Source organism: Stylophora pistillata, chromosome 7 (genome assembly GCF_964205215.1).
Source record: "Stylophora pistillata chromosome 7, jaStyPist1.2, whole genome shotgun sequence".
NCBI lineage: Eukaryota > Metazoa > Cnidaria > Anthozoa > Scleractinia > Pocilloporidae > Stylophora > Stylophora pistillata.
The window spans coordinates 21765204-21879148 of record NC_142525.1 but is presented as its reverse complement, the minus strand read 5'-3'; the positions used below and the strand labels follow the sequence as shown (position 1 = coordinate 21879148).

At 40.3% G+C, this 113945-nt stretch overlaps 15 protein-coding genes and 1 pseudogene across 26 annotated transcripts; 5 read left to right on the top strand and 11 right to left on the bottom strand.

Moving 5' to 3' along the window:
- Positions 1-11682: 11682 nt before the first annotated feature.
- Positions 11683-14157, bottom strand: LOC148727096 (histamine H2 receptor-like). Its single transcript, XM_088729105.1, has one exon. It carries the CDS (start codon positions 13974-13976, stop codon positions 12981-12983), a length of 996 nt encoding a protein of 331 aa, XP_088585231.1. The 5' UTR covers positions 13977-14157; the 3' UTR covers positions 11683-12980.
- Positions 14158-16673: 2516 nt separating this feature from the next.
- Positions 16674-32743, top strand: LOC148727094 (uncharacterized). 7 transcript variants are annotated; one of them, XM_088728380.1, is made up of 6 exons: positions 16677-16988; positions 17236-17286; positions 23402-23448; positions 23704-23780; positions 31342-31423; positions 32230-32743. In XM_088728380.1, exons 4-6 carry the CDS (start codon positions 23763-23765, stop codon positions 32430-32432), a joined length of 303 nt encoding a protein of 100 aa, XP_088584506.1. In that variant the 5' UTR covers positions 16677-16988; positions 17236-17286; positions 23402-23448; positions 23704-23762; the 3' UTR covers positions 32433-32743. The 7 variants fall into 7 exon arrangements, 6 of the variants coding, with proteins under 6 accessions (XP_088584503.1, XP_088584506.1, XP_088584507.1 ...); XM_088728381.1 differs by having other exon boundaries at positions 17206-17286; XM_088728383.1 differs by lacking the exons at positions 17236-17286; positions 23402-23448 and adding an exon at positions 17718-17785 and having other exon boundaries at positions 16921-16988.
- On the bottom strand, positions 24731-30776 carry LOC148727095 (uncharacterized). The gene has a single exon (XM_088728636.1). The coding sequence runs from the start codon at positions 30617-30619 to the stop codon at positions 24731-24733; it is 5889 nt and encodes a 1962-aa protein (XP_088584762.1). The 5' UTR covers positions 30620-30776.
- Positions 32744-34790: 2047 nt separating the features above from the next.
- On the bottom strand, positions 34791-35375 carry LOC148727093 (uncharacterized). Its single transcript, XM_088726432.1, has one exon. The coding sequence runs from the start codon at positions 35373-35375 to the stop codon at positions 34791-34793; it is 585 nt and encodes a 194-aa protein (XP_088582558.1).
- Positions 35376-35475: 100 nt separating this feature from the next.
- LOC111333648 (uncharacterized) lies at positions 35476-38757 on the bottom strand. Its single transcript, XM_088726431.1, has 3 exons — positions 38300-38757; positions 38025-38082; positions 35476-37854 (listed from the first exon to the last, which is right to left on the bottom strand). Exons 1-3 carry the CDS (start codon positions 38755-38757, stop codon positions 35476-35478), a joined length of 2895 nt encoding a protein of 964 aa, XP_088582557.1.
- A 5207-nt stretch (positions 38758-43964) lies between these two features.
- Positions 43965-45570, bottom strand: LOC148727092 (adenosine receptor A2b-like). The gene has a single exon (XM_088728547.1). The coding sequence runs from the start codon at positions 45503-45505 to the stop codon at positions 44570-44572; it is 936 nt and encodes a 311-aa protein (XP_088584673.1). The 5' UTR covers positions 45506-45570; the 3' UTR covers positions 43965-44569.
- Positions 45571-48588: 3018 nt separating this feature from the next.
- On the top strand, positions 48589-50419 carry LOC148727091 (uncharacterized). Its single transcript, XM_088728546.1, has one exon. The coding sequence runs from the start codon at positions 49367-49369 to the stop codon at positions 50417-50419; it is 1053 nt and encodes a 350-aa protein (XP_088584672.1). The 5' UTR covers positions 48589-49366.
- Positions 50420-52398: 1979 nt separating this feature from the next.
- On the top strand, positions 52399-53596 carry LOC148727090 (uncharacterized). The gene has a single exon (XM_088728545.1). It carries the CDS (start codon positions 52399-52401, stop codon positions 53512-53514), a length of 1116 nt encoding a protein of 371 aa, XP_088584671.1. The 3' UTR covers positions 53515-53596.
- Positions 53597-63143: 9547 nt separating this feature from the next.
- On the top strand, positions 63144-69740 carry LOC148727089 (uncharacterized). The gene has a single exon (XM_088726430.1). The coding sequence runs from the start codon at positions 63144-63146 to the stop codon at positions 69738-69740; it is 6597 nt and encodes a 2198-aa protein (XP_088582556.1).
- Positions 69741-74717: 4977 nt separating this feature from the next.
- On the bottom strand, positions 74718-76881 carry LOC148727088 (histamine H2 receptor-like). Its single transcript, XM_088729097.1, has one exon. The coding sequence runs from the start codon at positions 76698-76700 to the stop codon at positions 75753-75755; it is 948 nt and encodes a 315-aa protein (XP_088585223.1). The 5' UTR covers positions 76701-76881; the 3' UTR covers positions 74718-75752.
- A 3187-nt stretch (positions 76882-80068) lies between these two features.
- Positions 80069-88765, top strand: LOC148727087 (neuromacin-like protein). 6 transcript variants are annotated; one of them, XM_088728181.1, is made up of 4 exons: positions 80075-80912; positions 86826-86902; positions 87379-87460; positions 88267-88765. In XM_088728181.1, exons 2-4 carry the CDS (start codon positions 86885-86887, stop codon positions 88452-88454), a joined length of 288 nt encoding a protein of 95 aa, XP_088584307.1. In that variant the 5' UTR covers positions 80075-80912; positions 86826-86884; the 3' UTR covers positions 88455-88765. The 6 variants fall into 6 exon arrangements, with proteins under 6 accessions (XP_088584309.1, XP_088584307.1, XP_088584305.1 ...); XM_088728179.1 differs by lacking the exon at positions 86826-86902 and adding an exon at positions 87883-88004 and having other exon boundaries at positions 80089-80912; positions 88267-88400; XM_088728180.1 differs by lacking the exon at positions 80075-80912 and adding an exon at positions 84379-86570.
- A 1591-nt stretch (positions 88766-90356) lies between these two features.
- On the bottom strand, positions 90357-91396 carry LOC148727086 (uncharacterized). The gene is made up of 2 exons (XM_088726429.1): positions 91104-91396; positions 90357-91020 (listed from the first exon to the last, which is right to left on the bottom strand). Exons 1-2 carry the CDS (start codon positions 91394-91396, stop codon positions 90357-90359), a joined length of 957 nt encoding a protein of 318 aa, XP_088582555.1.
- A 100-nt stretch (positions 91397-91496) lies between these two features.
- On the bottom strand, positions 91497-93047 carry LOC148727085 (uncharacterized). The gene has a single exon (XM_088726428.1). The coding sequence runs from the start codon at positions 93045-93047 to the stop codon at positions 91497-91499; it is 1551 nt and encodes a 516-aa protein (XP_088582554.1).
- Positions 93048-93164: 117 nt separating this feature from the next.
- On the bottom strand, positions 93165-94776 carry LOC148727084 (uncharacterized). Its single transcript, XM_088726427.1, has 3 exons — positions 94319-94776; positions 94046-94103; positions 93165-93875 (listed from the first exon to the last, which is right to left on the bottom strand). Exons 1-3 carry the CDS (start codon positions 94774-94776, stop codon positions 93165-93167), a joined length of 1227 nt encoding a protein of 408 aa, XP_088582553.1.
- A 3924-nt stretch (positions 94777-98700) lies between these two features.
- Positions 98701-100327, bottom strand: LOC148727083 (histamine H2 receptor-like; annotated as a pseudogene).
- A 2513-nt stretch (positions 100328-102840) lies between these two features.
- LOC148727082 (histamine H2 receptor-like) lies at positions 102841-105362 on the bottom strand. Its single transcript, XM_088728888.1, has one exon. The coding sequence runs from the start codon at positions 105279-105281 to the stop codon at positions 104334-104336; it is 948 nt and encodes a 315-aa protein (XP_088585014.1). The 5' UTR covers positions 105282-105362; the 3' UTR covers positions 102841-104333.
- Between the last annotated feature and the right edge of the window lie 8583 nt (positions 105363-113945).

Sequence of the window (113945 nt, the reverse complement as noted above, 5' to 3'; positions counted from 1 at the left end):
GGCTGTGTTACCTAAGGTTTTTACAAAATAAAACATATAAGGATTCAAAATACCTAGACTTGACGCAAGGTAAACGTTTTAAGAAGAATGCATACAATAATTATAATTGTTCCATACGTGTAGCTAACATGGGTGTTTACTAACAAGAAAGAATAAGCAGTTAAATTTCTTAAACTCTTTCCTAGAACTTAACTTCTCCTAAAAAATTCAGACTCACCTAAGTGTCCCAAAAGAGTTGGGTATCTCGAGCGTGTGTGGCGAAAGTCTGGATTCCAGATAGCATAGGGCTGAACAAAAAAAATCACATGACACTAAGTAAGCTTAAAAATAAGCTTCAGCCTTCTGAGGAAATTTCTTTCTCCAAACATTACCGTTTGAAATATTGGCTTTCACAGTACGAGAGGTTTCATTTTGTTCAAAGTTTGGTCATATTTATGCTTTTAAGAACCCTTCACTCAGAATTTCACGTGATTTGCAGTGGCAATAGGGATACGGTACGAATACAACCTTTAGCAAGCAAATGCTGAGTGCTGGTCAGATTTTAACGAATGAGACCAATAGAAAATGTGGCTGTTGCGCTTGCACTAAGAATTAATTGTGTATTATTTCGTCATTTAGTGAAAATTCACTGCCGAGTTCCGATTACACTGCATCTTTCTTGTATCTCTGCTGTCTTCTTGTTGTTTTCTCTATATATACTTTTTGTCTCCTCTGTTGGATAACTAAAAATATATATAGCAGAAATGAAACTTCTGCAATGTCAATCATTTTAGCTATATATGTCTTCGTAAGGTAAAAAGGTGAAGTCTGTTTACGAGCCTAGTGGCTCATTAGGCCGGTGCTTAACTCCGGTTTCTGTAGCATGAAGCGACTAGGAGTATTTCTATTCCTCCCTGGATGGGATGCCAGTCCATTGCAGGGTTACCCCCAGCATTATATTGCCGGTACCCATTTATACAGCTGGGTGAAGAGAGGCATTGTGAGAGTAAAGTATCTTGCCTAAGAACACAACACAATGTCCCGGCCGGGGCTCGAACTCGGACCACTCGATCCGGAGTCGAGCGCACTAACCATGAGGCCACCGCGCCACCACATATATGTCTTCGTACTGCCATATAAAAGTTTTCCATTCATTCAACAAGACCGTGGTTATTTTACTGCCTCGTATTTAAGAAGCTTATTTTCAGCGTGCAGAGAAATAACTAGAGTTGCTCATATAATTTGACGAAAATAGGATAGTAGATTGACTGAATGTTTTACCGCGTGCGTTCTTCACGGGAGATGATATCAACCTCTCGGGAATCACTCAAATTCAATGAATTGAATTTTATTAATCTATTGTTGACTCTTGATATAAAATTTGTCAGTTAGGGAGATTACTCTGGGATAAAACACTGACCCATCACACGTTTAATTTGATTGTCGATTTCCGTTAATGGTGTTGTTATTGCAATGTAGTTGTCATAGTACTCATGTACGCCTTATGAACCTATATTTCCTTCTGTTTAGCCTGCGTAAGTCTCCTTTAGACGACTTTGATCCTACACTTTGCCCTGTTATTTTGTATCTGACAAAAACGCACACAAGTTTATCACAACAAGAATAGTTATGTATCTTTTCGTAGATTTGGCGCCCTCAATTGAAATGTTAAGTTTAGAAAAGAAATTATAAACATCTAACGAAGAGTGTAGAGTAGGGTAAAATGTGCGCTATACCTGGGCATTTGAATGCATAGGGCTTTGATAAACAAGACCCAGTGGCTATGGATTGCCACGTCTGGTAGGAGACGAAACACGTGCCTGTAGATCACGCGGTTTGGTTTTGACCTGACCATGGTGTATAAGCGTGGTTGTCTTTTGCCGCCTTTTTAATAGCAACCTGGCGGGCACCATTGTGAGTGCTCAACTGCTCAATTCTTGCGCGCAGTGGTTTGTTTTAATTTGTGACGCAAAACATTTTAATTATAGCGTAATTTTGCTTCATGACGGCAAATTAATTAGCTAGATTGCTATTCTGCGCGCGTGGCCGTTGAATGATACACGAAAACAGTGATTTTGGGTATTCTTGGGGTGGACCGAGAAGGTTAGAAAGATAAAGAAGTGATCGATGACATTTTTTTTGTCAGATGACGTCCAAGCCCTTCACAAACCACAATCGCTGTGATATTTTTAAGTGCCTGGCGAAAGCAATTAGGCTGAACTTCAGCTGACAAAAGACCAGATCGCCCTAAATATCCTAAAAACTGAATATAAAAAAAGGAAGGTTGATTAATTTTGTCCGATAAAAGTAGGTTTTTTATTACATATCAGTAGGAGTACGCCAGAGAGTCATATTTCGCTAAAAATTACCGCATGGACCATCCACATTAATGTCATGTGTCACGTATCGGTCAGTGATACCCAACTCAATCGTCAACTTACGCGATGGCCGTCAATGCTGGTATTTTAAAAGCCGTTGTAAGCTTTTATCAAATTGATTCGGACCAGGCGCGTAACGTGGTCATTTTTTCAAGTACGCACAAGTATATATGATCTAGAAACCTAAGTAAACTGAGCGAAAAATACCGCGTTGTTTATTTCTTGTTCGAAATAGTCGTATGAATACAAGCAAAGAACAAAGCGTCTTGCCCTTACTTTGGGCAAATTGGCGCAAACACAACATTGTTTTCAAAATTTTCCAGTCACTTTAAGTAAGCACGTGCGTATATGCGTATAGGACGCTACGCGCTTGCGGACACGACATTTGAGCGTCACAGAAGCCGCATTCCTATTAATGGTGTATACACCGTATTGGCGCTGAAAAAGCACCATATTTCGTTCCTTAGTGTAAATTAAGTGTCCTGTAAATATGGCCTCAGAGATTTTGATGTGAAACTTTATCACATGGCTCCGAAATCAGGAGGGAAGAGCGAAAATTTTGCCTAAACTACGGACGAGCAATGGAATCTGGAGCTTCCGACCATACTGGCTGGAACAGGAAGCGAACTAAGCAGTATGTATTGGAATGGTTTGGCATTTAGTATTGATATAAATGTATTAGCTAAAAGCCTACTCTGTAGTATACAACGCCAATTAGATACCGATCTATAAGCCCTCACAGTTTTCTCAAGCTTGGAAGTTGAACTACCTCTAAAGAACAACTCGGAGTCTTGTAAAGAAATCAAAATACTTTGTGAATTTGAAGACAGGATAGCGTTCACTTACTCAGGAGATCAAAAGGCAAAGTTCTTCTGTCCTTCTGTGAAAAATGTTAAAGCCTTGATGGGCTGGGGTTAGGAAGCAGCAAGTGATGGAACGGATGAAACGTGTTCTTTTACGCAAGTTCGTGGCATCTGTTCTATGGAGAAGACTCTAGTCGTATCGGATGTTGCTACAGGTTGCTTTAAACTAGCATCAGGACTCAGTTGTACTGTGTTGTTCTTACAAGTCCTTGGAAGTCTCTAAAACAGTTTTGTATCGAAGCCCAAATTAAAGCATAGAAAAAGCACACATCTCTTCAAGATGCCTCAGACGAAGTATCGTATGCAAGTGGACTTTTTGGCGGGACTACGGAACGATTTTCAGCCAGTAGGGCTCAGCAGCGAGAAAGGAGCCGTTCAAGCTACTTCGGAAGGTGGGAATGTGACAGATGTTACATTTTTTGACGACTGTATCGTTGAAAAGACACTGTTGCTGAGGGGCGAACATATGCAGACGAATATGACACGGACTCAGAAAACGACTTTTCTGACCGAGAGGATAAAGATAGTACCCCAATTACGTTTTCTAGATCTTGACGGCCAATTCGGGCCTATTTTCGCTTGGATGTCTAAAATACGCTTACAGTAGAAGTCTCTAATAACCTAATTGAAAAGTAGAAAAAGGAACATTCCTTTCCGATCATGTCATCGGAGCCAATCGCAATCGACGCATTGTAAAACAAAACATAAAACCGTACTGGTAAGATCAAATAAAACGAGAATTTTAATTTTACCACGTAAACATAACGTTACAATTCTAGTGTTCGCGCGCAAACAGTCTTGGGTATAGCGTTACAACAGTTGCGATGGCCAGCGGCCGCTCCACATACTATTGTATTAGAGGACTCTTCACAAGTTTGTTTTCTTTCTGACAATCTTCTTTTTACCGTTTTAACCGGCTAAGTAGTTGAAAAGAAATGTTTCAATTTTGCGCACGGGCATACAGAAGTTTGTGTGCAGAAGAGTTGTGACTTACCTAAACACCCTTCCGACTGAAAGTCACTTGGAAGATCTTGGAATTATTTTATTCCAGAATCCAGAAAAAGAAATCCTCTTTTATTAACTTTCGACCTAATTTTCGAGTTTTACCATTTCAACTTTGTTGATATATCCAAATTATTTCGTTACTCCCACCGACGCAGCCCCAAACAGTTTCTTTCGAAACTATCAGCCTTTATTAAGCTGTATGTGCCTGTTTAGCCAAATATAGGGTCGGAAAGTAATAATTAACTCGTCAAGTTAATCATTAACAGTCGTTTTAATTGACAACTGACAAACGGCCTAAAATATAACTGAGAACTGATAAATATGTTATTGACCAGCCGCCGGTCCGTATTGGTAAAATTGGGAAAAACTGTGCCCGATCGAGGTCTTAGATTAAATGACTATGCGACGATATTCTTGTTGTAGTGTATGTCCATATTTGGTATTTCTTTATTTGGAAGTGAACATGTGCTCAGTGAAAGGAATGCCATCTTCAATAGAGGATTAAAACCTGGTGTGTTGTTAAAAGCGTGTCTTTGATCCAACTACGCTACACTCGTAAAAAGAAAAACACTTGGAGATCTTACGAAGGTATTGTTTATTTCCAACGACGATTAATCTTCGAAGATTTACCTCTGCTCCGTTTTAAAATGTCGCGGAAAGTCAAATTGTAAGTGAATGCAGGTGTGTGCTTTGGAGTTGTCAGTCTGCTTGTTCGTTTTCTTGTAATGGTGTGTGTAAATCGGTTTTTCTTCCGCCGAAAAGCTGAAGTCAGTGAGACTCTTTCCAGCTAGACACAAGGGGATTTAATGCGACTTTTATTCATCGAGTTCCATCGGTTACTGCTGTAAAATTTAAGGTAGAAATGCACAAATTCACAAACGAACAAATTGTGTTGAAGAATTCAGATATTAACGATTGAGAGTCACATTGATTAACGTAATCGTTAACTGCAACTACCTCTCGTTTTAACTTTCTGAGTTACTTTTTGTGAAGGATTATCAAATAACAAATCGTTTTTAGGCTGCGTTTCAATCTTTTTACAAAAAAATTTAGAACCACAAAATTCATCTCGAAATCAATTTTTGCCGAAAAACCAAAGTGATTTGAGAGCGAGAGACAAGAAAGAATAAATATTATTCATCGCCAAAAGGTTGTGACCGAAGTCTGCTTAAAAATTCTGCCTAGCCGGTAAAATGGGATATATTTGTGAAAAATTGCGAGGAAGCTTGAGATATTCTGCAAAATGACACAAGCGAAACGGATGCCGCCCGCTGCCATTTCTTGAAGACAACATCGACCTTGTTTGGTCTGGATGTTACTAAAATTAGGAACGGGGAACGGGGAACGGGGAACGGGGAACGGGGAACGGGGAACGGGGAACGGGGAACGGGGAACGGGGAACGGGGAACGGGGAACGGGGAACGGGGAACGGGGAACGGGGAACGGGGAACGGGGAACGGGGAACGGGGAACGGGGAACGGGGAACGGGGAACGGGGAACGGGGAACGGAGAACGGGGAACGGGGAACGGGGAACGGGGAACGGGGAACGGGGAACGGGGAACGGGGAACGGGGAACGGGGAACGGGGAACGGGGAACGGGGAACGGGGAACATGGAACGGGGAACGGAGAACGAAGAACGGGGAACGGGGAACGGGGAACGGGGAACGGAGAACGGGAACGGGTGTACAGCGGTAACCCGACTGATAATTCAAAATGGCGGAGTAAAGGGAACTAAAAGGGTCTGGCAACTAGTTTTGAGCACTTGCCCTTCGAACGCGATCGTTGGAGCAAAAAGCACGGACGGTAAGTGTAGGTTTCATCGAAGGATTTTACTTTGAAATGTTGAGTACCTCATAAAATTTAGTTTTTGTCTGGCACACATTACAGGTTGCAAAGAAATTAAATCCTCGGAGAGGTGAGTATCTTACAATTCATGTACAGCATTTGAACAATCCACTCAGAACTACAAGCTCGCGGCATTTATTCTTGAATTCATAGAGTAATTGTACTGCAAGATAATGAAGTTTACCTCCAATATCTTCACCGTTACAACCTAGCAATATCAATAATGTTGTAAAGCAAACAGCTGAATGACTTTCACGCCCATTATGGGAATCACTTTCTCTTGAATATAATCAATGCAGTGTAAATATTACTGTAAGCATTTGCATGAATGTGAATTCATACACCTACATTCTTGAAGACATAACTGATGTTTTCCTACAAACATATGTATGAACTGCGGTTATGAGACGTATATGTGAACGATCCTTCGCAGTAAAGCACTATTTAAGCAATAGTGAAAATCAGACCTGAAAAAAATTTCAGGCCTGTACGGGATTCGAACCACTGACCTCTGCGATACTAGTGCAGCGCTCTACCAATTGAGCTAACAAGCCAACTGGGAGCAGGCCTGCTCCCAGTTGGCTTGTTAGCTCAATTGGTAGAGCGCTGCACTAGTATCGCAGAGGTCAGTGGTTCGAATCCCGTACAGGCCTGAAATTTTTTTCAGGTCTGATTTTCACTATTGCTCAAATAGTGCTTTACTGCGAAGGATCGTTCACATATATGATGTTTTCCTGTTAAATTATATGTTATTAAAAGTTCTGTCAATGTTTGATTTCTCTATTGTTTACATGGAAGTTTATGGGTCGATACAAAGATATGTTCCTAAGGTTTTTTTGCGGTAAGGTAAGCAGATATTTGCATGTAGTAATTTTAATAACTAGGCTGGTTATTACGTTTCCTAGCTCATTTCTGTCAATACAAGATATTACCTCCTTGCTACTTATCTGCAAGAAGTGCTGTTAGGCAATGCAAACAACCAACATACCCAAACTTTGCCAAAGGATGCAGATTTCAGGAAAGAATAAACAAAGAGAGACGTCAGAACAAATGTTGGCAGCCATTGCAGAAACGTTGACTTCGAATTCTCGCTTCGGAATACTAGGCTTCGTGGCTTCGCCTGGGCAATAGTTAAATAAAAGCGAGTCGTCTAATTCCGCTGCAAGCGGCGACCTAGCGATAAAATCAGTGTTTGTAACCATCGTTTACTCCGCTATTTTGATTTCTCAGGTGGGTTACCACTGTGCACCCGTTCCCCGTTCTACTATTAGGGAGCTTAAGATACAGACGTTTACGGGGCGACGGCGACGTGGAGACCGATTAAGATTGGGGCGAGATTGACTGCGCATGCGGCCCCGCCGTCGCCCTCACGTCGGCGACGTGAGATCAGTGAGTTTGCCGTCGTGGTGAAAACGTGAGTTGATCTTGTTTGTCTTTTTTTATATACTGCCAATTTTGTTACTTGTATTAAAGTGATTGCATTATAACATTTCGCACAAATCATCACATGATGTCTCGGCCAACTCAAGAGACCTTTTGTTTTCTCTTTTGGTTAAAGTGACCGAAGCAACAGTTAAGTCCAAATCGTCGAGGTAAGTTTTGGGTACGTACGCGTACAGTACTTGAATTCTTAACATAAAAGGGAATTTTTTCTTGCTGCCATTCCCTCTATCGATTCGTAGATGCACCTCGAAAACGTACACCTCAGATCTATGAACATTTTCAAATGGAAAATTGAGGTTTTTAGACGGAAACATTTCGTACAAAACCAAGAACTCTTCATCGCTAATAAGATTAGCGTCGTAGTAAAGGACGAGGGGATGGCGGAATTCTTCAAACGTAGCCATGCTAAGACAAAAAAGCCTTAATTTATAAAGCGCAACAATTAATTAAACTCGACGAAGTCGCAAAGGCCGGCCGTCATCAGAATCTTTACAACTTAAATTATGGCACGAAAACAGCAACCTCTGGCTCAGTCTACCTGGGTTGTCACGTCGCCGTCGCCCCGAAAACGTCTGTATCTTAAGCTCCCTATTATCGACAGTTGACGAATGTATTCCAAAACATCAAGTTATGAGATCCACAAATGCATCATGGATTGACAACAACCTTTGCAAACTTTGCCGAAGAAAGAAACTACTCTACAAGAGGGCTAAAAAATCGTCTAAGGAGTCTGACTGGCCGGGGTCACTGAGCTAAAAAAAAAAATGTAACTCCGCGCGATGGCGGTATATAAACAACTTGACTGGGGAGCTAAAATCAAACGCTAGCCCCAAGCCTTTTTGGAATTACGTAAAATCCAAGAGAAAAGGATCAAGCGATCTAATATCCTTGAAAGTAAACGATAAGTTTCTAAATGACGATATTAGTATTGCAAATAGCATGAACCATTATTGTTCGTCTGTATTTACTGTTGAGGACCAAGCTAACATTCCAGTTTTCGATTACGTTACTGAAGAGGTCGAAAAAATCTGAAAAATTTAAATATCTCTAAATCCCCAGGGCCAGACGGCATATCGCCACGGATTCTGAAAGAATGTAGTCAGGTATTATCATCTCCGTTAGCATTACTTTTGAATACATCTTTTTCGTTGGGTCAGCTACCAACAATGTGGAAAAATGCCAATATTACACCGGTGTACAAAAATAGGGAATAGGAATCTTAGAGAGAACTATCGTCAGATTTCACTAACGTGTATTCTATGCAAAATTTCGGAGAAGGTGGTGAGGAATCGAGTCGTTGATTGTTGGTCTGATCAAAACTTTTTCAACCCAGATCAATTCGTGTACCTCAGCGGTAAATCCACTCTATTGCAGTAGTTAGTTTGTTACGATGACTGGGCTAAAGCTAGAAATTTTTCTAAACCTACTGACGTTATCTTTCTAGACATGTCCAAAGCTTTTGGTGGTGTACCACACGAGCGTTTATTGCTTAAGCTGAATAGGTACGGCATAGATGGGCCTTTACTGCAGTGGTTTAAACATTTTTTGACAAACAGAATGCTACGCGTTGTTATTAGAGGAAAGTGTTCGGATTGGACGTCAGTGAAGTCCGGGGTGCCCCCAAGGAACAATTCTTGGCCCTATTTTGTTTATCATCTACATAAATGACATCCCAACAGATTTGACATCTACTGTTAAGATTTATGCGGATGATCCTAAAATCTACTGTACAATCATTTCGCCAGATGTTGATATCCCTGCTCTGCAGAGCGACCTAGATCGATTGAGCATATGGGCAAATAAATGGCAGATGCATTTCAATCCGGATAAATGCGAGGTCATGCGTATTACGCATAGAAAGGATAAAACTAAACCAATTTACTCGCTTGGGGGGGGGGGGGGGAGGAATTTAGGTCGGTAGAGAACACTAAGGACCTCGGAGTAACCATCTCTTCAGACGTGTCCTGGGGCATGCATGTATCTGCAACGGTAAATAAGGCAAATATAGTACTAGGTAACATAAAGCCGTAAAGCGGTCCATTGGAACTAATAGCCAGTACGTGTTTTTGCAGCTCTATAAGTCACTGGTCAAGCCCATACTTGAGTAAGCGGCTCCTGTTTGGAGTCCGTATATGATTAAGGATATTACGGCTGTAGAAAAGGTTCAACCAAGAGCTTCGCGACTAGCTTTAAGGCAGAAACGAGGCGAAATGAGTTACGAACACCGTTGTAGCTTACTAAAATGGCAAACACTAGAAAAGCGGAGAGAGTTTCTATCTCTGGTTCAATGACCTGATTTATACTAGAGACGGATTATCCGTCTAGGACGAGCTTGGGCAAGGAACGGTAGCTCGTCTGATAATCCGTCTGTATATAAACGCGGGCAACCAGTCCGATCATCCATCCAGACAAGCTATCGCGATAGTCCGTCTTGTCAGACGAATTATCGCGGATAACTCTTCAAGACGGATGATCCGTCGCTGCGTATAAATGCGGGAAGAAGACGAACTATCCACGAAAACTACACCTCGTTACAAGAGGCCATCGGTTGTTTTCAATAAACTATCAATTCAAGATGGCGGACAAGTCAAATGATGGTTCGTACAAGCCCAGAAAGTCAAAAGAACAACGTATATGGACGAATACAGAAATGAAATACCTTGCGCTTGTGTTAGCAGAGGAGAAAAAACACTTGTGTCATTGCCGCCATTTTGAAATTTGCCGCTAATGCCGCACTAAAGCATTTGACTTGGGCCCAAGCCTTTTCGTTGTGCTTTCTCGGAAATCCGTTCAGAAAACTCGTCCAGTATAAAACACGGGACGAGTAACTCGACACACCGATAGTTCGTCTCATTTTTCTTCACGTATTTATACTAGACGGATGATCCTCGACGGATGATCCGTCTCCAGTATAAATCGGGCCAAAATAGTTTTTGGTATTGATCACCTTTCTTTCCCAGATTTCTTTGTGTTTGCCAATAAGCGTACAAGAGCTAACCACGACTATAAACTTTACCTGAAAAGGGCGGTTTGTAATTGTTATAAATATTCTTTCTTCATTCGCATTTTGGGGAAATGGAATAGCTTGCCACTCGTACACGCCGAATCATTGTCTGTTTTTAAGAGTAGACTTAAAATTTATTTGAATATTTATTGAATATTTATTGAATATTTATTGAATCTGTAGCCATTAAATTTTATCTTTTGTATGTTTTTAGTCAGGGAAATTGTTTTCATGTAGAGGTAACCTCACGATTTTCCCTTTTCAGGATGTATTTTTTATATTTCCGTTGTAGCTTCCTGAATAAACGTTATGTTATGTTATGTGAGAGGGCCGGATGGAGAGAACACTGCCCGCTCTCGGAAGCAATCAAATTGCAGGATTCGTAGAATACCACCCGCTCACAAACTGAGTAAAAAATAAATGGCCGAAATTTTTAATTGACAACTGACATTTGCACCCCCTCCCCCCCATTTAGCTTATTTCTTTCAATGTAACTAAAAATAGTCGGCAATTAAACTTTTGACGCGCGATTTTGTCTCTGCGCCTGCTCGAAGGTGAATAGTAATTGCTAGTAACTTCCGAACGACAGCGGCCTAGGCGAAAATCACTAAATTGACCTGTATGGTATATATACTTAACCGGAACTTGCGACAGTTGTATCCTGAGCACATCGAATTTAAAAAAAAAAAAAAGATAACCACTCTCTAACGGTGTCTCCCATAACAAAATTTTGCCTCATCATTAGAAAGAGCGTTTAATTAAACAAACCATTGATTATCGATCGAATTTTCTTGTCATGTTTTGATTAAATGCGAAAAAAAGGTTCTTAAAGACTTGGTTTACCTTCGACATCCATTTTTGTTTTGCTCCTTCAAGAAAAAGATTAGTTGCGCTGCAACTTTTAAATTCTTGTCCTTTGGAAAGCTTTCATCATAAAAATTGAAGGAGTTTTGTGATTTAATCTTGCCTCCTGATAATTTAAGCTTTGAGAAAATATGGTACGTAATCAAAATATTTGTAGTTGGCTGAGCAAACAGAAAAATGAATTGATGTTTGAGACGTGCGCGTTAATTGCAAAAGTCTTTCGTTGTCATGTTAATCAAAATCTTCAAACGAAAGAGATATTTTTACATCAGTTTAATGATATCTGGTAATATCCGTCGTCCGCTAATGTACTCTAATGGTCTTTATTGATTTTATCGTTAACTTTCCCGAAACGAGTATATGTGTTCAAGCACGTCGAAAATTTTTCCTCTTTTTTATGACGTTTTTCAACTAGAGGGTCTTTTATCGACCTCTTCATTCAGTCTGTTTTATTGTAATGTACTCTGATAGGAACCGGAAAACAGTCTATATTATGAGCTCTGTTTTAAAATTAAACGAACCAGCTCAGCTTAAAGTGATTATGTTACTTTCCTATAAATGTCAATTTTGAGTTGTGGCTTGACTTTTCGAAATCCAAGGTCACCATTTTGGGGCATACGTGTTTTTATTTATTTCTTTATTACGAATATTTAGACAGGGTAGCCCAGTTCAGCAAATAGCCGGTTCATATGGGTTCTTGATTATTTTAGTTGAACATTCTTTTATCTGTGCCCTTAGTTTTTCTCTTTTCTGAAATGCCAACCACGAGAAAAGCTCTATAAATATGTACAATGTCAAGATAGTGTTCGGTGAACTGCGCTGAAAACAGTTTAACTACTACATCCTATGTGGTCTTCACAAACTAAACTTTCCATCTTGAAATTTTACTCAAATCAGAAAAAAAAGGACAAAGATCATAAGAAACTACTTCATTGAATAAAATTACTTTAAGCTTCCTTTTTACATCAATTTAATGATATGTGGTAATATCCGTCGTCTGCTAACGTACTCTAATGGTCTTAAGCGATTTTATCATTAATTTTTCCCAAACGAGTATAAATGTTCATGTTAATTTGAGAACTTTAAGAACTTTAAGAACTTTAAGAACTTTAAGAACTTTGAGAACCTGGAGCCTTGTTGCACGTCGAAAAATTTTCATCGTTTTCAAGACGTTTTTCAACAAAAGGGTTTTTCATCAACCTCTTCATTCAGTCAATTTAATTGTCATTTCTCTCTGATAGGAACTGGAAAACAGTTTATATCATCTGCTCTGTTTTCAAATTAAACACACCAGCTCAGCTTAAAGTGATTTTTTTACTCTTCTACAAATGTCATTTTTGAGTTTTGGCTTAGTTGACCCTTAAATATTTCCCAAGAAAATAGCCTCAACTTTACTAATGCGTTTTTTCGAAATCCAAAGTCGCCATTTTCGGGCATACGTGTGACGTTCTTGATTATTTTAGTTGAACATTCCATAATCTGAGCCCCTAGTTTTTCTCTTTTCTGAAATGCCAACCATGAGAAAGGCCATATAAATATGTACAATGTCAAGTTAGTCTTCGATAAACTGCACTAAAAATTGCATAAATAGCGCTATCTACTGCGAGGATCGTGTATCATACGTATTTATAAAGATTGCCAAATGCATGATATACTGAGATAATTGCCTTAGGTGGCCTACAATCTTTCTCACTGCCTGTTTAACCCCTTGTCTAACTCCTCTTAATCTCCAGCAGTACAAAATTGGATTTAAAGATGAATTAAGTAAGGTAAGAGTGATTGCCAGTCGAACAGCTACGTTAGACGATGGGTTGTAACCGCGAGTGCCCGTTAAAACGATTGTACTTCCAAATGGAAGGTAGCAGGTCACCAGAGCTATCTGTACGTACAACCCCGTGAAGACTGTCCTTTTGTACTTGGCAATGTTGAAAGCACTCCTGCGTACGTTCGATTGGTTATCTTGATTAGTGCCTTGCAGCTCATGACAATATTTGCGTAGTTTAAGGAAGATCGTCAAGTAGGACATAGCTGAGATTGTAAGTGCGGAAAAAATGAAAGCGGACATTAAGTCGGTAATCAAAGCATGCTTCCAAAACCGTCTCAGGTTGGCGAGGGAAATGTTTAAAAGCCAAATCCAAATAATCATCGCGCGTGTTCGTCTGAAAGTTATTACATACTTGTAATTCAATCTCAAAGCACAAAGTCTGTCTAAACTTATTGCAGTTAAAATGAACAAGGAGACTCCACTTAGAACTTTACCGAGGATGTTATTGATGGTTACAAGAATGTAACAAAGCTGCAATCGCCGACTTGTAACTGAAAACAACTGGAAGGCAAACAGAGGTTGGGCAAAAACGCCAACACAAAAATCGGTAACCACCAGGCATTGATACATGAGTTTCGATGCTGGTTGAAGAGAAGAAATCTTTCGCAAGGCAAAAAAGACCACAGCATTTCCCAGAGACGCTGAAATGGCAAGGAGACAGTTTAAAGCTGAAAGAAAAAATAAGAATCGGTTTCCTTGTGTTGAGGCAGCGCAGGTCACCAATCGAGACATCTCGTGGAAGTCATTCAAAGTAAAATTCACTATCATTATAAAATTAGTTTTCCTAACAGGACTTTGATTATGTGGAATCAACTGCAGCAACAACAACCTCCTCAATACCGTAATGAATATTTCTTTTCAAATAGAAAGAGATTCTAGCAATATCGATTTATTCAGCAGTTGCTATGAATGACGCGTTATTTAAATCAACAAGTAAGATATCACGTTCGGCAAACAACGTCAAGTAATCACATCGCAGTATGATAACATTTTGAAGCCAACGATTAGTTTCATAAACCTTGATCCGTAAAATCTCCGTTTATTGGATAACTAACACCTCTAACAACTCAACGAGTTTGCTGGACTATTTATTTGTGAGGCGTGCCGAAAAAGTTCATTTCTCATCGTGCTAGTCAAATATCATTCTTAATCAATTTAATTTTAGATTTTGATGATATCAGGCTGTGTTCATTGTTCCTTCCATTGATAAATTTTCTCGGACTTTCTCCTAACTTTTGAGGAAAAAAAATGGAAGTAGATAAACAAATTGATAAGTCGTAATCTTATATTACGTTGGCACAATTTTAGATTTTACGAATATGTAGCCATGGCCAGCCGCAAAACCAAGTAAATTTGCTTCAAGCTTAGGATCTGTTCGTTTGGGTACTCAAGTGAAACCTTGTTAACAGATGAAAAGTTTTTGAAAGTTTACGCATTAGTTCAAAAATAATAAATTTTTGCGATAACTACCTCAAAAGATTAAATCAAGGAGTGTATTAGAAATAAATAGATCAAAAGCACCCACAAAATAAAGCGTCAGTAGTTCATGAGAATACTAGCGACTCGTTTTTCATCGATATCAGTTTGTAAGGGGGGTATGAACAACAAACCATGTTTTTCTTTTCAGTGCCCCGTTAGGAAGCTTCTTCAAACTTTTTTCTGGACAAAACTTTTAATCTGAACAAAAAGCAGTTTCTTAACATGTGTTAGCGATAATGTTTCGAACCGGTTGACATATTATACAGATTTTTCAACCCTCATCATTCTGTCTACGCCCCAAAGTGGTGTAATCCCAGTTCAAATTTAATAAGATTTGCTTGTTTCTTCCATTGCTTCAGGTACGTAGGGTAAAAAGAAGTGCATTTACATATTACGTCATATCTAAAAGATATGAAGATTAGCGGCTATAAAACCTCTCTTGCTTAGACCACGTGGTATTCTGGGTAACAATTAAATTGGACGAGGCCTGGTTTGAACAGTTGTTTTCTTAATAGTACAAATTTTTTTTTACCGTATCAAGCGGTCGCCCTGTACATGTATAAGCGGTTGGTTGTCATAGTCCCGAACTGTTCCCCCTCTGTCACTAAAAGTGATTGATGGGTCACCTCACGGTTAAGCGGACCTGGTCTCCTTTGAGTAGGTCCTAATGTGTATCAAGCGGTCATCCCGCCATTCCCCGTGGGTGGCCGCACAATAAAAGTTGACCGTTTAATACTATGTATTTATTGACTGAGTTTGGTCCAGCCGGACGGGAACGAGGTCATGACGAACGGACCGAGTGCAGTGAGGTCCGTGCTTCATGATCAAGAGCCAAATATTTTCCCGTCCGGCCATACCAAAGTCAGTCAATAAGCTTTTATCATGTGACCACTAGTTGTTGAAAATTTCAACCTAAATAGAACGCGATAGACGGGCACACGTGTGTCAACTTAACGGCCTGCTCCCAGGTTGCTTGTTAGCTCAATTGGTAGAGCGCTGCACTAGTACTGCAGAGGTCAGTGGTTCGAATCCCGTACAGGCCTGATTTTTTTCAGGTCTAATTTTCTCTATTGCATAAATGGCGCTCTCCACTGCGAGGATCGTGTATGATACGTATCTATAACCGCAGTTCAAAATATATGAACTTCATATATTCATCGTATCTGAGATGTCTATTGTTTACGTCCACCAACACGGCGGCAATGACGTAACGTGCAAACCACCTATTCTTTGCTTAAGTCATTAGTCTTTGCCCTAACAACAATCTTCTCAAATCTAATTTGGCGGCTATTCAAGCAGGCATGTCTTTCATTCTGGTTGACACTCCCAATTTTGCATAAGAGCTTCAGAAAATCACTGAAAAATAACCTAACCACTCTGAGGTGCCCATGTCGTCATCAAAGACTTGAAGAAGCCTGAACAGAAAATCTAGTAACAAACTATTAAAAAGTGTAAGTACAGAATGACGGAGTGTTACCCAGTAAACAAATTACAACTAATTTTTGCGTAAGTCATTAGTTTCTACCATAACAATAATATTCTCAAACCAAATTTGGCGGCTATTCAAGCAGGCATGTCTCTCATTCTGGTTGATGCACCCAATTTTGCTTAGAGGCTTTAGAAATCGCTAAAAAAAAGCTTATCTGCTTTGTGATGTCCAAGTTGTTAACAAAGCCTTAGCGAAGCCTTGCAGCTGGACATTCAAGTTTGCCCAAATCTACAAGCACTCCAGCCTTTTCTATCGATGTAATAAAGCATTGTACTCGTTAACGAAATTCACGCGGCTAATAGAATTATAATCCACCCAAGAGGAGTAAATGCTATTAATATTAGACAGAAAACAATGTCATCTACCTTGGTTTAAAAACTGCAATAATTGTTCTGTGCTATAGTTCCCAATCAGCATGAGGTTTGGACATTGGATTCTGTTAAAAAGGATTGCTAAAAAAAAAATTGCTGCTTATCCAGCAATTGTTGGAACAGTACTTACACCTTCCCCTATGGTCACTTTTTCGTTTTTGAAGTCTTTAATAAACCATAAGATAAAAGATACATATCCTATGTTACATAAACGAAAAACTGTGTAATGAAAAATTACAATAATATACTATGGCCAAAATTAAATTATGTAATTATAACAGGTTGTGTTCAAAAATTAGTCTATTTACAAATGTGGTCATGAATCGTTCTGTGTTAATCTTTGGGCGGAGGCAAACCTTGCGACGTAAATGCTCCATGCAGCTGCCAAATTCCTTCAAATGAAAATCTTCATCACAACTTTTCAAACATCTCGTAAAATAGGTTAGTTTAGTTAAGAATTACTCACAACGTGTAATTCAGTTGAACCAACAGGCAGCTAGCTCTGCTCCGTTGGACGAGTGTTTATGATACCATTCCTTTTTCTCGCTTAGCTGAACCTAGCCTCAGGTTGTCTATTTTTTTTAAATCTTTTCTACCATTTCTTTTGTTCATAATTCTACTCTACGTTACTTGTGGTTAATTTTTTTTTTCTGGCTAGCTTACATTTCGTATTTCTGGCCATTTCTAGTCAAGCCTGCAAGCCCGTTCAAGACGACATTAGGTTACAAAGTAGGAATACGTGAGTCAATATCTACCAATTACTGCAGGTCTTCCTCAATTTTCCATACTTTAACATTATAGCAGTTACCCGTAAATCCAGTCATCAAACATACGCATTCGTGACTCTATATGTTCACCTTGGACAGAATTTAAAAGGGTGACTGCAAACTTAACTGTGGTAAAAAATACTACTACATCCTATGTGGTCTTCACAAACTAAACTTTCCATCTTGAAATTTTACTCAAATCAGAAAAAAAAGGACAAAGATCATAAGAAACTACTTCATTGAATAAAATTACTTTAAGCTTCCTTTTTACATTAATTTAATGATATCTGGTAATATCCGTCGCCTGCTAACGTACTCTAATGGTCTTTAGCGATTTTATCATTAATTTTTCCCAAACGAGTATAAATGTTCATGTTAATTTGAGAACTTTAACATTATATAGCACTTGGAGCCTTGTTGCACGTCGAAAAATTTTCATCGTTTTCAAGACGTTTTTCAAACGAAAATATGGTAAGTAATCAATATATTTGTAGTTGGCTGAGCAAACAGAAAAATGAATTAATGTTTGAGACGTGCGCGTTAATTGCAAAAGTCTTTCGTTGTCATGTTAATCAAAATCTTCAAACGAAAGAGATATTTTTACATCAGTTTAATGATATCTGGTAATATCCGTCGTCCGCTAATGTACTCTAATGGTCTTTATCGATTTTATCGTTAACTTTCCCGAAACGAGTATATGTGTTCAAGCACGTCGAAAATTTTTCCTCTTTTTTATGACGTTTTTCAACTAGAGGGTCTTTTATCGACCTCTTCATTCAGTCTGTTTTATTGTAATGTACTCTGATAGGAACCGGAAAATAGTTTATATTATGAGCTCTGTTTTAAAATTAAACGAACCAGCTCAGCTTAAAGTGATTATGTTACTTTCCTATAAATGTCAATTTTGAGTTGTGGCTTGATGCATTTTTTCGAAATCCAAGGTCACCATTTTGGGGCATACGTGTTTTTATTTATTTCTTTATTACGAATATTTAGACAGGGTAGCCCAGTTCAGTGAATAGCTGGTTCATATGAGTTCTTGATTATTTTAGTTGAACATTCTTTTATCTGTGCCCTTAGTTTTTCTCTTTTCTGAAATGCCAACCACGAGAAAAGCTCTATAAATATGTACAATGTCAAGATAGTGTTCGGTGAACTGCGCTGAAAACAGTTTAACTACTACATCCTGTGTGGTCTTCACAAACTAAACTTACCATCTTGAAATTTTACTCAAATCAGAAAAAAAAGGACAAAGATCATAAGAAACTACTTCATTGAATAAAATTACTTTAAGCTTCCTTTTTACATCAATTTAATGATATGTGGTAATATCCGTCGTCTGCTAACGTACTCTAATGGTCTTTAGCGATTTTATCATTAATTTTTCACAAACGAGTATAAATGTTCATATTAATTTGAGAACTTTAACATTGTATAGCACTTGGAGCCTTGTTGCACGTCGAAAAGTGACAAACGGCTTTTTCGGAACCAGCTCACGTCAATCCTTCCGGCCCCGCACACGTCAGCTTTTCCAATGGTTTTCTATGGGATTGCTCGAGCGAGACTGGATGGGTCATTTGATAAAATACAGTTTTGAATATATGAGTCGGGGTTCTTCCATTTTAAATCTTGCCATATTTTGATTAGTCTAGCTGAGTTTCTCATTCAGTTCGTTTTCTTTGTTTTATCCATTTTGCTGTGTTTCTTTTCCTTTCTTGCTGTGTTTTGTGGTCTTTGTTTTCTCCCTCTTGTTTTATTTCTTCCTCTTCCATTTTTCCATCTTGTTGTATTTCTTCTTCTTCCACTTCTCCATCTTGCGGTGTTTGTTTGCCTTCTATTTCTTCATCACCGTTCTCTTCGTCTGTTTGGATATTTTCAACTACTCTTTCAAAATGACTCATATCACCTGTCGTTGGCGAACGACAATTGTACTCGGCTGGTTCGATATTTGTATATTTTAATCACTTTATTCGCTCGCGATACTCCAAAACTCAGCTCGACTCGCTGTTGAAAAACACTCGCCCCTGGCCCATAGCAACGAACCGACCTATCAATTCACATAGTAATGCAAAAAATAAATAGATAAATAAATGTACAGGAAGCGGGAGGGACATCACCAGAAGTTCTTCTTCTCCGGAAAAACTTCTTCGTCGTCGGACAGAAGTACTTTGTCGTCGGAATAGAGGATATGTGGTATATTAGACCTTCTTCGTCTTCGTCTGCTAAGTGTATAGGTTTTCCGCTTTATTTGTATTTTGCTTCGTGCATCTCCATCTTGAACACTGGCTTTAACAAATTCTTGTTCTTGAATAGCGTCATCATCTGTTTCAGTCAATGGTGCCTCTTCAACGGAATCTTTTTCAGTTGTCCTTTTTCGTCGTTTTTTGTCCTTTTTCGTGATTGAGCCTTCAGGTGTTTTCTCCATTTTTGTCTACTCCTCTTGATTCAAGTCACTTTCTCCGGTTGTGCTGTGGGGCGGTTCTCCGACCATCATGTAACCAACTAGCAAAACGATAGCCCATAATGGAACCACATCTTGGAATCACCTACCAATTAACAAACTGGAAGTAAATAAAGAGAATAAATACTTCACCACAATTTCAATACTCTGTCATTGATACAGATGAGCTTAGACTTTTTCACTGAAATTGTATTGCCTCTTTGGTCGAGGGCGATTAAAACAATGAGAGAGTATTAGGAAAAAATTTTGGAAAGTTGACAATAAAGTGTTCATACAATTGTTTTGCCATTTTGCAGCTAACGGTTCATTCCATTGAGACTCTCTTACAACTGAAGAATCCGTTTGAATGTAACTGTACTTTTAACATATCCAATTCAAAATTGCTGTTGGCTTTTCAGTATATGCCGCTTTGCTTCCTTTCTCAGTTTCATTTTTGAGACAATCACTGAGCATGTAAACCAAACAGCATACATGAGTTGCATTTGACTCAGCTCGTGAGTGAACACAAAATTTATAGTGTGGTGCCAATTTCGTCGACACGTCGACAGTGGTGAAGCAAGCAGCGTGGAAGAAGATTCGTATGCAATTAAACGGTGTTTAGCGCGTCTTTCACCAAGCCATTAGGGACTTCAAGCAAACCCCGACGGCTACGGCAACGAGAACGTGGAATAACAATAGATCTAATTGGCAGAACAATAGCCCAGCACGTGCGTTTTAAAACTGTACATTTCTTAGCCGTCCTTTGCAAAACAACAACGTGAAATCACAAAATCTGCGTCGTCTTCGAAGCGAAACCGCGGTGGCAAATTATTTTAATTTATAGTTACGTTTGGAACTCAACGCTACTTTTATGCGTTATGTTGAGTTTGAGGTCTGGCGCCCTATGAGACGGTAAACACATGCAGCCATTTTCGAAATTCTGACTAAAAGTAGAAACTCATTTTTTAATCGACGTCTTCCGTGGCGTTGCAGTCGTGACTGCGTAGAGTCCCTAATATCAAGATAGAGTATTGCGGTGAACTTCAACTCCTAACTTTTGCGCCAACAGACATGATACACACCGGCGCGCACATCATTACAAACAAACTCAGCCATCCACCTCATGTAGAGCTTCTCTTGAAAGCTCTAAACAACAAATTTGTCGTCTATGAGTTAATTTTTATCTTATCTGTAGAGTTTTAATTGGCTCACGCTGAATGAAATTTGACAATAATAGTCATCGGTTAAATTCATAGAATGTTAATGATCGTTTGAAAAAAAAAATAGCTTTTGAGGTTATCAACTTTCGTTTAACATTTTATGTAGTCGGGAGTTAAAACTCTGAGCATAGGGTTGTGCTGGCTATAGTAAGAAGATTAAAATAAACAGAAATCAAAACTCTTTAAAAATTATCATAAATTGTCAGATACAAAATGGCCTGATATTGGAAATTAGCAAATTGCAGCTATTCTCTCTTTGCCTCATTAGTCTTGGTAGGATCGGACTTCTTAGTTTTCTACACAACTTTATCATAAATTTAGCCTTCTCAAATACAATTAAGTGACTATTCAAGCTGGCACGTCTTTCATGCTGGTTGATGCACCCAATTATGCTTGGGCTTCAGCAAATCACTGAAAAATGGCTTACTCTGAGGTCTCCATGTTGTCATCAAAGCCTTGAAGAAGCCTGGACAGAAAACCTTGTAACCGATTATTGCATAAGAGCTACAGAAATTCACTGAAAAATAGCTTCTCTACTAATAGGTGTCCATGTTGTAAGTTATCGAGTTTTTATGCCAGCGCTAAAAATCTATAAAATTCAACGTAGAAACTGTGAAATCTTGCTGCGCTCAGAAAAGCGTGAACAGTACCAGTTCTCATTCAATTAACCATAATTAATCAATTGTTCTTACGTCATATCTGTAATTAGTGTCAAACTGTAACCGTCACCTATCATATCCTTTTCTGTAGTTGTTATCCACCAGAACTTTTCGAAGGGGATTAACCTTGTAAAAGGCGAATTCCTCCCAAGCCAATCGTTGTAGTAGATTACGTGAAAGACATAATTCATAGCATTACCTAATCCTTTGTACATTAGGCTTAAATAGAGCTGTTTGGTAGAGCTTTCTTTGGTCAAGCAAGCATGGTCAGTTCTGGTAAAAAGGTTCAGTAGCGTTTGCAGAATAAATCTACGTTGGAGCCAACCTTGTCGTTGTCAGTCGTAGTCAACAGCCGTAATAGATCCCAGCCTTCCCGCAGCCAGCGAGTGCCCCCAGGAAAGCCTTTTCCCAGAGGAAGTTTATAGAGTTGTTCCCGTCCGTCCGTTTATTTGTGAAGGCAAAATCCTGTTTTCACAGTTTGACATATAATACGAACGGACATTCTGTTCATTTCTCGTACTGAGTTCGGGAAAAAACGAAACTCGCAGGATATATATACCCTTATTGGATGGTTTAACACATAGCATGCGCATATATTTCGCGAGTTGCGTTATTTTTCCGAGTCTTAATTTACATTTATGGCTTTCCTGTTTGACTTTGTAGAGTTGCACTTTTTAAATCAATTTTGATGCTTAGCTGAGTAAAATAAATTTTACCAATAAAGCAGTGAAAGCTTTCATTGTTATAAGATAAATCGCTGCCGCGATATTTCACTGGAGCGATATACCATGAGGATGTACACCAATGGCATAGCGTTGTAGAGATATTCCGTTGGACCAACATACCGCTGAGACGATATATCGCTGGGACTATACATCACTGTAAAGAGATTATTTTGGGTGATAAATCGCAAGAAAACTCCTGTCTCGTGGATTTATCGTTTTCATCTGGGGATAAATGCGCGGATGTAACAACGTATCTTTTAGAAAGAAAGTGCAATATCCGACTATAATCGTTTGCATCTCTTTTTCATAATACTTTATTAATAAATTTCAGAAAACCCATTCAAAACCGTAAAAACCAAAAATTGATAACCATAAACAGTCTTTATCATATCACGTGTCGCGTGATTGTAAAGCAATGATTAATAACCTGTAGAACCCTATATTACATACCAGATATACTTGAAAACCGAGATTGTTGAAAACAGAATTTACGTCTGTCTCAAGAGTTTGGTCTGATATGCGTTGAAGTCACACACGCCACTTCCCTTGCGAACGTACCAAATTAGATATTGTCTGATATGTAATTTCATTATCATAAAAATGTGGAAGAAACGTTTCCGGACAAAAATCACGAAAAAATCCTGATGCTTTTACAAACCGCATCTCATTTCATAATCTCTTATTATCGAATAAAAGCACTTATAAAACGAAAGAACGGTTTGGCTCGATAGATTAATCTCTACTTTGTGGTTTTGTTGTCTTGGAATTTCCTAATGATGTCAATATTTCAAAAGACGCGCTTGAAAAACAATTTCAAAACGCATTAAGGTGAAACCTCGAGGGTATGTACTGAGTCTATTCTAATGTGATACTTAGCAATAAATTTCAGTCTCGTTTTTGTCGCGTTTCGAAACCCATATCATTAAAGATAAGTCAGTTTCGAACCCTTAAAGTTACGAACCCGTATGAATATTCTTTCCTTATTTACCTTGCATTAGTGTAACAACAGCTCAGAAAAAAATCGATTTTTCATTTTCGACCAGCGATACCGAAGCTTCAAAGTTGCAACTATCAGCAGTGAAACAACATGGTAAGAATTGGGACTTATCGTCATGTTATAGTTTTTTATCACATGTAATTTAGCAGCTGTATGGTCTGGTCACAAGCTTGTTTTAGTTGTGCTAGGGGAACATGCTACCTTCCTTGTTTCTGCTTCAAAAATTATTAACTCCAGTTTAAGACGAAAATCAAAGACAGCACTAATGAGTAGCAGAGACCGTTATTATGTATTATAGAATCAAAGTTATAACTACTGACTCCGAATTCTATATATCGTTTTTGACAGGCTTATCGTTGTGGATGTTATTTAACTTGTTTTGATCGTTGCTACCGTCACCATCTTAAATGTTTCAGTTGTTGAAGGTAATTCCTTTTTCAGGGATCATTACAGGCTAAGTACTCTGATGTTTATAACTTCCTCTTGAATTAATTGTAATCTGCTCAACAAGGCCGAAATGCACACCACCGTAATTGAAATAATTGCGTAAAAATCCAAGACGAAAAAATAAGGAACCATGGGAGGCGCTAGAACAAGCCATTCAATCGTTAACCATTTTGAAAAAGGGCTTTATGCTGGCTTGATTTAAAATCTTGCCTTTAAAGTTTACTCCACGCTTTCAAGTTAAAGAAGTAAAATACTTACTCTTCGAAGTATATATGCAGCAACTCAAGGTTAATGTATGGGAGAGTAGATCAAGTAAGGTTTCCTGTTTGTGAGTGCAGATCAGGCAATAGGAGTGTAACTGACACTCCGTTACAGTTTGAAATACGTACCTTTTAATCTCGACGATTCACTTGTACATAACACACAGAAAAAAATACAGAATTAACAATGCGAACTTAAACCCAACGAAACTAAAATACAACGAAAGGAATACGAGAAACTACAGGAAAATACAAACGAAAGCGTAACTACTTACAAGATCTGTACGGCACTCCGGAATAACAACGACTGAATGAAAATCACAACTACGATGTTATATAGCAGATAAAAAGGCTAAAACAATAGACTAAACAAGGCTACACAATACTCAAAGGCGATTGCATGAAACAACGCTGACAAACTTAATTTACATTTTGACAGCACGAAAAAATACAAACTAATAAATACAGAACTGAACTATCGAGACGAGAACTATTTACACTAATTACAATTAACAAAGACGAACGACAGAACTGATAAGAAAAAAAAAAAAATAATAACTCTCGTGGCTACATAGCCCCCCTAATGAACCACTAAAGTCTACAGTTCATTACTTAACGTAACTATTGTCCGACGCGAGAGTAAGTTTATCCTTTTACAGTATGGATTTTCAATTCCATTGCATTCTTCTTAACAACAGGTTCAGTTTCTCTTTTTCAGCTTTGTTTTCTCCCTCTAAGAAACACAGTTTAGTCACTGGTCTTGTAAGAATTGTGGTAGCTGTTTGCACCTTGGCTGATCGGACTTTCCCGTCTTTTCCCGTTAAAACTTCGGTTACTCGGCCTAACGGCCATCTTCCTCGATGAATGTTGTCATCTGCAATTAGTACCAGGTCTCCGTTCGCTAAGCAACGGCGGAGTTTGGTCCATTTTGCTCTCTCTTGGAGGGTTGGCAAATACTCCTTCAACCAGCGCTTCCAAAACAAATTGGCCATGTACTGGACTTGACGCCAGCGTCGCTTGCTGTACATTTCTTCTTTGTTGAAGACTCCAGGAGGCAAATTTGGGTTGGCTCTTAACAAGAGCAGATGGTTTGGCGTAAGAGGCTCCAGGTCCTTCGGGTCACTACTGACTGGAGTCAAAGGTCTGCCATTTAAGATCCCTTCAACTTCACTCATCAAGGTTCGGAGCATTTCTTCAGAGACGAGTTGTTGTCCTAGCAGTGCTCTCAGGATCTTGCGCACAGATCTGATCGTACGCTCCCAGGCCCCACCCATGTGTGAGGCTGTAGGGGGATTGAATTTCCATCTAATATTCTTCTGACGAAGAAAACTGTGGATTGATTCTTGATTTAAATCATTCAATGACTCGCGTAACTCTCTTTCCCCTGCTTGGAAGTTCGTCCCATTGTCACTGTATACGGTAACTGGACATCCTCGTAAGTTAATGAATCTTCGTAACGCATTAACGAATGAATCAGTGTCAAGCGAGTTCACGACCTCTATATGAACGGCTCTGACGACCAGGCAAGTAAACAAACACCCGAAACGTTTCACGTTCGAGCGACCTTGGCGTACATAAAAGGGACCAAAGTAATCCACGCCTACGTATGTGAATGGTGGATCTCCTGACATTAGTCTTTCCCTTGGTAGGTCGGCCATCAACTGCTCTCCACGAACTGCACCAAGTTTCTTACACTGGAAACAGCCACTAATCATTCGACGCACAGCTGAACGCCCCTTGATTATCCAATAGAATTGTCGTAAGCTGGACAGTACGTATTCTTGACCGAGGTGGCCAACCTTTTTGTGGTGCTGAGAAATGATCATATCCGTTACCTGATGACGATACGGCAGAATAATTGGATGTTTTGCGTCATAGTTGATTAAGGCATTTTCCAGTCTTCCTCCAACTCTTAGAATTCCAGTGTCGTCCAACAATGGATGAAGTTTGCGCATGTGAGCTGGTATCTTAAGATTCTTTAACTCGGAGGTAACTCCACGTGAAGGTTTCGATGAACCGATTGTCTGTACGGCTTGAATGACTTCCAGAAATGAAAGTTTTTGTACATGCTTGATAACTTCCCGTTCTGCGTTCTGTAATTCTTCCACGGACAGGAACTGGGATCCCTCTTTCAAACTGCTTTCAGGTGTGGAGTTAATGGATCTGCTACTGTGTCTTTCGATGAGCCACGTTCTGAACCTCAATAGCCAGGCCACAGCTCTTCGTAATCTGTCCCAAGATGAGTAATACTCTATCAACCTGGAGAGAACTTCGCTTCGATGACGTGTCAACGACTGGCTGTGAGAATGAGTTTCACGCTTGATTTCTGGATCATCATCTGAAGGTCCTGATCGGTGAATTGTAGGATCACACGGCCAGAACTCTTCTTTTTTCTTCAGAAACTCGGGACCACTCAGCCATTTACTGCTTGTACTCATTTCTTCCACCGTAAGACCTCTGGATACTTCGTCTGCCGGGTTGTCTTCGGAGCTAACATATCTCCACTGATGAGGCGCTGAATTTTCATGTATAACTGACAGCCGATTTGCAACAAACGTATGGAAACGCTTTGACTGATTTCTGATGTACTGCAACACGCAGGTGGAGTCCGACCAAAATGTCGATTGGCTAATCGGAATATCCAGCTCTTCTCTAACGGTCTGATCTAACTGAATGGCTAAGACTGCAGCTGACAGTTCCAACCTTGGCACAGTCATAGGTCTCAAGTGAGCAAGGCGAGACTTCCCCATGAGAAACGCACAATGGATTCTTTCCTCGACATCCTCCAATCTGAGATAGGAGACTGCTCCATATGCGATTTGCGACGCGTCAGCAAAGTTGTGTAACTCAGCCATCTTCAAGTCTCCAAAGCAGGTTGGCTTAACGCATCTGTCTACTGTTATCCGAGAGAGACCGACCAACTGAGCCTTCCACTTCTCCCACCTTTCACCATCATTAGTGCTGATTGGATCATCCCATCCAAGTTTCTGCTTACAGAGCTCTTGTAACAATTTCTTAGCCGGGAGGATGATTGGCGCAACGAAACCAAGTGGATCATAAACGGAACTTGACAGGGAAAGTATACCGCGACGGGTGTTCGGTCTGTCTTTAAGAGCAACCTTAAATAGGAACTTGTCGCTCTCCATGTCCCAGTGGAGCCCCAACGTGCGTTGCATCGGTAGCTTGTCTTTGTCTAGGTCAAGGTCTAGTACCGGTTGATCTCTCTCAGATTGAGGGACTGTACTCAGAACTTCCAAACTGTTGCACGACCACTTTGTGAGTCGAAATCCGCCTTTGGAGAGCATTTCTCGGAGCTGATACACAACTTTGATAGCATTTTCAGCTGACTTTACCGATTTTAGGCAGTCATCAACATAGAAATTCCTTCTGACAGTCTTAACTATCCCTTCTGAGAATTCACCTTTGTTGTCTTCTGCTGTCTTTCTTAGCGCGAAGCTAGAACAACTTGGAGACGAGGTCGCGCCAAACAAATGGACCTCCATACGATGATCAACTGGTTCTTGGGTCAGATCTCCATCTGGCCACCAGAGGAATCTGAATGCATCTCGGTCACCTGGCACTACTCTGACCTGATGGAACATACATTCAATATCAGCAGACAACGCGACTTGTTCTTCCCGAAATCTCATTAGCACACCAACGATAGAATTTGTCAAATCTGGTCCAGTAAGGAGCTGATCGTTTAGAGACGTTCCTTTATGTTTTGCAGCGCAATCAAAAACTACTCGAGTCTTTCCAGGTTTGTTCAGCACTGGGTGGTGGGGTAGATACCAAATCGGCTTGTTCTTTACATGAATCTCATTAAGTGGCACTCGTGAAGCGTGACCTTTGGTAAGATACTGTTCCATGGTGGTCTTGTAATTTTTCAGAAGCTCACCATCTTGCATGAACCTGCCTTTAAGCGCCAGTAGCCTCTTTTCTGCCATGCAGCGATTATAAGGCAAGACTGGTGGGTAGTTTCTCCAAGGAAGCGCAATTTGGTAATGACCATGCTCAAGTTTCACAGATTGTTCCATAACTTCAAGGGCTCTCTTGTCTTCCACTGACATGCCAAGCTTGGATTGGGGAACAACTCCATAATTCTCCACTTCCCAGAACCTTTCTAGCTGGTGCATAAGACAATCATTCTTTTCTCCCACGGCCTCCGCTGATCCAACAAAATTAACGTTAAGATGGCATTCTCCGCCAACGTTCTTATGCATAGGGCCCATGAGTGTCCAGCCAAGTGGCGTGCGTATGGCGTATGGCTCTCCCTTGTTACCACGTCTCTCCTCCAACACCCAAAAGGCATCAGGGACGTTGGTGCCTATAATCAATCGAACTTCCTTCTCACTAGTACTTGGCAGCTTGATGTCTCTAAGGTGAGGCCACTGCTTTAGATCTTGTTCTGATGGAATACTGCGGCCTGAAGCATTCAATTTATCAACTGTCCAAAGTCTAACAACGTCAACTCTGTCACTTCCATCAAGTGGCTCAACAACTAGGCTTAATTCGTGACCAACTCTTGGGCTATCCTCTTTCTCTTGAGTTGTCAAATAAAACGTTTTCTGGCGTCCATGCACTCCAAGATCCATGGCTAACTTCTTGTCACACAAGGAGATGTCTGATCCACCGTCTAGAAGGGCATAGGTTTCTATGGTCTTGTTGGCGTCATCATGACTTCGCACCTTTACAGGAACTACTCTCAGGCACACCTTTCCTTCTCCAGCTGAGGTACTATTAGTCTGTCCACTTTGAAACGGTGCACCGCCTTCAGCTTGAGTTCCTTTATCAGCCACTCTGTCGCTACCTTGCACTGCTGGTGGTGGAGATGGTGGATGAAGTAAGGTGTGATGTCTCCTCTTACATCCTGGGACTTCACAAGCACCCTTTGCTAAACATCCAACTCCTATGTGGCCATATTTAAAGCAATTGAAACAGAGCTGAGCTTTCTTCATTATCTCCAGGCGCTCTTCGAAGCTCTTGTCCTTGAAACACCTGCACCTCGCTAACGAATGATCACCATTGCACGATGGACACTTCATGAAAGAAGCTGGCTTGCAAAAAGGGGGTAGACTCTGTCTGCCACCGGATTTGGTCTCTTGAGTGTTAAATGTGCTGACGCGTTCTCCAGTTAATGTAGCACTCCTCGACTTAGGTTTTCGCCTTTCATTTTCCGATCTGTCGCGCGCGATGTCCACCACACAACCGAACACGGGGTTATTTGCTACTCTGGCTTTGACTTTAACAAATTCAGCGATGTGACTGATGTTCGTTCTTTGGCCAGTTTGCTGGATTTGGTCCGCAACTTCAACAAACTTGGTGCGGAGATGATATGGTAATCTCTGAACAATTCTTCTTAGGTTGTCTGCACTGTTTATTTCATCTAGATATCCAATGGATTCTAACGTATTTTCACAGTCCTTCAATTTGTCTGCAAAGGCAAGCAATCCCGCGCGATCCCCTGGTTTCAGAGGGGGTCCTTCTGTTAACCTGGTTACGTACTTTGAGGCAATTGTGAAGGGGTGACCAAAACGTTCTTGAAGCAGTTCTCTTGCTCTTTGATATCCAAGGGATGGATCCATTACTAAGCAACATTTGATGGTATCGTTTGCTGCTCCAGAAGTGTACTGAAGAAGGTACATGAGTTTCTCGCTTTCACTGGCTGCATTGTTCACGATACTGGTTTCAAATGATTTGATAAAGTTCCAGTATTCGAGAGGATCACCATCAAACACTGTCAATTTCTTTTTAGGCAACGCAAATCCTTGCTTCATAGCTAAAGCCACACTATCCATAACTCCTCCACGCAAAACAGAACCTATCGCCTCTGGATGTGCAAAGGCGGCAGTAGGTCCGGCTGACCAACTCTTATACTCCTGCGCATTAGATTTCAGCCGCAACGGAAGGTCTTGAGAACCAACGTTGCGTTCAACACGAGAATTAGAATATTCCTGATCAGGCGCATGTGCAGCTCCTACATCAACTCCTTCCCTAGACGGCTTCAGATTTTCAAAAACGTTCGGTAACTTGGCTAAATCAACTAGCTCCTCATCCTGAAGAAACTTTATTTGAAGTTCAGTTTTCCTAATTTCAAACTGCACATCCAAAAGCTCTAACTCTAGCTTCGTTTCTTCTTCCTGACGTAGTAATTCTTGCCTTTTCTTCAGCTGGTACAACTTCAGTTGCGCTATTGCCTGATTCGCTTTAAGCTGTCTGATAGATAGTCTAGATGAATGCGAACTTTGCGAAGAATTAGCGGTACTTACACAGTCTTCAACTGGTATCTCATTTTCCTCGCGTGCTCCAGCGTTTAATCCCACCTCCTGGATCCATCGCTCTATTCCCGAAACAAAATCCATTTTTCGACGGAAATGTTCCTTGAAATAACGTGCTTCGCTTCCCCACACTTCCATATCTCCATCCAAAGTTGAGATGTATTCGTAGTGCACCTGTTCGAAGCGAGAAAAAGCTTCATCAATCTCCAGTAACTTCTGTTTAACTTCATCGACATTTTTTGGATCACTCAGCAGAACTTCCGTAGCACGGTACAACATCGTTACTCTGGATAAACGCCCTTACCTCGAATTCTTCTTTCGCACACTTTCGAGGGCTTCTTCTGAGTGAGCTCAGCGTCTTCTCCGACCTTCAATTCCGGACAACATGTCATCCACTTCAGATCTTTGAATGCATGTAACTGACACTCCGTTACAGTTTGAAATACGTACCTTTTAATCTCGACGATTCACTTGTACATAACACACAGAAAAAAATACAGAATTAACAATGCGAACTTAAACCCAACGAAACTAAAATACAACGAAAGGAATACGAGAAACTACAGGAAAATACAAACGAAAGCGTAACTACTTACAAGATCTGTACGGCACTCCGGAATAACAACGACTGAATGAAAATCACAACTACGATGTTATATAGCAGATAAAAAGGCTAAAACAATAGACTAAACAAGGCTACACAATACTCAAAGGCGATTGCATGAAACAACGCTGACAAACTTAATTTACATTTTGACAGCACGAAAAAATACAAACTAATAAATACAGAACTGAACTATCGAGACGAGAACTATTTACACTAATTACAATTAACAAAGACGAACGACAGAACTGATAAGAAAAAAAAAAAAAAATAATAACTCTCGTGGCTACAAGGAGTAAAGGTAGACTTCAGTGTGGTTTGCGATCAATTTTTCGATCCTATTTCAGGGTGCACACACTGAGTTTTGACTGTATATATTTGCTGATCTAATTTTTAGGTAACTGCTGTGAAACATGGAGCAGGTGTTCCCGATGGAGTCGGTGGTTCACTGGAAAAGCCTGGAAGAACTGCAAGAATCGGTAATTATCGATTGCTTATCACTACACTTCGAAACCGCAAAAAAGGGCTTTTATTGAAAAAGATTCTTTTGAAAACTGATCCGTAAGCAAGCTGACCTAGACCTCTGTTAACAAAGCTAGAAAGCCAGTCACCTAATCAAAAGAACACAATCAAAATAACCGCAAATATGTAGTATGAAAAATGATAACAAGTGCAACTCGCATAACTGAACTGACCGCGACTGAGACAAGGTTGAATTAACCACGAGCAGGCTTCATTTCAAACCTCAATAGCAGAACTCAGAGAGCAAAGCCAGCTGAATGCCGAAGTCCAATTAAAACCTCCCGCATTAAGTCTCTCATAAACCTATTCGAAAAATTTGTACTAATCGCAAGCAGCATGGTAAAATTGTTATTTAAGTCTTCACTTAATTATTTTGCAGCTCTATTGAGCTGGGTTACACAGGTGGAAGTTGTCAGCTCTGTCGCAGCACATGTTGGCTGACCAGCAAAGCTTACCCGTGCAGATGTTTTGGAACCGGATCCTGTTAAAATTGATCGGCTGGTAACATTGCAGCTTCCAACTTAAGATGGTTTATAAACTTTTCTTAAAGTTCAACAGCTCTAATAACATGAAGTGGTGAAAGTAAACTTACCCGCGCGAGCTTTGCAATTGAATGAAAAATCATTTTCTTCGGTGACTTGAATCTCGTTCTGTTCAAAGCCTTTTACTTAATTACGATAGCCACAAAAGTTTGACCACTGATGCCGAAAATTAATGAATGAAAAATAACAAATCAAATTTAAGTGCTCTCTCGTTTTAACAGGTCGGCATCAAAGCACAAGCAGTAACAATGACAAAGATAACGATGATGATGAAGACGATGATGATGAAGACGATGATAATGACGATGATACTAATGATAACGCCAGTCGGCAGACTGTGTTTGCATTAAAAGTGAAATTTATTTCCTTACCACAAGTTGAAGCAATGTCGCAATCTGATTGGCCAAGTTGTCGTTGTCGATAAGAGTACAGACAACGCTAAACCATTGTCGATTTGTTGAACAATCGACATAAAAGGAACTTAATGCTTTGTTACAAAAACCGACGCGTCGATGTTACTTCACAAATTTTCAAGGTTATAGGTAGTGAGCAGTTGTAAAATTTTTCATTTATTCTGAAAAAATGGGAAAACTTTCACTGAGTCATCAAAACACCAAAGCAAAATTTGGTATTTATCTGACTCTGCGTTGTGTTTTGTTCTCTGTTACGTCCTCTGTTCAATAGTCCATAACGCGTTTTTATTGAAACCTTATCATAAATCTTTTAAAAGTCAAATGTGAACATATTCCTTTTATGTGGTTTCGCAAGCCCTCTGTCTTGAAATTGGGAACCGAGCAGGAAAAGTGGCATCATACGGAAATCCCGGGACATTGCTAAAGTAGCTTGGTGAATACCCAGAGGCCAGAGAATATTCCGAAAACGCTCTTACCACCAAAATTGAAATCAAATCAAGCATGGAATTATATCAACCTTGGAGATGTTTGTCGATCGTTGCGTGAATTCAAAGTTGCTGACGAATATTATGAGAGGGCAGTGCTCTTATCCAAACATATTGGACAACGCTTAGCAAGGTTACGAAGCCTTCTTAGCTATTCACTTTCAAAGTTTTTCGAGGGAGCTTTCAAAGAAAGTTATCAATACGCTTTTCAATGCATTCAACAATATGAAGAATTGCATACATTTCTTGATGATAAGGATGACTTCAAAACATCATTTCTAGAGGAGCACGGTACCCTTCCCTTTGAGCTGTTAAACAATTTACTTTCCTTTGCCGGAAATTTTCGCCAAGCTCTGAACATCGAAGAATTGGGACGAGCTAGCGGCTTGTCAGCCTTGATGTTTGATCAGTATTGTTTTACAACAGATACCTCATTCAATTCATAGTCATGGACTAGAATTGAAAAAATTATTGAGAAGGAGAGTGGTTGTGTATTTCTGTACATTTCGTATCTCCACCATATTTATGGCCACGTGCGTATGTTGATCTTGAAAGCCAGCAGACCCTCATAATTCAGAAGAGTAAAACTAGACGAAAACGATTTTGGGATAGGGTCAGATCTAGATTTGAATGAGTTTTTATCGAAGGCTTTTCGGGGTTTTGGAGTTTTAAAGGACGAGGAGTGCGAAGATGGATCTTTACATGTTAATGAGCAGCAACGTAATTCCTCCGAGCAAGAGATCTCCGCAGGTTCGCGGCTTTTAGAGGAAGACGACGAAGAGGAAGAAATTTCAAGTCTTTCTTTATGTCACAAAATCTGCATTGCCCCGGGGACTAATTTACTTGAGAAGCCCGAAATCATCATCGTTCCTCATAAGAGGTTATACAGAGTTCCGTTTGCAGCACTCAGTGAAAAGGGAGAGAAATGCTTATCGGAAACTCATCGAATCCGCATAGTTCCCTCTTTGGTGACACTCAGGATTATCCAGGAGAGTCCAACAGACTATCATAGTCAGACCGATGCACTAATAGTGGGTGATCCTGAGGTTGGCTGGGTGATGTACAAAGGCGATCTCGCGAAGTGGCCGGCGTTGTCCTGTGCTAGAGAGGAAGCTGAGCTGGTGGCCGTCTAGTTGGTGTTACACGTTAGAATAAGATCTCCTTCCTTCAAGTTCCTTCGTTCTTTATTCCATGTTGGGCGCATTGTCAAGGTAAGTAAGTATTCTTTACGCCCCCTCCGCCATATCATGTCAGCTAGCGCTTGGACCATTCTCCATCTCTTGCGGTTATTAATTTCTCGCTCCTCAAATCGGCCAAGTGGACTGTTTGGCGAGGCTCGTCCGATGAGAAGATGGTTTGGCGTCAGCGCTTCGAAATCGTCAGGGTCATCACTGACGCGAGTGAGGGGTCGACTATTAACAATAGCCTCTGTCTCGACAAGGACTTATGGAGTGTTCCCTCTGGTAATACCTGGTCATTTATGACAGTCTTCATAGCTCTTTTGACCTGCTTGACCATTGACTCGAATATTACTCCCATGTGTGGGGACGACGGCGGGTTGAAGTACCAAGTGATCCCTTCTCGGGCCAGCTCGCCGGTGATTCGTCCCTGACTCAACGACTTCAAAGCTTCACCTAACTCTCTGTTCGCTCCCACAAAATTAGTTCCGTTGTCTGAACGGATTGTCTTTGGGTTGCCTCTTCTCCCACGAAACCTTCTCAACGTCATGATGAACGAATCAGTACTCAGATCGCCTCCCGCCTCCAGGTGGACCGCACGGGTAGTAAGGCATGTGAAGATACACCCCCACTTCTTATCAGTTACTCTTCCCCTCTTGACACTAATTGGACCAAAATAATTTACACCCGTGTTGGTAAATGGAGCCTAGCTAAGGGTGAGTCGTTCTCTGGGTAAAAAGGCCATCACAGGAACGGTTGGCTTAGCTCTCCTTCTCTTGCAAAGAAGACATTCATTGATGAGTCTTCTAATAAGTGACCTTCCTCGGAGGATCCAGAACTGTTGGCACACGAGAGCCAGTGTGTGCTCCCTTCCTACGTGGAAGAATCTTTCGTGGATGTCTTGAACCAACAATCTAGACAGAGGATGTACCGGGGAAATTAATGCTTGATGTTTTGCTTCAAATGGTATCGGAGGTTTTGTCAGCCGACCTCCAACTCTGATAATTCCATCAACGAGGACTGGTTGCAGTGGAAGTAGTGGACTGTTAGACGAGAGAGCTCGGTTCGCTTGCAGATCCTCGTAGTCGTCCTTAAACGATTCAATTTGAGCTTGTTTACACAAGGCTACCGAGGCTTCTTCGAGATCGGCGGCGCTCAAACACATGGTTTGACGTTCTGGAGGCGGATTCATCTTCTTTATTTTACTCTTCAGAATGAATTTGTATCTCATCCACCAAGCGTACTGCCGACATAGCTTTCTCCAAGAGGAGTACTTCTTCCATTTCACCATGTTTATAGATGAAGTAGTGGACACAGCAAGGACTGAGCCCTTAATTTCTAGCTCAGTTTCATCCACAATTGGTACTTCCTTAGTACTCGGTCATTCTGCTTCAGGCAACATTAGAAATTCTGGACCACTGATCCATCGACATTTCGGAGTCAACTCCTGAATATACTTCCCTCGTGCAGTCATCGGCCACATTCATTTTGCCAGGAATGTGATGCCACTCCTTAACGTCCGATTTCGAGACGATTTCAGCAACTCTGTGAGACACATGCGTGCTAAATCTCCGCTGGGTGTTGCTAAGGTAGTGAAGCACTATCCTGGAGTCACTCCAGAAATGCGTTTCATCGCTTTCAATGTCGATCTCTTCCACTATCTTAGACCTCAGCCTAGTGGCTACAACGGTAGCCTGTAACACCAGACGCGGAGTGGTCAAGGCTTTGATTGGCGCAAGCCTAGTCTTACTTAAAACAAAGCTCACATTGACATCTCCACGAGTCACCGCACGGAAATACGCAACTTCTCCGTAAGCGATTTCTGACGCGTCGCAGAACACGTGTAGTTGTACCTTTAGGCATCGGTCGCGGTGGAAGCCATACCACCGGGGAATCATAATCGTTTGAGAGGATTTCAAACATTCTTTCCAACCTTGCCACTTCTTGAGGATATCATTGGGCAGCTCGCTATTCCACTCATTCTGGCGTCTCCACAACTCTTGGATGATCAGTTTCGCCGTTATTACGAAGGGCGCGGCAAGGCCTAGGGGATCAAACACGCTACTCGTGGCACTCAATATTCCTCGCTTGGTGTTTGGGAATTTACTCTTCGCTGGTTCAAGACTCAGCAGATCTTGCTCTGCACACCACTTGACGCCTAAGGCTCTTTCTTGAGGCAATCCATTACGATCTAAGTGAATAATGTCGCACGCCACTTCTGAGGAAGGGATTGCTGTGAGTACTTCTCGGCTGTTTGACATCCACTTCGTTAGGCGAAACCCGCCAGTTGCTAGGATTCCTATCAAATCTTTAGCCAGACCTGTGGCTTCATCGCAGTTTTGCTTCGATGCTAGGAGGTCATCCAGATAGAAATTACTTCCAACAGCGTTGATGGCATCCTCGCTGAATTGCTCTTGCTGATCACGAGCAGTTCTCTGCAACGCAAAGTTTGCGCAATACGGTGACTCCACAGCGCCAAACACGTGAACAGTCATCTTATATTCACTTGGTCTCTTCGTTTCATCTAAGTCTCTCCACAAGAAGCGCAAAGAGTCTCTATCTTTTTCACAAACTCTCACTTGATGAAACATTTGTTCAATGTCCGCCATCACGCCGATCCTTCCAGTTCGAAATCTCATAAGGACCCCTACCAAACTGTTCAACAGGTCGGGGCCAGTCAGAAGCTTGTTATTCAAGGAAACGCCATCAAATTTTGATGCGGCGTCAAAGACCACACGGACCTTTCCAGGCTTGTTTGGATTAACAATTGCAAGGTGTGGTAAGTACCATGTTTTTGGGTTTATCACTTTGGCCTCTTCTTGTGTCATCCTTTGGGCGTGTCCTTTAGTGACACAATCGTTGATGACATTCTGATATTTCTCTGCTAGCTCTGGGTTTTTCTTGAGTTTCTTCTCAGTGGAATGAGGTCTTGAAACTGCCATAGCATAATTGGTAGGCAAGACTGGTTCACATTTCCATAACAGTGCTGTTTTGTAGTGGCCTTCCTCCTTGACTGTGCTGCTTTCAAGGATGGACAGAGCTTGTTTGTCTTCAACTGACAAGGTGGACTCAGAGAGAACTCGCTTGGTTGCGTAAGAGTCGATCTCCCAAAATCGTTCGATTTGATGCTGCAATGTAGTCTCTCTATCTGATGCGAGAAAGTTTGCACTAATTGTTTCACAGTGTCCTTGATTTACATTTCCAAACAGCGTCCATCCAAGAGGGATCTTTACTGTGATGGGCTCATCCCGTCGCCCCTGGCGGACTTCAAGGTGAATCAATAAGTGAGCCATGTCAGCTCCAATGAGAATCATTACGTCACCACCTTGGAGTTCAGGAAGATCTACGTCAGATAAGTGATTCCACTGCTCGACGGTCCTTTTCTTCGACAACTTGAAAGATGGAAAGTTGAGTTTTTTCATGACCCAAGCTCCATGCACCATAACCGGGTCTGGCTGTTCTTTAGAGGGAAGACCAAAGCTTACCCTGTCTAAGTTCTGAGTAGTAGCTTCATTGCCAACTGTATTAATGTTAAGGCGATATGTCTCGCCAACAAGTTGTAAGCGTTCAGCTAAGTCTTTCCTAATCAGGGTTGAGTCACTTCCAGGATCAAGGACAGCATATCTGTCAACCGTGCTCCCTTGACTATGAATTCGAACTGGGAGCACTTGAAGGAGAACCTTCCGCTCAGGTTGAAAACAGACTTGGTTGATGTTGATCTGGACGATGGGAAACGAATTTGACACCGGTTCTGGGTTACGAGCATTTTCCTTTGGAGAAGCCGATGTTTAAATAAAGCTACTTTCCTTCCTGGTGAGGCTAGTACACGACTCTACTCGAAGATCCTCATGTAAAAGGGTGTGGTGGGAACGCTCGCACCGTTCTTTAAGACAACGCTCTGTACTTGGGTAATTCTTGACTTGGTGGTTCGTTTTCAAACAATTGAAACAAAGTCCATGTTCCCTTGCAATTTTTCTCCTTTCTTGTAGGTGCTTAGACTTAAAGACAGGACAAAAGGCAACAGGGTGTTTGTACTTGCAGTTGACACACCCCTTTTTATTGGATGGGGCTTTCTCCCGCTCTTTGTTCAATGATTGGGTTTGGGGCTAGATTGGAATCTGACAAGTCGCTGCTGTTAGGCTTAGGGCGTCAGGAGACCTTCCTGTCGTCGTGGCGAGGAAATTTAACTTAAGATTTGGCTTTGCTTTGGAGTACCTTTGTTTCTTGTTCCATTCTTCGCATATGAAACCTTCAAGGGGGTTAAACAGTGTTTCTACTCGCTTGCGTAACCACTTATCAAACTCTGCCAGGGTGGATCTATCGCTGCGTCCATCTATGTATTCATACCATCTTACTCGCAGTTTCATGGGTAACCTCATAGTTGCCCTGCTGAGATACTCTGGGGTTCGAAGAATAGCTGACTGACCCATCTTTACACACCATGTCGTACATGCCTTCACTTGGTAATAGTAGTCACGTAATGCTTGCCTATCATTTGAGGGTACATAGGTACTGTTGAGCATGTCATTTAGATAAGCTGTGGGCACACTGTTGGGGTTCCCAAACTGAAGTTTTAAAGTCTTAAGGGCAGTTGGGTAACTATGAACTGTAACACCTAGACTTTCCACTGCTTTCTTAGCTACCCCGTCAAGATTTTGGAATAAATAAGCCATTCTATCTGAGTCGGTGAGGGTTGTGTTGTTGTGAATTTGATCACGAAACCTCTCAATGAATTTACGCCACTCGATAGGTTTTCCTGTGAATTTGAAGAGCTCAAGCGGTGGTAATCGCCACTGTTCTTGAGCTCGAACAAGAGCTACACTAGAATCTGTCTGCAAGCTAGTAAAGGACCACTGAAAGGCTGTCTCCTGGCCTTTTCTCAATTTATCAATAAGTGTATCAACCGGGTCTTCTACTTGTAGTGAATGACTGTCATTTCTACTAGGTCCACTAAGGTGAAGGGTTGATGTGCTCCGGCTGGCTGGGGCCCATTGTGTTACGTAAGATGGTTGAGAGTGGTTTGATGGGGCAGTGAAGTTTGACTTGCGAGGAGTTTGGGTTAAGTTGTCTGGCAACTACCACTAGGCGTTGATGCCAGAACAACACTGCCATCCCCCACTCTTGCTGGGCAATAGTTAAATAAAAGCGAGTCGTCTAATTCCGCTGCAAGCGGCGACCTAGCGATAAAGTCAGTGTTTGTAAACATCGTTTACTCCGCCATTTTGAATTCTCAGGTGGGTTACCGCTGTACACCCGTTGCCCGTTGCCCGTTGCCCGTTGCCCGTTGCCCGTTGCCCGTTGCCCGTTGCCCGTTGCCCGTTGTCCGTTGCCCGTTGCCCGTTGCCCGTTGCCCGTTGCCCGTTGCCCGTTGCCCGTTGCCCGTTGCCCGTTGCCCGTTGCCCGTTGCCCGTTGCCCGTTGCCCGTTGCCCGTTGCCCGTTGCCCGTTGCCCGTTGCCCGTTGCCCGTTGCCCGTTGCCCGTTGCCCGTTGCCCGTTGCCCGTTGCCCGTTGCCCGTTGTCCATTCCCCGTCGCCTGTTGCCCGTTGCCCTTGCCCCTTTCAGAATCCGTGGCATATCGCCACGGATTCTGAAAGAGTGTAGTCAGGCGTTATCATCTCCGTAAGCGTTACTTTTGAATACATCTTTATCGTTGGGTCAGCTACCAACAATGTGGAAAAATGCCAATATTACACCGGTGTACAAAAATAGGGAATAGGAATCTTAGAGAGAACTATCGTCAGATTTCACTAACGTGTATTCTATGCAAAATTTTGGAGAAGGTGGTGAGAAATCGAGTCGTTGATTTTTGGTCTGATCAAAATCTTTTCAACCCAGATCAATTCGTGTACCTCAGCGGTAAATCCACTCTATTGCAGCTTTTAGCTTGTTACGATGACTGGGCTAAAGCTAGAAGTTTTTCTAAACCTACTGACGTTATCTTTCTAGACATGTCCAAAGCTTTTGATGGTGTACCACACGAGCGTTTATTGCTTAAGCTGAATAGGTACGGCATAGATGGGCCTTTACTGCAGCGGTTTAAACATTTTTTGACAAACAGAATGCAACGCGTTGTTATTAGGGGAAAGTGTTCGGATTGGACGTCAGTGAAGTCCAGGGTGCTCCAAGGAACAATTCTTGGCCCTATTTTGTTTATCATATACATAAATGACATCTCAACAGATTTGACATCTACTGTTAAGATTTATGCGGATGATACTAAAATCTACTGTACAATCAGTTCGCCAGATGTTGATATCCCTGCTCTGCAGAGTGACCTAGATCGATTGAGCATATGGGCAAATAAATGGCAGATGCATTTCAATCCGGATAAATGCGAAGTCATGCGTATTACACATAGAAAGGATAAAACTTAACCAATTTACTCCCTGGGGGGGGGGGGCAATTTAGGTCGGTAGAGAACACTAAGGACCTCGGAGTAACCATCTCTTCAGACGTTTCCTGGGGCATGCATGTATCTGCAACGGTAAATAAAGCAAATATAGTACTAGGTAACATGAAGCCATAAAGTGGTCCATCGGAACTAATAGCCAGTACGTGTTTTCGCAGCTCTATAAGTCACTGGTCAAGCCCATACTTGAGTAAGCGGCTCCTGTTTGGAGTCCGTATATGATTAAGGATAAGTTACGGCTCTAGAAAAGTTTCAACAAAGAGCTTTGCGACTAGCTTTAAGGCAGACACGAGGCGAAATGAGTTACGAACACCGTTGTAGCTTATTAAAATGGCAAACACTAGAAAAGCGGAGAGAGTTTCTATCTCTGGTTCAATGGCCTGATTTATACTGGAGACAGATTATCCGTCTAGGAAGAGCTTGGGCAAGGAACGGTAGCTCGTCTGATAATCCGTCTGTATATAAACGCGGGCAACCAGTCCGATCATCCATCCAGACAAGCTATCGCGATAGTCCGTCTTGTCAGACGAATTATCGCGGATAACTCGTCAAGACGGATGATCCGTCGCTGCGTATAAATGCGGGAAGAAGACGAACTATCCACGAAAACTACACCTCGTTACAAGAGGCCAGCGGTTGATTTCAATAAATTATCAATACAAGATGGCGGAAAAGTCAAATGATGGTTCGCACAAGCCCAGAAAGTCAAAAGAAGAACGTGTATGGACGAATACATTAAATGAAATACCTTGCACTTGTGTTAGCTGAGGAGAAAAAAAGCTTATGTCATTGCCGCCATTTTGAAATTTGCCGCTAATGCCGCACTAAAGCATTTGACTATGGCCCTAGCCTTTTCGTTGTGCTTTCTCGGAAATCCGCTCAAAAAATTCGTCCAGTATAAAACACGGGACGAGTCACACGACACACCGATAGTTTGTCTCATATTCCCTCACGTATTTATACTAGACGGATGATCCTTCTCGACGGATGATCCGTCTCCAGTATAAATCGGGCCAAAATAGTTTTTGGTATTGATCACCTTTCTTTCCCAGATTTCTTTGTGTTTGCCAATAATCGTACAAATGCTAACCACGACTATAAACTTTACCTGAAAAGAGTGGCTTGTAATTGTTATAAATATTCTTTCTTCATTCGCATTTTGGGGAAATGGAATAGCTTGCCAGGATACATTGTACACGCCGAATCATTGTCTGTTTTTAAGAGTAGACTTAAAATTTATTTGAATATTTATTGAATATTTATTGAATCTGTAGCCATTAAATTTCATCTTTTGTATGTTTTTAGTCAGGGAAATTGTTTTTATATAGAGCTAACCTTATGATTTTCCCTTTTCAGGATGTATTTTTTATATTTGTGTTGTAGCTTCCTGAATAAACGTTATGTTATGTTATGTGAGCGGGCCGGATGGAGAGAACACTGCCCGCTCTCGGAACCAATCAAATTGCAGGATTCGTAGAATACCACCCGCTCACAAACTGAGAAAAAAATAAATGGCCGAAATTTTTAATTGACAACTAACATTTGCACCCCCCTCCCCACTTAGCTTATTTCTTTCAATGTAACTAAAAATGGTCGGCAATTAAACTTTTGACGCGCGATTTTGTCTCTGCGCCTGCTCGAAGGTGAATAGTAATTGCTAGTAACTTCCCAACGACAGCGGCCTAGGCGAAAATCACTAAATTGACCTGTATGGTATATATACTTAACCGGAACTTGCGACAGTTTTATCCTGAACACATCGAATTTAAAAAAAAAAAGATAAGCACTCTCTAACGGTGTCCCCGATAACAAAATTTTGCCTCATCATTAGAAAGAGCGTTTAATTAAACAAACCATTGATCAACGATCGAATTTTCTTGTCATGTTTTGATTAAATGCCAAAAAAGGGTTCTTAAAGACTTGGTTTACCTTCGACATCCATTTTTGTTTTGCTCCTTCAGGAAAAACATTAGTTGCGCTGCAACTTTTAAATTCTTGTCCTTTGGAAAGCTTTCATCACGAAAATTGAAGGAGTTTTGGGATTTATTCTTGCCTCCTGATAATTTAAGCTTTGAGAAAATATGGTACGTAATCAATATATTTGTATAAAGGCTGATAGTTTCGAAAGAAACTGTTTGGGGCTGCGTCGGTGGGAGTAAGGAAATAATTTGGATATATCAACAAAGTTGAAATGGTAAATTGGCCACCGTAATGATTACAAAAGCTGACGTTTCGAGCGTTAGCCCTTCGTCGGAGCGAATAGAGGAATTGTGGGTTGTGTGTGCTTTTAAAGGCAGAAAATGGAGCTACGTTATTGGTGGGTGCATGGCAACGAGAAAAACATGAATAAATTGGTGGAATGAAAAGCGTTCATTGATCCCTGTGGGATTTAGACTGCCGGTTTGAAAGATGAGCTTTTGTTCAAGATTTTTACGGCTTTCCGTGCCACCTGAGTGCAAGGAAAGACCGCAGATTGCCATATGTTGCTTAGAATGATTGGGTAAATTAAAATGTCTAGCGACTGGTCTCGATGTGTCCTTGTCATTCCTTTCCACGTCTCGAAGGTGTTCTCGGAATCGGTCACCTAGTCTTCTGCCTGTTTCGCCGATGTATATCTTTTTGCAATAAGTGCAAGTTATGCAATAGATTACATTAGCGGAGGTGCACGTGAAGTGATCGGTGATCTTAATGGATCGTTTAGGTCCCGATATTTTATCAGTGTTGTGAATGAAAGGACACGTTTTGCATCGTGCACGAGCGCATTTAAAAGTGCCTGGTTGCTCATTAGTCTGAAAAGAACTTCTGACCAAAAAATTGCCTAAGTTTTTGTCGCGTTTGAATGAAATGAGCGGAGGCTGCGAAAAGATAGTGCCTGTCTCTGGATCGTTTTGAAGTAATTTGAAGTTTTTAAGAATGATGGATTTAACTGAGTGGTTGTGAGGGTGAAACGTGAGAGTGAATGGAATGCGGTCGGAATCTTCCTTATGCGACGTTTGTAGTGCTGAGTGTCGATCAATAAGTTGAGCGCGGTGGTAACCCGCTTGAACGACGGAAACAGGGTAACCACGTTCATCGAAGAACTGGCACATTGACTCTGATTCGTGGTAAAAATCAGAGTCATTACTACATAAACGACGAAGTCTTAGAAACTGAGAAAAAGGAATGGAATTCTTAACGTGAGATGGATGAGAAGACGAATATAACAAGTAATTATGCGAGTCTGTAGGTTTGTAATACACACTAGTGCATAAACCGTTACCTTCAATTGAAACTTTGACGTCTAAGAAGGATAAAGAATTGTCAGAAATTTCCCAAGTATATTTCAGAGCCGGGTGAAAAGAATTGACTGCAGTTATGAATATATTTGTAGTTGGCTGAACAAACAGAAAAATGAATTAATGTTTGAGACGTGCGCGTTAATTGCAAAAATCTTTCGTTGTCATGTTAATAAAAATCTTCAAACGAAAGAGATATTTTTACATCAGTTTAATGATATCTGGTAATATCCGTCGTCCGCTAATGTACTCTAATGGTCTTTAGCGATTTTATCGTTAACTTTCCCGCAACGAGTATATGTGTTCATGCACGTCGAAAATTTTTCCTCTTTTTTTATGAAGTTTTTCAACTAGAGGGTCTTTTATCGACCTCTTCATTCAGTCTATTTTATTGTAATGTACTCTGATAGGAACCGGAAAACAGTTTATATTATGAGCTCTGTTTTAAAATTAAACGAACCAGCTCAGCTTAAAGTGATTATGTTACTTTCCTATAAATGTCAATTTTGAGTTGTGGCTTAATGCATTTTTTCGAAATCCAAGGTCACCATTTTGGGGCATACGTGTTTTTATTTATTTCTTTATTACGAATATTTAGACAGGGTAGCCCAGTTCAGAAAATAGCTGGATCATATGGGTTCTTGATTATTTTAGTTGAACATTCTTTTATCTGTGCCCTTAGTTTTTCTCTTTTCTGAAATGCCAACCACGAGAAAAGCTCTATAAATATGTACAATGTCAAGATAGTGTTCGGTGAACTGCGCTAAAAACAGTTTAATTTTAAGATTGCCAAATGCAGATCTAATGAGATAATTGCCTTGGGTGGCCTATAATCTTTCTCACTGCCTGTCTAACTCCTCTTAATCTCCAACAGTAAAAAATTGGATTGAAAGTTGAATTAAGTAAGGCAAGAGTGATCGCCAGTCGAATAGCTACGTTAGACGATGGGTTGTAACCGCGAGTGGTTGCTGAAGCGATTGTAATTCCAAATGGAAGGTAACAGGTCACCAGAGCTATCTGTACGTACAACCCCGTGAAGACTGTCCTTTTGTACTTGGCAATGTTGAAAGCACTCCTGCGTACGTTCGATTGGTTATCTTGATCAGTGTCTTGCACCTCATTGCAATATTTGCGTAGTTTAAGGAAGATCGTCAAGTAGGACATAGCTGAGATTGTAAGTGCGGAAAAAATGAAAGCGGACATTAAATTGTTAAACAAAGCAAGCCTCCAAAACCGTCTCAGGTTGGCGAGGGAAATGTTTAAAAGCCAAATCCAAATAATCACCGCGAGTGTTCGTCTGAAAGTTATTACATACTTGTAATTTAATCTCAAGCAAAGAGCACAAAGTCTGTCTAAACTTATTGCAGTTAAAATGAACAAGGAGACTCCACTTAGAACTTTACCGAGGATGTTATTGATGCTTACAAGAATGTAACAAAGCTGCAATCGCCGACTTGCAACTGAAAACAACTGGAAGGCAAACAGAGGTTGGGCAAAAACGCCAACACAAAAATCGGTAACCACCAGGCATTGATACATGAGTTTCGATGCTGGTTGAAGAGAAGAAATCTTTCGCAAGGCAAAAAAGACCGCAGCATTTCCCAGAGACGCTGAAATGGCAAGGAGAAAGTTTAAAGCTGAAAGAAAAAATATGAATCGGTTTCCTTGTGTTGAGGCAGCGCAGGTGACCAATCGAGTCATCTCGTAGATGTTATTTAAAGTAAAATTCACCATCATTATAAAATTAGACTTCCTAACAGCTTTTTGATTATGTGGAATCGACCGCAGCAACAACAACCTCTTCAACACAATAATCAATATTCCTTTACAGATCATCAAAAGAGATTTTAGCAATATCTATTTATTCAGCGGTTGCTATGAATGACGCGATACTGATTTTAATCAAAAAGTAAGATATCACGTTCGGCAAACATTGGCAAATAATCACATCGCAGTACAATAACATTTTGAAGCCATTGATTGGTTTCATAAAACCAACGAATTTGTTGGACTAATTTATTTGTGAGGCATGCCGAAAAAGTAAATATTTCTTCGTGTTAGTCAAATATCATGCTTCATCAATTTAATTTTAGAATTTGATAATATCAGGCGGTGTTCATTATTCTTCCCATTTATAAATTTGCGAGGACTTCCTCTTAACTTTTGACGAAAAAAAATTGAAGTGGATAAACAAATTGATAAGTCATAATCTTACGTCGGTAATATTTTAGAATTTACGAATATGTAGCCATGGCCAGACGAAAAATCAAACTGAATTTGCTGTCGAGCTTAGGATCAGTTTGTTTGGTACTCAAGTGAAACCTTGTTAACAGGTGAGAATTTTTTGAAAGTTAGCGCATTAGTTAAAAAATAATAAATTTTTGCGATAACTACCTTCAAAGATTAAATCATGGAGTGTATTATAAATGTATAGATTAAAAGCACCCGCAAAATAAGGCGTCAGTAGTTCAGGAGAATACTATCGACTCGTTTTTCATCGATTCCAGTTTGTAAGGGGGGTATGAACAACAAACCAGGGTTATTTTTCAGTCCTCCATTAGCCAGCTCCGTGAATTTTTTTTTCTGGTCAAAACTTTTAATCTGAAAGAAAAGCAGTTTCTTAACATGTGTTAGGGATAACTTCTCGAACCGGTTGAGATATTATACAGATTTTTCAACGCTCATCCGTCTACGCCCCAAAGTGATGTGTTCCCAGATCAAATTTAGTGAGGGAATGACAAATTCAGTAAAGGAAATTTAGTAAGGAATGACAAGGACACATCGAAACCAGTTGCTAGACATTTTAATTTACTTAATCATTCTAAGCAACATATGGTAATCTGCGGTCTTTTCTTAAACTTAGGTAGCACGGAAAGCCGTAAAACTCTTGAACAAAAGCTCTTTTTTCAAACCGGCAGTCTAAATCCCACAGGGATCAACGGACGCTTTTCATTCCACTAATTTATTCGTGTTTTTCTTGTTGCCATGTTCCCACCAATAACGTAGCTCCATTTTCTGCCTTTAAATGCACACACAACCAACAATTCCCCTATTCGCTCCGACGAAGGGCTAACGCTCGAAACGTCAGCTTTGTAATCGTTACGGTAGCCAATTTACCATTTCAACTTTGTTGATATATCCAAATTTAGTAAGATTTGCTTGTTTTTTCCATTGCTTCATGTACGTGGGGTAAAAAGATAAACAAGAAAGGCAAAGACAGATGCAAGAAGTGCATTTACATATTACGCCATATGTAAATGATTATGAAGATTAGCGGCTATAATGCTCTTTTGCTTAGACCACGTGGTGTTCAGGATAACAAAGAAATTTGAGGACGCCTGGTTTGTACAGTTGTTTTCTTAACATTACAAAATTTTGTTTTCCGTATCAAGCGGTCGCCTGTACATGTACAAGCGGTTGGTTGTCATAGTCTCGAACTGTCCCCCCTCTGTCACTAAAAGTGATTAAATGATCACCTCTGTTAAGCGGACCTGGTCTCCTTTGAGTGAGACCCAATGTGTATCAAGCAGTCATCCCGCCATTCCCCGTGGGTGACCGCAAGACAAAGTTTAACCGCTTAATACTATGTATTTATTGACTGAGTGGAAGGGCCGGACGAGAAAACATTTGACTCGGTGTCATGACGTACGGACCAAGTGCAGCGAGGTCCGTGCCTCATGATCAAGAGCCGAATATTTTCCCATCCGGCCAGACCAAACTGAGTCAATAAGCATTTTATCATATGACCACTAGTTGTTGAAAATTTCAGCCTAAGTAGGACGCTATAGACAGACACGCAGTCACACGAGCACAAAAAAGTTCTGCAATTAAAACTTTTCTTTTTTTTAAGTCAGAACAAGAAACTCCTAATTCCTTGGTTTTTTTTCTCATTTCAGTTTGCAACAGAGCGAAGTGAGGTTTCAGCAGGTGACAAACGGCTTATTCGGAACCAGCTCACGTCAATCCTTCCGGCCCCGCACACGTCAGCTTTTCCAATGGTTTTCTATGGGATTGCGCGAGCGAGACTGGATGGGTCATATGATAAAATACAGTTTTGAATATATGAGTTAGAGTTCTTCCATTTTAAATCTTGCCATGTTTTGATTAGTCTAGCTGAGTTTCTCATTCAGTTCGTTTTCTTTGTTTTATCCATTTTGCTGTGTTTCTTTTCTTTTCTTGCTGTGTTTGGTGGTCTTTGTTTTCTCCCTCTTGTTTTATTTCTTCCTCTTCCATTTTTCCATCTTGTTGTATTTCTTCCTCTTCCACTTCTCCATTTTGCGGTGTTTGTTTGCCTTCCATTTCTTCATCACCGTTCTCTTCGTCTGTTTGGATTTTTTCAACTACTCTTTCAAAATGACTCATATCACCTGTCGTTGGCGAACGACAATTGTACTCGGCTGGTTCGATATTTGTATATTTTAATCACTTTATTCGCTCGCGATACTCCAAAACTCAACTCGACTCGGTGTTGAAAAACACTCGCCCCTGGCCCATAGCAACGAACCGACCTGTCAATTCACATTGTAACGCAAAAAATAAATAGATAAATAAATGTACAGGAAGCGGGAGGGACATCACCAGAAGTTCTTCTTCTTCGGACAAAAGTTCTTCGTCGTCGGACAGAAGTACTTTGTCGTCGGAAAAAAGTACTTCGTCGTCGGGAAGAAAGTCTCTCCCATAGAGGATATGTGGTATATTAGACCTTCTTCGTCTTCGTCTGCTAAGTGTATTGGTTTTCCGCTTTATATGTGTTTTGCTTCGTGCATCTCCATCTTGAAAACTGGCTTTAACAAATTCTTGTTCTTGAATAGCGTCATCATCTGTTTCAGTCAATGATGCCTCTTCAACGGAATCTTTTTCAGTTGTCCTTTTTCGTCGTTTCTTGTCCTTTTTCGTGATTGAGCCTTCAGGTGTTTCTCCATTTTCGTCTATTCCTCTTGATTCAAGTAACTTTCTCCGGTTGTGCTGTGGCGCGGTTCTCCGACCATCATGTAACCAACTAGCAAAACGAGGAGCCCATAATGGAACCACATCTTGGAATCACCTACCAATTAACAAAATGGAAGCAAATAAAGAGAATAAATACTTCACCACAATTTCAATACTCTGTCATTGATACAGATGAGCTTAGACTTTTTCACTGAAATTGTATTGCCTCTTTGGTCGAGGGCGATCAAAACAATGAGAGAGTATTAGGAAAAAATTTTGGAAAGTTGACAATAGAGTGTTCATGCAATTGTTTTGCCATTTTGTAGCTAACGGTTCATTCCATTGAGACTCTCTTACAACTGAAGAATCCGTTTGAATGTAACTGTATTTTTAACATATCCAATTCAAAATTGCTGTTGGCTTTTCAGTATATGCCGCTTTGCTTCCTTTCTCAGTTTCATTTTTGAAACAATCACTGAGCATGTAGACCAAACAGCATACATGAGTTGCATTTGACTCAGCTCGTGAGGGAACACAAAATTTATAGTGTGGTGCCAATTTCGTCGACACGTCGACAGTGGTGAAGCAAGCAGCGTGGAAGAAGATTCGTCTGCAATCAAAGTGTGTAACGGACGTGAGTAAACGCTTTTTTGTTTGATCGGCAACAAGATGGCGACTTACACGTGTTGGTATGCGCTGCTACTTTTCGCTCTTTTCACTCTTGGAGGATTCGGTTCTGGTCACGCATACTTATCTCCCACCATATATATATGTGCTGGACCTAAGGACATGGGTAATGTTTCTACCCAGCTTCAGTTCTTTGGTTCTTTGAGCTCATGTCTGCATCGTCAAAATTACATGCGAAGAAGCAAGAAGGCATACCTCGGACGGCGTGCTATGTACTATAGTAACAGTACTGCTACGACTCAGCTATTACTGTTGAAGTTATCTGGAAACGTGGAGTCTAATCCCGGCCCTCAGGGGCCTCAAGGAAGTTTTAATAATTCTTCTAAAACACTTTGTAGTAATTGTGCTAAAACCATGAGAAGGAACCAAAATGGCGTCCGCTGCTCGTCTTGCCCGGCAGTATTCCACTTCAAATGTACGAAAATGAGCAAGAACGAGCTGTCCTGCTATCGGAGAGAAGGGATCTGGTATTGCTTTTCTTGTACGATGCCTCAGTTTTCTGACAGCTTCTTTGATGATCTCTCACCTTCGGCGGCATGCGATTCAAGCTCCACTGGCGAGGTTTTTGAGATTGCGGAGGAACATTCAGGAGACTCTGTTGACTGGTTTTTTAGGAACGTCAATGGTTATTACAAATCTAATCTGAAAATAGGTCATTTGAACATCAACTCTTTACAAAATAAGCTTGACGAGGTCAAGAATATTCTTAACAAGTGCCTATTTGACATTTTCTTTATTTCGGAGACAAAACTCGATGGTACAACCTCAGATAGTTTTCTCCAACAACCGGGATATCGCACTATTCGACGTGATCGCAAGAAAGGAGCTGGTGGCTTGATAGCTTTTGTACGGGAAGATATTCCTGTCTGTCGACGACGTAATCTGGTGCCCGAATCAGTCGAATCATTATGTCTTGATGTCATGTTTATAGTGTGTGCGTGCTACAGATCACCTAAACTCTGTAAAATTACTGATTTCTTGTCGTCGCTTACATCAGCTATTGAACTTATCTATCCTTGGGTTTCACCCACGTGACCAATACCTTAGCAACGGTTAATATCCGCCATCTTGGTGTCCCTCGAGCGTAAACAAACCGTATCTAACGAAGAGTTCATGTGAGAAAGAAAGGATGGTTTTATGCATTATTGTTGACTGTTCGAGCAAAAGTGGAAAGCATAAAGACTAAGGATTTTTTCGTATAATAATTTAATAATTTTATTATTTCTAGAGCGCAAAATTCATTATATATATGATCTAATGCGCTATACCTAAGATCATCACAAATCAAGGGGAAGAACAGGAGGAACTAGAAGTTGTTGTATGGTTCGAGGCTTGCGGCTGTTGTAGATCCTCGATTTTTTGGTCGAGCTTTTCTTTGAGCTTCTTAGCCGATGAGAAATCGATGTCTTTAGCCCTCGCATACGGCACTTCATTGACCTATGTCGGCAAAATCCATGAGCATTTTACTTGAGTGCAAGTAAGCTTGGGGTGTCACGAAAACTCACACCCCGAAAACTCAGACCTCAGACCTCAGACCCCGAAAACTCAGACTCCTCGAAAATTCAAGAGATAAACTCGACTCATGATCACTCCTGGTAATCCCGCGTGTATTTTGACCTTTTGGGTCTTGATCCAACTGAAGCAGCAAAAGCAAGGCCGCAAGTTGCACGTTTCGCAAAATCGTCCGATGGTTGAGTATTAAAACATTTTAGAGTGACACAAGACTTCATTTAGCTTAGATTTACCTCCATTTTTCCCGTTAATTTTGAACTTTTCATTCACAGTTAACGGTATCAAATGCGCTCGCTCCAACATCAAAGTATTAAAATGTGGCGTGATTTTGACGAGCCGAAAGGGACGTTTGTTTACCTTTTTGTACTTCGTTGTACAGATCCTTGTTGTCGCTCTGTTAAAATTCTTAAATATTTCGCGATAATAATGGATACAAACAGAGACTCGGCCCACCAGTCCCAAAACGAAGACAATTTTGCGACCCTTGGGCTAGAGTTCTTAAATGAGTCAGAAAGAGAAAAACAACGCGAAAGAAGACTCGGCATCAGCGCCGTCACGATTCGCTTCACTGAAGAATCACTCTTGATATTGTTGTCCGTCTTTCGCGTCGGATTTGTTGCATTGTTCCACCGGTTATATTATAAAAAAAATTGGTTCATGCTTTATGCTATGCACTACCGAATTATGGAGCACTTCGAAAGCTTGGAGAACACTTCGAGGGACCTGAGTTTGGCGAGCTTGCCATGAATTCTAGTAGTTGCCTCAAACATAAATAAAACACTTGCGATATGTGAACATGACTCAGCCAGTCCAGCTTTGCATCCCAAGCAATGGGCTGACAAAATAGTCCCATCGTTTTCGGAAATGACCCAAATGTTCACTAAAGGATCATTCATATGCTGTGAATGCCAAACTCGTGCTCTCACGGCATACTTGCCGGCGAGTACTTTGCGTACAACTGAGGTTACAAATCCCGACACCATTTGATTCAACGCCTCTAGACTCTTGAACGCCTTGAACTGCTTCTTGGTGTAGAAGCTGGTCTCAAGAACGAGGTAACTCAGCAAGTCCGACGCTTCCACAAGAGGCAAGCATTTTGGACTGAACTTCTCGGCTGGTATGCTTGCAGGGTCAACCCCAATGACCGAGATCTTTTGCAAACATCTTTCCTTCAACTCTCTAAGGTTTCGGCATACTCAGAGAGCACTGGGATACCTTAAGATGAATGCCGGATACTTTTATCGCTTTTTTCTGTCTGGATATTCATGTAGTTGGCGAAATAATACGGCGATAAGAGAGAGGGCTTCACTATAGAAATCGACTAATTATTCATAAATTTGACACCCGAGGGACACCAACATGGCGGACACTAACTTCAGCAAAGTTTGTGACGTCACCTGAAACCCAACCATACAAGCCGTCAGGAAATATTATTGATTGGTGATTTTAACATCGACTTGCTTGTTGGGGAGCATGGTGTTGATGCTGAGCATAACTCACTCATGGACCTTTGTGATAGGTTCTGTTTGCAAAACCAAATTAGTGAACCGACAAGGGTGACTGAAAAAACAAAGTCGTTACTCGATGTCATTCTCGCTAGCCATCCGGAACGATATGCAACTTGTGGTAATTTGCATATGGGTCTCAGTGATCACAATCTTATCTATGCAGTGCGAAAGAATAAATTACCAAAGGCTAAGGCACGTGAAATTGAATACAGAAGTATGCGACAATTTGATTTAGAAAAATTTTTAAATGACCTAAAAACTGTTCCCTGGAGTTCTGCTTACATTTATGACGACGTTGATGATCTATGTCACCATTGGGCTCAATTGTATACTGAAGTGTTGGACAAACACGCACCAATAAAGAAAAAACGGGTCAGAGGTGATCAGTTGCCATGGATAACTCCATTAATTCAACGCGAAATCTCTCGTCGTAATCGACTGTTTAAGAAACATGCAAAGAGCCCAACAACAACCTCTTGGGAGGAATTCAAGAAACAAAGAAACAAGGTCACATCCCTGAAACGAAAAGGGTTGAAGGCGTTCTGCATGGAGGCATCGTCAAACACTAAACATCATGGTGAGTTTTGCAATAAGTTGAGAACTTTGTTGCCAAGCAAAGAAAAGAAGCAATCAAAGATAATTCTGATTGAGAATGAGTGTGTAATTACCGATTCATTAATGGTGGCTGAAATGTTCAACAACTACTTTTGCGAGGTGTCCAGGAGTGATGGTGACAGTGAGGAAATGGTTGAGTTTGTTGATCAACCTAGTGTTAAAGTCATTGCTGAGAAAACTTGTGATGATGTTTTTGACCTCGTCCCAGTTGATGTTGGCTACATAAGGAAAATTTTGGATACTCTTGACCCTCGCAAGGCTGTTGGTTGCGATAAGATATCTCAGAGGCTACTTCGTTTATCCTCACCTGTTATTGCCGAGCCGGTTACCCGTTTAATCAATTATTTTATTACCAATCGTCAATGGCCAATAGTTTGGAAAAGCAGTGACGTTGTTCCTGTTTTCAAGAAGGAAAGTATGAAAAGGCTTTTAATGGCTACCACTAGGCCAGGGTTTAATCCTTTCATAGAAGTTGTATGTAATCTATTAATGTAATCCATTAAAAACAAATGTATCACTTTGATGATGGCTGTGTTACCTAAGGTTTTTACAAAATAAAACATATAAGGATTCAAAATACCTAGACTTGACGCAAGGTAAACGTTTTAAGAAGAATGCATACAATAATTATAATTGTTCCATACGTGTAGCTAACATGGGTGTTTACTAACAAGAAAGGATAAGCAGTTAAATTTCTTAAACTCTTTCCTAGAACTTAACTTCTCCTAAAAAATTCAGACTCACCTAAGTGTCCCAAAAGAGTTGGGTATCTCGAGCGTGTGTGACGAAAGTCTGGATTCCAGATAGCATAGGGCTGAACAAAAAAATCACATGACACTAAGTAAGCTGAAAAATAACGACTTTCCCCTTCATTTTGGATGGTTTAACAATAAGCTTCAGCCTTCTGAGGAAATTTCTTTCTCCAAACATTACCATTTGAAATATTGGCTTTCACAGTACGAGAGATTTCATTTTGTTCAAAGTTTGGTCATATTTATGCTTTTAAGAACCCTTCACTCAGAATTTCACGTGATTTGCAGTGGCAATAGGGATACGGTACGAATACAACCTTTAGCAAGCAAATGCTGAGTGCTGGTCAGATTTTAACGAATGAGACCAATAGAAAATGTGGCTGTTGCGCTTGCACTAAGAATTAATTGTGTATTATTTCGTCATTTAGTGAAAATTCACTGCCTAGTTCCGATTACACTGCATCTTTCTTGTATCTCTGCTGTCTTGTTGTTGTTTTCTCTATATATCCTTTTTGTCTCCTCTGTTGGATAACTAAAAATATATATAGCAGAAATGAAACTTCTGCAATGTCAATCATTTTAGCTATATATGTCTTCGTAAGGTAAAAAGGTGAAGTCTGTTTACGAGCCTAGTGGCTCATCAGGCCGGTGCTTAACTCCGGTTTCTGTAGCATGAAGCGACTAGGAGTATTTCTATTCCTCCCTGGATGGGATGCCAGTCCATTGCAGGGTTACCCCCAGCATTAAATTGCCGGTACCCATTTAAACAGCTGGGTGAAGAGAGGCATTGTGAGAGTAAAGTGTCTTGCCTAAGAACACAACACAATGTCCCGGCCGGGGCTCGAACTCGGACCACTCGATCCGGAGTCGAGCGCACTAACCATGAGGCCACCGCGCCTCCACATATATGTCTTCGTACTGCCGTATAAAAGTTTTCCACTCATTCAACAAGACCGTGGTTATTTTACTGCCTCGTATTTAAGAAGCTTATTTTCAGCGTGCAGAGAAATAACTAGAGTTGCTCATATAATTTGACGAAAATAGGATAGTAGATTGACTGAATGTTTTACCGCGTGCGTTCTTCACGGAGATGATATCAACCTCTCGGGAATCACTCAAATTCAATGAATTGAATTTTATTAATCTTTTGTTGACTCTTGATATAAAATTTGTCAGTTAGGGAGATTACTCTGGGATAAAATACTGACCCATCACACGTTTAATTTGATTGTCGATTTCCGTTAATGGTGTTGTTACTGCAATGTAGTTGTCATAGTACTCATGTACGCCTTATGAACCTATACTTCCTTCTGTTTAGCCTGCATAAGTCTCCTTTAGACGACTTTGATCCTACACTTTGCCCTGTTATTTTGTATCTGACAAAAACGCACACAAGTTTATCACAACAAGAATAGTTATGTATCTTTTCGTAGATTTGGCGCCCTCAATTGAAATGTTAAGTTTAGAAAAGAAATTATAAACATCTAACGAAGAGTGTAGAGTAGAGTAAAATGTGCGCTATACCTGGGCATTTGAATGCATAGGGCTTTGATAAACAAGACCCAGTGGCTGTGGATTGCCACGTCTGGTAGGAGACGAAACACGTGCCTGTAGATCACGCGGTTTGGTTTTGACCTGACCATGGTGTATAAGCGTGGTTGTCTTTTGCCGCCTTTTTAATAGCAACCTGGCGGGCACCATTGTGAGTGCTCAACTGCTCAATTCTTGCGCGCACTGGTTTGTTTTAATTTGTGACGCAAAACATTTTAATTATAGCGTAATTTTGCTTCATGACGGCAAATTAATTAGCTAGATTGCTATTCTGCGCGCGTGGCCGTTGAATGATACACGAAAACAGTGATTTTGGGTATTCTTGGGGTGGACCGAGAAGGTTAGAAAGATAAAGAAGTGATCGATGACATTTTTTTTATCAGATGACGTCCAAGCCCTTCACAAACCACAATCGCTGTGATATTTTTAAGTGCCTGGCGAAAGAAATTAGGCTGAACTTCAGCTGACAAAAGACCAGATCGCCCTAAATATCCTAAAAACTGAATATAAAAAAGGAAGGTTGATTAATTTTGTCCGATAAAAGTAGGTTTTTTATTACATATCAGTAGGAGTACGCCAGAGAGTCATATTTCGCTAAAAATTACCGCATGGACCATCCACATTAATGTCATGTGTCACGTATCGGTCAGTGATACCCAACTCAATCGTCAACTTACGCGATGGCCGTCAATGCTGGTATTTTAAAAGCCGTTGTAAGCTTTTATCGAATTGATTCGGACCAGGCGCGTAACGTGGTCATTTTTTCAAGTACGCACAAGTATATATGATCTAGAAACCTAAGTAAACTGAGCGAAAAATACCGCGTTGTTTATTTCTTGTTCGAAATAGTCGTATGAATACAAGCAAAGAACAAAGCGTCTTGCCCTTACTTTGGGCAAATTGGCGCAAACACAACATTGTTTTCAAAATTTTCCAGTCACTTTAAGTAAGCACGCGTGTATATGCATATAGGACGCTACGCGGCTGCGGACACGACATTTGAGCGTCACAGAAGCCGCATTCCTATTAATGATGTATACACCGTACTGGCGCTGAAAAAGCACCATATTTCGTTCCTTAGTGTAAAGGAATTGTCCTGTAAATATGGCCTCAGAGATTTTGATGTGAAACTTTAGCACATGGCTCCGAAATCAGGAGGGAAGAGCGAAAATTTTGCCTAAACTACGGACGAGCAATGGAATCTGGAGCTTCCGACCATACTGGCTGGAACAGGAAGCGAATTAAGCAGTATGTATTGGAATGGTTTGGTATTTAGTATTGATATAAATGTATTAGCTAAAAGCCTACTCTGTAGTATACAACGCCAATTAGATACCGATCTATAAGCCCTCACAGTTTTCTCAAGCTTAGAATTTGAACTACCTCTAAAGAACAACTCGGAGTCTTGTAAAGAAATCAAAATACTTTCTGAATTTGAAGACGGGATAGCGTTCACTTACTCAGGAGATCAAAAGGCAAAGTTCTTCTGTCCTTCTGTGAAAAATGTTAAAGCCTTGATGGGCTCTGGCCAGGAAGCAGCAAGTGATGGAACGGATGAAACGTGTTCTTTTACGCAAGTTCGTGGCATCTGTTCTATGGAGAAGACTCTAGTCGTATCGGATGTTGCTACAGGTTGCTTTAAACTAGCATCGGGACTCAGTTGTACTGTGTCGTTCTTACAAGTCCTTGGAAATCTCTAAAACAGTTTTGTATCGAAGCCCAAGTTAAAGCATAGAAAAAGCACACATCTCTTCAAGATGCCGCAGACGAAGTATCGTATGTAAATGACAACATCACAAACACCATTTCCGAGGTGAAACAAAGGCACAGTATAAAGGAGACCACAGCGACTAAAGGCCTTGAAGGAATTGTGTCTGATAAAACTCAAGTCTAACTTAAAGTTCTCGAAGAAGAAATACGCCGCCTACACAACAGCATAGCTTCAATTAACAACGATTATCTCGAAGACATTGAATTGTGCACATTACTCATAACATTTGCGGAGAATCTACACGCAGTTTCTCATTTTAAGCATGAGACTTTCACCGTATTGAAGCATCGACAAGACTTTGAAATAATTGCTAAGGAGTCGTTGAAGAGAGTAACAAAATGGGCAGCCAAGTATTTTACTCATGAAAAATCCTACTATCCTGTTCCTCAGACCAATATGGAGTTTGCAAATGTCAATTTTATAAAGCTTTATAAAGACTGTTTATTAAGACTCATTGCAGCAATATACAAAATGGCTGAATTACAGAACTCTTTACAAAACATATAATACTAAAATATAATACAATAAATCCAATAATACTAAAAGGCATAATTATACAAGCCACTAGGTATACTCATGCTTGACAAACTCTTGCGTGCGCTTGGTTCTACAAGTAGGACGCATGAAGCGGCTAATGCCAGATCTAAGATCATAATTATGCACAACCCCTTCCTGTTTGGGGAGCATAAAATGCAAGGGGTGAGTCTCATTCCGGAGTCTATCAATATAAATCTGGCATAGATGGGCGCGTCTGTCACTTAGCCGGAGCTGTTAAATTAAGGACATTTAATGCCTCGGTGTAATTCATCAAAGAAAAAATGATGCTCATAGCCCTTTTCTGAACGCTCTCAATCTTATAAGATAGAAAATCTGGTATATTCTGCCAGACAGGGGCAGCATATTCTAGAACAGGATGAACAATGGTTGTATAAACCTTAGCCAGTGAAGTTGGAGCTGCACCACATTGCTTAAGGACCCTTAAAGAGTAAAGCCTTCTGTTTCCCTTTTGCACTATAGCTTCTACATGATGGTTCCATTTCAGATCATTGCTTACATTAACGCCCAGTAACTCATATGTCGTGACTCTCTCAACCGCGTTACTACCAATTACAATAGGATTCACAATAAAATTATGATTACTCATAAAATTAATTAGCATTTCCTTGCATTTAGTAGGGTTCAATTTCATTTTGTGATCTTCAGAAAAGGCATAGATATCGTTTGTAACAAAATTGAGTAGCCTGGCACTGTTCATGGGGATTATTTCAAGGGCTGTGGTATCATCAACAAACTTTATTCTAAGTTTCCATGAGCACAATAAATTATTTAATTGACAACTGACAAATGGCCTAAAATATAACTGAGAACTGATAAATGTATGTTATTGACCAGCCGAAGGTCCGTATTGGGAAAATTGGGGAAAACTGTGCCCGATCGAGGTCTTAGATTAAATGACTATGCGACGATATTCTTGTTGTAGTGTATGTCCATATTTGGTATTTCCTTATTTCGAAGTGAACATGTGCTCAGTGAAAGGAATGCCATCTTCAATAGAGGATTAAAACCTGGTGTGTTGTTAAAAGCGTGTCTTTGATGGATCCAACTACGCTACACTCGTAAAAAGAAAAACACTAGGAGATCTTACGAAGGTATTGTTTATTTCCCACGACGATTAATCTTCGAAGATTTACCTCTGCTCCGTTTTAAAATGTCGCGGAAAGTCAAATTGTAAGTGAATGCAGATGTGTGCTTTGGAGTTGTCAGTCTGCTTGTTCGTTTTCTTGTAATGGTGTGTGTAAATCGGTTTTTCTTCCGCCGAAAAGCTGAAGTCAGTGAGACTCTTTCCAGCTAGACACAAGGGGATTTAATGCGACTTTTATTCATCGAGTTCCATCGGTTACTGCTGTAAAATTTAAGGTAGAAATGCACAAATTCACAAACGAACAAACTGTGTTGAAGAATTCAGATATTAACGATTGAGAGTCACATTGATTAACGTAATCGTTAACCGCAATTACCTCTCGTTTTAACTTTCTGAGTTACTTTTTGTGAAGGATTATCAAATAACAAATCGTTTTTAGGCTGCGTTTCAATCTTTTTATAAAAAAATTTAGTACCACAAAATTCATCTCGAAATCAATTTTTGCCGAAAAACCAAAGTGATTTGAGAGCGAGAGAGAAGAAAGAATAAATATTATTCATCGCCAAAAGGTTGTGACCGAAGTCTGCTTAAAAATTCTGCCTAGCCGGTAAAATGGGATATATTTATGAAAAATTGCGACGAAGCTTGAGATATTCTGCAAAATGACACAAGCGAAACGGATGCCGCCCGCTGCCATTTCTTGAAGACAACATCGACCTTGTTTGGTATTGATGTTACTAAAATTAGGAACGGGGAACGGGGAACGGGGAACGGGGAACGGAGAACGGGAACGGGTGTACAGCGGTAACCCGCCTGAGAATTCAAAATGGCGGAGTAAAGGGAACTAAAAGGGTCTGGCAACTAGTTTTGAGCACTTGCTCTTCGAACGCGATCGTTGGAGCAAAAAGCACGGACGGTAAGTGTAGGTTTCATCGAAAGATTTTACTTTGAAATGTTGAGTACCTCGTAAAATTTAGTTTTTGTCTGGCAAACATTACAGGTTGCAAAGAAATCAAATCCTCGGAGAGGTGAGTATCTTACAATTCATGTACAGCATTTGAACAATCCATTCAGAACTACAAGCTCGCGGCATTTATTCTTGAATTCATAGGGTAATTGTACTGCAAGATAATGAAGTTTACCTCCAATATCTTCACCGTTACAACCTAGCAATATCAATAATGTTGTGAAGCAAACAGCTGAATGACTTTCACGCCCATTATGGGAATCACTTTCTCTTGAATATAATCAATGCAGTGTAAATATTACTGTAAGCATTTGCATGAATGTGAATTCATACACCTACATTCTTGAAGACATAACTGATGTTTTCCTGTTAAATTAAATGTTATTAAAAGTTCTGTCAATGTTTGATTTCTCTATTGTTTACATGGAAGTTTATGGGTCGATACAAAGATATGTTCCTAAGGTTTTTTTGCGGTAAGGTAAGCAGATATCTGCATGTAGTAATTTTAATAACTAGGCTGGTTATTACGTTTCCTAGCTCATTTCTGTCAATACAAGATATTACCTCCTTGCTACTTATCTGCAAGAAGTGCTGTTAGGCAATGCAAACAACCAACATACCCAAACTTTGCCAAAAGATGCAGATTTCAGGAAAGAATAAACAAAGAGAGACGTCAGAACAAATGTTGGCAGCCATTGCAGAAACGTTGACTTCGAATTCTCGCTTCGGAATACTAGGCTTCGTGGCTTCGCCTGGGCAATAGTTAAATAAAAGCGAGTCGTCTAATTCCGCTGCAAGCGGCGACCTAGCGATAAAATCAGTGTTTGTAACCATCGTTTACTCCGCTATTTTGAATTCTCAGGTGGGTTACCGCTGTGCACCCGTTCCCCGTTCCCCGTTCTACTATTAGGGAGCTTAAGATACAGACGTTTACGGGGCGACGGCGACGTGGAGACCGATTAAGATTGGGGCGAGATTGACTGCGCATGCGGCCCCGCCGTCGCCCTCACGTCGGCGACGTGAGATCAGTGAGTTTGCCGTCGTGGTGAAAACGTGAGTTGATCTTGTTTGTCTTTTTTTATATACTGCCAATTTTGTTACTTGTATTAAAGTGATTGCATTATAACATTTCGTACAAATCATCACATGATGTCTCGGCCAACTCAAGAGACCTTTTGTTTTCTCTTTTGGTTAAAGTGACCGAAGCAACAGTTAAGTCCAAATCGTCGAGGTAAGTTTTGGGTACGTACGCGTACAGTACTTGAATTCTTAACATAAAAGGGAATTTTTTCTTGCTGCCATTCCCTCTATCAATTCGTAGATGCACCTCGAAAACGTACACCTCAGATCTATGAACATTTTCATATGGAAAATTGAGGTTTTTAGACGGAAACATTTCATACAAAACCAAGAATTCTTCATCGCTAATAAGATTAGCGTCGTAGTAAAGGACGAGGGGATGACGGAATTCTTCAAACGTAGCCATGCTACGACAAAAAAGCCTTAATTTATAAAGCGCAACAATTAATTAAGCTCGACGAAGTCGCAAAGGCCGGCCGTCGTCAGAATCTTAACAACTTAAATTATGGCACGGAAACAGCAACCTCTGGCTGAGTCTACCTGGGTTGTCACGTCGCCGTCGCCCCGAAAACGTCTATATCTTAAGCTCCCTATTATCGGCTGTTGACGAATGTATTCCAAAACATCAAGTTATGAAATCCACAAATGCATCATGGATTGACAACAACCTTTGCAAACTTTGCCGAAGAAAGAAACTACTCTACAAGAGGGCTAAAAAATCGTCTAAGGAGTCTGACTGGCCGGGGTCACTGAGCTAAAAAAAAAAATGTAACTCCGCGCGATGGCGGTATATAAACAACTTGACTGAGGAGCTAAAATCAAACACTAGCCCCAAGCCTTTTTGGAATTACGTAAAATCCAAGAGAAAAGGATCAAGCGATCTAATATCCTTGAAAGTAAACGATAAGTTTCTAAATGACGACATTAGTATTGCAAATAGCATGAACCATTATTGTTCGTCTGTATTTACTGTTGAGGACCAAGCTAACATTCCAGTTTTCGATTACGTTACTGAAGAGGTCGAAAAAATCTGAAAAATTTAAATATCTATAAATCCCCAGGGCCAGACGGCATATCGCCACGGATTCTGAAAGAATGTAGTCAGGTATTATCATCTCCGTTAGCGTTACTTTTGAATACATCTTTTTCGTTGGGTCAGCTACCAAAAATGTGGAAAAATGCCAATATTACACCGGTGTACAAAAATAGGGAATAGGAATCTTAGAGAGAACTATTGTCAGATTTCACTAACGTGTATTCTATGCAAAATTTCGGAGAAGGTGGTGAGGAATCGAGTCGTTGATTTTTGGTCTGATCAAAACTTTTTCAACCTAGATCAATTCGCGTACCTCAGCGGTAAATCCACTCTATTGCAGTTGTTAGTTTGTTACGATAACTGGGCTAAAGCTAGAAATTTTTCTAAACCTACTGACGTTATCTTTCTAGACATGTCCAAAGCTTTTGATGGTGTACCACACGAGCGTTTATTGCTTAAGCTGAATAGGTACGGCATAGATGGGCCTTTACTGCAGTGGTTTAAACATTTTTTGACAAACAGAATGCAACGCGTTGTTATTAGAGGAAAGTGTTCGGATTGGACGTCAGTGAAGTCCGGGGTGCCCCAAGGAACAATTCTTGGCCCTATTTTGTTTATCATCTACATAAATGACATCTCAACAGATTTGACATCTACTGTTAAGATTTATGCGGATGATCCTAAAATCTACTGTACAATCAGTTCGCCAGATGTTGATATCCCTGCTCTGCAGAGTGACCTAGATCGATTGAGCATATGGGCAAATAAATGGCAGATGCATTTCAATCCGGATAAATGCGAGGTCATGCGTATTACACATAGAAAGGATAAAACTAAACCAATTTACTCGCTGGGGGGGGGGGGGAGAGGAATTTAGGTCGGTAGAGAACACTAAGGACCTCGGAGTAACCATTGTAACTCCCATTGCGGGCCTATGTTCACGTAAACATCCGGGCAATCTCCCATGTGCTTTGAGAGGAAAATCGTCACGTTCATTTTCGAGAATGTTTGGTTGCTGTTTTATTGTCATTGTATGAAAACCCTAAGCTCGAACAGTCGGTGAGTTTTCATTTCAGTTGTTAATGTTGTAATTTCGTTTGTTTTAAGCGTGTTTTCTGTTTGCAGAAAACCTCTCCTTTACTGGCGAGTCGAGTTTTCGACTCGGGCAAATGTTTCTGTGAAATAAACAACAGTTTTCGACTTCTACGAATTGGTCGTGGAGTTTATAGGTTTAACTTGTTCCATAAGAGGATTTGGAAGTGGTGGAGGCATCGTAATTTTGTTTCGGGTATATTGTTCGGTTGGAACACTTCGAATTTGGAATTATGGAAGATGACCTTGAGCTACATTTGAATTCTTCGCATCAACAAGCGAGTGATTGTACACACGTGACCGCGTTGGGCGGTTCGATGGAAATGGAAGAAGAAAACGGCACAGGAAACATTCAAGATAACTCGCGTAACGAAGTTGAAGACGTCGAGGGATATTTGAACGAGAAGAAACGCGCTCTAAACAATTCGCGCTCCGGCTATGTTGGAAATCTGACCAGAATATACAACGAAATTACCCGTTTGATGGAAAACGGCGGAACCCAGGACGAAATCTCAAGGGAAATGGAAAATTTTAACGATGGATGGATTAAATTTGTGGATGCTCATGATAAATACTGCAAGTGTTTGGTTGTTGGTGTTGACGCTTCGGCGTTGGAAAAGGCTGAGAAAGGTTATAAGGAGCAAATGGAGCGAAAATTAAATCTCGATACCGCTGTAAAATGGTGGCGACCCGAGTATCAGCACAGCAGTGTATTTTCAAGCTTAAGACGTAAAGGCCCGGGCAGTAAAGCTTCCAAATCGAGTTCAAAGACATCTTCGAGTACGGTGTCCCGAAAAAGAGAAGCTCTTGCTTTAGCTCAGCTTAAGGTCCGCCAATTGAAGATTCGCCAGCGATTGGACGAAGAAGAACAAGAGATTCGAAGGAAAAGAGAGTCAATGGAAGCCGAAATGGAGGCAGAAAAGGCTGCTATGTCATTAAAAATTTATGAAGAAGAAACAGGAGAAGAAGGAAGAGGCATGGAATTATCAATTAGTCATGAAAGGGAACATTGTCAGCCACCTAAATTACAAGGTGTGACCGAACTAAAGGGTACTTTAGAGCCCTTTGCAATGAATCGAACTCCATCCCCCAAACCACAAGTTTCTACTATTCCATCTCTGTCTACGACTAATTATTTAAATGAAACAGTATCTGGATCATTTCTGCCACACCCCAAACGGGAAGCCCTCGTCGTTCCTGCCTCATCGTGTAACTCAGCTCAGCCAAATGGTTACGCGACCTTACAACCAGTCTCTCATCTGTCAAGTTCCAAACAACTTAGATTTACATCCTCCTTAGACAATCCTGCCTCTGGAACTGTTGGTGGCGTTACATCATCTGTGACACCTACAAGTAACACAATCATAAGTTCGTTAACAGTACCTGTGTTTCAGCCCTGGGAATTGCAGCACACTACTTCCCGCTTGCCAAGTGGGGATTCGAAACCCTTGTTTGTTGATTCTGTAGTACCCAGTATTAAGTCTTCAGAAGCACTGTATGAACAACCCGTCAGAGAATCGTGGTCTTCTGTTTGGCAAATGCCGCGAGCCCAGACATCACAAAATGTGACGTGTAACACAACACCAGCACAGCAGGTACAGTACTTTGACAGTGGAAGGGAAATGGTGAAGGCACTGAGGCAAGTGGTTACCTCGCCAAAAGTCGAATACCTCAGGTTTGATGGAAACCCACTTAGATATGTGTCATTTATTCACAACTTCGAAACTTATTTGGAACAGGACAACCCTGACGACTCTAGGCGTCTCCAACTACTGATCCAACACTGCACTGGAAAGGCAAGAGAAGCGGTCGAGAGCTGTGAGAATTTACCAGTTTCTGATGGTTATCGAGTGGCGAAAGAAACATTACGCGAGAACTTCGGAAAACCGCACGTAATTGCAGATGCGCAAATTAAGAAATTGCTACGTTTACCTAGGCTGAAGAATGTGGATGGACCTTCCTTATTAGAATTTAGTAGACACTTAGACACTGCTGATCGAACCTTGACTGGAATGGGAACTGAATATGTAGCTGACCTTAATCACATGAACACTTTGAGAGAGCTAACCAAAAAGTTGCCAATGTTCCTCCGAGCAAAATGGACCGAGTGCGCTGGGAAAATTATAGTATCAGATCGTAGACCTAAGTTTGGAGATTTTGTAAAATTTATCAAAGAACGAGCCAAGTTGGTGGACAATGAATTCGGACACGACATGAACTCTGAACCCTCTAAAGAAACAATTCTCGGAAGGAGTCAGGGGAATCAGAGCAAACCTCACCTCCGCTCATCAACGTTCTTGACTGGAACTGGATCAACCAGTGGTCGTCAGAATGAAATCAAGAGAGGGCCAGATTTCGTAAAGAATCAAGCTCCTTGTCTGGTTTGTTCCGAGCGACATGAAATTTGGAAGTGCGAAAGGTTCAAAGGTTTCACATATGGAGAGAAAAGGAAAGTTGTGCAACAAGGTGGACTTTGTAACAAATGTCTTGTAAAGGGACACATAGCTAAGGAGTGCCCCAAAGTGAATTTCAAGTGCCAGAAGTCTAGTTGTGGAGGTAACCACCACACTCTAATGCATCGTCACACTACAGGAACCGGAGGAGAAGCTAATGCTGATGCTGAACAACAATCGCGAGCAAGACAAGAAAATGCTTTGCTTCCTAATGTTACTGGGGCCGGGAATGATAGAGAATTAACTGTAGCGGCCACTGGGGCCGGAGAAAACCGAGTTTGTCTTGGGATCCTGCCTGTCAAAGTTCAAGGAAAGGGTAGCGACAGGATGGTCGAAACGTATGCTCTGCTTGACAATGGTTCGGAGGTGACACTGTGCCATGAAAGGCTGGCAAAGGAACTTAAGCTTAATGGAAATAGACTTAGTTTCACATTGACTGGAATGACGGGTTCAGCCCAGGTGGAAGGTTGCCTTGTAGATTTGGTGGTGAAGTCCTTGGATGAATCAGTTACTGTCGAATTGTTGAATGTGAAAACAGTCAATGATATGCCAATTTCTACAAGTTGTATAGCGAAGACAGAAGACCTTACTAGGTGGCCTCATCTTCGAGACATTGACATTCCAGTGCTAGAATATGGAGAAGTCTTGCTATTGATTGGGCTCAAAGAGAATCCTGGCCTGTTCCTTCCACTTGAATGTAAATCTGGTGACCACGATGAGCCGATAGCTATCCGATACAGCTTGGGATGGACAGTGATGGGTCCAATGGAGGGTCAGAAAGGGGATCACGGTTGCTCAGTGAATTTTGTCCACAAGAAGGAAAGTCAGTGGAGGCAAAGGGGAGTCCACGCCAACACTGAGCCGTTTGATGTTAAACACCATACTGATGATGAATTCTTACATCGCCAACTCGAGCGACTTTGGAAAACAGATTTTGGTGACTCTTCCGTTGGAATAGATCCAACGATCCAACCATCCATTGAAGACAACAAAGCATTATACAAGATGGAACAATCCCTGCAAAGAGTGGGTGACCACTTTCAAGTTGCTCTGCCATGGCGGGAAGAATTGCCTTATCTCCCCAACAATAAACCAATGGCGGAACAAAGGTTACAACTTCTGAAGAAACGACTGCTTAAAGATGGAGAGTTGCTTACGAAGTACCGAAGTACGATGCAAGAGTACATAGTTAGTGGGCATGCCCAGAGAGTTCGAAGGGAAGAGTTAGACGTGAGAGATCGACCAGTTTGGTACCTTCCGCACCATCCTGTGACCCATCCGTTGAAACCAGGAAAAGTAAGAGTGGTCTTCGATTGTGGTGCAAAGTATCATGGAACCTCCCTTAATCAGCAATTATTACAAGGCCCTGACTTGGCAAATCCTTTAGTAGGAGTATTGATCAGATTTCGCCAAGAATCTATCGCCATCGCAGCCGACATTGAGGCTATGTTTCATCAAGTTTACGTCGAGCCCAAGGACCGGGATGCGTTGAGATTCTTATGGTGGCCCAATGGAGACTTGAACGAGGAACCGCGAGAGTACTGCATGGTGAAACATCTATTTGGGGCGACCTCTTCTCCATCTTGTGCAAACCTTTGCCTCAAGAAAACAGCATCGATTTATCAATCAGAATTCGACCCTGTGACAGTTCAAACCGTGAAGAAAAACATGTATGTCGACGATTTGATGAAGTCTGTAAATTCACCAGAGATTGCAATAAGGCTGTCTTCACAACTAAGAGAATTGCTGGCGAAAGGTGGCTTCAGGTTAACAAAATGGCTTAGCAATGACCGGAAGGTGTTGGCTGAAATACCACAATCTGAAAGAGCAAGTTCAGTGGTCAACTTGGACATAGAAGATTTGCCCACAGCGTGTGCGCTTGGTTTAAAATGGAATGTAGAGACTGACAAATTCATCTGGGAGGTGTCAGCCAAAATTCAGCGATTACTGGAAGAGAAGCCAATGACTAGACGTGGAGTGTTGTCAGTTGTTAGTTCATTATTTGATCCACTTGGTTTTATCTCCCCCTTCATAATGAAGGCCAAGCTATTACTACAAGAACTTTGTCGGAAGAAGGTGGGATGGGACGGTGTCATTGGTGAACAAGAAAGGGTTCAGTGGTTACACTGGCTAGAAGACCTTCCAAAATTGCAAGCATTCCAAATCGAACGATGTTTTAAGCCGAAGAACTTTGGCGAAACAAAGAATGTTCAGTTGCACATTTTCTCAGATGGATCTCGTGTAGGGTATGGAGCAGTAGCCTATCTACGCCTTGTTGACGTTTTCGACAACATCCATTGCAGCTTTGTCATGGGAAAGGCACGGCTGGCCCCCATCCACGAAATCACGATTCCAAGGTTGGAATTATCAGCAGCAGTTATCTCAGTTAGGCTGTACCAGATCATAAGTCGAGAAGTGGAAATCAAGATAGATCGAGTGAAGTACTGGACGGACTCTACTACCGTATTGAAATGCCTTAAAAATGACACCAAGCGGTTTCACACCTTTGAGTCGAATCGCCTTACCATGATCCGTAGCATATCATCCACCTCAGATTGGAGATACGTCAACCGAGATGAGAATCCAGCAGACGATGCATCCAAAGGCTTGAGGCTTGACGAGATGATCAAGAACAAGCGGTGGTTAAATGGTCCAGCGTTCCTTTGGGAAGAAGAATCCTGTTGGCCAGCAACCATTGAGGTGCCCCCCTTGAAAGATAGCGATCCTGAAGTAAGAAAGGAAAGCCGAATCTACACCACTGTTGCTGTACAAGATTCAATAGGAGGTTTGATACATTACTACTCTTCATGGTGGAAATTGAAGAAAGCGTTTGCGTGGATTTTACGCTACAAGAAGTTTCTCCAGAGCAAAGTTTGCAAGCAGGAAGTATACGATGCATCTCCTCTAATTAGTTCAGGAAACATAGTTGGAAAACTAACCGCACTCGAGCTGCAAAAGGCTGAAGAGGAAATTGTTCGTCAGGTCCAGAAAGCTACCTTTCCAAGGGTGTTCGAGGCACTCAGTAACATCTCGCCTGGCGCAAACAAACGGTTGATGAAGAAGGCACTAAAGAGGGAGGGCTCCTCGATATTCCAATTGAATCCTAAGTTGAGAAACGGGTTGCTGACAGTTGGTGGAAGACTAGAGAGTGCTCCTGTAAACGAAGATTTGAAGTATCCTTACATTCTACCCAATAATCACCATGTGACAGAACTAATTATTCGGCACAACCACGCGAATGTGGGCCATATGGGCCAGGAATCTGTGCTATCATCACTGAGAGAAAGGTTTTGGGTCATAAAGGGACGCTCTGCAGTACGACGTGTATTGAGAAAGTGTGTTGATTGCCAAAAACGAAAGGCACCCACCGGAGAACAGTTCATGGCAAAGTTACCTGAAGACAGGATCACCCTACATAAACCTCCATTCACATATGTCGGGGTGGATCTTTTTGGCCCCATAGAAGTAAAGCAGAAAAGAAGTAGAGTCAAGAGATATGGATGTATTTTCACGTGCTTGTCAGTCCGTGCCATACACATTGAGGTTGCAAATACTTTGAATACAGATTCTATGATCAATGCATTGAGGAGATTCATTTGCCTGAGAGGATGTCCCGAGGAAATCAGGAGCGACTGTGGAACGAACTTAACTAAAGCAGACAAGGAGTTGAAAGAATCGATTGAAGAATGGAATCAGCAAAGGATCGATGGATTCTGTGCTCAAAGAGGAATTCAGTGGATCTTCAATCCACCTGGGGCAAGCCACATGGGAGGGGCATGGGAAAGAATGATCAGGTCCGTACGTCAAATCTTGAAGGCCCTATTGAAGGAACAAGTGGTCTGTGACGAAGTGCTTCACACCGTGCTGACTGAAGCGACTAACATCCTCAACAGTAGACCCTTGACGCGAAACAGTAATGACGTTATGGATGAAGAACCGTTGACCCCAAACCATCTTCTAAACTTGCGACCATGTTCCAGTTTGCCCCCAGGAATTTTCGACAAAGAAGATCTTTACTGTCAACGCCAGTGGAAACAAGCGCAGTACCTGTCAAATCTCTTCTGGAAACGGTGGATTAGTGAATACCTCCCGACCCTTCAAGAACGAAAGAAGTGGAATGAAGCAAAGGAGAATCTGAAAGTGGGAGATGTCGTTCTGTTAGCTGACAAAAACTTTCCCAGAGGACAGTGGCCACTCGCGCGAATCATTGAAGTCTTTCCTAGTGAAGATGGGCTTGTGCGTTCTACAAGAGTTAGGACCAGTTCTACCGTCATGACCCGCGCGAAGCGCCAAAGACAGAGGGAGGTGAAAACGACAGTGACTACCCTCGTACGACCAATTACGAAGCTGTGTCGTCTTGAATTGTCAAATTCCTAGTTAGTTAGAATCATCCGGTGATTCTTCGATCACACTTTCATGTAGCACCTTGACGTTATGGACGTGTCTGTGCAGCGTTACAAAGTTTTATTTGACGCAGACTCTGATCTAACCTTATAGACTACAATGGCCTGGCATTTGACATTTGTAACATATTTTGAACTGGTGTGGATCTATATGGACGACAAAATAATTAGGTGTATTTACGCCGGCACCTGATGACATTGATCTAAGATGTGGTCAGTTAGTTTATATTGCTTGTATTGAGTAGCTTCGCGTTATTTCACGTTAAATCGCACTGGTCGCAGATAGCCTTTGTAAATGAAATAGTTTGTGTAAATTTCATTTAGGGGCCGGTGTAACTCCCATTGCGGGCCTATGTTCACGTAAACATCCGGGCAATCTCCCATGTGCTTTGAGAGGAAAATCGTCACGTTCATTTTCGAGAATGTTTGGTTGCTGTTTTATTGTCATTGTATGAAAACCCTAAGCTCGAACAGTCGGTGAGTTTTCATTTCAGTTGTTAATGTTGTAATTTCGTTTGTTTTAAGCGTGTTTTCTGTTTGCAGAAAACCTCTCCTTTACTGGCGAGTCGAGTTTTCGACTCGGGCAAATGTTTCTGTGAAAGAAACAACAACCATCTCTTCAGACGTGTCCTGGGGCATGCATGTATCTGCAACGGTAAATAAGGCAGATATAGTACTAGGTAACATAAAGCCGTAAAGCGGTCCATTGGAACTAATAGCCAGTACGTGTTTTTGCAGCTCTATAAGTCACTGGTCAAGCCCATACTTGAGTAAGCGGCTCCTGTTTGGAGTCCGTATATGATTAAGGATATTACGGCTGTAGAAAAGGTTCAACCAAGAGCTTCGCGACTAGCTTTAAGGCAGAAACGAGGCGAAATGAGTTACGAACACCGTTGTAGCTTACTAAAATGGCAAACACTAGAAAAGCGGAGAGAGTTTCTATCTCTGGTTCAATGACCTGATTTATACTAGAGACGGATTATCCGTCTAGGACGAGCTTGGGCAAGGAACGGTAGCTCGTCTGATAATTCGTCTGTATATAAACGCGGGCAACCAGTCCGATCATCCATCCAGACAAGCTATCGCGGTAGTCCGTCTTGTCAGACGAATTATCGCGGATAACTCTTCAAGACGGATGATCCGTCGCTGCGTATAAATGCGGGAAGAAGACGAACTATCCACGAAAACTACACCTCGTTACAAGAAGCCAGCGGTTGTTTTCAATAAACTATCAATTCAAGATGGCGGACAAGTCAAATGATGGTTCGTACAAGCCCAGAAAGTCAAAAGAACAACGTATATGGACGAATACAGAAATGAAATACCTTGCGCTTGTGTTAGCAGAGGAGAAAAAACACTTGTGTCATTGCCGCCATTTTGAAATTTGCCGCTAATGCCGCACTAAAGCATTTGACTTGGGCCCAAGCCTTTTCGTTGTGCTTTCTCGGAAATCCGTTCAGAAAACTCGTCCAGTATAAAACACGGGACGAGTAACACGACACACCGATAGTTCGTCTCATATTTCTTCACGTATTTATACTAGACGGATGATCCTCGACGGATGATCCGTCTCCAGTATAAATCGGGCCAAAATAGTTTTTGGTATTGATCACCTTTCTTTCCCAGATTTCTTTGTGTTTGCCAATAAGCGTACACGCCGTACACGCCGAATCATTGTCTGTTTTTAAGAGTAGACTTAAAATTTATTTGAATATTTATTGAATATTTGAGTCAGTTTGCTAGACATAACGTCTCGTAGTCACGTTCGACGCACTAAAAACTACTATAAAACGAATACAAGAATTGTAAGAACGTGTAAAATGGTATATAAAAAGTCACTTGTAAAAATGTAGCGGAATTCCAAATCGATTTCGATCAATTACGATCCTCATCAGTAGTACTCCGCCATGTTTAAAATACTCATAAATAATTGTTCATATAAGTGACTCTGAAATGTCCACACTTCTTCCAGAGGTCCAATTGGCCTTAAATTAACCGGGGTACTGGCCCAGATTTTCATGATTTGGTGGGATGAAAAATTTGCAACAAGGCTGAATGAATTGGCCATCGTTATGAAAATGAACAAACGGTACGTGGATGACATCAACATGGCTGTGCAAGCAACACCAGTTGGGATGAGGTACAAGGATGGAAAAACTCACATGGATGAGAGATCCGTAGCTGAGGATCAAGGAATCAGTGACGATGAGAGGACTATGACATTGATAAAACAGATAGGAAACGACATACACCCGTCAATACAACTCGAAATAGATTACCCCTCTAAACACCAGGACGGAAAGCTACCTATCCTTGACTTGAAGGTGTGGATGGAAACAAAAGAGACAGACAGGCAGGACGAGAAAGCCTCAGCCTCAGTGATCATGTATGAGTTTTATTCCAAGAGCATGGCTTCTAAGACAGTCATACATGCTAGGTCTGCCGTAAGCTGGAGTACAAAGAGAACAGTCCTGACCCAAGAAGTCCTTCGGGTCTTACTTAACTGTAGCAGATTGTTACCATGGGAACGAGTAGTAGAGAATGTTAACGAGATGGTCCTGAGAATGCAATACTCGGGGTACAGCAAGAAATTCAGATATGAGGTTGTAGATTCGGCCCTCAAAGCTTTTAGAGCGAGACAAAGAGCTGAGCGAAAAGGAGAAAGACCGTTACATCGACCCAAGGAGTGGAGAAAGGTGGAACGAGAAAAGGAAAAGAGCGAAAGGAAATCCAACTGGTACAAACGCGGCGGGAATGAATCAGTAATATTTGTACCAGCTACGCCCAACTCACGGTTACGGAAGGAATACCAGACAGAAATAAAGCAACAAGGTTTCAATATTAAAGTGGTGGAGAAAGCCGGAATCGCCATTAAACGACTACTCCAAAAGTCCGACCCATTTAAACCGCGACAGTGTGGACGAGAAGACTGCCCAGTGTGTAGCACAGGTGGAAAAGGACCGTGTGATAGAGAAAGTGTGACGTATGAGATTAAGTGTATCCAGTGTAACAGCGTATACGTAGGGGAAACAGCCAGGAGCGCGTATACCAGAGGGAAAGAGCATACGAAATCACTTAACAATAAGGAAGAACGATCTGCATTGTGGAAACACTGTAAAGAGAAACACAATAGAGAGGTAAAGCAGTTCCGAATGGATGTGACGGGGGTTTATCACAATGACGCGATGCTGAGACAAATAACTGAAGGAGTGAGGATAAATAATGTGAACGAAGACTCGCTTATGAACTCCAAGAACGAATGGAATTTTTTTCAAATTCCACGAGCTGTGATTGATACATCATGACCGCTTACATGAAGCCTGGAAGAAGTGTGGACATTTCAGAGTCACTTATATGAACAATTATTTATGAGTATTTTAAACATGGCGGAGTACTACTGATGAGGATCGTAATTGATCGAAATCGATTTGGAATTCCGCTACATTTTTACAAGTGACTTTTTATATACCATTTTACACGTTCTTACAATTCTTGTATTCGTTTTATAGTAGTTTTTAGTGCGTCGAACGTGACTACGAGACGTTATGTCTAGCAAACTGACTCAATTATCGAACACGTTCCTGGCCTCGGCCCACAAAATTTCATCACAATATTGAATATTTATTGAATATTTATTGAATCTGTAGCCATTAAATTTTATCTTTTGTATGTTTTTAGTCAGGGAAATTGTTTTTATGTAGAGGTAACCTCACGATTTTCCCTTTTCAGGATGTATTTTTTATATTTCCGTTGTAGCTTCCTGAATAAAAGTTATGTTATGTTATGTGAGAGGGCCGGATGGAGAGAACACTGCCCGCTCTCGGAACCAATCAAATTGCAGGATTCGTAGAATACCACCCGCTCACAAACTGAGAAAAAAATAAATGGCCGAAATTTTTAATTGACAACTGACATTTGCACCCCCTCCCCCCATTTTGCACCCCCTCCCCCCCATTTAGCTTATTTCTTTCAATGTAACTAAAAATAGTCGGCAATTAAACTTTTGACGCGCGATTTTGTCTCTGCGCCTGCTCGAAGGTGAATAGTAATTGCTAGTAACTTCCGAACGACAGCGGCCAAGGCGAAAATCACTAAATTGACCTGTATGGTATATATACTTAACCGGAACTTGCGACAGTTGTATCCTGAGCACATCGAATTTAAAAAAAAAAAGATAAGCACTCTCTAACGGTGTCTCCCATAACAAAATTTTGCCTCATCATTAGAAAGAGCGTTTAATTAAACAAACCATTGATTATCGATCGAATTTTCTTGTCATGTTTTGATTAAATGCCAAAAAAGGGTTCTTAAAGACTTGGTTTACCTTCGACATCCATTTTTGTTTTGCTCCTTCAAGAAAAACATTAGTTGCGCTGCAACTTTTAAATTCTTGTCCTTTGGAAAGCTTTCATCATAAAAATTGAAGGAGTTTTGTGATTTATTCTTGCCTCCTGATAATTTAAGCTTTGAGAAAATATGGTACGTAATCAATATATTTGTAGTTGGCTGAGCAAACAGAAAAATGAATTGATGTTTGAGACGTGCGCGTTAATTGCAAAAGTCTTTCGTTGTCATGTTAATCAAAATCTTCAAACGAAAGAGATATTTTTACATCAGTTTAATGATATCTGGTAATATCCGTCGTCCGCTAATGTACTCTAATGGTCTTTATTGATTTTATCGTTAACTTTCCCGAAACGAGTATATGTGTTCATGCACGTCGAAAATTTTTCCTCTTTTTTATGACGTTTTTCAACTAGAGGGTCTTTTATCGACCTCTTCATTCAGTCTGTTTTATTGTAATGTACTCTGATAGGAACCGGAAAACAGTTTATATTATGAGCTCTGTCTTAAAATTAAACGAACCAGCTCAGCTTAAAGTGATTAAGTTACTTTCCTATAAATGTCAATTTTGAGTTGTGGCTTGACTTTTCGAAATCCAAGGTCACCATTTTGGGGCATACGTGTTTTTATTTATTTCTTTATTACGAATATTTAGACAGGGTAGCCCAGTTCAGCAAATAGCTGGTTCATATGGGTTCTTGATTATTTTAGTTGAACATTCTTTTATCTGTGCCCTTAGTTTTTTTCTTTTCTGAAATGCCAACCACGAGAAAAGCTCTATAAATATGTACAATGTCAAGATAGTGTTCGGTGAACTGCGCTGAAAACAGTTTAACTACTACATCCTATGTGGTCTTCACAAACTAAACTTTCCATCTTGAAATTTTACTCAAATCAGAAAAAAAAGGACAAAGATCATAAGAAACTACTTCATTGAATAAAATTACTTTAAGCTTCCTTTTTACATCAATTTAATGATATGTGGTAATATCCGTCGTCTGCTAACGTACTCTAATGGTCTTTAGCGATTTTATCATTAATTTTTCCCAAACGAGTATAAATGTTCATTTTAATTTGAGAACTTTAAGAACTTTAAGAACTTTAAGAACTTTGAGAACTTGGAGCCTTGTTGCACGTCGAAAAATTTTCATCGTTTTCAAGACGTTTTTCAACAAAAGGGTTTTTCATCAACCTCTTCATTCAGTCAATTTAATTGTCATTTCTCTCTGATAGGAACTGGAAAACAGTTTATATCATCTGCTCTGTTTTCAAATTAAACGCACCAGCTCAGCTTAAAGTGATTTTTTTACTCTTCTACAAATGTCATTTTTGAGTTTTGGCTTAGTTGACCCTTAAATATTTCCCAAGAAAATAGCCTCAACTTTACTAATGCGTTTTTACGAAATCCAAAGTCGCCATTTTCGGGCATACGTGTGACGTTCTTGATTATTTTAGTTGAACATTCCATAATCTGAGCCCCTAGTTTTTCTCTTTTCTGAAATGCCAACCATGAGAAAAGCCATATAAATATGTACAATGTCAAGTTAGTCTTCGATGAACTGCACTAAAAATTGCATAAATAGCGCTATCTACTGCGAGGATCGTGTATCATACGTATTTATAAAGATTGCCAAATGCAAATCTACTGAGATAATTGCCTTAGGTGGCCTACAATCTTTCTCACTGCCTGTTTAACCCCTTGTCTAACTCCTCTTAATCTCCAGCAGTACAAAATTGGATTTAAAGATGAATTAAGTAAGGTAAGAGTGATTGCCAGTCGAACAGCTACGTTAGACGATGGGTTGTAACCGCGAGTGCCCGTTAAAACGATTGTACTTCCAAATGGAAGGTAGCAGGTCACCAGAGCTATCTGTACGTACAACCCCGTGAAGACTGTCCTTTTGTACTTGGCAATGTTGAAAGCACTCCTGCGTACGTTCGATTGGTTATCTTGATTAGTGCCTTGCAGCTCATGACAATATTTGCGTAGTTTAAGGAAGATCGTCAAGTAGGACATAGCTGAGATTGTAAGTGCGGAAAAAATGAAAGCGGACATTAAGTCGGTAATCAAAGCATGCTTCCAAAACCGTCTCAGGTTGGCGAGGGAAATGTTTGAAAGCCAAATCCAAATAATCATCGCGCGTGTTCGTCTGAAAGTTATTACATACTTGTAATTCAATCTCAAACAAAGAGCACAAAGTCTGTCTAAACTTATTGCAGTTAAAATGAACAAGGAGACTCCACTCAGAACTTTACCGAGGATGTTATTGATGGTTACAAGAATGTAACAAAGCTGCAATCGCCGACTTGTAACTGAAGACAACTGGAAGGCAAACAGAGGTTGGGCAAAAACGCCAACACAAAAATCGGTAACCACCAGGCATTGATACATGAGTTTCGATGCTGGTTGAAGAGAAGAAATCTTTCGCAAGGCAAAAAAGACCACAGCATTTCCCAGAGACGCTGAAATGGCAAGGAGACAGTTTAAAGCTGAAAGAAAAAATAAGAATCGGTTTCCTTGTGTTGAGGCAGCGCAGGTCACCAATCGAGACATCTCGTGGAAGTCATTCAAAGTAAAATTCACTATCATTATAAAATTGGTTTTCCTAACAGGACTTTGATTATGTGGAATCAACTGCAGCAACAACAACCTCCTCAATACCGTAATGAATATTTCTTTTCAAATAGAAAGAGATTCTAGCAATATCTATTTATTCAGCAGTTGCTATGAATGACGCGTTATTTAAATCAACAAGTAAGATATCACGTTCGGCAAACAACGGCAAGTAATCACATCGCAGTATGATAACATTTTGAAGCCAACGATTAGTTTCATAAACCTTGATCCGTAAAATCTCCGTTTATTGGATAACTAACACCTCTAACAACTCAACGAGTTTGCTGGACTATTTATTTGTGAGGCGTGCCGAAAAAGTTCATTTCTCATCGTGCTAGTCAAATATCATTCTTAATCAATTTAATTTTAGATTTTGATGATATCAGGCTGTGTTCATTGTTCCTTCCATTGATAAATTTTCTCGGACTTTCTCCTAACTTTTGAGGAAAAAAAATGGAAGTAGATAAACAAATTGATAAGTCGTAATCTTATATTACGTTGGTAAAATTTTAGATTTTACGAATGTGTAGCCATGGCCAGCCGCAAAACCAAGTAAATTTGCTTCAAGCTTAGGATCTGTTCGTTTGGTACTCAAGTGAAACCTTGTTAACAGATGAAAAGTTTTTGAAAGTTTACGCATTAGTTCAAAAATAATAAATTTTTGCGATAACTACCTCAAAAGATTAAATCATGGAGTGTATTAGAAATAAATAGATCAAAAGCATCCACAAAATAAAGCGTCAGTAGTTCAGGAGAATACTAGCGACTCGTTTTTCATCGATATCAGTTTGTAAGGGGGGTATGAACAACAAACCATGTTTTTCTTTTCAGTGCCCCATTAGGAAGCTTCTTCAAACTTTTTTCTGGACAAAACTTTTAATCTGAAAAAAAAGCAGTTTCTTAACATGTGTTAGCGATAATGTTTCGAACCGGTTGACATATTATACAGATTTTTCAACCCTCATCATTCTGTCTACGCCCCAAAGGGGTGTAATCCCAGTTCAAATTTAGTAAGATTTGCTTGTTTCTTCCATTGCTTCAGGTACGTAGGGTAAAAAGAAGTGCATTTACATATTACGTCATATCTAAAAGATATGAAGATTAGCGGCTATAAAACCTCTCTTGCTTAGACCACGTGGTATTCTGGGTAACAATTAAATTGGACGAGGCCTGGTTTGAACAGTTGTTTTCTTAACAGTACAAATTTTTTTTTACCGTATCAAGCGGTCGCCCTGTACATGTATAAGCGGTTGGTTGTCATAGTCCCGAACTGTTCCCCCTCTGTCACTAAAAGTGATTGATTGGTCACCTCACGGTTAAGCGGACCTGGTCTCCTTTGAGTGAGTCCTAATGTGTATCAAGCGGTCATCCCGCCATTCCCCGTGGGTGGCCGCACAATAAAAGTTGACCGCTTAATACTATGTATTTATTGACTGAGTTTGGTCCAGCCGGACGGGAAAGCATTTGGTTCGAGGTCATGACGAACGGACCGAGTGCAGCGAGGTCCGTGCTTCATGATCAAGAGCCAAATATTTTCCCGTCCGGCCATACCAAAGTCAGTCAATAAGCTTTTATCATGTGACCACTAGTTGTTGAAAATTTCAACCTAAATAGGGCGCGATAGACGGGCACACGTGTGTCAACTTAACGGCCTGCTCCCAGTTGGCTTGTTAGCTCAATTGGTAGAGCGCTGCACTAGTACTGCAGAGGTCAGTGGTTCGAATCCCGTACAGGCCTGATTTTTTTCAGGTCTAATTTTCTCTATTGCATAAATGGCGCTCTCCACTGCGAGGATCGTGTATCATACGTATCTATAACCGCAGTTCAAAATATATGAACTTCATATATTCATCGTATCTGAGATGTCTATTGTTTACGTCCACCAACACGGCGGCAATGACGTAACGTGCAAACCACCTATTCTTTGCTTAAGTCATTAGTCTTTGCCCTAACAACAATCTTCTCAAATCTAATTTGGCGGCTATTCAAGCAGGCATGTCTTTCATTCTGGTTGACACTCCCAATTTTGCATAAGAGCTTCAGAAAATCACTGAAAAATAACCTAACCACTCTGAGGTGCCCATGTCGTCATCAAAGACTTGAAGAAGCCTGAACAGAAAATCTAGTAACAAACTATTAAAAAGTGTAAGTACAGAATGACGGAGTGTTACCCAGTAAACAAATTACAACTAATTTTTGCGTAAGTCATTAGTTTCTACCATAACAATAATATTCTCAAACCAAATTTGGAGGCTATTCAAGCAGGCATGTCTCTCATTCTGGTTGATGCACCCAATTTTGCTTAGAGGCTTTAGAAATCGCTAAAAAAAGTTTATCTGCTTTGTGATGTCCAAGTTGTTAACAAAGCCTTAGCGAAGCCTTGCAGCAGGACATTCAAGTTTGCCCAAATCTACAAGCACTCCAGCCTTTACTATCGATGTAATAAAGCATTGTACTCATTAACGAAATTCACGCGGCTAATAGAATTATAATCCACCCAAGAGGAGTAAATGCTATTAATATTAGACAGAAAACAATGTCATCTACCTTGGTTTAAAAACTGCGATAATTGTTTTGTGCTATAGTTCCCAATCAGCATCAGGTTTGGACATTGGATTCTGTTAAAAAGGACTGAACAGAAAAGCTCGCTGCTTATCCAGCAATTGTTGGAACAGTACTTACACCTTCCCCTATAGTCATTTTTTCGTTTTTGAAGTCTTTAATAAACCATAAGATAAAAGATACATATCCTATGTTACATAAACGATAAACTGTGTAATGAAAAATTACAATAATATACTATGGCCAAAATTAAATTATGTAATTATAACAGGTTGTGTTAAAAAATTAGTCTATTTACAAATGTGGTCATGAATCGTTCTGTGTTAATAATAATAATAATAATAATAATAATAATTTAATATTTATATTGCGCAAATTAACATGTCGATATGATCAAATGCGCATCACAACACTGTTCGGGGGACTTTGGCCGGACTGCATCAGCAGTTTACAAACAATCAAAGGAAACTTATTTGAAGATGCCCCCTTCCCCCCGATTCCCAGTAAACAGGCCAGACCACGTCACAGTAATCTCGTGAGTGGGTTCTTTAACGTCCCCTGCCTAACCAAATTACCTAATTAATAGATGCAGGAGACGGGACCTACAGTTTATTCGTCCTTATCCGAGAAGACTAGAATGTCTATCCATTTGTTATTAAAGAAAGGTAGCGCATTCTCCTCAGTTATTTTAAGACCTTGAGTGTTGGACCTTGAGTGTTAATCTTTGGGCGGAGGCAAACCTTGCGACGTAAATGCTCCATGCAGCTGCCAAATTCCTTCAAATGAAAATCTTCATCACAACTTTTCAAACATCTCGTAAAATAGGTTAGTTTAGTTAAGAATTACTCACAACGTGTAATTCAGTTGAACTAACAGGCAGCTAGCTCTGCTCCGTTGGACGAGTGTTTATGATACCATTCCTTATTCTCGCTTAGCTGAACCTAGCCTCAGGTTGTCTATTTTTTTTTAATCTTTTCTACCATTTCTTTTGTTCATAATTCTACTCTACGTTACTTGTGGTTAATTTTTTTTTTCTGGCTAGCTTACATTTCGTATTTCTGGCCATTTCTAGTCAAGCCTGCAAGCCCGTTCAAGACGACATTAGGTTACAAAGTAGGAATACGTGAGTCAATATCTACCAATTACTGCAGGTCTTCCTCAATTTTCCATACTTTAACATTATAGCAGTTACCCGTAAATCCAGTCATCAAACATACGCATTCGTGACTCTATATGTTCACCTTGGACAGAATTTAAAAGGGTGACTGCAAACTTAACTGTGGTAAAAAATACTACTACATCCTATGTGGTCTTCACAGACTAAACTTTCCATCTTGAAATTTTACTCAAATCAGAAAAAAAAAGGACAAAGATCATAAGAAACTACTTCATTGAATAAAATTACTTTAAGCTTCCTTTTTACATCAATTTAATGATATCTGGTAATATCCGTCGCCTGCTAACGTACTCTAATGGTCTTTAGCGATTTTATCATTAATTTTTCCCAAACGAGTATAAATGTTCATGTTAATTTGAGAACTTTAACATTATATAGCACTTGGAGCCTTGTTGCACGTCGAAAAATTTTCATCGTTTTCAAGACGTTTTTCAAACGAAAATATGGTAAGTAATCAATATATTTGTAGTTGGCTGAGCAAACAGAAAAATGAATTAATGTTTGAGACGTGCGCGTTAATTGCAAAAGTCTTTCGTTGTCATGTTAATCAAAATCTTCAAACGAAAGAGATATTTTTACATCAGTTTAATGATATCTGGTAATATCCGTCGTCCGCTAATGTACTCTAATGGTCTTCATTGATTTTATCGTTAACTTTCCCGAAACGAGTATATGTGTTCATGCACGTCGAAAATTTTTCCTCTTTTTTATGACGTTTTTCAACTAGAGGGTCTTTTATCGACCTCTTCATTCAGTCTGTTTTATTGTAATGTACTCTGATAGGAACCGGAAAACAGTTTATATTATGAGCTCTGTCTTAAAATTAAACGAACCAGCTCAGCTTAAAGTGATTAAGTTACTTTCCTATAAATGTCAATTTTGAGTTGTGGCTTGACTTTTCGAAATCCAAGGTCACCATTTTGGGGCATACGTGTTTTTATTTATTTCTTTATTACGAATATTTAGACAGGGTAGCCCAGTTCAGTGAATAGCTGGTTCATATGAGTTCTTGATTATTTTAGTTGAACATTCTTTTATCTGTGCCCTTAGTTTTTCTCTTTTCTGAAATGCCAACCACGAGAAAAGCTCTATAAATATGTACAATGTCAAGATAGTGTTCGGTGAACTGCGCTGAAAACAGTTTAACTACTACATCCTGTGTGGTCTTCACAAACTAAACTTACCATCTTGAAATTTTACTCAAATCAGAAAAAAAAGGACAAAGATCATAAGAAACTACTTCACTGAATAAAATTACTTTAAGCTTCCTTTTTACATCAATTTAATGATATGTGGTAATATCCGTCGTCTGCTAACGTAATCTAATGGTCTTTAGCGATTTTATCATTAATTTTTCCCAAACGAGTATAAATGTTCATATTAATTTGAGAACTTTAACATTATATAGCACTTGGAGCCTTGTTGCACGTCAAAAAGTGACAAACGGCTTTTTCGGAACCAGCTCACGTCAATCCTTCCGGCCCCGCACACGTCAGCTTTTCCAATGGTTTTCTATGGGATTGCTCGAGCGAGACTGGATGGGTCATTTGATAAAATACAGTTTTGAATATATGAGTCGGGGTTCTTCCATTTTAAATCTTGCCATATTTTGATTAGTCTAGCTGAGTTTCTCATTCAGTTCGTTTTCTTTGTTTTATCCATTTTGCTGTGTTTCTTTTCCTTTCTTGCTGTGTTTGGTGGTCTTTGTTTTCTCCCTCTTGTTTTATTTCTTCCTCTTCCATTTTTCCATCTTGTTGTATTTCTTCTTCTTCCACTTCTCCATCTTGCGGTGTTTGTTTGCCTTCTATTTCTTCATCACCGTTCTCTTCGTCTGTTTGGATTTTTTCAACTACTCTTTCAAAATGACTCATATCACCTGTCGTTGGCGAACGACAATTGTACTCGGCTGGTTCGATATTTGTATATTTTAATCACTTTATTCGCTCGCGATACTCCAAAACTCAACTCGACTCGCTGTTGAAAAACACTCGCCCCTGGCCCATAGCAACGAACCAACCTATCAATTCACATAGTAATGCAAAAAATAAATAGATAAATAAATGTACAGGAAGCGGGAGGGACATCACCAGAAGTTCTTCTTCTCCGGAAAAAACTTCTTTGTCGTCGGACAGATGTACTTTGTCGTCGGAATAGATGATATGTGGTATATTAGACCTTCTTCGTCTTCGTATGCTAAGAGTATTGGTTTTCCGCTTTATTTGTATTTTTCTTCGTGCATCTCCATCTTGAAAACTGGCTTTAACAAATTCTTGTTCTTGAATAGCGTCATCATCTGTTTCAGTCAATGGTGCCTCTTCAACAATATCTTTTTCAGTTGTCCTTTTTCGTCGTTTTTTGTCCTTTTTCGTGATTGAGCCTTCAGGTGTTTTCTCCATTTTTGTCTACTCCTCTTGATTCAAGTCACTTTCTCCGGTTGTGCTGTGGGGCGGTTCTCCGACCATCATGTAACCAACTAGCAAAACGATAGCCCATAATGGAACCACATCTTGGAATCACCTACCAATTAACAAACTGGAAGTAAATAAAGAGAATAAATACTTCACCACAATTTCAATACTCTGTCATTGATACAGATGAGCTTAGACTTTTTCACTGAAATTGTATTGCCTCTTTGGTCGAGGGCGATCAAAACAATGAGAGTGTATTAGGAAAAAATTTTGGAAAGTTGACAATAGAGTGTTCATACAATTGTTTTGCCATTTTGCAGCTAACGGTTCATTCCATTGAGACTCTCTTACAACTGAAGAATCCGTTTGAATGTAACTGTATTTTTAACATATCCAATTCAAAATTGCTGTTGGCTTTTCAGTATATGCCGCTTTGCTTCCTTTCTCAGTTTCATTTTTGAGACAATCACTGAGCATGTAAACCAAACAGCATACATGAGTTGCATTTGACTCAGCTCGTGAGTGAACACAAAATTTATAGTGTGGTGCCAATTTCGTCGACACGTCGACAGTGGTGAAGCAAGCAGCGTGGAAGAAGATTCGTATGCAATCAAACGGTGTTTAGCGCGTCTTTCATCAAGCCATTAGGGACTTTAAGCAAACCACGACGGCTACGGCAACGAGAACGTGGAATAACAATAGATCTAATTGGCAGAACAATAGCCCAGCACGTGCGTTTTAAAACTGTACATTTCTTAGCCGTCCTTTGCAAAACAACAACGTGAAATCACAAAATCTGCGTCGTCTTCGAAGCGAAACCGCGGTGGAAAATTATTTTAATTTATAATTACGTTTGGAACTCAACGCTACTTTTATGCGTTATGTTGAGTTTGAGGTCTGGCGCCCTATGAGACGGTAAACACATGCAGCCATTTTCGAAATTCTGACTAAAAGTAGAAACTCATTTTTTAATCGACGTCTTCCGTGGCGTTGCAGTCGTGACTGCTTAAAGTCCCTAATATCAAGATAGAGTATTGCGGTGAACTTCAACTCCTAACTTTTGCGCCAACAGACATGATACACACCGGCGCGCACATCATTACAAACAAACGTAGCCATCCACCTCATGTAAAGCTTCTCTTGAAAGCTCTAAACAACAAATTTGTCGTCTATGAGTTAATTTTTATCTTATCTGTAGAGTTTTAATTGGCTCACGCTGAATGAAATTTGACAATAAGAGTCATCGGTTAAATTCATAGAATGTTAATGATCGTTTGAAAAAAGAAATAGCTTTTGAGGTTATCAACTTTCGTTTAACATTTTATGTAGTCGAGAGTTAAAACTCTGAGCATAGGGTTGTGCTGGCTATAGTAAGAAAATTAAAATAAACAGAAAGCAAAACTCTTTAAAAATTATCATAAATTGTCAGATACAAAATGGTCGGATATTGGAAATTAGCAAATTGCAGCTATTCTCTCTTTACCTCATTAGTCTTGGTAGGATCGGACATCTTAGTTTTCTACACAACTTTACCATAAATTTAGCCTTCTCAAATACAATTAAGGGACTATTCAAGCTGGCACGTCTTTCATGCTGGTTGATGCCCCCAATTATGCTTGGGCTTCAGCAAATCACTGAAAAATGGCTTACTCTGAGGTCTCCATGTTGTCATCAAAGCCTTGAAGAAGCCTGGACAGAAAACCTTGTAACCGATTATTGCATAAGAGCTACAGAAATTCACTGAAAAATAGCTTCTCTACTAATAGGTGTCCATGTTGTAAGTTATCGAGTTTTTATGCCAGCGCTAAAAATCTATAAAATTCAACGTAGAAACTGTGAAATCTTGCTGCGCTCAGAAAAGCGTGAACAGTACCAGTTCTCATTCAATTGACCATAATTAATCAATTGTTCTTACGTCATATCTGTAATTAGTGTCAAACTGTAACCGTCACCTATCATATCCTTTTCTGTAGTTGTTATCCACCAGAACTTTTCGAAGGGGATTAACCTTGTAAAAGGCGAATTCCTCCCAAGCCAATCGTTGTAGTAGATTACGTGAAAGACATAATTCATAGCATTACCTAATCCTTTGTACATTAGGCTTAAATAGAGCTGTTTGGTAGAGCTTTCTTTGGTCAAGCAAGCCAGGTCAGTTCTGGTAAAAAGGTTCAGTAGCGTTTGCAGAATAAATCTACGTTGGAGCCAACCTTGTCGTTGTCAGTCGTAGTCAACAGCCGTAATAGATCCCAGCCTTCCCGCAGCCAGCGAGTGCCCCCAGGAAAGCCTTTTCCCAGAGGAAGTTTATAGAGTTGTTCCCGTCCGTCCGTTTATTTGTGAAGGCAAAATCCTGTTTTCACAGTTTGACATATAATACGAACGGACATTCTGTTCATTTCTCGTACTGAGTTCGGGAAAAAACGAAACTCGCAGGATATATATACCCTTATTGGATGGTTTAACACATAGCATGCGCATATATTTCGCGAGTTGCGTTATTTTTCCGAGTCTTAATTTACATTTATGGCTTTCCTGTTTGACTTTGTAGAGTTGCACTTTTTAAATCAATTTTGATGCCTAGCTGAGTAAAATAAATTTTACCAATAAAGCAGTGAAAGCTTTCATTGTTATAAGATAAATTGCTGCCGCGATATTTCACTGGAGCGATATACCATGAGGATGTACACCAATGGCATAGCGTTGTAGAGATATTCCGTTGGACCAACATACCGCTGAGACGATATATCGCTGGGACTATATATCACTGTAAAGAGATTATTTTGGGTGATAAATCGCAAGAAAACTCCTGTCTCGTGGATTTATCGTTTTCATCTGGGGATAAATGCGCGGATGTAACAACGTATCTTTTAGAAAGAAAGTGCAATATCCGACTATAATCGTTTGCATCTCTTTTTCATAATACTTTATTAATAAATTTCAGAAAACCCATTCAAAACCGTAAAAACCAAAAATTGATAACCATAAACAGTCTTTATCATATCACGTGTCGTGTGATTGTAAAGCAATGATTAATAACCTGTAGAACCCTATATTACATACCAGATATACTTGAAAACCGAGATTGTTGAAAACAGAATTTACGTCTGTCTCAAGAGTTTGGTCTGGTATGCGTTGAAGTCACACACGCCACTTCCCTTGCGAACGTACCAAATTAGATATTGTCTGATATGTAATTTCATTATCATAAAAATGTGGAAGAAACGTTTCCGGACAAAAATCACGAAAAAATCCTGATGCTTTTACAAACCGTATCTCATTTTATAATCTCTTATTATCGAATAAAAGCACTTATAAAACGAAAGAACGGTTTGGCTCGATAGATTAATCTCTACTTTGTGGTTTTGTTGTCTTGGAATTTCCTAATGATGTCAATATTTCAAAAGACGCGCTTGAAAAACAATTTCAAAACGCATTAAGGTGAAACCTCGAGGGTATGTACTGAGTCTATATTAATGTGATACTTAGCAATAAATTTCAGTCTCGTTTTTGTCGCGTTTCGAAACCCATATCATTAAAGAAAGTCAGTTTCGAACCCTTAAAGTTACGAACCCGTATGAATATTCTTTCCTTATTTACCTTGCATTAGTGTAACAAAAGCTCAGAAAAAAATCGATTTTTCATTTTCGACCAGCGATACCGAGGCTTCAAAGTTGCAACTATCAGCAGTGAAACAACATGGTAAGAATTGGGACTTATCGTCATGTTATAGTTTTTTATCACATGTAATTTAGCAGCTGTATGGTCTGGTCACAAGCTTGTTTTAGTTGTGCTAGGGGAACATGCTACCTTCCTTGTTTCTGCTTCAAAAATTATTAACTCCAGTTTAAGACGAAAATCAAAGACAGCACTAATGAGTAGCAGAGACCGTTATTATCTATTATAGAATCAAAGTTATAACTACTGACTCCGAATTCTATATATCGTTTTTGACAGGCTTATCGTTGTGGATGTTATTTAACTTGTTTTGATCGTTGCTACCGTCACCATCTTAAATGTTTCAGTTGTTGAAGGTAATTCCTTTTTCAGGGATCATTCCAGGCTAAGTACTCTGATGTTTATAACTTCCTCTTGAATTAATTGTAATCTGCTCAACAAGGCCGAAATGCACACCACCGTAATTGAAATAATTGCGTAAAAATCCAAGACGAAAAAATAAGGAACCATGGGAGGCGCTAGAACAAGCCATTCAATCGTTAACCATTTTGAAAAAGGGCTTTATGCTGGCTTGATTTAAAATCTTGCCTTTAAAGTTTACTCCACGCTTTCAAGTTAAAGAAATAAAACACTTACTCTTCGAAGTATATATGCAGCAACTCAAGGTTAATGTATGGGAGAGTAGATCAAGTAAGGTTTCCTGTTTGTGAGTGCAGATCAGGCAATAGGAGTAAAGGTAGACTTCAGTGTGATTTGCGATCAATTTTTCGATCCTATTTCAGGGTGCACACACTGGGTTTTGACTGTATATATTTGTTGATCTAATTTTTAGGTAACTGCTGTGAAACATGGAGCAGGTGTTCCCGATGGAGTCGGTGGTTCACTGGAAAAGCCTGGAAGAACTGCAAGGATCGGTAATTATCGATTGCTTATCGCTACACTTCGAAACCGCAAAAAAGGGCTTTTATTGAAAAAGATTCTTTTGAAAACTGATCCGTAAGCAAGCTGACCTAGACCTCAGTTAACAAAGCTAGAAAGCCAGTCACCTAATCAAAAGAACACAATCAAAATAACCGCAAATATGTATTATGAAAAATGATAACAAGTGCAACTCGCATAACTGAACTGACCGCGACTGAGACAAGGTTGAATTAACCACGAGCAGGCTTCATTTCAAACCTCAATAGCAGAACTCAGAGAGCAAAGCCAGCTGAATGCCGAAGTCCAATTAAAACCTCCCGCATTAAGTCTCTCATAAACCTATTCGAAAAATTTGTACTAATCGCAAGCAGCATGGTAAAATTGTTATTTAAGTCTTCACTTAATTATTTTGCAGCTCTATTGAGCTGGGTTACACAGGTGGAAGTTGTCAGCTCTGTCGCAGCACATGTTGGCTGACCAGCAAAGCTTACCAGTGCAGATGTTTTGGAACCGGATCCTGTTAAAATTGATCGGCTGGTAACATTGCAGCTTCCAACTTAAGATGGTTTATAAACTTTTCTTAAAGTTCAACAGCTCTAATAATATGAAGTGGTGAAAGTAAACTTACCCGCGCGAGCTTTGTAATTGAATGAAAAATCATTTTCTTCGGTGACTTGAATCTCGTTCTGTTCAAAGCCCTTTACTTAATTACGATAGCCACCAAAGTTTGACCACTGATGCCGAAAATTAATGAATGAAAAATAACAAATCAAATTTAAGTGCTCTCTCGTTTTAACAGGTCGGCATCAAAGCACAAGCAGTAACAATGACAAAGATAACGATGATGATGAAGACGATGATAATGACGATGATACTAATGATAACGCCAGTCGGCAGACTGTGTTTGCATTAAAAGTGAAATTTATTTCCTTACCACAAGTTGAAGCAATGTCGCAATCTGATTGGCCAAGTTGTCGTTGTCGATAAGAGTACAGACAACGCTAAACCATTGTCGATTTGTTGAACAATCGACATAAAAGGAACTTAATGCTTTGTTACAAAAACCGACGCGTCGATGTTACTTCACAAATTTTCAAGGTTATAGGTAGTGAGCAGTTGTAAAATTTTTCATTTATTCTGAAAAAATGGGAAAACTTTCACTAAGTCATCAAAACACCGAAGCAAAATTTGGTATTTATCTGACTCTGCGTTGTGTTTTGTTCTCTGTTACGTCCTCTGTTCAATAGTCCATAACGCGTTTTTATTGAAACCTTATCATAAATCTTTTAAAAGTCAAATGTGAACATATTCCTTTTATGTGGTTTCGCAAGCCCTCTGTCTTGAAATTGGGAACCGAGCAGGATTAGTGGCATCATACGGAAATCCCGGGACATTGCTAAAGTCGCTTGGTGAATACCCAAAGGCCAGAGAATATTCCGAAAACGCTCTTACCACCAAAATTGAAATCAAATCAAGCATGGAATTATATCAACCTTGGAGATGTTTGTCGATCGTTGCGTGAATTCAAAGTTGCTGACGAATATTATGAGAGGGCAGTGCTCTTATCCAAACATATTGGACAACGTTTAGCAAGGTTATGAAGCCTTCTTAGCTACTCACTTTCAAAGTTTTTCGAGGGAGCTTTCAAAGAAAGTTATCAATACGCTTTTCAATGCATTCAACAATATGAAGAATTGCATACATTTCTTGATGATAAGGATGACTTCAAAACATCATTTCTAGAGGAGCACGGTACCCTTCCCTTTGAGCTGTTAAACAATTTACTTTCCTTTGCCGGAAATTTTCGCCAAGCTCTGAACATCGAAGAATTAGGACGAGCTAGCGGCTTGTCAGCCTTGATGTTTGATCAGTATTGTTTTACAACAGATACCTCATTCAATTCATAGTCATGGACTAGAATTGAAAAAATTATTGAGAAGGAGAATGGTTGTGTATTTCTGTACATTTCGTATCTCCACCATATTGATGGCCACGTGCGTATGTTGATCTTGAAAGCCAGCAGACCCTCATAATTCAGAAGAGTAAAACTAGACGAAAACGATTTTGGGATAGGGTCAGATCTAGATTTGAATGAGTTTTTATCGAAGGCTTTTCGGGGTTTTGGAGTTTTAAAGGACGAGGAGTGCGAAGATGGATCTTTACATGTTAATGAGCAGCAACGTAATTCCTCCGAGCAAGAGATCTCCGCAGGTTCGCGGCTTTTAGAGGAAGACGACGAAGAGGAAGAAATTTCAAGTCTTTCTTTATGTCACAAAATCTGCATTGCCCCGGGGACTAATTTACTTGAGAAGCCCGAAATCATCATCGTTCCTCATAAGAGGTTATACAGAGCTCCGTTTGCAGCACTCAGTGAAAAGGGAGAGAAATGCTTATCGGAAACTCATCGAATCCGCATAGTTCCCTCTTTGGTGACACTCAGGATTATCCAGGAGAGTCCAACGGACTATCATAGTCAGACCGATGCACTAATAGTGGGTGATCCTGAGGTTGGCTGGGTGATGTACAAAGGCGATCTCGCGAAGTGGCCGGCGTTGTTCTGTGCTAGAGAGGAAGCTGAGCTGGTGGCCGTCTAGTTGGTGTTACACGTTAGAATAAGATCTCCTTCCTTCAAGTTCCTTCGTTCTTTATTCCATGTTGGGCGCATTGTCAAGGTAAGTAAGTATTCTTTACGCCCCCTCCGCCATATCATGTCAGCTAGCGCTTGGACCATTCTCCATCTCTTGCGGTTATTAATTTCTCGCTCCTCAAATCGGCCAGGTGGACTGTTTGGCGAGGCTCGTCCGATGAGAAGATGGTTTGGCGTCAGCGCTTCGAAATCGTCAGGATCATCACTGACGGGAGTGAGGGGTCGACTATTAACAATAGCCTCTATCTCGACAAGGACTTATGGAGTGTTCCCTCTGGTAATACCTGGTCATTTATGACAGTCTTCATAGCTCTTTTGACCTGCTTGACCATTGACTCGAATATTACTCCCATGTGTGGGGACGACGGCGGGTTGAAGTACCAAGTGATCCCTTCTCGGGCCAGCTCGCCGGTGATTCGTCCCTGACTCAACGACTTCAAAGCTTCACCTAACTCTCTGTTCGCTCCCACAAAATTAGTTCCGTTGTCTGAACGGATTGTCTTTGGGTTGCCTCTTCTCCCACGAAACCTTCTCAACGTCATGATGAACGAATCAGTACTCAGATCGCCTCCCGCCTCCAGGTGGACCGCACGGGTAGTAAGGCATGTGAAGATACACCCCCACTTCTTATCAGTTACTCTTCCCCTCTTGACACTAATTGTACCAAAATAATCTACACCCGTGTTGGTAAATGGAGGGTAGCTAAGGGTGAGTCGTTCTCTGGGTAAAGAGGCCATCACAGGAATGGTTGGCTTAGCTCTCCTTCTATTACAAAGAAGACATTCATTGATAATTCTTCTAATAAGTGACCTTCCTCGGAGGATCCAGAACTGTTGGCACACGAGAGCCAGTGTGTGCTCCCTTCCTACGTGGAAGAATCTTTCGTGGATGTCTTGAACCAACAATCTAGACAGAGGATGTACCGGGGAAATTAATGCTTGATGTTTTGCTTCAAATGGTATCGGAGGTTTTGTCAGCCGACCTCCAACTCTGATAATTCCATCAACGAGACTGGTTGCAGTGGAAGTAGTGGACTGTTAGACGAGAGAGCTCGGTTCGCTTGCAGGTCCTCGTAGTCGTCCTTAAACGATTCAATTTGAGCTTGTTTACACAAGGCTAGCGAGGCTTCTTCGAGATCGGCGACGCTCAAACACATGCTTTGACGTTCTGGAGGCGGATTCATCTTCTTTATTTTACTCCTCAGAATGAATTTGTATCTCATCCACCAAGCGTACTGCCGACATAGCTTTCTCCAAGAGGAGTACTTCTTCCATTTCACCATGTTTATAGATGAAGTAGTGGACACAGCAAGGACTGAGCCCTTAATTTCTAGCTCAGTTTCATCCACAATTGGTACTTCCTTAGTACTCGGTCATTCTGCTTCAGGCAACATTAGAAATTCTGGACCACTGATCCATCGACATTTGGGAGTCAACTCCTGAATATACTTCCCTCGTGCAGTCATCGGCCACATTCATTTTGCCAGGAATGTGATGCCACTTCTTAACGTCCGATTTCGAGACGATTTCAGCAACTCTGTGAGACACATGCATGCTAAATCTCCGCTGGGTGTTGCTAAGGTAGAGAAGCACTATCCTGGAGTCACTCCAGAAATGCGTTTCATCGATTTCAATGTCGATCTCTTCCACTATCTTAGACCTCAGCCTAGTGGCTACAACGGTAGCCTGTAACACCAGACGCGGAATGGTCAAGGCTTTGATTGGCGCAAGCCTAGTCTTACTTAAAACAAAGCTCACATTGACATCTCCACGAGTCACCGCACGGAAATACGCAACTGCTCCGTAAGCGATTTCTGACGCGTCGCAGAACACGTGTAGTTGTACCTTTAGGCATCGGTCGCGGTGGAAGCCATACCACCGGGGAATCATAATCGTTTGAGAGGATTTCAAACATTCTTTCCAACCTTGCCACTTCTTGAGGATATCGTTGGGCAGCTCGCTATTCCACTCATTCTGGCGTCTCCACAACTCTTGGATGATCAGTTTCGCCGTTATTACGTAGGGCGCGGCAAGGCCTAGGGGATCAAACACGCTACTCGTGGCACTCAATATTCCTCGCTTGGTGTTTGGGAATTTACTCTTCGCTGGTTCAAGACTCAGCAGATCTTGCTCTGCACACCACTTGACGCCTAAGGCTCTTTCTTGAGGCAATCCATTACGATCTAAGTGAATAATGTCGCACGCCACTTCTGACGAAGGGATTGCTGTATGCACTTCTCGGCTGTTTGACATCCACTTCGTTAGGCGAAACCCGCCAGTTGCTAGGATTCCTATCAAATCTTTAGCCAGACCTGTGGCTTCATCGCAGTTTTGCTTCGATGCTAGGAGGTCATCCAGATAGAAATTACTTCCAACAGCGTTGATGGCATCCTCGCTGAATTGCTCTTGCTGATCACGAGCAGTTCTCTGCAACGCAAAGTTTGCGCAATACGGTGACTCCACAGCGCCAAACACGTGAACAGTCATCTTATATTCACTTGGTCTCTTCGTTTCATCTAAGTCTCTCCACAAGAAGCGCAAAGAGTCTCTATCTTTTTCACAAACTCTCACTTGATGAAACATTTGTTCAATGTCCGCCATCACGCCGATCCTTCCAGTTCGAAATCTCATAAGGACCCCTACCAAACTGTTCAACAGGTCGGGGCCAGTCAGAAGCTTGTTATTCAAGGAAACGCCATCAAATTTTGATGCGGCGTCAAAGACCACACGGACCTTTCCAGGCTTGTTTGGATTAACAACTGCAAGGTGTGGTAAGTACCATGTTTTTGGGTTTATCACTTTGGCCTCTTCTTGTGTCATCCTTTGGGCGTGTCCTTTAGTGACACAATCGTTGATGACATTCTGATATTTCTCTGCTAGCTCTGGGTTTTTCTTGAGTTTCTTCTCAGTGGAATGAGGTCTTGAAACTGCCATAGCATAATTGGTAGGCAAGACTGGTTCACATTTCCATAACAGTGCTGTTTTGTAGTGGCCTTCCTCCTTGACTGTGCTGCTTTCAAGGATGGACAGAGCTTGTTTGTCTTCAACTGACTAGGTGGACTCAGAGAGAACTCGCTTGGTTGCGTAAGAGTCGATCTCCCAAAATCGTTCGATTTGATGCTGCAATGTAGTCTCTCTATCTGATGCGAGAAAGTTTGCACTAATTGTTTCACAGTGTCCTTGATTCACATTTCCAAACAGCGTCCATCCAAGAGGGATCTTTACTGTGATGGGCTCATCCCGTCGCCCCTGGCGGACTTCAAGGTGAATCAATAAGTGAGCCATGTCAGCTCCAATGAGAATCATTACGTCACCACCTTGGAGTTCAGGAAGATCTACGTCAGATAAGTGATTCCACTGCTCGACGGTCCTTTTCTTCGACAACTTGAAAGATGGAAAGTTGAGTTTTTTGATGACCCAAGCTCCATGCACCATAACCGGGTCTGGCTGTTCTTTAGAGGGAAGACTAAAGCTTACCCTGTCTAAGTTCTGAGTAGTAGCTTCATTGCCAACTGTATTAATGTTAAAGCGATATGTCTCGCCAACAAGTTGTAAGCGTTCAGCTAAGTCTTTCCTAATCAGGGTTGAGTCACTTCCAGGATCAAGGACAGCATATCTGTCAACCGTGCTCCCTTGACTATGAATTCGAACTGGGAGCACTTGAAGGAGAACCTTCCGCTCAGGTTGAAAACAGACTTGGTTGATGTTGATCTGGACGATGGGAAACGAATTTGACACCGGTTCTGGGTTACGAGCATTTTCCTTTGGAGAAGCCGATGTTTAAATAAAGCTACTTCCCTTACTGGTGAGGCTAGTACACGACTCTACTCGAAGATCCTCATGTAAAAGGGTGTGGTGGGAACGCTCGCACCGTTCTTTAAGACAACGCTCTGTACTTGGGCAATTCTTGACTTGGTGGTTCGTTTTCAAACAATTGAAACAAAGTCCATGTTCCCTTGCAATTTTTCTCCTTTCTTGTAGGTGCTTAGACTTAAATACAGGACAAAAGGCAACAGGGTGTTTGTACTTGCAGTTGACACACCCCTTTTTATTGGATGGGGCTTTCTCCCGCTCTTTGTTCAATGATTGGGTTTGGGGCTAGATTGGAATCTGACAAGTCGCTGCTGTTGCTTAGGGCGTCAGGAGACCTTCCTGTCGTCGTGGCGAGGAAATTTAACTTAAGATTTGGCTTTGCTTTGGAGTACCTTTGTTTCTTGTTCCATTCTTTGCATATGAAACCTTCAAGGGGGTTAAACAGTGTTTCTACTCGCTTGCGTAACCACTTATCAAACTCTACCAGGGTGGATCTATCGCTGCGTCCATCTATGTATTCATACCATCTTACTCGCAGTTTCATGGGTAACCTCATAGTTGCCCTGCTGAGATACTCTGGGGTTCGAAGAATAGCTGACTGACCCATCTTTACACACCATGTCGTACATGCCTTCACTTGGTAATAGTAGTCACGTAATGCTTGCCTATCATTTGAGGGTACATAGGTACTGTTGAGCATGTCATTCAGATAAGCTGTGGGCACACTGTTGGGGTTCCCAAACTGAAGTTTTAAAGTCTTAAGGGCAGTTGGGTAACTATGAACTGTAACACCTAGACTTTCCACTGCTTTCTTAGCTACCCCGTCAAGATTTTGGAATAAATAAGCCATTCTATCTGAGTCGGTGAGGGTTGTGTTGTTGTGAATTTGATCACGAAACCTCTCAATGAATTTACGCCACTCGATAGGTTTTCCTGTGAATTTGAAGAGCTCAAGCGGTGGTAATCGCCACTGTTCTTGAGCTCGAACAAGAGCTACACTAGAATCTGTCTGCAAGCTAGTAAAGGACCACTGAAAGGCTGTCTCCTGGCCTTTTCTCAATTTATCAATAAATGTATCAACCGGGTCTTCTACTTGTAGTGAATGACTGTCATTTCTACTAGGTCCACTAAGGTGAAGGGTTGATGTGCTCCGGCTGGCTGGGGCCCATTGTGTTACGTAAGATGGTTGAGAGTGGTTTGATGGGGCAGTGAAGTTTGACTTGCGAGGAGTTTGGGTTAAGTTGTCATGGCAACTACCACTAGGCGTTGATGCCAGAACAACACTGCCATCCCCCACTCTTGCTGGGCAATAGTTAAATAAAAGCGAGTCGTCTAATTCCGCTGCAAGCGGCGACCTAGCGATAAAGTCAGTGTTTGTAAACATCGTTTACTCCGCCATTTTGAATTCTCAGGTGGGTTACCGCTGTACACCCGTTGCCCGTTGCCCGTTGCCCGTTGCCCGTTGTCCATTCCCCGTTGCCCGTTGCCCGTTGCCCCTTTCAGAATCCGTGGCATATCGCCACGGATTCTGAAAGAGTGTAGTCAGGCGTTATCATCTCCGTAAGCGTTGTTTTTGAATACATCTTTATCGTTGGGTCAGCTACCAACAATGTGGAAATATGCCAATATTACACCGGTGTACAAAAATAGGGAATAGGAATCTTAGAGAGAACTATCGTCAGATTTCACTAACGTGTATTCTATGCAAAATTTTGGAGAAGGTGGTGAGGAATCGAGTCGTTGATTTTTGGTCTGATCAAAATCTTTTCAACCCAGATCAATTCGTGTACCTCAGCGGTAAATCCACTCTATTGCAGCTGTTAGCTTGTTACGATGACTGGGCTAAAGCTAGAAATTTTTCTAAACCTACTGACGTTATCTTTCTAGACATGTCCAAAGCTTTTGATGGTGTACCACACGAGCGTTTATTGCTTAAGCTGAATAGGTACGGCATAGATTGGCCTTTACTGCAGTGGTTTAAACATTTTTTGACAAACAGAATGCAACGCGTTGTTATTAGGGGAAAGTGTTGGGATTGGACGTCAGTGAAGTCCAGGGTGCTCCAAGGAACAATTCTTGGCCCTATTTTGTTTATCATATACATAAATGACATCTCAACACATTTGACATCTACTGTTAAGATTTATGCGGATGATACTAAAATCTACTGTACAATCAGTTCGCCAGATGTTGATATCCCTGCTCTGCAGAGTGACCTAGATCGATTGAGCATATGGGCAAATAAATGGCAGATGCATTTCAATCCGGATAAATGCGAGGTCATGCGTATTACACATAGATAGGATAAAACTTAACCAATTTACTCCCTGGGGGGGGGGGGGGGGCAATTTAGGTCGGTAGAGAACACTAAGGACCTCGGAGTAACCATCTCTTCAGACGTTTCCTGGGGCATGCATGTATCTGCAACGGTAAATAAGGCAAATATAGTACTAGGTAACATAAAGCCATAAAGCGGTCCATTGGAACTAATAGCCAGTACGTGTTTTCGCAGCTCTATAAGTCACTGGTCAAGCCCATACTTGAGTAAGCGGCTCCTGTTTGGAGTCCGTATATGATTAAGGATATTACGGCTGTAGAAAAGGTTCAACCAAGAGCTTCGCGACTAGCTTTAAGGCAGAAACGAGGCGAAATGAGTTACGAACACCGTTGTAGCTTACTAAAATGGCAAACACTAGAAAAGCGGAGAGAGTTTCTATCTCTGGTTCAATGGCCTGATTTATACTGGAGACAGATTATCCGTCTAGGAAGAGCTTGGGCAAGGAACGGTAGCTCGTCTGATAATCCGTCTGTATATAAACGCGGGCAACCAGTCCGATCATCCATCCAGACAAGCTATCGCGATAGTCCGTCTTGTCAGACGAATTATCGCGGATAACTCGTCAAGACGGATGATCCGTCGCTGCGTATAAATGCGGGAAGAAGACGAACTATCCACGAAAACTACACCTCGTTACAAGAAGCCAGCGGTTGTTTTCAATAAATTATCAATTCAAGATGGCGGAAAAGTCAAATGATGGTTCGCACAAGCCCAGAAAGTCAAAAGAAGAACGTGTATGGACGAATACATTAAATGAAATACCTTGCGCTTGTGTTAGCTGAGGAGAAAAAAAGCTTATGTCATTGCCGCCATTTTGAAATTTGCCGCTAATGCCGCACTAAAGCATTTGACTATGGTCCTAGCCTTTTCGTTGTGCTTTCTCGGAAATCCGCTCAAAAAATTCGTCCAGTATAAAACACGGGACGAGTCACACGACACACCGATAGTTTGTCTCATATTCCCTCACGTATTTATACTAGACGGATGATGCTTCTCGACGGATGATCCGTCTCCAGTATAAATCGGGCCAAAATAGTTTTTGGTATTGATCACCTTTCTTTCCCAGATTTCTTTGTGTTTGCCAATAAGCGTACAAAAGCTAACCACGACTATAAACTTTACCTGGAAAGAGCGGTTTGTAATTTTTATAAATATTCTTTCTTCATTCGCATTTTGGGGAAATGGAATAGCTTGCCAGGATACATTGTACACGCCGAATCATTGTCTGTTTTTAAGAGTAGACTTAAAATTTATTTGAATATTTATTGAATATTTATTGAATCTGTAGCCATTAAATTTCATCTTTTGTATGTTTTTAGTCAGGGAAATTGTTTTTATATAGAGCTAACCTTATGATTTTCCCTTTTCAGGATGTATTTTTTATATTTGTGTTGTAGCTTCCTGAATAAACGTTATGTTATGTTATGTGAGCGGGCCGGATGGAGAGAACACTGCCCGCTCTCGGAACCAATCAAATTGCAGGATTCTTAGAATACCACCCGCTCACAAACTGAGAAAAAAATAAATGGCCGAAATTTTTAATTGACAACTGACATTTGCACCCCCCTCCCCATTTAGCTTATTTCTTTCAATGTAACTAAAAATGGTCGGCAATTAAACTTTTGACGCGCGATTTTGTCTCTGCGCCTGCTCGAAGGTGAATAGTAATTGCTAGTAACTTCCCAACGACAGCGGCCTAGGCGAAAATCACTAAATTGACCTGTATGGTATATATACTTAACCGGAACTTGCGACAGTTTTATCCTGAACACATCGAATTTAAAAAAAGAAAGATAAGCACTCTCTAACGGTGTCCCCGATAACAAAATTTTGCCTCATCATTAGAAAGAGCGTTTAATTAAACAAACCATTGATCAACGATCGAATTTTCTTGTCATGTTTTGATTAAATGCCAAAAAAGGGTTCCTAAAGACTTGGTTTACCTTCGACTTCTATTTTTGTTTTGCTCCTTCAGGAAAAACATTAGTTGCGCTGCAACTTTTAAATTCTTGTCCTTTGGAAAGCTTTCATCACGAAAATTGAAGGAGTTTTGGGATTTATTCTTGCCTCCTGATAATTTAAGCTTTGAGAAAATATGGTACGTAATCAATATATTTGTAGTTGGCTGAACAAACAGAAAAATGAATTAATGTTTGAGACGTGCGCGTTAATTGCAAAAAATCTTTCGTTGTCATGTTAATAAAAATCTTGAAAGGAAAGAGATATTTTTACATCAGTTTAATGATATCTGGTAATATCCGTCGTCCGCTAATGTACTCTAATGGTCTTTATTGATTTTATCGTTAACTTTCCCGCAACGAGTATATGTGTTCATGCACGTGGAAAATTTATCCTCTTTTTTTATGAAGTTTTTCAACTAGAGGGTCTTTTATCGACCTCTTCATTCAGTCTATTTTATTGTAATGTACTCTGATAGGAACCGGAAAACAGTTTATATTATGAGCTCTGTTTTAAAATTAAACGAACCAGCTCAGCTTAAAGTGATTATGTTACTTTCCTATAAATGTCAATTTTGAGTTGTGGCTTAATGCATTTTTTCGAAATCCAAGGTCACCATTTTGGGGCATACGTGTTTTTATTTATTTCTTTATTACGAATATTTAGACAGGGTAGCCCAGTTCAGAAAATAGCTGGATCATATGGGTTCTTGATTATTTTAGTTGAACATTCTTTTATCTGTGCCCTTAGTTTTTCTCTTTTCTGAAATGCCAACCACGAGAAAAGCTCTATAAATATGTACAATGTCAAGATAGTGTTCGGTGAACTGCGCTAAAAACAGTTTAATTTTAAGATTGCCAAATGCAGATCTAATGAGATAATTGCCTTGGGTGGCCTATAATCTTTCTCACTGCCTGTCTAACTCCTCTTAATCTCCAACAGTACAAAATTGGATTGAAAGTTGAATTAAGTAAGGGAAGAGTGATCGCCAGTCGAATAGCTACGTTAGACGATGGGTTGTAACCGCGAGTGGTTGCTGAAGCGATTGTAATTCCAAATGGAAGGTAGCAGGTCACCAGAGCTATCTGTACGTACAACCCCGTAAAGACTGTCCTTTTGTACTTGGCAATGTTGAAAGCACTCCTGCGTACGTTCGATTGGTTATCTTGATCAGTGTCTTGCACCTCATTGCAATATTTGCGTAGTTTAAAGAAGATCGTCAAGTAGGACATAGCTGAGATTGTAAGTGCGGAATAAATGAAAGCAGACAGTACGTTGGTAATCAAAGCATGTTTCCAAAACCGTCTCAGGTTGGCGAGGGAAATGTTCAAAAGCCAAATCCAACTAATCACTGCGCGTGTTCGTCTGAAAGTTATTACATACTTGTAGTTCAACTTCAAACAAAGAGCACAAAGTCTGTCTAAACTTATTGCAGTTAAAATGAACAAGGAGACTCCACTTAGAGCTGTACTAAGGATGTCGTTGATGCTTACAAGAATGTAACAAAGCTGCAATCGCCGACTTGCAACCGACAATAACTGGAAGGCAAACAGAGGTTGAGCAAAAACGCCAACACAAAAATCAGTAACCACCAGACATTGATACATGAGTTTGGATGCCGGCTGAAGAGAAGAAGTCTTTCGCAGGGCAAAAAAGACCACAGCATTTCCCAGAGATGTTGAAACGGCAAGGAGAAAATTGAAAGCTGTTAAAAAAATAAGAATCGGTTTCCATGTGTCGAGACGGCGCAGGTCACCAATCGTGTCATCTCGTGGATGTCATCCAAAGTAAAATTCACCATCATTATAAAATTAGTTTTCCTAACAGCGCTTTGATTATGTGGAATCAACTGCTGCAACAACAACCTCCTCAATACAATAATAAATATTTCTTTTCAAATAGAAAGAGATTCTAGCAATATCTATTTATTCAGCAGTTGCTATGAATGACGCGTTATTTAAATCAACAAGTAAGATATCACGTTCGGCAAACAACGGCAAGTAATCACATCGCAGTATGATAACATTTTGAAGCCAACGATTAGTTTCATAAACCTTGATCCGTAAATCTCCGTTAAATGGATAACTAACACCTCTAACAACTCAACGAGTTTGCTGGACTATTTATTTGTGAGGCGTGCCGAAAAAGTTCATTTCTCATCGTGCTAGTCAAATATCATTCTTAATCAATTTAATTTTAGATTTTGATGATATCAGGCTGTGTTCATTATTCTATCCATTGATAAATTTGCTCGGACTTCCTCTAGTTTTTGACGAAAAAAAATGGGAGTGGATAAACAAATTGATAAGTCGTAATCTTATATTACGTTGGTAAAATTTTAGATTTTACGAATGTGTAGCCATGGCCAGCCGCAAAACCTATTAAATTTGCGTCAAGCTTAGGATCAGTTCGTTTGGTACTCAATTGAAACCTTGTTAACAGATGAAGAGTTTTTGAAAGTTTGCGCATTAGTTCAAAAATAATAGATTTTTGCGATAACTACCTCAAAAGATTAAATCAAGGAGTGTATTATAAATGTATAGATCAAAAGCACCCGCAAAATAAAGCGTCAGTAGTTCAGGAGAATGCTAGCGACTCGTTTTTCATCGATACCAGTTTGTAAGGGGGGTATGAACAACAAACCATGTTTTTCTTTTCAGTACCCCATTAGGAAGCTTCTTCAAACTTTTTTTCTGAACAAAACTTTTAATCTGAACAAAAAGCAGTTTCTTAACATGTGTTAGGGATAATGTTTCGAACCGGTTGAGATATTATACAGATTTTTCAACCCTCATCATTCTGTCTACGCCCCAAAGTGGTGTGTTCTCAGATCAAATTTAGTAAGATTTGCTTGTTTCTTCCATTGCTTCATGTACGTTGGGTAAAAAGATAAACAAGAAAGGCAAAGACAGATGCAAGAGGTGCATTTACATATTACGTCATATCTAAAAGATATGAAGATTAGCGGCTATAAAACCTCTCTTGCTTAGACCACGTGGTATTCTGGGTAACAAAAAAATTGGACGAGGCCTGGTTTGAACAGTTGTTTTCGTAACAGTACAAATTTTTTTTTACCGTATCAAGCGGTCGCCCTGTACATGTATAAGCGGTTGGTTTTCATAGTCCCGAACTGTTCCCCCTCTGTCACTAAAAGTGATTGATTGGTCACCTCACGGTTAAGCGGACCTGGTCTCCTTTGAGTGAGTCCTAATGTGTATCAAGCGGTCATCCCGCCATTCCCCGTCGGTGGCCGCACAATAAAAGTTGACCGCTAAATACTATGTATTTATTGAATGAGTTTGGTCTAGCTGGACGGGAAAGCATTTGGTTCGAGGTCATGACGAACGGACCGAGTGCAGCGAGGTCCGTGCTTCATGATCAAGAGCCAAATATTTTCCCGTCCGGCCATACCAAAGTCAGTCAATAAGCTTTTATCATGTGACCACTAGTTGTTGAAAATTTCAACCTAAATAGAACGCGATAGACGGGCACACGTGTGTCAACTTAACGGCCTGCTCCCAGTTGGCTTGTTAGCTCAATTGGTAGAGCGCTGCACTAGTATCGCAGAGGTCAGTGGTTCGAATCCCGTACAGGCCTGATTTTTTTCAGGTCTAATTTTCTCTATTGCATAAATGGCGCTCTCCCCTGCAAGGATCGTGTATCATACGTATCTATAACCGCAGTTCAAAATATATGAACTTCATATCTTCATCGTATCTGAGATGTCTATTGTTTACGTCCACCAACACGGCGGCAATGACGTAACGTGCATTCCACCTATTCTTTGCTTAAGTCATTAGTCTTTGCCCTAACAACAATCTTCTCAAATCCAATTTGGCGGCTATTCAAGCAGGCATGTCTTTCATTCTGGTTGACACTCCCAATTTTGCATAAGAGCTTCAGAAAATCACTGAAAAATAACCTAACCACTCTGAGGTGCCCATGTCGTCATCAAAGACTTGAAGAAGCCTGAACAGAAAATTTAGTAACAAATTATTAAAAAGTGTAAGTACAGAATGACAGAGTGTTACCCAGTAAACAAATTACAACTATTTTTTGCGTAAGTCATTAGTTTCTACCATAACAATAATATTCTCAAACCAAATTTGGAGGCTATTCAAGCAGGCATGTCTCTCATTCTGGTTGATGCACCCAATTTTGCTTAGAAGCTTTAGAAATCGCTAAAAAAAAAGCTTATCTGCTCTGTGATGTCCAAGTTGTCAACAAAGCCTTAACGAAGCCTTGCAGCAGGACATTCAAGTTTGCCCAAATTTACAAGCACTCCAGCCTTTACTATCGATGTAATAAAGCATTGTACTCGTTAACGAAATTCACACGGCTAATAGAATTATAATCCACCCAAGAGGAGTAAATGCTATTAATATTAGACAGAAAACAATGTCATCTACCTTGGTTTAAAAACTGCGATAATTGTTCTGTGCTATAGTTCCCAATCAGCATGAGGTTTGAACATTGGATTCTGTTAAAAAGGACTGAACAGAAAAGCTCGCTGCTTATCCAGCAATTGTTGGAACAGTACTTACACCTTCCCCTATAGTCACATTTTCGTTTTTGATTTCTTTAATAAACCATAAGATAAAAGATACATATCCTATGTTACATAAACGAAAAACTGTGTAATGAAAAATTACAATAATATACTATGGCCAAAATTAAATTATGTAATTATAACAGGTTGTGTTCAAAAATTAGTCTATTTACAAATGTGGTCATGAATCGTTCTGTGTTAATCTTTGGGCGGAGGCAAACCTTGCGACGTAAATGCTCCATGCAGCTACCAAATTCCTTCAAATGAAAACCTTCATTACAACTTTTCAAACATCTCGTAAAATAGGTTAGTTTAGTTAAGAATTACTCACAACGTGTAATTCAGTTGAACCAACAGGCAGCTAGCTCTGCTCCGTTGGACGAGTGTTTATGATACCATTCCTTATTCTCGCTTAGCTGAACCTAGCCTCAGGTTGTCTATTTTTTTTTAATCTTTTCTACCATTTCTTTTGTTCATAATTCTACTCTACGTTACTTGTGGTTAATTTTTTTTTTTCTGGCTAGCTTACATTTTGTATTTCTGGCCATTTCTAGTCAAGCCTGCAAGTCTGTTCAAGACGACATTAGGTTACAAAGTAGGAATACGTGAGTCAATATCTACCAATTACTGCAGGTCTTCCTCAATTTTCCATACTTTAACATTATAGCAGTTACCCGTAAATCCAGTCATCAAACATACGCATTCGTGACTCTATATCTTCACCTTGGGCAGAATTTAAAAGGGTGACAGCAAACTTAACTGTGGTAAAAAATACTACTACATCCTATGTGGTCTTCATAAACTAAACATTCCATCTTAAAATTTTACTCAAATCAGAAAAAAAGGACAAAGATCATAAGAAACTACTTCATTGAATAAAATTACTTTAAGCTTCCTTTTTACATCAGTCTAATGATATCTGGTAATATCCGTCGTCTGCTAACGTACTCTAATGGTCTTTAGCGATTTTATCATTAATTTTCCCCAAACGAGTATAAATGTTCATGTTAATTTGAGAACTTTAACATTATATAGCACTTGGAGCCTTGTTGCACGTCGAAAAATTTTCATCGTTTTCAAGACGTTTTTCAACAAAAGGGTTTTTCATCAACCTCTTCATTCAGTCAATTTAATTGTCATTTCTCTCTGATAGGAACTGGAAAACGGTTTATATCATCTGCTCTGTTTTCAAATTGAACGAACCAGCTCAGCTTAAAGTGATTTTTTACTCTTCTATAAATGTCGTTTTTGAGTTTTGGCTTAGTTGACCCTTAAATATTTCCCAAGAAAATAGCCTCAACTTTACTAATGCGTTTTTTCGAATTCCAAAGTCGCCATTTTCGGGCATACGTGTGACGTTCTTGATTATTTTAGTTGAACATTCCATAATCTGAGCCCCTAGTTTTTCTCTTTTCTGAAATGCCAACCATGAGAAAAGCCATATAAATATGTACAATGTCAAGTTAGTCTTCGATGAACAGCGCTAAAAATTGCATAAATAGCGCTATCTACTGCGAGGATCGTGTATCATACGTATTTCTAAAGATTGCCAAATGCAAATCTACTGAGGTAATTGCCTTGGGTGGCCTACAATATTTCTCACTGCCTGTTTAACCCCTTGTCTAACTCCTCTTAATCTCCAGCAGTACAAAATTGGATTTAAAGATGAATTAAGTAAGGCAAGAGTGATTGCCAGTCGAACAGCTACGTTAGACGATGGGTTGTAACCGCGAGTGCCCGTTAAAGCGATTGTAATTCCAAATGGAAGATAGCAGGTCACCAGAGCTATCTGTACGTACAACCCCGTAAAGACTGTCCTTTTGTACTTGGCAATGTTGAAAGCACTCCTGCGTACGTTCGATTGGTTAACTTGATTAGTGCCTTGCAGCTCATGACAATATTTGCGTAGTTTAAGGAAGATCGTCAAGTAGGACATAGCTGAGATTGTAAGTGCGGAAAAAATGAAAGCGGACATTAAATTGTTAAACAAAACAAGCCTCCAAAACCGTCTCAGGTTGGCGAGGGAAATGTTTAAAAGCCAAATCCAAATAATCACCGCGAGTGTTCGTCTGAAAGTTATTACATACTTGTAATTCAATCTCAAGCAAAGAGCACAAAGTCTGTCTAAACTTATTGCAGTTAAAATGAACAAGGAGACTCCACTTAGAACTTTACCGAGGATGTTATTGATGCTTACAAGAATGTAACAAAGCTGCAATCGCCGACTTGCAACTGAAAACAACTGGAAGGCAAACAGAGGTTGGGCAAAAACGCCAACACAAAAATCGGTAACCACCAGGCATTGATACATGAGTTTGGATGCTGGTTGAAGAGAAGAAATCTTTCGCAAGGCAAAAAAGACCGCAGTATTTCCCAGAGACGCTGAAATGGCAAGGAGAAAGTTTAAAGCTGAAAGAAAAAATAAGAATCGGTTTCCTTGTGTTGAGGCAGCGCAGGTGACCAATCGAGTCATCTCGTAGATGTTATTTAAAGTAAAATTCACCATCATTATAAAATTAGATTTCCTAACAGCTTTTTGATTATGTGGAATCGACCGCAGCAACAACAACCTCTTCAACACAATAATCAATATTCCTTTACAGATCATCAAAAGAGATTTTAGCAATATCTATTTATTCAGCGGTTGCTATGAATGACGCGATACTGATTTTAATCAAAAAGTAAGATATCACGTTCGGCAAACATTGGCAAATAATCACATCGCAGTATAATAACATTTTGAAGCCATTGATTGGTTTCATAAAACCAACGAATTTGTTGGACTAATTTATTTGTGAGGCATGCCAAAAAAGTAAATATTTCTTCGTGTTAGTCAAATATCATGCTTCATCAATTTAATTTTAGAATTTGATAATATCAGGCGGTGTTCATTATTCTTCCCATTTATAAATTTGCGAGGACTTCCTCTTAACTTTTGACGAAAAAAATTGAAGTGGATAAACAAATTGATAAGTCATAATCTTACGTCGGTAATATTTTAGAATTTACGAATATGTAGCCATGGCCAGACGAAAAATCAAACTGAATTTGCTGTCGAGCTTAGGATCAGTTTGTTTGGTACTCAAGTGAAACCTTGTTAACAGGTGAGAATTTTTTGAAAGTTGGCGCATTAGTTAAAAAATAATAAATTTTTGCGATAACTACCTTCAAAGATTAAATCATGGAGTGTATTATAAATGTATAGATCAAAAGCACCCGCAAAATAAGGCGTCAGTAGTTCAGGAGAATACTATCGACTCGTTTTTCATCGATTCCAGTTTGTAAGGGGGGTATGAACAACAAACCAGGGTTATTTTTCAGTCCTCCATTAGCCAGCTCCGTGAATTTTTTTTTCTGGTCAAAACTTTTAATCTGAAAGAAAAGCAGTTTCTTAACATGTGTTAGGGATAACGTCTCGAACCGGTTGAGATATTATACAGATTTTTCAACGCTCATCCGTCTACGCCCCAAAGTGATGTGTTCCCAGATCAAATTTAGTGAGGGAATGACAAATTCAGTAAAGGAAATTTAGTAAGGAATGACAAGGACACATCGAAACCAGTTGCTAGACATTTTAATTTACTTAATCATTCTAAGCAACATATGGTAATCTGCGGTCTTTTCTTAAACTTAGGTAGCACGGAAAGCCGTAAAACTCTTGAACAAAAGCTCTTTTTTCAAACCGGCAGTCTAAATCCCACAGGGATCAACGGACGCTTTTCATTCCACTAATTTATTCGTGTTTTTCTTGTTGCCATGTTCCCACCAATAACGTAGCTCCATTTTCTGCCTTTAAATGCACACACAACCAACAATTCCCCTATTCGCTCCGACGAAGGGCTAACGCTCGAAACGTCAGCTTTTGTAATCGTTACGGTAGCCAATTTACCATTTCAACTTTGTTGATATATCCAAATTTAGTAAGATTTGCTTGTTTTTTCCATTGCTTCATGTACGTGGGGTAAAAAGATAAACAAGAAAGGCAAAGACAGATGCAAGAAGTGCATTTACATATTACGCCATATGTAAATGATTATGAAGATTAGCAACTATAATGCTCTTTTGCTTAGACCACGTGGTGTTCAGGATAACAAAGAAATTTGAGGACGCCTGGTTTGTACAGTTGTTTTCTTAACATTACAAAATTTTGTTTTCCGTATCAAGCGGTCGCCTGTACATGTACAAGCGGTTGGTTGTCATAGTCCCGAACTGTCCCCCCTCTGTCACTAAAAGTGATTAAATGGTCACCTTTGTTAAGCGGACCTGGTCTCCTTTGAGTGAGACCCAATGTGTATCAAGCGGTCATCCCGCCATTACCCGTGGGTGACCGCAAGACAAAGGTTGACCGCTTAATACTATGTATTTATTGACTGAGTGGAAGGGCCGGACGAGAAAACATTTGACTCGGTGTCATGACGTACGGACCAAGTGCAGCGAGGTCCGTGCCTCATGATCAAGAGCCGAATATTTTCCCATCCGGGCGGACCAAACTGAGTCAATAAGCATTTTATCATATGACCACTAGTTGTTGAAAATTTCAGCCTAAGTAGGACGCGATAGACAGACACGCAGTCACACGAGCACAAAAAAGTTCTGCAATTAAAACTTTTCTTTTTTTTAATTCAGAACAAGAAACTCCTAATTCCTTGATTTTTTTTCTCATTTCAGTTTGCAACAGAGCGAAGTGAGGTTTCAGCAGGTGACAAACGGCTTATTCGGAACCAGCTCACGTCAATCCTTCCGGCCCCGCACACGTCAGCTTTTCCAATGGTTTTCTATGGGATTGCGCGAGCGAGACTGGATGGGTCATATGATAAAATACAGTTTTGAATATATGAGTTGGAGTTCTTCCATTTTAAATCTTGCCATGTTTTGATTAGTCTAGCTGAGTTTCCAAAATCAGTTGATGTTGGCTACATAAGGAAAATTTTGGATACTCTTGACCCTCGCAAGGCTGTTGGTTGCGATAAGATATCTCAGAGGCTACTTCGTTTATCCTCACCTGTTATTGCCGAGCCGGTTACCCGTTTAATCAATTATTTTACTACCAATCGTCAATGGCCAATAGTTTGGAAAAGCAGTGACGTTGTTCCTGTTTTCAAGAAGGAAAGTATGACGGATAAGATCTGCTATCGTCCAGTTTCTGTTCTGACTTCCTTATCGAAATTATATGAGAAGGTTTTGTTCGATCAAATCTATGAAGCCTTTTATTGGCGACTCTCACCGAACCTGTCTGGCTTTCTCAAGGGTCACTCGTGTTGCACGGCCTTATTGAAATTGACTGAAGATTGGAGAGCCTGTCTTGACAGAAGAGAAGCTGTTGCAGCGGTGGCTATCGACTTAAGTAAAGCTTTTGACTCTGTTTGTCACCCGCTTCTCCTAGCTAAATTAAAGGCATATGGTTTTACGCATGATGCGCTGGAAACTATGACCGCTTACCTTACTGGACGGAGACAGAGAGTCAAACTTGATGGTGTATATTCTTCGTGGAGAACCGTTAAAACTGGTGTACCACAGGGTTCCCTGTTGGGTCCACTCTTATTTAATTTGTATGTTAATGATCTTAATTATTTTATTACTAATACGTCCTTGAGGCTATACGCTGACGACACTACTCATTACGCCTCTGATGTCTCACCAACAGTATTGCAGTATATAATTAACTCTGATCTGAGCGTTCTATCGAGATGGTTCTCAATGAATTTTTTACAGATTAATGCCGCCAAAACGCAAGCTTTCGCTATTGGCCCGTCTTCATACCAGTATGATTTCCATCTTAATGATTCTAATGTCCATACAAAGAACACACTCAAAATCCTTGGGGTGGTCCTAGATAGCAAATTAACATTTAAAGCGCACATAAAGCAACAGCTGAATAAAGGATGCGCAAAGGCTTCGGCTTTGCGGAGAATACGTAAGTTTATTTCAAAGGACGTGTTATTTCGTTTATATAAGGCCTATGTTCTCCCTCATCTTGAGTACTGCAGTCCCCTTTTACTGGGAGTAGGTAACGCGGAGACTGCTAAAATAGAGACAACTAATTACTTTATATTAAGAACTATATTAGGCTTCTCGAAGTCTGTGTCATACGACTTCCTCCTCAAGTTGGCCGACATTAAGTCTTTGGAGAATCGTAGGCAATTCCAATCGTTAGTTATGTCATATAAGTGCTTGTATGATAAGGGGGCTCCTTATATAAGTGATTTTTTTCATTTTAGAAATGTACCGTATAGTTTACGCGGGCTCAGTACAAGGCTAGATTTACCTCCTTTTAATATTGAGTTTTTACATGGGTCTTTTTCATTTTTAGCTAGTAAACTTTGGAATGCGCTACGCCCTAGACTCAGAGAATCTCAAGATATTGTTTCATTCAAGCGTTCTCTTAAAGCCCACATGGCTTAGTCGTAGTGATTGTAAATATCGTTATTGTTAATATTGTTAATATTGTAACTTTTTATTGATAGCTCTTGTCCATGATCTTCGATCCTGTTTTTAGTTATTTAATAGATCTACTTATTATTTGTATTCTTACAGAAATTATGTTTTATTTCTAATTGCATATACACGTACACGTTTTAACGAGAACTTCTGTACTCCTAGGTGTCACGTGTTTAAATAAAGGATTGATTGATTGATTGATTGGCGTTTAGCGCGTCTTTCACTAGGCCATTAGGGACTTTAAAAACAATAGATCTAATTGGCAGAACAATAGCCCAGCACGTGCGTTTTAAAGGTAAGAATTGGGACTTATCGTCATGTTATAGTTTTTTATCACATGTAATTTAGCAGTTGTATTGCACTTATCCTTAGAAGATCAATTCGTAACCCGTTTGAGTTAAACTTATGATATTGGTGGCTAGTGGGTTGTAAAGCCAATATAGGAACTCTCTCGTTGAAAAGGCTTTTAATGGCTGCCACTAGGCCAGGGTTTAATCCTTTCATAGAAGTTGTATGTAATCTATTAATGTAATCCATTAAAAACAAATGTATCACTTTGATGATGGCTGTGTTACCTAAGGTTTTTACAAAATAAAACATATAAGGATTCAAAATACCTAGACTTGACCCAAGGTAAACGTTTTAAGAAGAATGCATACAATAATTATAATTGTTCCATACGTGTAGCTAACATGGGTGTTTACTAACAAGAAAGGATAAGCAGTTAAATTTCTTAAACTCTTTCCTAGAACTTAACTTCTCCTAAAAAATTCAGACTCACCTAAGTGTCCCAAAAGAGTTGGGTATCTCGAGCGTGTGTGGCGAAAGTCTGGATTCCAGATAGCATAGGGCTGAACAAAAAAATCACATGACACTAAGTAAGCTTAAAAATAACGACTTTTCCCTTCATTTTGGATGGTTTAACAATAAGCTTCAGCCTTCTGAGGAAATTTCTTTCTCCAAACATTACCATTTGAAATATTGGCTTTCACAGTACGAGAGATTTCATTTTGTTCAAAGTTTGGTCATATTTATGCTTTTAAGAACCCTTCACTCAGAATTTCACGTGATTTGCAGTGGCAATAGGGATACGGTACGAATACAACCTTTAGCAAGCAAATGCTGAGTGCTGGTCAGATTTTAACGAATGAGACCAATAGAAAATGTGGCTGTTGCGCTTGCACTAAGAATTAATTGTGTATTATTTCGTCATTTAGTGAAAATTCACTGCCGAGTTCCGATTACACTGCATCTTTCTTGTATCTCTGCTGTCTTCTTGTTGTTTTCTCTATATATACTTTTTGTCTCCTCTGTTGGATAACTAAAAATATATATAGCAGAAATGAAACTTCTGCAATGTCAATCATTTTAGCTATATATGTCTTCGTAATGTAAAAAGGTGAAGTCTGTTTACGAGCCTAGTGGCTCATTAGGCCGGTGCTTAACTCCGGTTTCTGTAGCATGAAGCGACTAGGAGTATTTCTATTCCTCCCTGGATGGGATGCCAGTCCATTGCAGGGTTACCCCCAGCATTAAATTGCCGGTACCCATTTAAACAGCTGGGTGAAGAGAGGCATTGTGAGAGTAAAGTGTCTTGCCTAAGAACACAACACAATGTCCCGGCCGGGGCTCGAATTCGGACCACTCGATCCGGAGTCGAGCGCACTAACCATGAGGCCACTGCGCCTCCACGTGTATGTCTTCGTACTGCCATATAAAAGTTTTCCACTCATTCAACAAGACCGTGGTTATTTTACTGCCTCGTATTTAAGAAGCTTATTTTCAGCGTGCAGAGAAATAACTAGAGTTGCTCATATAATTTGACGAAAATAGGATAGTAGATTGACTGAATGTTTTACCGCGTGCGTTCTTCACGGAGATGATATCAACCTCTCGGGAATCACTCAAATTCAATGAATTGAATTTTATTAATCTTTTGTTGACTCTTGATATAAAATTTGTCAGTTAGGGAGATTACTCTGGGATAAAATACTGACCCATCACACGTTTAATTTGATTGTCGATTTCCGTTAATGGTGTTGTTACTGCAATGTAGTTGTCATAGTACTCATGTACGCCTTATGAACCTATACTTCCTTCTGTTTAGCCTGCATAAGTCTCCCTTAGACGACTTTGATCCTACACTTTGCCCTGTTATTTTGTATCTGACAAAAACGCACACAAGTTTATCACAACAAGAATAGTTATGTATCTTTTCGTAGATTTGGCGCCCTCAATTGAAATGTTAAGTTTAGAAAAGAAATTATAAACATCTAACGAAGAGTGTAGAGTAGGGTAAAATGTGCGCTATACCTGGGCATTTGAATGCATAGGGCTTTGATAAACAAGACCCAGTGGCTGTGGATTGCCACGTCTGGTAGGAGACGAAACACGTGCCTGTAGATCACGCGGTTTGGTTTTGACCTGACCATGGTGTATAAGCGTGGTTGTCTTTTGCCGCCTTTTTAATAGCAACCTGGCGGGCACCATTGTGAGTGCTCAACTGCTCAATTCTTGCGCGCAGTGGTTTGTTTTAATTTGTGACGCAAAACATTTTAATTATAGCGTAATTTTGCTTCATGACGGCAAATTAATTAGCTAGATTGCTATTCTGCGCGCGTGGCCGTTGAATGATACACGAAAACAGTGATTTTGGGTATTCTTGGGGTGGACCGAGAAGGTTAGAAAGATAAAGAAGTGATCGATGACATTTTTTTTATCAGATGACGTCCAAGCCCTTCACAAACCACAATCGCTGTGATATTTTTAAGTGCCTGGCGAAAGCAATTAGGCTGAACTTCAGCTGACAAAAGACCAGATCGCCCTAAATATCCTAAAAACTGAATATAAAAAAAGGAAGGTTGATTAATTTTGTCCGATAAAAGTAGGTTTTTTATTACATATCAGTAGGAGTACGCCAGAGAGTCATATTTCGCTAAAAATTACCGCATGGACCATCCACATTAATGTCATGTGTCACGTATCGGTCAGTGATACCCAACTCAATCGTCAACTTACGCGATGGCCGTCAATGCTGGTATTTTAAAAGCCGTTGTAAGCTTTTATCGAATTGATTCGGACCAGGCGCGTAACGTGGTCATTTTTTCAAGTACGCACAAGTATATATGATCTAGAAACCTAAGTAAACTGAGCGAAAAATACCGCGTTGTTTATTTCTTGTTCGAAATAGTCGTATGAATACAAGCAAAGAACAAAGCGTCTTGCCTTTACTTTGGGCAAATTGGCGCAAACACAACATTGTTTTCAAAATTTTCCAGTCACTTTAAGTAAGCACGTGCGTATATGCGTATAGGACGTTACGCGGCTGCGGACACGACATTTGAGCGTCACAGAAGCCGCATTCCTATTAAGGATTTTGCCTAAACTACGGACGAGCAATGGAATCTGGAGCTTCCGACCATACTGGCTGGAACAGGAAGCGAATTAAGCAGTATGTATTGGAATGGTTTGGTATTTAGTATTGATATAAATGTATTAGCTAAAAGCCTACTCTGTAGTATACAACGCCAATTAGATACCGATCTATAAGCCCTCACAGTTTTCTCAAGCTTAGAATTTGAACTACCTCTAAAGAACAACTCGGAGTCTTGTAAAGAAATCAAAATACTTTCTGAATTTGAAGACGGGATAGCGTTCACTTACTCAGGAGATCAAAAGGCAAAGTTCTTCTGTCCTTCTGTGAAAAATGTTAAAGCCTTGATGGGCTCTGGCCAGGAAGCAGCAAGTGATGGAACGGATGAAACGTGTTCTTTTACGCAAGTTCGTGGCATCTGTTCTATGGAGAAGACTCTAGTCGTATCGGATGTTGCTACAGGTTGCTTTAAACTAGCATCGGGACTCAGTTGTACTGTGTCGTTCTTACAAGTCCTTGGAAATCTCTAAAACAGTTTTGTATCGAAGCCTAAGTTAAAGCATAGAAAAAGCACACATCTCTTCAAGATGCCGCAGACGAAGTATCGTATGTAAATGACAACATCACAAACACCATTTCCGAGGTGAAACAAAGGCGCAGTATAAAGGAAACCACAGCGACCAAAGGCCTTGAAGGAATTGTGTCTGATAAAACTCAAGTCTAACTTAAAGTTCTCGAAGAAGAAATACGCCGCCTACACAACAGCATAGCTTCAATTAACAACGATTATCTCGAAGACATTGAATTGTGCACATTACTCATAACATTTGTGGAGAATCTACACGCAGTTTCTCATTTTAAGCATGAGACTTTCACCGTATTGAAGCATCGACAAGACTTTGAAATAATTGCTAAGGAGTCGTTGAAGAGAGTAACAAAATGGGCAGCCAAGTATTTTACTCATGAAAAATCCTACTATCCTGTTCCTCAGACCAATATGGAGTTTGCAAATGTCAATTTTATAAAGCTTTATAAAGACTGTTTATTAAGACTCATTGCAGCAATATACAAAATGGCTGAATTACAGAACTCTTTCCAAAACATATAATACTAAAATCTAATACAATAAATCCAATAATACTAAAAGGCATAATTATACAAGCCACTAGGTATACTTATGCTTGACAAACTCTTGCGTGCGCTTGGTTCTACAAGTAGGACGCATGAAGCGGCTAATGCCAGATCTAAGATTATAATTATGCACAACCCCTTCCTGTTTGGGGAGCATAAAATGCAAGGGGTGAGTCTCATTCCGGAGTCTATCAATATAAATCTGGCATAGATGGGCGCGTCTGTCACTTA

Bases quoted from the DNA above. Each gene is read 5' to 3' on its own strand.
- LOC148727096 (XM_088729105.1), bottom strand. From the start codon at position 13,976: ATGATAGTGAATTTTACTTTGAATGACTTCCACGAGATGTCTCGATTG.
- LOC148727094 (XM_088728377.1), top strand. From the start codon at position 16,916: ATGCTCCATGCAGCTGCCAAATTCCTTCAAATGAAAATCTTCATCACA. The intron at 16,989-17,717 runs GTTAGTTTAGTT...AACATTATATAG, and splicing joins TCAAACATCTCGTAAAATAG to CACTTGGAGCCTTGTTGCAC. The intron at 31,424-32,229 runs GTAATTATCGAT...TCGTTTTAACAG, and splicing joins TGGAAGAACTGCAAGAATCG to GTCGGCATCAAAGCACAAGC.
- LOC148727095 (XM_088728636.1), bottom strand. From the start codon at position 30,619: ATGTTGTACCGTGCTACGGAAGTTCTGCTGAGTGATCCAAAAAATGTC.
- LOC148727093 (XM_088726432.1), bottom strand. From the start codon at position 35,375: ATGGTGAAATGGAAGAAGTACTCCTCTTGGAGAAAGCTATGTCGGCAG.
- LOC111333648 (XM_088726431.1), bottom strand. From the start codon at position 38,757: ATGGCTTATTTATTCCAAAATCTTGACGGGGTAGCTAAGAAAGCAGTG. The intron at 38,083-38,299 runs GTACTCCAAAGC...CCTGTCTTTAAG, and splicing joins GAATGGAACAAGAAACAAAG to TCTAAGCACCTACAAGAAAG. The intron at 37,855-38,024 runs GTTTGAAAACGA...GCTTCTCCAAAG, and splicing joins ACATGGACTTTGTTTCAATT to GAAAATGCTCGTAACCCAGA.
- LOC148727092 (XM_088728547.1), bottom strand. From the start codon at position 45,505: ATGATGGTGAATTTTACTTTAAATAACATCTACGAGATGACTCGATTG.
- LOC148727091 (XM_088728546.1), top strand. From the start codon at position 49,367: ATGGCGACTTACACGTGTTGGTATGCGCTGCTACTTTTCGCTCTTTTC.
- LOC148727090 (XM_088728545.1), top strand. From the start codon at position 52,399: ATGGACCTTTGTGATAGGTTCTGTTTGCAAAACCAAATTAGTGAACCG.
- LOC148727089 (XM_088726430.1), top strand. From the start codon at position 63,144: ATGGAAGATGACCTTGAGCTACATTTGAATTCTTCGCATCAACAAGCG.
- LOC148727088 (XM_088729097.1), bottom strand. From the start codon at position 76,700: ATGATAGTGAATTTTACTTTGAATGACTTCCACGAGATGTCTCGATTG.
- LOC148727087 (XM_088728179.1), top strand. From the start codon at position 80,762: ATGGTCTTTAGCGATTTTATCATTAATTTTTCCCAAACGAGTATAAAT. The intron at 80,913-87,378 runs GTAAGTAATCAA...TCTAATTTTTAG, and splicing joins GTTTTTCAAACGAAAATATG to GTAACTGCTGTGAAACATGG. The intron at 87,461-87,882 runs GTAATTATCGAT...ATTATTTTGCAG, and splicing joins TGGAAGAACTGCAAGGATCG to CTCTATTGAGCTGGGTTACA.
- LOC148727086 (XM_088726429.1), bottom strand. From the start codon at position 91,396: ATGGTGAAATGGAAGAAGTACTCCTCTTGGAGAAAGCTATGTCGGCAG. The intron at 91,021-91,103 runs GTTGGAGGTCGG...TCCTCTGTCTAG, and splicing joins TCGTTGATGGAATTATCAGA to ATTGTTGGTTCAAGACATCC.
- LOC148727085 (XM_088726428.1), bottom strand. From the start codon at position 93,047: ATGGCAGTTTCAAGACCTCATTCCACTGAGAAGAAACTCAAGAAAAAC.
- LOC148727084 (XM_088726427.1), bottom strand. From the start codon at position 94,776: ATGGCTTATTTATTCCAAAATCTTGACGGGGTAGCTAAGAAAGCAGTG. The intron at 94,104-94,318 runs GTACTCCAAAGC...CCTGTATTTAAG, and splicing joins GAATGGAACAAGAAACAAAG to TCTAAGCACCTACAAGAAAG. The intron at 93,876-94,045 runs GTTTGAAAACGA...GCTTCTCCAAAG, and splicing joins ACATGGACTTTGTTTCAATT to GAAAATGCTCGTAACCCAGA.
- LOC148727082 (XM_088728888.1), bottom strand. From the start codon at position 105,281: ATGATGGTGAATTTTACTTTAAATAACATCTACGAGATGACTCGATTG.